At 42.4% G+C, this 144,179-nt stretch overlaps 2 long non-coding RNA genes and 1 pseudogene across 7 annotated transcripts; 2 read left to right on the forward strand and 1 right to left on the reverse strand.

The window, feature by feature from the left end:
- The first annotated feature begins 7,318 nt into the window (after positions 1-7,318).
- Positions 7,319-65,768, forward strand: LOC139355881 (uncharacterized). 6 transcript variants are annotated; one of them, XR_011607132.1, is made up of 10 exons: positions 7,319-7,841; positions 9,532-9,866; positions 9,998-10,090; positions 18,856-19,121; positions 20,248-20,401; positions 44,839-44,949; positions 59,676-59,967; positions 61,841-61,943; positions 64,149-64,323; positions 64,922-65,768. It is a non-coding gene; the product is annotated as an uncharacterized lncRNA (long non-coding RNA). The 6 variants fall into 6 exon arrangements; XR_011607133.1 differs by lacking the exons at positions 59,676-59,967; positions 61,841-61,943 and having other exon boundaries at positions 7,559-7,841; positions 64,922-65,764; XR_011607134.1 differs by lacking the exons at positions 44,839-44,949; positions 59,676-59,967; positions 61,841-61,943; positions 64,149-64,323; positions 64,922-65,768 and adding an exon at positions 23,119-24,009 and having other exon boundaries at positions 18,856-19,814.
- Positions 65,769-66,353: 585 nt separating this feature from the next.
- LOC105481984 (uncharacterized) lies at positions 66,354-94,286 on the forward strand. The gene is made up of 4 exons (XR_011607136.1): positions 66,354-66,537; positions 69,255-69,725; positions 91,443-91,654; positions 92,383-94,286. It is a non-coding gene; the product is annotated as an uncharacterized lncRNA (long non-coding RNA).
- A 14,799-nt stretch (positions 94,287-109,085) lies between these two features.
- LOC105482141 (large ribosomal subunit protein uL22 pseudogene) lies at positions 109,086-109,639 on the reverse strand (annotated as a pseudogene).
- Between the last annotated feature and the right edge of the window lie 34,540 nt (positions 109,640-144,179).

The raw sequence follows: 144,179 nt of genomic DNA on the forward strand, positions 1-144,179 counted from the left end.
GTAGGTGAAGGAGATACTAGGTTTCGCCACTTTATCGCTTCTCTCCTTCTCCATGCAGAGCAAGGGACATCACTGTGGCTTGGTTCCTTAGATGCACTTCTGTATTCTCTCTTACGCTGCACAGACATCCAAATGTCTTCAGCTGATTAAAGTCAATAGGTAAGTTTGGGGCCAGGTGCAGTGGCTCATGCCTCTAATCCCAGCATTTTGGGAGGCAGAGGCCAGAGGGTCACTTGAGGCCAAGACTTTGGGACCAGCTTGGGCAACATAGTGAAATCCCATCTTTGCGGAAAAAAAACCACAAAAAACCAGCTTGGCATGGTGGTGTGTGCCTGTGACGCCAGCTACTTGGGAGGCTGAAGTGGGATGATCGCTTGAGCCCAAGAGGTTGAGGCTGCAGTGTGCCATGACTGCACCACTGCACTCCAGTCTGGGTGACAGAGCAAGACCTCATCTCTAAAAAAATATTTTTAAATTTAAAGAAACAGGTAAGTTTGAGGTGTCAGGTTGTCAGCATCGCACATGGTGCAGTAATTAACGAAGGTGACTTGTGAGCTGCAGATTCCATCATGAGGCTCTTCTCGTGAGACTTGGTCAGCCACAGGCTTTCCCAGTGGGATGTGCTGAAGCCCCTCTCCACCCTGTCCCTGCCCTCCCAAACAATGAGAGTGCTGCTGGGCCATATGCAAGAAGCCCTGGATGGTAACATCTGACATCATGTGCTGTCCTTGGGCACCAAGGGGGGGCCTTGATGGTGTGTCCATCAGATCGGAGTCTTCCTTCAGCTATTTGACTGGATTTCTCTTCCAATTCCAACTTCACACTATTCATTTCCCCACTGGGCTTGAAGGTCTGTTTTGCACCCTAGGCAATTCGATGGGGACTGACAACCAGCCTGGTCCCACCCTGCCTGACCGATTCTCCTGGGGGAGCATAGTCCCTGAGATGACTGAGACTCAGGGCGTTTATCTCCACTTTGATGCTATTTCTACTTCATCCTGTGCCTCTAATGACCAAAACAGTCAGTAGACAGAGTCCTACTTGATCCAACCTCATGAGAAAAAGACTTCATTCTTCTTCAAATGTCTTGAGGACACATGTGTCAACTATCTGAGGTCCTTGAAAGAGAGTCTAAATTCAGGTATGGGATATATCATGGTGATCAAGTTAATCTGCCTAACTTCTCTTCTCCACACGTCAGCAGATAATAACAGGATATAAGTAAGGAAGACACTTGAAGGTTTTTAAGAGGACAGTGTGTGTTTCAGACACGGCCTCTCAGCTGTGGCAGGGGAGAGGGGTTAGGTGGAGGATAAAGGACAAGGCTTGGGAAGGTACAGATGGAGACAGAGGGTCCTGAACACAAAGTGAGAAGCCAGACTGTTCCATTGCCCTTTTTACCCCTTCCTTGCTGGGGCACAGCTTCACAGGGCAGGGTACAGTGCAATTCTGACATCAACTACCACAGTTGGTGCAGACTTTCCTGGTTGAAAGCACAGGTCCCCCAAAAACCCCCACCCTTCAGACCCCAGCCACAAGCCCTGGGGTTTCCAGGCCACCCACACATGATTGAAATACAGGCTACATGATCGATCTCGTCTGCAGCCTTCCCCACTTCCCCAACCCCTTTAAGCATATGATTGGCGTTTCTGGCCTGGATAGTCCCTATCCTGAAACTGTCAAGGGCACAGTCACCTCACCTCATCAGCATGAACTCAGGCCTGGCCTCAGGGGCCCACCATGAGTACCAAAGACACTCCTATTGCTCAGAACATTCCAAGGGGTTTAGAAATTCCCACCCAGGAACCTAGACCAAGACCAGCCGCATTCTTTACTGTAGAATGTCTGCCTTTCTCCTCTCTGCAAAGCCAGATGGGCTGTGAAGCAATCAGCTTCAACCAGCGGCTCTCATCCCTCACCAGTTACAAATGGGCTTCCTTTTGCAAAACTGGAATTGAGACTTAAAAACAGAGGCCAAGTCACATTTTGTTTTACAAACTTGCTTTACCATGGGATTTCTTTTAGCTCAAACTCCCCAAGGCATTTAAAATCTAATAATAACTGCACTGCATTTGTGTGCTTGCCGAGAGGCCGTTCTGCACATGGAGAGCACAGTTCCAGTCCCAGCTTGTGGTTTCTTGGCAGAGGGACCTTGTAGGGGCTGCCTTACGGTGTGTGGCCCTGGGAAAATATTTTTACAGGGTCTCATCTCTATACAGAAATTTGAGTTACCTTAAAATCATGGTGTCAGCACCATTCTAGTGCCTCACACAATCTCATGAAAGGATACTCTGCTGGCTAGCAGGCATGATCTGCTTGGTGGGACACCCTCTTGGGTCTGGGTCCAACTGAGGACCCTGGGACAACCCCATAGGTGCAGGTCTTTAAGCTCCTTGGGTAGCTGGTCACCCCAGTGAAATGGGGTAAATAGAGTATTGGAGACACATGAAGACCAAGGCCCCCAGGGGTCCCACACTCCTCAGGGATGGGAGGACCTAAGGCATGGAGCACAGCAGCCCCACCTCCACAAGTCCCTTGAGTTTGCCAGGGTGTCAGGATGTTTCTGGACATTGGACAAATTCCTTAATCTCTGTGTGTCTCTTTCCTCATCTGTCGAATGGAGGTTATAATAGCAATGACAGGGTTAATGGAAGGACAGAACCAAAGTAGAGCCTGGCATAAAATAAGTGCTTTTTTAAGGTGTTAATTCTGATTCTGTTTTATGGTTTGTTTTTTGTTTTTTGTTTTTGAGTCTTGCTCTGTCACCAGGCTGGAGTGCAGTGGAACAATCTCGGCTCACTGCAACCTCCGCCTCCTGGGTTCAAGTGACTCCTCTGCCTCAGCCTCCCTGGTAGCTGGGACTACAGGTGCATGCCACCATGTTTTATGGGTTTTTTAAAAAATTAAATGTTAACCTTTAATCCACACAACTCTCTAAATAACTTCCTGTTTTAATTCACATTTCACTGATGAGGAAATTGGGATTTTTAGAAAATTAAAGTAATGTGTCCAAGGTCACACATATATCTGGTAAGTGTCTGAGTCAGAATTTGAACCCAGTTAAGTCTGACTCTAATGCCTGATTATTTTATGATATGCTCCACTATCCCTCAATTGCTCAAAAGTCAAATTTATGTTATCTTTAAAAAAATCATGGCTAATGCATACAAAGGCACGTTTATGTGGCCTGATATCAGCATGGGGGTATTCTTTCTGGAGTGCAAGCTGCAGATAACTTTGGCTGCTAGAGGATCTTCTAGAAGCAGGAGCTGTGTGGCAGAATAGAGCCTATAATGCCAGCTTATTAGCAAGTATGTAAACACCAAGAAAGTGACACTATAAGTATTTCTCAACCCAGCACCCAGTGCCACAACCTGCCTTCCTTTAGGGACTAACAGAACTTCATCCAACCTTCCCTGTAGGCTCCACCAAGCACTGGAGGTTCCTCTGTTCCTGCAATCCCCTGGGGGATGTTTGAACATCCTATTCTTCAGCCTTGGCTTTGGGAGTGTGGCATTTACAAAGGAGCTCCCAGCCAAGCTTAGGTATGGGGAGGAATCACTTAGCAGCCTGCCTATGAACAGAGTTAAAAAGGGAATAGATAATTCCAGGAGCAGCCTGAAGGCAGTTTCAGCCGAAGAAGGGCACATTCAGATATAGAAGAGAACAACTGGGTATATATCCAAAGGATTATAAATCATGCTGCTATAAAGACACATGCACACGTATGTTATTGCGGCACTATTCACAATAGCAAAGACTTGGAATTAACCCAAATGTCCATCAGTGACAGACTGGATTAAGAAAATGTGGCACATATACACCATGGAATACTATGTAGCCATAAAAAAGGATGAGTTTGTGTCCTTTGTAGGGACATGGATGCAGCTGGAAACCATCATTCTCAGCAAACTGTCACAAGAACAGAAAACCAAACACCGCATGTTCTCACTCATAGGTGGGAACTGAACAATGAGATCACTTGGACTCGGGAAGGGGAACATCACACACTGGGGCCTATCATGGGGAGGGGGGAGCGGGGAGGGATTGCACTGGGAATTATACCTGATGTAAATGACGAGTTGATGGGTGCTGACGAGTTGATGGGTGCAGCACACCAACATGGCACAAGTGCACATATGTAACAAACCTGCACGTTATGCACATGTACCCTAAAACTTAAAGTATAATAATAATAATAATTAAAAAAAGGAAGTTAGAGGAATCCACAAAAGTGAAAGAAGTCGTTGAAGTTGGGAAGAACCCATTAGGCTTGGGCCCTTGGGCACAGCTAAGAGTATCTGTGCCAGGTACAAATTCCAAGCCGCATACTTAGAGATTTGGAGCAGACAAGCTAAGAAGAAAGGCAGGGAAAAGAAGTCGCTTCTACAGCAACCAGAAGAAAGTTACCCAACCAGGGAACCTCCCTGTTAGAACTATTCCGGTTATACCAATGTCAAGGACATCGCCAGTGAGTTCAGAAATTTAATAGCCAAGGAAATATCTAGAACCTCTAGAAAACTGAGGTTCTAGATCTGTGAAACTGGAAGCACCTCAGTTGTGATTCTGACATAGGTAGGAAGGGATGAAAAAGACATATTTTTGTGACTTTGTGGGTCTGTGCAGAGCAAAACAGTTTCAAATGATTCCACAAAGCAAAATGATTCCTCTTCTGAAAACTGAATGTGAGAACCACCACCAACATCCACCTATGCAAACCTTCAGGCGATTGAGCCATGTCAGGGTAAGTATAATCTGGCATTTTTATCTTTGATTCGGAGGTGGTCATAAAGAGCTTTTCAAAGAGGTAGGAAATGAGGCCGGTGAGAGCAACTGTGAATGGGAAATGTCAGGATACCAGAGATAGTGCAAATGAAACAGAATTGAGCCAAGAGCTGCGGCAGGTAATTTCAAAAGCCTAAGGTCATCCAATCTCCCTCCATGGGGGTGTGAGCTTTTCAGCAACCAGAGACTTTGCAGCTCACACTTCCTGGGGAATTAGTCAAGGTCATATGGGCCACCTGGAGGTAAAAAGGAGGCTGATCACTAAATCTCCTTGCTGATGAGGAGCTGGATCTGAGAATGCAATCCACCCATGAGTTCTGGAAGGTTTCTATGACTCTCTCCACTCAAAATTGGGTGCTGGCTATGGTGTCATTGACATTTGTCTTCACGGTTCTTTGCCCTTTCTCTTTCAGCTCCTAACAGGACCCACTTCTACCCCCCAAACACTGGGCTTTCTCACCATGCAAGGCCTCCATTCATGGAGCTGACTGAGAAGGCAAATAATTTATGCTCAATGTTTGGTCATTTAAAGCATTGCTTTCCTATCCCCGGAAATATCTTTGTTGCTGCTCTTGTTTTTGTTAATAATAGTAATTAGATACAAAAAACAATGAATGTATCAGGAGGGGATGTGAGGGAGCCTTCCCTCTTCCTTCAACACCCACTGAGTTCTAGTGCTAATCACTCTGGGTTTAAAGCCAAGAAGCTCAACTTCTAGCCTCTGCCACTTAGGACACCGTGTGATCTTCAACAAGTCATGTCGCCTCCCGGGGGGCTCATTATTCTCATCTAGAGTGAGGAGGAGAGGATGGTTTCCAAAAATCTGCTTCAAAAATCTTCTAAATTCTATGAGCTGCCTGTGAGTGAAAGCCAGACCTGTTAGCATGTCTTGGGTCTAATTCCACAGAACAGCCCAGGGGGTGTGCAGTGCCTTGGCCAATGTCTATTAGGTCTACAACCCGTTCTCCCTGAGAGTGAGACAGGAGAGCCAGTGGGAAATGTTACAGAGCCCACCACGCTGGCCTGGATTGCATGAGACTGTGGCCAGAGGCGAGGATTTCAGACATGGTCATTGATGTGAGCAAACTTTTGCCTTCTCTACTCATTGAGATAAAGGCAACAGGAAAAGAATGGCCATGCACCCTGGGAGGCAGCCCGGCTCCACGTGGGCCCAGTGGAATATTTGCTGGCCTATTTGGAAGTTAGAAAGAAAAGAGTATGAAAGTAAATACTATTTAAAATTTTTTCTTTTTCTTTTTCTTTTTTTTTTTTTTTTTTTTTTGAGACGGAGTCTGGCTCTGTCGCCCAGGCTAGAGTACAGTGATGTGATCTCAGCTCATTGCAAGCTCTGCCTCCCTGGTTCACGCCATTCTCCTACCTCAGCCTCCCGAGTAGCTGCAACTACAGGCGCCCGCCACCACGCCTGGCTAATTTTTTTGTATTTTTAGTAGAGATGGAGTTTCACCATGTTAGCCAGGATGGTCTCGATCTCTTGACCTCATGATTTGCCCACCTTGGCCTCTTGAAGTGCTGGGATTATAGGTGTGAACCACCACACCCAGCCTAAAAATTTTTCTTTCAAACAAAGCCTAGTCCTCTCCCCAGCACTTATTTTTTATTGTTGTTATTATTATTATTATTAACAGCTCTGGTGACCACAGATTCCATGCCAGGAGTCGTTTTGCTCAAGAAGTACTTTCCTGGTCCGTGTTAGGTTTTTCATAACAGTCGATGATGAAAAGTCTTGACAGCTGCTGTTTGCATTGTAGGTGGGGACAGGTGAGTTGACATGGAGTTGTTAGTGCTTCTTTTGTGCAAACATTGAATAACAGTTACCTTCAGTTGAACTTTACCGGGTCAAGTAATTCCACTTTAATAAAACCTAACTCAGGCTTCCCATTAAAACAGAAGTGAAGAACTAGGGGCACCTTGAGCTAAGGAGGAGAGAGGCCTAAAGTTGGTTTTACTGGCACCCAAGAAACCATCATTCTTCCTTTCTTGAGCTCAAAGCACTTGTTTTTGCCCACTAATTAATTACTAGGAGGTGATTTGAACCCGTGGTCATGCCTATTAGGTATAAGGCTTCTGACACAAGACAGATTCAGTAATCACTGCCTGGCATTTCCAGTTGAAAAGGGCCCATCCCAAAATTAGTTATAGGATACCTCTCAAGGCGTCCGTGAGAGATCCAGGCAGCATCTCCGAGGAGAGCATTCAATCTAACCTTAGGGCAGGGGAAGGGCCTTATTTTGTGATATTGTGCTTTGTCCCCGTGACGAGTCATCTCTTTCTCCCTGCTAATTTATTTCTGCTCTAGGTGAAATCCTCCAGTATGTGGCCCTTCCGGGAGGACCTTCCTGTTTGGCACGCACAGCCAATGAGCTGTGAAGCACTAGCAGAGCTCAAAATAGAAAGTCTGCAAGCACACTGCTCCCCAGGGCCTAGTCTGTGCCTGCTTGCTCAGATGCAGGAGAGTGGGGCTAGGAGGGCCGGCTCCTCCGAGAAGGCCAGGCACCTCTCAGGGGTGGGCCTCGGCGCCGAAGGAATATGATTGCTAAGTCACCACCCTCATAGTTCTAGAAATCATTTCAGATCTCTGCCAAATGCAACATTATCACTGAGCCCTGGATTCCCGCCCCAATCTAATATCAAGAAAAAGTTGATTGCTTTCTAAGATTAAACAAGCTAAACACCCAAATTTTAGGATTTCTGAGGGTATGAAAGGTACTTGGCTATTATCACCATCAGAGAGAGCTATTAAGAGGAAAGAAGGGGAAGAGCTTTGCACAAACAAACAAAAGCCTTTCTCCTGCTCTGCTAATCCACCTTGAGATATGACTCATGTTGGGTTGCCTTGGTAACCATGACATCAGAAGAGGGACTGTGTGTGTACGTGTGTGTTGGCAGGGAATCCTTTCACACGTCCATCCTGTGCCTCACCCTGTGAGTGCTGTGAGCTGACCCCGCCTGCACAGACATCGCCCTTTTGCACCTGGAATCATTTTGCCATTGCAGGATCTCGCCACGGGCTGCTTGTCATTGATCATTTTCTTGGGGTGAGCAGTTTTGATGGACAGGGTGTCTGTCAGTGGCCCATGGGCACCGAGAGTATGATCAGAGGCTCTGCTAGCCTCCTTCTCCATCCCCTCTCCAGCTTTCCTGATGGGGTCTGTGGTTTGTCCTCATCAAACGAAGACTGCTGCAGCCCCAGGGTGGTTTTAGTTTTGGGGAAGTCTGGTCTGTCCTCCCAGGCTGTGAGTCTGGCCCTGTATAATGACAACCAGGTGGGCACATTGAATCAGAATTAGAAAAAGCATCACCAGCTGGGGAAGGGGGTGTAGACTGTGTGGGTCCCTAGCCTGCCTTTTTTATCTCCAAGTCCAAAGAGAAACTCCTCTAATCCCTGGTTTGCTCTGGAATGCCAGCTGCAGAGAAACAGCCACAACAGTCACTTGTAAAGAGAGGCCCTTTCTTTGAAGCGGAATTTGCAGCCATGGCTAAACATTCAGGTGAAATCACATTACAGCAAATCCTTTCAGGCCGAAGTGCCTCAGCAGAGCTATTCTATCTCCTGGGAAGACTTTGGGATTCAGCGAATGCTCTGCGATGAATGATCCTGCGCAGTGATCATTTTATGTGGTTCTAGTCCAGTAACTGTTACCCATACTGTGAAAAGCTCTGTAAAATGAGATCTGTCTGAGAATAACTTGTATCCAAGAAGTGGTGTTATTAAAGGGCAATATGGGGACCGGGCACGGTGGCTTATGCCTGTAATCCCAGCACTTTGGGAGTCTGAGGCAGGTAGATCATAAGGTCAGGAGATCGAGACCATCCTGGCTAACACTCTGAAACCCCACCTCTACTAAAAATACAAAAAATTATCCGGGCGTGGTGGCAGGCACCAGTAGTCCCAGGTACTCGGGAGGCTGAGGCAGGAAAATGGCGTGAACTCAAGAGGTGGAGCTTGCAGTGAGTAGAGATTGTGCCACTGTACTCCAGCCTGGGCGACACAGCAAGACTCCATCTCAAAAAAAAAAATAAAAGAAGCAACATTGAGCAGTTAAAAAATTGACCAGTTACAGATAATGTGACTTTAGGCAAGTATCTTTAATTCTATGACCTCAGTATATTTTTAATAAGTTTATTTATTTTTAATGATGAGGCTAGTAGCACTTTTCAGGGTCTTGGTGAGAATTCAGGGAGACAGTGTGGGAAAGTGCTTCGTGATCTGGGATGGGACATTCCAACAGAGGCTATTACCATTGCTTCAGATGAGATTTGAATCCCAGCCAACACAAGTACATCAAAATGCTGGATGTTGACATTGTCTTGTCATGAGAATTGTAATGTCTTCCATTATTCCATGAATACTATCAAAAGAAAATTTTGAATTTTTTTCTAGCTTCATTGAGGTATGATTGACAAACAAAAATTGTATGTGTCTAACATATACAGTGTAATGATTATATATATGTGTGTATATATGTATGTATAGTGGAATTCTTACCATAATCAAGTTAATTAATATTAATCTCACAGTTACCCTTAAATTTTTTCTTTGCAGTGAGAACACTTAAGATCTACTCTCTTAGCAAATTTCAAGCATACAATGCACTATTATTAACTATAGTCACCATACTATACATTAGATCTCCAGAACGTATTCATCTTATAACTGAAAGTTTGTACCTGTTGATCTCCTTATTTCCCCCACTTAAAATTTGTAATTTCATTTTGTTTATTTAGTTCTTTTGAGACGGACTCTCGCTCTGTTGCCCAGGTTGGAGTGCAGTGGCGTGATCTCAGCTCACTGCAACCTCTGCCTCCCCGGTTCAAGCAATTTCCCTGACTCGGCCTCCCAAGTAGCTGGGACTACAAGCATGTACCACCATGCCTGGCTAATTTTTGTATTTTTTTAGTAGAGATGGGTTTTCACCATATTGGTCAGGCTGGCCTCGAACTCCGCACCTCAGGTGATCCACCTGCCTCGGCCTCTCAAAGTGCTGGGATTACAGGTGTGAGCCACCATGCCTGACCCGAAATGTGGAATTTCCAATAGAATCTCACACATTATACTTAAGGTATGTGCTTTCTAGATCCCGTGCTGTCATGCAACCAGGAGCATGAAGTCATAAGTGGGGCGGGGGAGGGGAGGGGGAGGGAGAAGGAGGGAGGCACTCCCTGACACTTCTTGCAACCTGTTGTTACCAAGGCAGCAGAGTAGAACAACGAAGTGCAAGGACCTGGAAATCAGACACACCTGGGTTCCTGGTGAGCTTCACTGCTTCCTGGTCTCTGATATCAGGCAAGTCACTTAACCTCTTTAATCTTCAGTTTCGTCTTTTGTAAATGAACCATAATAATGACTCATCAGTTTCTTGTGACATTTAAATAAGCCAATGTATGTAAATGCTTAATCCACTGACTGGGACACAGTAAGTGCTCAAAAATGTTGGTTATTAATAATTCCCATAATCAATTGATGTTTCCTTATCATTGAATGTTTCTTTTAAATATGGAACTTAGAAAAAATCACTCAATTCTGAGTTCATTTGCTGAAGGTTGAAAATATTAAAAGACACCCATATCTGTCACCATTTCCACTGATGACTTCAAAGTTGCACACATGTCATAATGCAAAAGCACCTGGCACAGTACCTGACATGGCACATGGTGAGTGTTCTGGAAACTTACAAGAATGGGATGAGGACATATAAGCATCTGCAATGCCAGGCTCAGGAATTTGGAATGACTTTGATAACCAACATCGTGCCATCAATGGTTTCTGAGCCATAGAGGTGCAAGATCATATCCAGGCTTTAGGAAGACAACTCTGAGAAAAGAATGCAGAATGAGTTGAAGGGGAAGATGTCTGGATGCTCGGAGATTATGGCTCTGCTGCCAGAGATAAGATTATGGCAGTATAAGAACAGAGAGAATGGGATACACTGAGAAGCGTGGCAAGTGTAGGACCTACAGGAAGAACTTGGAGCTGGGGGTCAGGGTAGAGAAAGGAGTGATGGTGAATGGAAGGTTTGTAGGTCAGGCAGGGTGGAGATGTGAAGTCAAGGAAGGATTGTCAGGGTGGGGAGGCCCTCATTCATCTGCACTGTTGGGTTTGAGGAGGGGCTGGTGAAGGGGCATGAATGTAGAAACATATTTAGAGCAAAGAAGAGAGGGTGGGGCTTGAGCTAAAGTAAAGGGGCCTTCTGCCTAAAGATTACTGCTGAGACCATGGGATTCTCTGCCCATATCCAGGCTAGGAGGGAGGAGTAACCCCAGGGGAAGAGTGGTCAGAGAGGCCACTGTCTGTGAAAAGGGGAGAGTGGAGTATCACAGACATCAATGTGATAGAGCATTAAGACTTGTTCAACCAGACTTGTTGCAAGAGTCAAGGGAGGCTCCAGAGTCAAGGAGGCTGGATTTGTAATGAGGATACCCCTCAGAACCCTAAGCCATCCCCTTTAAAGAAATGGAAGGAATGAAATCATGTCCTTTGCAGCAACATGGGTGCAGCTAGAGGCCATAATCCTAAGCAAATTAACACAGGAATAGAAAACCAAACACCGTATGTTCTCACTTACAAGTGGGAGTTACGCATTGAGCATACATGGACATAACTGTGGAAACAATAGACGGGACTACCAGAAGGAGAAGGGAAAGGAAAGTGGGTTACAAAACTACCTCACGGGTACTGTGCTCACTGCCAGGGTGACAGGATCCATACTCCAAACTGCAGCATCACACAATATTCCAACGTAACAAATCTGCACATCTACTCACTGAATCTAAAATAAAAGTTGAAATGTAAAAACAAAACAAACCAACAAAAAACAGCAATTGACGGGATCGCAAAAATATAAGAAAACACAAGATAGAGGGGGTAGCGAATGCAGTAGCAGAGTTTTACACATGTGAGATGCTTAGGATATGCACGAATATGATAATAAATATGGTACTTTTTTTTTAATGCAAGAATGTGCAGTTAAGTAGTCAGGGAGGGGGCTGAGTCCAGAAGTGAGTCAGCTGCCCAGATAAGACCAAGCATACCTTGGCTATAGATACCAACTGCTTTAGTTTCGAGCCTTGCCGAGAATAATACCCTCCCTTCTGGAAGCTGTGCGTAAAGGCTAATGTTTCAGGAGAGGAGTGGGAATCGGGAGGCTTGGTGGGAACCAGCTGTGCGACCTGGGGCAGGTTTTCTTTTCCTTTCAGGTCCTTATCTCTAAAATGAAGTGATTGATCCAGGTTATCTCCAGGGTGTCTCAATACACTCACTTCTTCTCCTTGTGGTAGGAACAAAATATAGTTCATTTTGATAAAAAAGATATCAAAGACAAAACCCCATCAAGTCTCTCAATTGTTTTCCTCTCTGGTTTCCTACCCAAGTCTAAGTCAATATCCTCTCCTGCTTCAGTGTACGATCTTGGCTAGGACATCACGATACTTTGCTCTCAAATCTAGAAGACAGAGGAGAAGGGAAAAGAGAAAAGATAATATGTCACTTTTCTTGCCTGCCAGTGATTATATCTGGAGGGAAGGTGAGGCGCAGAGGATAAATCTTATTGGATCCTCATCTCACAATAATTCTGTGGAACTTATAGAGCAGGGATGATTTTTCATATTTTGTGGTCAATAGAACTGAAACCAGAGAGGTTCAGTAGCCTCCCAAAATTCATGCAGATAACTAATTAAACATTTACCAGATACCTCCTATGCTTGACTTCAGGGAAACAAAGATGGATAAGGCACTAGCTGTGTGATATGAAACAAATGACTTAAGCTCTCTGGCTTTAGTGCTATCCCCTATAAAAAGAGGGGACTCCATTCTGTGATTTGCTAGGTCCTTACGTTTCACACATTATGGTTTGGTCTCTGCATCCTTCTGTTCTATCACAGGAAAAGGCTGAAGCCTTTGCCTGGGCTCTAACTGGGTCTAGGTTGTGTGAACCTCTAGATGCAGACATCTGGGGCAAGAGGTGAGGCGCTGGTTGCCTTCCAGGCAGATGTAGTTAAGAGAGTTGGCTGCAGACAATGATTTTGCTCTGTGTCTCCAAGATCGTGGGCCGGTGGGAGCCCAAAGAGAGGCTATTAGGATTCACATCAGATTGTTAGTTGGGAGGTTATTATTTTTAAGCCAGCACCACTTTAAGCACTGCCTTGCTTGCTTGCTGTCTGGGACATTCTTTAGCACCTTTTCAGCTTGCAGCTCCCATGAGCAATACAGGTCACTCTTCAGTCAGTTCCCCTGATCTGTCCTTGCTATTTCAATCCCTATACTTGTGGAGGATCAGTAGCAGAGGAGAAACCAGACTAAAAAAAGATAAAATGATCAATGTCAATGTGAACATACCTATTTGTATGCAGGTTCATAAACACACTTCGCTGCGAGCCCACAAGAATGTTCCGCAAAACCACCTGCCAGGGTTGTGGTGGGGTGAGGAGCAGGGCTGACTCTCTGGCTCTCACTTTCTTTTCTTTTTGATATGGTTTGCATCTGTGTCCCCACCAAATCTCATATCGAACTGTAATTGCCAGTGTTGGAGGTGGTGCCTGGTGGGAGGTGATTAGATCATGGGGGCGGAGTTAACAATGGGTTAGCACCATCCCATTGTTCTCGTGATGGTGAGTGACTGAGTTATTGTGAGATCTGGTCCTTTAAAAGTGTGTGGTACCTCCCCATTCTCTCTCTTCCTCCTGCTCCAACCATGTGAAGTGCTGGCTCTTCTCTGTAAGTTTCCGCCATCACTATAAGTTTCCTGAGGCCTCCCCAGAAGCAGATGCTGCCATGCTTCTTGTACAGCCTGCAGAATCAGGAGCCAATTAAACCTCGTTTCTTTATAAATTACTCAGTCTCAGGTATTTCTTTATAGCAATATGAAAATGGACTAATACAGTTTTATTTTATTTTATTTTATTTGGAGACAGGATCTTGCTGTCACCCAGACTGGAGTACAGTGGTGTGACCATAGCTCAATGCAGCTGGGCCCAAGGGATCCTCCTGCCTCAGCCTCTTGAGTAGCTGAGACTACAGGTTCATGCCACCACACCCATTTTTTTGTTGTTGTTTTGGAGACAGGATATTGCTGTGTTGCCCAGGCTGGTCTTGAACTCCTGCCTTAGCCTCCCAAAGTGTTGGGATTACAAGTGTGAGCCACCACCCCTGGCCAGACTCTCACTTTCTAGGTGGCATTGTGGGTGAAGTCTTAAACTCTGCGCTTTGGTTTCCTTGCTGTAGAGTAGAGATAATAATAGTACCTACCTGAAAGAGTTGTTTTGAGGACACAGTGTCCTTATTCATGTGAGGTGCTTAGAGCAGTGCCTGGCACACAGTAAAAACTTAAACTATGAACTGCTCATCAGTTCTCATTATCTATAGGCAGTTAGTTCACAGGCTCACACAATGTCTCTTCACAGCCTCTTTGAGGATCCAGAATTCTAATCATAATTCAGCCTTTCTTCTTAGAGCAGCTTCAGATCCTGACATTAATTTCCTCAGACATTTAAGGAATCACAAGGTAATGGGTTGTGATTATCTCATTTTTTTTTCAAAGTGAAAGCAAGTTTATTAAGAAAGTAAAGGAACAAAAGAATGGCTACTCCATAGACAGAGAAGCCTGTTATCTCATTTTATCAATGAAAAGATTTGAATAAAAAATTAAGTATCAGTTTGTACTCAGTCTCCTTGGGCATCCACAACAGAGATGGTAGAAGTATCTATAATCTTGCCTGGCCTGGCTCATCTTACTGTCAGCCCTCCCAGCTCTAAGGGTGCCCAGTAAGTTTCTGATCATGCTGGAAGGATCCTGTCCTACCCCTGGAAACACGGCTGGTCTTTTCAGCCAAAGCACCATCCCCAGAGACTTCAGTCCTGGAGCCCTCATGACACCCACATCCTGAGGGACACTTACCATTAATCCCCAAGTTGAAAGTTTGCTAGGTTACAGCCGACCCTCAGGAGGCCAAGAGCAAAGGAAGGGAACATGTCCTTCCTCTCTGTAGCCACAGAGGGTCCCTGCATATCCAACCAGCCAAAGTGGTGCTGTCCTTGGAAGGCTGGAGTGGAAGTGGCGAGAGGGGTTTGTTAGGACTCGTATTATTTTTTTCCTCAATCTAAATAAATGTTTATTATAAGGAAATAAGTTTAGATTATTGAGGTAAACAAAACTAAACCAAATATAACCTATATGTCCTATAATATAAAATATTCACCTATAACTTTATTTATTTCTCATAAATATCCGAAGGAGTAGAGTACCAATGGAAGTATGCTATACAAATAGATTTCAGCATTTGGTAAAGTAGAAATTTTTAGTGGCATAAAAGCTGGAAGAACCGATGGACTGCCTTTAGAGGAAATAAGGTCCCAGTTTCTGGGGAGGCTTCACAAGATGCAGGGTAACCGTTTCACATGGAAAGGGGTTCCATTTTAACGGCCATCCAAGAATTAAAATAAGAATTTTGCAGTAATGAAATAGGTTCCTTCCAAAATAGCACTGAACACTCTCTCTGTGGTGTGTTCAATCAAAATAGCTGTCATAATTTTTTTTTAATGGCCCAAACACCTGGTTCATGATAAAATTCCTCGGGAATCTTTAAGAGGAAGGAAAGGTCTGTGTTAGCTGGGAGTGAATCCTGTGTGAGCAGATCACATCAAAAGGTCATGCTCAAGTATGTTGTATGTTCCAAGTACAGCTCTGGATGCTCTGGGAAATAAAGTGTCATAAGACAGGGGTCCCCAACCCCTGGGCTGGGGACCAGGACCAAGCCACAGAGCAGGAGGTGAACGGCAGGCAAGCCAGGAAACCTTCATCTGTGTTTTCGGCTCCTCCCCATCACTCGCATTACTGCTAGAGCTTTGCCTCCTGTCAGATCAGCAGCGGCATTAGATTCTCATAGAAGCACGAACCCTATCGTGAATTGTGCATGCGAGGGATCTAGGTTGCACATTTCTTATGAGAATCTAAGGCCTGATGATCTGTCACTGTCTCCCGTCACCCCCAGATGCCCCAGATGGGTCCAGCTAGTTTCAGGAAAACAAGCTCAGGGTTCTCATTGATTCTACATTATGGTGAGTTGCATAATTATTTCATTATATATTACAATGTAATAATAATAGAAATAAAATGCACAATAAATGCAGTGGGCTTGAATCACCCAGAAACCACCCCCCCCACTCCCCACCAGTCCATAGAAAAATTGTCTTCCATGAAACTGGTCCCTGGGGCCAAAAAGGTTGGGGACCACTGGTATAAGACACAACCAGCACCCCAAAGGAGCTTATAGCTATTTGGGATATAGAGAGGTCAAACCCATTCTCCTTGTTTCTAATGTGGTAATACTGAAAAATTACTTGCCCAGGTCGCAGGGAGTTAGAGGAAGAGCTGGGAGGAGAATCTGGAATTGGACATGAGGAGACAGGAAAGGGAGAGTCCTAGGGAGCACGGGGGGTGCCGGGAGTGAAAGCTGACACTGGTGGCTCTGGTTCATAGAGATGCCCTCTGGATCATTTAAGGTCAGGAGTTCAAAACCAGTCTGGCCAACATGGCAAAACCCCGTCTCTAGTAAAAATACAAAAATTAGCCTGGCTTGGTGGTGGGCGCCTGTAGTCCCAGCTATTAGGGAGACTGAGGCAGGGGAATCGCTTGAACCCGGGAGGCAAAGGTTGCAGTGAGCCAAGACTGTGCCACTGCATTCCACTCCAGCCTGGGCAACAGAGTAAGACTCTTTCTTTAAAAAAAAAAAAAAAAAAAAGTCTTCTGCACCCTCTACTACTCCTACTCCCGCTTCTAGCTCTAACTTTGAGTGGAAAACATCTCACTTTCACTGTCTTTCCTGCCGGCACCAAGACCTTGGCTCTTTTGGGCAGTGGCAGACATGGGATCTCTCTCTCTCCTCCCACACTCCACACTCCCACCCTCCCTTCCAGAAAGCTGAGGCCCCAAGGAGGGAGGGCCTCTGCCTGCAGCCTGGCTGGTACCCCAGTCCTTGCCTTTTCTGTGCTGGAACTGCACAAGGCCATTTCATGTCCCATTTAGCAAGTGTGGAGAGCTCTTTGATTTGGTAGGTGATAGCACAAGTCATCCTGCCTCCGATGGTGGGTGAAATACCATCTGATTCAGAGCTTATTTCGTGACTTCCTCCAGAACCGACTGCCTCATTTGTGTCTCCAAAAATAAAAATAGCAAGGGTTAGATCCTATGCCTCTCCTATTCCCTGGGGATGCTGTGATTGAGTGATGACTCTACCAGCAAAGTATCGAGGCTGTCGGTCTGTTCCCTTTTGATCAGAACCTAGAAAAAGCACGTGGAGCAAGTGATGTTATCCTCTGAACTTCACTGCAGTCCTCCCCAGGGGTTAAGGGCTCAGGACCCTGTTTGGCCCAGCACTTTCAGCTTGTTCATTTCATGTTGAGCTTTGCTTTCTACAAATCAATGTGTGGACAAGATCAGTCTTTTAGCAAAGGAGTAGTTAAGGCAGTGCTATGGGGGAAGTATCGGGTGGGACTACAGTGCCTGGATTTCACCGTCAAAGATCCCTTCCATTGGCTGCTTCTCACTAAGATCCTTTCAAAAGGTTCTTTAAAAAGAATACAAAGCCTTGTAAAGAGCCACACAAATGTAAACTAAGGTGTGGCAAGGTTACGTTACTCTAGGTCAGAGGTATGGGTGTCAGGAGGCTCAGGGAACCATTAGATCCTAGAGACATTAGATCTGAGACAAGAAGCTTCCAGAGTCTAGGAACTCAGTGGACAACAGCAAAGACACCAACCCCAGGACAAGGCAGTGCCTGTAACCCTGCTGTTATTGCCTATTTGCTCCAGGACACCATCCCCCCTCACCGAGGCTTAGTATTGGGGTTAGAATGGGTGCTCATGATAGAGTATGTATTAAAAATCAGTTCCCGTCCAGGCTGAGAGGCTCACACCTGTCATCCCAGCACTTTGGGAGGCCGAGGTGGGCGGATCATTTGAGGTCAGGAATTTGAGATCAGCCTGGCCAACCTGGTGTCTACACTAAAAACACACAAAAATTAGCTGGGTGTGGTGGTGCATGCCTGTAATCCCGGCTACTCAGGAGGCTGAGGCAGGAGAATCACTTGAACTTGGGAGGCAGAGGCTGTAGTGAGCCAAGATCGTGCCACTGCGCTCCAACCTGGACAACAGAGCAAGACTCTGTCTCAAAATATAAAAAAAAGTTCCCTTCTCTTCCATTAAAAAAAACTCATCTCATCTATGTGTCCAACTATAGACCCCAGATCACATTTGAAGATAAAATATCAGGGATCACCCAGGCCCCTGACAATGTGGAAAGGAACCAGATTACATACAGGGGCAGTGTGAGTCTCCTTCTTAAGCTCCCCTCCCACCCCCAGAGCAGCAGCCACTTGCCTTTGGAAGAAGTGGATCATGGCTGGCACTCCACACTTGGACCCCTCTCTGAAAGCACAGCTTGGCTTCCATCATTCTTATGATCCCTTCTAATCACAAATAGCAGCCTTCCAGAGCAATAAGCTCAGCCCCTTCCATTGTTCCCACAGCCACAGACATAGGCATGCCTGTGCCCTCCCATTGATTCTTGCCACGGACAATCCTAGGGACAAAAATGTAGTGTTTCATGGCGACTTTGAGATGACATGCACCTAGAGGTAAGTCTACAGACAGGGCCAGCATTAGGTACAAATTGCAGTGAGACTTGTCTATGGCACCCTCCATTGGCACCTTTCTGCCTTTTACATCTTTCCTGTCCCTTCTCTCCTGCACTTAGTGCTTTGATACACATAGGCCAGGGATGGTAAATACATTCCATTTTCAGTGCCAACTGTGATTAATCAGTAGGGATCACTGTATTGAGAAAGAAAAAACAGTGGTATGTGAATTCTGGAATCAATCGCTAATGTCTGCCATGGAGACATTATTTGCATCTTCTCATTCATCTGTGAGCCTTAAAAGGCAAGACTGTGTGTTATTCAACTTCAGATCTCTAATTATTAGTGCCCAATTATGTATTATATTTGAACAGTATCTGTAGCAACTGTGGAATCTTTTATGTCTAACTTGCTTGTTTTCAGCTCTGCCCGAATTTCAGCTGTCACAGAATGAGTGACGTAGTAAAATGGAAATGCATCATCTCAGTTTCCCCATGGCCTGAATGTCCATACAAAATGAGAGCCAGTAGAGAAGAAGAGAGGACGTGAGGAGTTTTTAATAACTGAGGAAAAGTGGAAGGAAAAGTAAGGATGAAGGTGAAGATGAAGGAATACGTCGGAGATGCTAGCACTGGCATCCCCAACCACACAGTACCATGTCCTGCTAAAGAACTCTATAGAATATACATGTAAGTGCTATGCTGCAGCAGACTTAAACTTGCAAGAGCTGCTTGTTAAATTTTCAGGAATTTTGTGAGTCAATTGACATCATGTTTGTAGATTGAAATTAGCTGTGATGACAGTATTTATACCATAGGAATTGGCACAGACTAAAACATTTATAGTACCACATTGCATTTATGCCCCCAAACTCTGGGTGTAGACAGGAGTGAAATCATTAGTATCAGTCAATAGCATCCAAAATAGGCTAAGCTGTCTTCAGTTTTGAGTCTTGGTGGGAAAGTAGGACTGGCAATCTCGCTACTCTTCATGCCCAGTGGGGATCAGGGGTTGCTGTTCTTTTCAGTGTTCTGGGATTTGATTGGCCCTCTGATATGATTTGGATGTTTTGTCCCCTCCAAATCTTACGTTGAAATGTGACACCCAATGTTGGAGATGGGCTTACTGGGAAGTCATGGAGGTGGATCCCTCATGAATGGCTTGGTGCCCTGTCCTCATCATAATGAATGAGTTCTCACTCTATGAGTTCACTAGTGAGCTGTTGTTTAAAAAAGCCTGGCACCTCCCCCGTCTCTCTCTTGCTCCTACTCCTGGTCTTGCTATGTGACTGCTGACTCCCCCTCTGCTGTGATTGGAAGTGTCCTGAGGACCTCCCCAGAAGCAGATACTGACACTATGCTCCCTGTACATCCTGCAGACCTGTGAGCCAAATAAACCTCTTTTCTGTATAATTACCCAGTCTGAGGTATTCCTTTATAGCAACACAAACAGAGTAACACACCCTCTTATCAGAGGCTCACCTTGACATCAGAGTGGAAGAGTGGTGGCCTGTCAAACATGGATGGTGGGAAGGGCAGCTGCACAGAGGGGGCTCTCGGTGATTACACGATACTGTAAATTAGGTATCACGTTGCATTCCTGCAATGGCAATTTGAAGGGAAAATGACACAAGAACTCCTAGGTCATGTCATTGACTAAGGAATGCTTTTTCACTCCATTAAAATGAGCCCTGAAGGACAAGCCCAAGCCTACACAGGCAGGGTCCTGTAACCTGAGGTCACTGGGAAGAAAGGAGTTTCTCACTGGAGCTCAGAGAATTTCTCAATGTAACTCTTTCCTTCTCTGACTAACAAGGGTGTAGATAGCAGTCTTCTTGGGGAATCCATCTGAGAAAAAGAAGCTTCAGCATTGCAAGATTTCAGCTACTGTCTCTCCTTGGACAGGATTCCACCTTTCCCATGGCTGGAACCCTTGACACATGTCACTGTACACTGCTGTTCTCGCTGGGGTAAGGAGGAGCGGGGAGTGCTGGTGGAGAGGGCGGAAAGGTCCTGGGAAAATGGCTGATTTAGAGGCCATTCCTTCACTATACGATGCTGGTGGCAGTCTAGACACCTCTTCTTTGCTAGATTGTGAATTTGGAGCCAAGGCTGAATGGGACCACAGAAGGACTGTCCTGCCCATTGACACTGTCATTGATTCAGAGCAGTAGGAATGTGTTCGGTGAAGACAGGAGCAGGGCAAACTAGAGAAGCACAATAGATAAAATGAATGCAAGAAGGACCAGTCTCAAGAGAGGGGAGAGGATGATAGAAAGATAACCCTTGAATGACGTCTGCTCACTTCCTGAAGTGTTTTCTGAGCTTTGGTGATATTCAGTGCTCTCTCATAACTTCTGCCCCCTCTCTTCCCTTTCCATGTACTTTCTTATTTATTTAATATTGTCTTTAAAATTGCTCACTTAAAGAAAAACCTACTCAGTCTCATGTTAAAAATAGAATTCTTAAAATCATAGGTTTGATAGGTGAGTTTTAGTTTCTCTAACACATATGACTATAAAGACATAACTGTTAAAATGGAAAACTCTTAATTCATCCACCCCCGAAGTCATGGCGGGTCCCCATGCTGCACCTGGATGGGAGGAATGGTCTCCGTGGACACAGACAGATGTCACTTAGAACGAAACTTCAGAAAGTGCCTGAATCTGTATGTCTGTAATTCATCAATGCCTCCCCATCTCCTGCTCAACTCACATAATGTCAATTTAACAGTGGTGGCCGTAGTTGCTGTGGCATTCATTCACTGAAGCTCTCATTTGGCATCACACACATTTTTTTCCCTTTTGAAAGGCCTCAAGCACATGAACAAGAGTGAGAGGTGCCTGCTCTCTGTCCAATCAGGTGTTGAGTTGCGGTGGTTTGTTTCATTGCCAAGAATAGAGTTGTTGCCTGTCTAATGTACTACAAGGTATTCCATTTAAAAACAGGGTCTCTAGAGGGAATTATTCTAGAATAAGCTATTTCCCTTCATCTAACATGAAGGAAGAAAAATACCAAGAAGAAATCCGTATTTTCATGTCATTCTTCCTGTTTCTGCTCTATCCTCTGTCTCCTCCTTTTCATGCCACTTCTCTTGTCTGTTCCTAATTTTCTTAATCCTTTTCTCGCTCTGTCTCTTGTCTCTTCATCATAACCCAAAAATGCGAATCTAGGCTGGGTGCTGTGACTCACACCTATTATCCCAGCATTTTAGGAGGCCGAGGTAGGCGGATCACGAGGTCAGGAGATCGAGACCATCCTAGCCAACATGGTGAAACCCCGTCTCTACTAAAAATACAAAAATTAGCTGGATGTGGTGGTGCATACCTGTAATCCCAGCTACTCGGGAGGCTGAGGCAGGAGAATCGCTTGAACCAGAGAGTCGGAGGTTGCAGTGAGCCGAGATTGGGCCACTGCACTCTAGCCTGGTGACACAGCGAGACTCCTAAAAAACAAAACAAAAAAAAAGAATCTAACTTCTTTTTGTTTATAACAATGTACATTTTCTTGGTAGACGCTTAAGCCTGATGTGCACTTTCTTGGTGGCATAAATCACTTCTGGAAGGGGACTGTAGGGCAGATCTCCAAACATGAACGTTACCCATCAGCTTTTAATGGTAGTCTTGGCTATCTGATTGGATTATATTTCCACTAGGGGGCGCTCTTCCCTTTAAATGTCAAAAACTACCTTCCCTGGAATTCAATATTGCAACAGGAACAATGGAAATGTTGATTTCCTTTCTGAAATGGCTGCTACTGAGCACAACTCTGGAAGGAGATTATTAGGGATATGCCAGTTGCAAAGAAAATACTTGGTTGTAGCAGCAAATTCACCTACTATTGAAGACATAATGTCAATGAACAGTGGTTGTAGTTGCTGTGGGATTCCTGATGTAGTGACTTCTAGGAGATCCTTTCCTACTCCACGTGCCAGCTAGCAAATTTCTCTCTCTAAATTCAACCTGGAGTCAAGGGATCCTTCTCAATAATTTCACAAACTTTTGGGCCTGTAATCTTTCTAGGTTGAATTCTAGGTTTGATTTGGTGACTTTAAATCTGGTGAGATCTCAGCCATTTCCAAGACCTAACCCTTCACTGTACAAACAAGGAAACGGGCACAAACAGGTAGAGCGGTGTGTCTAGACCACACAGCACAAAGGGGCAGATCTTCTGATACCATGTTTCCAATTACTTCAGTCCTTAGGACACTTCTGTGTCCTCATTACAAATACCTTCTTCCAGCTTTCCACAGTGTCTTTTGTCAATAAGATTTATTTAAAGTCTTTTCAGACTTGACAGGGTTCACTGTAGCTCTGACCTTGTAATATTTTACTATAGACATTAGGTTATGGTAGTTTTTATATACTCGGGGCTACTCCAGTTTTTTCAAATAATTCACACATATTGAATTCTAAGTGAATGACATTCACTGGGCCCTTAACACATGAACCATCATATCCAAGAGGTAATAAAAGAGAACAAAAGAGCACTGACTTTCCCAGCACCCATGGACTGATTTTTGAGTTCTGTCCACATCTTAAAGAACGAGTTACTTTGGACAAGGTTACTTAATCTTCTTTGGGCTTTCATCTTCTTTTCTGAACAGAGACTTTCTGTGCATTCTTTTGTTTACTCCTTGAAATAGCCCCCAGAGGTCAATACAATTCTCATTGTCCCCATTTTACAGAAAAGGAAACTGAGACCCAGAGATGACAAGTGAATTTCCCATGACTGTCCAGCTGATACGGAGCTGAGCTGAAAAGTGAGCCTGGATCTCTCTGGTTCTAAAAGCTTTGCTCGAAAGCACAGGATGACACCACCATTCAATCAATAAGCAGAGACCCTTCCGTGGACTCAGCAGGTCCTGTTGTCCCTGAAGCTTGACGCTGTCATTTCAAACCACAGCAAGAACTCAAAAAGGAAACAGTGCAAGGAAAATAATGTGATATTGGAGAGGCAGCGTGGGTTATCGGGGGACATGGGTTCATGCCCCTTCTCTCCCACACGCGTGGCATGATGCTAAGCAGGTCACCTGACCTCTCCAGGGTTGTTTCCTCAACAGAGAAAATGAGGGGGTTGAGATGAACGCCAGCCCTGGGTGCTCAATGCTGCAGTCTGGGGTGGCGTGGACTGAAATCAGAATTCTTTCTCCTCCGCTCTGGGTGCTGACACATGATCTCTAGCTCTCACTCCCCACCCCTAATCTTGCCCATCTGAGTTTCAGGTTATTTTTTCCTTCCCCCTGCTCTTCAATTTCCTTATTGAGGAAGCTCTTTCCTGCTGCCTCTGTCCCCGCTGGAGTTGTTTGATCCGATAGAGCCAGTTGAAGCCAAGGGGACCCTGACTTGAATCTTGCTTTCTGACATGCTGGCTGTGGCTTGCTTGGAACCTGAATAAGAGCTTGCTTACTCCCGGTGTTCACCACGGCGGAACCATGGGTGCAGAAATGTAATTCTCAACCAGCCCAGTTTAATCCGCGAAAGACAATAGGGCTTGCAGGCGGTATCACGTTGAGTCTCTGAACACAGCACGGCTGCTGTCGCCCTTTTCATTAAAATGATTGAAATGTATTTCTAAACAGAATTGAGGGCCCCTGTCTAAATCAAGCCACTGTATTGGTCTTATTGTCCCGATCTGAAGTGCTTCAGCTTCTAGTGCACAGTTGCTTCTCAATAGAAGTTCATTATTACAACGATAATAACAACTGTACAGATACACAGAAAAGAAGTTCCCATTTCATGAGGGAAAAAGAAGCTCATTCAAACCAAGAGAGGATGAAAATTACTCTTGTTCAGCAGCTCCACAATTCCTGCTTTCCCTTTCTTCTGGAAAGGAAGTTGAATTTAAAAGCTTATCTTGGTTTGATTTTCTTTTTCCCTGAACCAAAATAGAATAGCTATTTAGCTTGAAAATTTGTAAGAGCTCAAGTCAATTGGTTAACCAAACACACACACACACACTCACACACACTTACATGCACATCTTAATATCCTCATTATATAAAATCTCAATCACCAAAAATGACCCCCCAAATTGTAAGACTCCAATGTATGATTGGGCAAAGGACATAAACAGATGATTCATAAGGAGGAAAGACACATGACAAAAAATATGAAAAAATTTTCAACACACAGATAATAAAAGAAATTCATAGGATAACAAGATATTGTAGGTGCTAATCAAAGTAGCAAAGATTTTTAAAATTATAACAGAAGAGGTCCTTGCTTTTGTGTAATGAGTTCCCAGAAAATACATGAAATTCACTCATCCTCTTCCAAATCAACATTACTGTCTGTGAAAGGAACAGTACAACCACACACAGAGATCCCAGCCTCTGCTGGGAAAATCCTGTGTAAACTCACCGTCCTCTTTGTTTCTTAAGTTCCTCCTTGGTAAAAAGTTATTTGGCTCATGCCTGTAATCCCAGCACTTTGGGAGGCCGAGGTGGCCGGATCACCTGAGGTCAGGAGCTTGAGACCAGCCTGGCCAACATGGTGAAACCCCATCTCTACTAAAATTACAAAAATTAGTTGGGTGTGGTGGTGGGTGCCTGTGATCCCAGCTACTCGGAAGGCTGAGGCAGGAGAATCACTTGAACCCAGGAGGCAGAGGTTGCAGCGAGCCAAGATCGTGCCACTGTACTCCAGCCCGGGCAGAAGAGTGAGAATCCATTTAAAAAAAAAAAAGGTTGTTTGTATTCAGACTCTGAAATTTCACAATTCTCCTCAGGTACTGTTTTTCTTTGCCCAATGCCTTTAAGTCTTCACTGATGGATATGTAGACACCTAATAAATATTAGACCTGAAAGTGTCCTTCAAAGCATAGAATTCAGATAGTGATTTTACAACTGAAGAGAGTGAGGCTCACACATTCTGAAGGTGGGAGTCAGGCTCTTTTTACCATAAAAGTTTTTCCTCGGGGTAATGGTCAATATCCACCAAAATCCAGGTGGCACATGCTTGATGCCCTTCTGAAAAGACTTAGTCTGCTTCACCACTGGTTTTAGCAGGCTGGAGCCAGGGTCTCAGTACACAGTGAGTTGCTCAGGTGAAAGAAGGTCATACTAGGATTTCTGCTTTCTAATGTGTCATCCTTTTTAAATTTTCATTTTTCTTACTGTTATAATGTATAGGTTAGTAGAGCACTTTACTTCTTGGGGATGCATAATTAAAGTTGTTTTGCTGATGGGATAGTGTTATCAAAAAGTTTGCAGGCAGCTGGAATGGTGAGGGATGTGAATGTGTCTGATCTTGTACAATTCAGGAAGCAGGGCCTTCAGAGTGAAGGGAGGAAGGAAGGCTAGCTGTGGTCAGAGGAGATGGCCAGCAGCGCTCTTAACAGAGGGCAAGAGTCACCTTCTTACCCCGCAGGCTGCATTGAGACTAAGGCAACTGGAAAGTTCAACTGAATCACAAAGGCATGCTGACGTGCTGGGGAAAAGCCAAAAATTTTGAAGGCCATCTTGCCAGAAAAGTGGCTACTGCTCAGGTCCTGTCCTGGCACTCTGCGCCCAGGATCCCAGGACTCAGCTCATGGGGTGCAGAGAGTTGTGGTATGCCAAGCCAAAGGTCTCAAGGAGATGGTTCCAACTGGGAGTCAATGGCAGAGAGGCCAAGATAAGCTAAGGGGCATGGCAATCTGAGGATCCAAGCCACCTAGTACAGACACAAGGACAGGCAAGTGAACTGGAGACCTTAGCAGGCTTGTCAGAGGGAAAGTGGGAGGCAACAGCGGCCCAGAAGCAAACTCCCTATGTCAGATAGAGGTGTGTGCAGTGAAAATGAAGGGGGAACCAGAACCCCTTACAGGAAATGCCCAGTGGAACTCCATGGAGTCCCTCGAGTCGTCTTTGCACTGCTGAGTCAGGTATTAGAGGACCCACAGTGCACTTCTGAGCCTCATTTCTGTCTCCCTTACCTACCACAAACTCTGGACAATCAGCTTGCACATTTGTTCCTTTATTCCCAAGGAGAACATGAGGAAAAGACGTAGATATCACCCAAATGTGTCATTTACCAGGTAAGAAAATTATTATTTCTGGGTGTCCCAGCAGCCTCTGTCAGGAATGCAGGTATAAGTAATCTCATGTGCCTTTGTTCCAGCCTCCTTGTGGGAGTCCAGTACCCCAGCCCCATCTTGAGAGATGCTGCTGTTCCAACCTCAGCATCTCCTAATGGAGTCAAGAGGTAAGGCTGATTCGAATTCACGCTTCTTCTCCTTAAAGCTAGTGCAACTCACAGAAAATTGAGAGCCAAATGGAAAACAAACTGTCAGTTTTCCTAACAGGTAGGCAGGTGTGTCTTAACCCCCAAGGCTTTCTGAGGGAGCCGGAGAGGAGAAAGTGACAGACCTGAGGACAAAGGAGATCCACCTGCTTCTCTAATTGTAGACCTTGAGCATGCCTGTCACCTGGACTGCAGCATACTGAGCACGGGGGTGGTGCCGGGCAGGTACAGCTCCCAGCACTCTGCTGTGGACATCCTAACTCACTAGAAGGTGACTCAGTCACAGTCTATCTAAGTTTATAGCTGAGGCTCTAGCACCTGTTCTAGAACAGGAGAATCCAAAGGAGGAGATGAACTGAATTTAGCACTGATTTTCTTTAAAAATATTTATAGAAACTATAACATTTCTGAGTTATCTAGAAATGTTATTTTTGTTTAGTTTGGCTTTCTTTTTTCTTTTTTCTTTTTTTTTTGCTTTCATCTCAAAATTAAACATTTTGAGATAATTGTAGATTCACATGCACTTGTAAGAAATAATACAGAAAGAACCCTCTATCTTTCATCCAGTTCCTCCAACTTGGTAGATCTTGCCAAACTATTGTACTATTTCATAGCAGGATATTGACATCGATACCATCAAAATACAGACCATTTCCTTGGCTACAAGAATCCTCCACATCCTCTTCCCTCTGGCACCCACCCCTTCCTTAATCTCTGGCAACCACTGTTCTCCATATCTATAATTTTGTCTTTGCAGGAATGTTATATAAATGGAATTATACAGTATGCAAACTTTTGGGATTGGCCTGTTTTTTTTATTAGAAGCATAATCTTCTGAAAGTTGTTGCATGTATCAATAGCTTTTTAATTTTTATTGCTGAATAGTATTCCAGCGTATGGCGTACTACAGTTTGTTTAACCATCCACCTGTTAAAGCATATCTGGGCTGTTTCCAGTTTGGGCAATTGCAAGATGGACATTGATACACAGGTATTTTTGAAAACGTAAGTTTTTATTTTATTTCTCTGAGGTGAGCATTTGCCCAGAAGAGCATTTGCTGGATCTTATGATAAATGCATATTGATTTTTTTTTTTTTCCGAGATGGAGTCTTACTCTGTCACCCAGGCTGGAGTGCAGTGGCACGATCTTGGCTCACTGGAATCTTCACCTCCAGGGTTCAAGCGATTCTCCTGCCTTAGCCTCCTGAGTGGTTGGGATTACAGGCACGTGCCACCATGCCTGGCTAATTTTTTGCATTTTTAGTAGAGATGGGTTTTCACCACGTTGGCCTGGCTGGTCTCAAACTCCTGACCTCAGGTGATCCACCTGCCTCGGTCTCCCAAAGTGTTGGGATTACAGGCGTGAGCCCCCATGCCTGACCAGTTTGGTTTTTTTAAAGGTTGAGTTTTGAGAGTTCTTTATATTCTAGATGCTAGTTCTTTGTCAAATATGTGATTTGAAAATCTTTTCTCTCAGTCTATAGCTTGTTTTTTCATCCTCTTCACAGAGTCTTTCACAGAGCAAAAATTTTTAATTATGATGAAGTCCAATTTATCAAGATTTTCTTTTAAGGATCACACTTTTGGTGTCAACTCCATGAACATTTTGTCTAGCCGTAGATCCCCAGGATTTTTTACTATGTTTTCTTGTAAATGTTTTAGTTTTATATTTTACATTTAAGTCTCTTTACATTTTGAGTTAATTTTTTAAAAATTAGGTTTGAGAATTAGGTTGAGCTTTTTTTGTTGTTTTTGTTTTTGTTTTTGTCTTGCCTGTGAATGTCCAATTGCTCCAGCACAATTTGCTGGAAAGGCTATTTTTCTTCCATTGAATTGTTTTTGTAACTTCATTGAAAATCACTTGGGCATACTTGTGTGGGTCTATTTTTGGGTTCGTTCTTCTGTTCTATTGATCGTTGTGTCTATTCTTCCACCAGCATCAAACAGTCTCAATTAATGTAGCTATATAATAAGTTGAGAATCAGGTAGACCAATTCCTCTCACTTTGTTCTTCCCTTTCAAAATGGTTTCAGCTATTCTAGTTCATTTGCCTGTCCGTATACCTTTTAGAGGAGTCTTGTCTGTATCTACAAAGAAATCTTGCTAGAATTTTAATAGGAATTTCATTAAACCTGTGTATCAGTTTGGCGGTGAATCAACCCTTTGCTATGTTGAGTGTTATGCCATGGTGTGTCTCTCCACTTATTTAGATCTTTAATTTCTTGCAATATTTTGTAGTTTTCAGCATACAAGTCCTGCACATATATTAGATTTGCATCTGTATTAGTTTGTGATGGCTTCTGTAACAAAATACTACAAACCGAATAGCTTAAACAACAGAAATTTACTTTCTCACAGTTCTAGATGCTAGAAATCTGAAATCGAGATGTCAGCAGGGTTGGTTTCTTCTAGAGCTGTGAGGGAGAATCTGTTCCAGGGCTCTCTCCTTGGCTTGTAGATGGCTGTCTTCTCCCTATGTCTCCTCACATCACCTTCCCTCTGTGCACGTCTGTCTCTGTGTCCAAATTTCTCTGTTTTATAATGGTGTCATCATATTGGATTAGAGCCTACCCTAATAACCATATTTTAACTTTACCCCGGTAAAGAGTCTATCTCTAAATAAGACCGTACACTGAGGTATGAGGTTTAAGATTCCAACATATCTTTTTGGGATGAGAGGGGCAAAGCATAATTCAACCTGTAGCAATACCTAAGTGATTTGTTTATTTATTTATAAAACAATTTTGAGTGGTATTGAATTTTCAATCATGGCTTCCATATATTGAATATGAAAGATACTCAACAATGTTAGTCATCAGGGAAATGCAATTGAAAACCACAATATAATTTAACACCTCATATGCTAGCTAATAGTTTTTAAAATGATAATAACAGCTGTTGGTGAGAATGTGGAGCAACCGGATTACTCATATATTGCTGAAAAGAATTAAAATTCTTACAACCACTTTGAAACAGATTGGAAGTTTCTTATGCATTTTAACACATATACTTACTACATGACCCAGCAATTCCATTCTTAGATATTTACCTAAGAGAAGTAAAGACATGTGTTCACATAAACACCTTTAAACATATGTTCACAGCAACTTTACTAATAGTAGCCAAGGACTGGAAACAACTCAAATATCCATCTTCTAATGGATGGATTAACAAACTGTGGTCTGTCCATACGATGGAATCTCACTCAACAGCAAAGAGTGGTGAACTACTGATACATGAAATAAATGGATGAAAATCAAAATTATTATGTTAAGTGAAAGAAGCCAGACACTAGTGCCTATATGACCATAATTCAATTTATATGACATCCTAGAAAAGGCAAAACTAGGGAGATAAATGTTCAGTGCTTGCCAGGGATTCAGCGTAGAGGCAGGCATCAGCTACAAAGGTCCATGCAGGAACATTTTGGGAGTGATGCATATGTTCTATATCTTGACTGTAGTGATGGTTACATAGCCATATGCATTTGTCAAGACTCATCTAATACAGTACCCTTTAAACAGGTGAATGTTTTTGTAGGCATATTTTAAAAGCATTTTTAAAAATCACATCAGAAAATTTTGTTAAACATGATGGATTGAATAGATGTGTTATCTTTGCTTCCTTCTGAAATCCTGTGGAGATGATTGCAGATGAGGGATAGGAGAACATTTTGGATGACTGAAAGTGGATGGACCATTGATAACTTAGCAAAGTAGAGAAAGCTTATGTTTAATCACCAGTCAATAAGAATGTCAATAAAAACCAAGACAATATTCTCATTAGAACCCAAGAGAGCCCAAGGACTAGAGGTGCTGGTGAGCTTTGAAAGACAAGACAAGAGATGGGGTGGATATGAAGATGACGAACTTAGAGTTAGACTTCCAGATTCCCTCACTCACCTGCGTACTCAGGTAGCATCTCCTCCCCCAACCTAGCAGGCAATGGAGATATATCTTCCTGAGCAATGGATCCAGAGAGACTCTGGATTTGGGGTTATCAGAGACAGTTGAGTAGGGAAGTGAGGACAGAGGCAAAACAAAGGGTGAGCTAAACGTCTCTCTACTGAATTGTGAGACAATCAGCCCCAACCTCCTGGGCTCGAGTGATCCTCCCACCTCAGCCTCACAAGTAGCTAGGGCCACAGGCACACACCACCACTATCCACATCCCTTAATCAGTTCCCAGATTTGGGTAGCCAGGTCTATATTTATACCAGACAGCAGATGAGATATTCCTTTTCTGGGCCAACAGAAAGAAAGTGCACAGAGATACTGACATGTCTACATCCCCCTAAGAAATGGGTAGGGATGCCCTACAGTAAGGTCCACTAGTCAGCAAGCTCCACCCACATGGTGTTTTTATGCCTTATTCCAATTACAAATGAATTGCTAGGAATAAACCAGACATCAGAGGAAATCCCCTGCATGAAAGGAGACCAAACTATTTTAATCAGAAAAACAGAACTTAGAATAAATAGTGGTAATGTTAAAAGACAAAAAAAAAAAAAAAAAAAAAAGCAGAGTAAAAAGGCATTTTTGAAGACTCTAAAATATTCTCAGAGAAATGAAAGAGAATTTCACACTCATTAAACAAGAAAACATTATTTAAAAGATCATTTATTTTTATACTAAAAATGACAGCAGGCCAGGCACAGTGGCTCATATCTGTAATTCCAGCACTTTGGGAGGCCGAGGCGGGTAGATCACAAGGTCAAGAGATCGAGACCATCCTTGGCCAACATGGTGAAACTCCGTCTCTACCAAAAATACAAAAAAAAAATTAGCTGGGCATGGTGGCGCGTGCCTATAGTCCCAGCTACTGGGGAGGCTGAGGCAGGAGAATCGCTTGAACCTCAGAGGCGGAGGTTTCAGTGAGTTGAGATCACGGTATTGCACTCCAGCCTGGCGACAGAGTGTGACAGACAATTCAAGATTTCGCTTTTAGGTTTTCACTAGAATTTAAGGTTACTAAGAGTTAAAAATTATAATATACGTAATTCTTTATACAAAGTGGACAAAAAAGATGTGTTTTTAATTTAAAAATTATAAGAAAGGCAAAATAAATAAAACAACAACACTGACACAACTCAGAAAACTAGGAAAGGAGATGGACTTTCTCAACACATTCAAGGGAATCTACAAAGCCCTACAATTAACATTATGCTTTATAATGGAAGAATGAATACTTTACTTCTAAGATCAAGAATAAGGCAAAGTCCTTTCAACTTCATACAGGAAGTCCTAACCAGTTGAAATAAGCCACAAATAAGAGATTAAAGGTGTAAAGATTGTAAAGAAAGAAGTAAATCTGTCTTTACCTGCAATTCAAGAACTAATATATAAATGAAAAAAATTAAAACACAGGCCACAGGCTGTAACTGTATTACTTCTTAGAAATACAGTTAGAAATTCAAAAAGAAAAAAATTAAGACATTAAATGATTCAGGAATAGGGAGTAGTGGCATAATAAACTGCTCTTTCTTTATAAGCTTTGTAGTGGTTTTTTATTTTTTTTAAAAAAACCTCCATTTTACTTTGATAAAACATAAATTAAAAAGAGAAAGAGGAAAAGTCCTCAGCAGGCATTTAATATATTATTGAACTCCAACTATTTCTTCAAAGACAGTTTCTTCATTTAATAAAGCCTTTCCCTTATTCCCCGAGTAAATTAAAATGTTGATGAAGTTTTGCTGTCTTTGAAAACAAAACTTGAGAAATTCAGAAGTACTTAAAAATGCAAGCACATTTTCATTTATTAATAGACTGTAATCAAGGCTTGGAATAAAAATAAAAATGTAAATTTTTGGCATAATTAATGAGTTTTAAAATTGTTTTTCCCATGGCAAGAATTAATAGTTTTTGGCTGTTAGCCCCAAGGGCAAGCTACTGTTCTAACACAAATGGTTTGTCAATAAATAGTTCCTATGTACACGCAGACATATATTTTTACGGTTCTTTGCGTAAATATCTATATATGTGCATATGTTTCTATCCTTTGCCTAAATATTTAGCAAAAGATGATTTTATAGGTATTTTTAGTTTTGTGGTTTGTTTTTAAAACTTTAACCAGAAAAATTCTACATTGGCTTTAGATTTATGTGACTTACCTTCACTTTTAGTATCAGTTATCTCTTTGTTAATACATGTTACGTAGGTGGGCATAGTTCAAGCATCTTTCTGAGTATGCACATTTAGTTCATTCAATCTCAGGCCAAAAGAAAAATCAAAGAAAGGGAAGGAAAAGCATGTTTTAATTGGGGGACCCAATACTCCTTAGGTCTACTTCCTTACTTCCTTTGACTTGCCACAGTGCTTATATTATGAATAAATATATTGCTCCTCTTAGCAGATATAGTCCATGGTCCGTGCATTCTTCTTTGTATTTTCATAGATTAAAAGGTTGCCCCCAAATTAACTTATCATTAACATTTTATATAAAGTCAATAGATGGCAGTTACTCAATAACTACCAAGCAAAGCTGCTCATTAATGGGGACAGAATTACCCCTCCAAGGGAGTACATGTAAAACTCATGAACTGCTTCTCAAGGGAAAGGGGCAGAAATGCTGTCATGCAGAGTGGATCTCTTTTGGAAGGGCAACACCCTCTTGGCAGAGTCTTAATTATCCAGGGGGACCACTGTGGGTGGAAGACCTGTAACGTTAAGTACAGCAAGTGACACTGAAGCAGAGCTTTGAAAGGCTAAACAGGATGTCCCCTTTGACCCATCTAATAATGGAGCTTTTCAGCTCAAATGTCTTCTCCTCAGATGCCAGTCAATCTCAAGTAGTCTCTTATTATCCTGGATTCCAGTACTATGTTTGCCTCTTTCCCAGCATTCATCACAATCTGCTATTATTGTATTTCCTTTCTTTGGGTTTGTGTCTCTGGCTAGAATTTAAGTTCCCTGAGGGCAGACCATTGTTGATTTTTCCCATCACTCCATGTGCAGTGCCTGGTACAGGGCCTGCCACCTACCTGGCTTGGCCTCATCCAGAATATGTGATTTATAAACTATGGCTCAAAATTGATATTTAGAATTTATTATTATTTTTGTTGTTGTTTTATGTTCAGGATATAGGCCTATTCTTTTTGTTGTTGTTGTTGTTGTTGTTGTTAGTTTGTTTGAGATAGAGTCTCACTCTGTCGCCCAGGCTGGAGTGCAGTGGTGCAATCTCGGCTCACTTCAACCTCTGCCTCCTGGGTTCAAGTGATCCTCCTACCTCAGCCTCCTCGAGTAACTGGGACTACAGGTGGGCACCACCACACACGGCTAATTTTTGTATTTTTAGGAGAGATGGAGGTTTTGCCATATTGGCCAGGCTGGTCTTGAACTCCTGACCTCAGGTGATCTACCTGCCTTGGCCTCCCAAAGTGCACGGATTACAGGCATGAGCCACCACGCCCGGCCTAGACCTATTCTTTAGAGGAAACTGCCAGTGAAAGTTTCACAAAGAAGCCAATTGTCTATAAAAATGCAGTGCACACTGCCTGGCAGGGAATAGATGCCCAGTTATCACTTGCTTGTTTAGTAATCTCCTCTAGTATAATCCAACAAGTACCCTCTGAATATGAAATGATTTGTCTTTAAACACAGAAATCAAAAGTTATGATAGGCAGATACACACAATATGTGACTCATTTTCTTAGCCATTGCTTCATTTATGTACTTATTCATTGATTTATTCATTCATATATTCATGTGATTTATTTCTTCATTTTACATTTACCAAATATTTACAAGTGCTTAGTGCTATGCTGCAGTTCAGACAGAAATTTCTCAAGAAGGGAAAGATTGATGGAAATCAGTGTGATTGATTAGAATAGTTCAATAGTCCCAGAAAAGCTTGTTGGAGATACTCGCTCTCTAAATTATCTTTTCCGTAAGTTAGAATTTTAAAGCATTGAATTTCCCTAAAATAAAACCAGCTTTAAAAGAAATACTTTATTAGCTATCAGGACTTTTCAGGCGTACAGCATATTATTGATTCCACCTGGGCTGCCTCTCCAATCAGCCAATGAAAAATGAAGAGTGCCCTGGTTTGGAGCAGATTGAGGCCTTGGGTGCCTTAGTGCACCCTGACTGGCTAAGAGTCAGTAACACGCTCTGCTTAAATGTTATTTTAGAAATCTATGCCCTAATATAAGATAGGGATCTAATTGGAAGAAGGCAATGCCGATCAGTAAACCATTATGAAATTTGCAGAAACCTGGGGCACCCACAAATGATGGGAGAGTATTGTCATACATAAGCTTCAAGGAGCAACTAACAGCTGAAAATATCCACTTAGAGGGAGACTATTCACTCTGTAAGGAGAGAAAAATGAATGATCTCTCCAACTGGGAGAAGCCACGGAGATGCACATTCAGCCTGAGGGAGGCCTGAAGCCTGAAAGCCACAGCCATCCATGCTGCCTCGTGAGACCACATAATTAGAAGATCCATGAAAGTAGGAGGAAGAGAAAAAAGACTGGGAGTGGGAGCTGAGGCTCCTTCTCAAATCTAGAGTTCCATTCTTAGGTTGTTGAACTCAAAAGAACTTGAGTTGGAGGAGATGGTCTAGAGCCATGAAGGAAATTAAGAGCTTTGAGTTCTGAGTGAAGCTGAAGATAGCTGTGTACAAGTCTAGAGTGGGTGGGATAAGAAATTGGGGGTGTTTGTCTTTGAGACTGTGAAGAGAAAGTACAGAAAAGATCAAGAATCTGTATAAGAATGATAATTACTAAAGAATAGTATATTACAATATTTATTTAAAACCATGCACCTATTATTTAAAAGCATGCAACCATATTGCATGCATTATGCAGACATTTCTATACTCAAAGGAATATAAATCATTCTACCATAAAGACACATGCACGTATATGTTCATCACAGCATTACTCACAATACCAAAGTTACGGAATCAGCCTAAATGCCCATCAGTGGTAGACTGGATAAAGAAAATGTAGTACACATACACTATGAAATACTATGCAGCCATCACAAAGAATGAGATCATGTCCTTTGCAACAACATGGATAAAGGTGGAGGCCATTATCCTAAGCAAACTAATGCAGGGACAGAGAACCAAACACTGATGTTGTCACTTGTAAGTGGGAGTTAAACACTGAAAACACATAAACACGTAGACACAAAGAAGGAAACCACAGTCATCAGGGCACACTTGAGGGTGGAGAATGGGAGGAGGGAAAAGACTGAAAAACTATCTTTTGTGTACTATGCTTATTACCTGGGTGATAAAATAATCTGTACACCAAACCCCCATGACATGCAATTTACCTACATAGCATACCTGCATATGTATCCTTGAACCTAAAATAAAAGTTAAAAAATATAAAAGAATGCACTACAAGATTATACACTCTTCAAATGAATTTCGATTCAACACAGACACATAGGCACCGAGAGAACCTACAATAGCTCACCTACAATGGCTAATCTGAGAGATATTGTTCCTGCCCTCATGGACTTTTCAGTTAACTGGGAGAAGGACATTAAACAATCTGTGAACAGGAGAGCAAATCTCATTAATGAAATATGTCAGGTAAAGAACTGCACTAGCCATTAGATTTTCTGTGCTGCCATAGGTGGTAAGTGGCTACTGGTGCCTTTAGGTGGGCTATGTTCTTGTGTACTTGTCCTGATCCCCCCCAGGAGATCAAAACCTAGCAGGTTGCTTGTACCTCATGAGAAATCTTTGGGATAATCTTTGGGAGGCTGGTACATATCTCTCATTTTTTCTTTTCTCTACATCCTAGCCCCACCAACCTCTTTATTTTTTTTTTTCATTGAAATAAGTTATTTTAAAATTATTTTAAGTTTAATACATTTTAAATTGTTTCCAGAGGCCGGGTGCAGTGGCTCATGCCTGTAATCCCAGCACTTTGGGAGGCCGAGGTGGGTGGATTACCTGAGGTCAGGAGTTCAAGACCAGCCTGGCCAACAGGTGAAACCCTGTCTCTACAAAAAATACAAAAATTAGCCGGGCATGGTGGCACGTGCCTGTAATCCCAGCTATTAGGGAGGCTGAGGCAAGCGAATCACTTAAACCTCGAAGGCGGAGGTTACAGCGAGCCGAGATTGCACCAATGAGCTCCAGCCTGGGCAACAGAGGGAGACACTGTCTCAAAAAAAAGAAAAAAACTTTTTATGTTCTGCTTCTCTTTTAAATATAAGTTCCAGTTTTAGATTATCTCTTTGCTTATGCAGATGAGCATAGGCTTTTAGAAGCAGCCAGATCACACCTTGAACACTTTGCTGCTTAGAAATTTCTTTTGCCAGATACCCTAAATCATCTTTCTCAAGTTCAAAGTTCAATAGATCCCTAGAGCAGGGGCACAATGCTGCCAGTCTCTTTGCTAAAGTATAGTGAGTGATTTTTTACTCCGGTTCCCAATAAGTTTCTCATCTCCATCTGGGACCACCTCAAGCCTGGACTTCCTTGTCCATATCACTATCCAGCATTTTGGTCACAGCAATTTAACCAGTCTTTAGGAAGTTCCAAACTCTCCCTCATCTTCCTGTCTTCTTCTGAGTCCTCCAAACCGTTTCAATCTCTGCCCATTACCCAGTTCCCAAGTCGCTTCCACATTTTCAGGTATCTTTATAGCAATGCCCCACTTCTTTGGTGCCAATTTTCTGTATTAGTCCATTCTCACACTGCTCTAAAGAACTACCCGAGACTGGGTAATTTATGAAGAAAGGAGGTTTAATAGACTCACGGTTATGCAGGCTGTACAGGAGGCATGGCTGGGGATGCCTCAGGAAATTTAAAATCATAGCAGAAGGTGAAGGGCAAGCAAGCAAATCTTCACATGGCCAGCAGGAGAGAGAGAGAGAGTGAAAGGGGGAGATGCTACACACTTTCAAACAACCAGGTCTCATGAGAACTCACTCACTATCATGAGAACAGCAAGGGGGAAGTCTGCCCCCATGATTCAATCACCTCCCACCAGGCTCCTTCTCCAATAGGTGGGGATTACATTTTGACATGAGATTTGGATGGGGACACAGAACCAAACTATATCAGTGCTTCTTAAAGAGAATTTTGAATTAATTCTTCTATTATTTTGCCCCACTGTCACCCCAACTATCACTGCCAATTCTTGAGCCTTTATGGGTACAGGCCCAGTGTCTTCAGTGTAAAATCAGTGTAAATTAAGTTGCTTCTCAGCTTTTCCCATCACCTGCTTAAGTTCAGGGTTTTATTTGTTTGTTTGTTTTGTCTTGTTTCATTTCGTTTCTTGGTTTCCTGAACTACTAGCTCTTCTACTTTTTTTTTTTCTGTGCTTATAGGCTTATTATGTTTTAAATATATTTTAACTGCTGCTTTAATGGGACTTTGACAGGAAATGGATGTCATAGAATACATAATTTTTAAAACTACAATTACATGTTGTTGTAACTAAAATTCAACAACTGGATAAAAGTTCATGTAAGTGAAAACACCCCAAAATAATAGTGGCTTGTCTAATGCCTATTATGTTCTAGGCACTGTGCTAAATATTAGTATTCAGTTAGCTTATTTGAGTCTCAAAATAGTCCTGTGAGCGAGGTACTGAAATAGTCAGATTGTCATTAGCATGACTTTGGCATCATAACTAAAGGACCAGATGAAGGTATGGGAGATATGTAGCATCTGACCAAAGGAGTTTTGCCCTGTCAGATAAGGCAGATAAAATAAAATTTAAGCAATAAAAACCAAAGCAGGGTTCAAAGAGACAATAAAGACATTACTGAAAGACATTATACTCAAACAGTGTAGATAAGTGTAGATGAAATAATTAGGTAATAGTGTACCTAGCCTCAGAAGACATCAGTAAAACCAACTTCACCTGAATAGTAATGACTTTCAATCCTCTATTACTGCAACAACAACAAAAATGAATCCATGTATCTATCAGTGGGTGGAGAGAACTTTCCTAGGTGTACAAAGCCCCCAGGTTTCTTTTCCTGGTCTAGAATGTCTAGTCATTACGTTTCTTTTACTTGCTTCAGTTCTCTTGGGGCAATTGGTACAATTCACTGGGAACATGAAACTGAGAGTATTTTAACTCCAGGAAGGTTTAAAATTGAGGTTATAAAGTAAATGAAATCCACAGTATTATTACCTTCATGTTAGGTTTAAGAAAATTGAAATAATCTTTGTGTGTTTATTGTTTAAGATAATTTAAAATGTATTATGTTTATAAACTTCACTCATTAAATTTATAAGAATTGAGTCTGTGGAAACTCAGTTATTTCAATTTTGGCTAAAAGGTAGACATTTGAAGAACCTGTAAAGTAGATTGAATATATTAAATTTATATAGAGTTTAGGTATTTACCAACTATTTGAATAAGTTTTACCTGTTCAACTTGAGTTGATCAAACATTAATCAAAGACCATATTGAAAGCGATGGCTGAAATTTGCTATATTTAGATATAGAATTGTAAGAATTTTAAATTAAATTCAAAGACTAAAGAAAACTAGGGTTTTGAATGTATATCTTAAATAAATTAAATGTTAAGTTAAAATCTCAAGTAGCAAAAGTAGTATTTTCTGAACTTGGGAAGTTGACTTTATATGAAAAACAAAACAAAACAGACACAAAACCTTCACTTTGACCCAGAGAAGAAAATCCAGACACAGAGAAGTTAATAGACTCTTTAACCATTGAAATTATGTCATATCTAAATATGCTTCTTGGACATATATACTTAAAAAATACCTCTTGAGATGGGAACAATTAGTGTATCAGTACAATCTGGTAAATCTCAGTTGTGAAAAGTACAGTACAAGCAGTCCCAGGGTGACTTTGTGTTTTTCTTAAACTGAACATTAGATGCTCTTTAGGGGTGACATTTAACCATGGGTAGTTATTGTTGGAAATTAGCTTATTATTGAAATTAGAAGCAAGTTATGTAAAGTGTAATGATAGCACTTGGGGGAACATGGCTCAACTAAACATTCAGTGCAGGTTAATGCAAGTGGGGACAGAAGGACAATTAGAATATTCATTAATTGTTTCTATTTATGCTACTATCCCCAAACCTTAATATTTAAGTAAAAGCCTCCTGTTTGATTATAGCAGCAGTAAATGAAAGTGTGTTTGCAATTCCCAACTAGGTTTAAATTTATGAGTTTTGACTCTTACAGCAGGGAGCCTGAGTCAACAGCCCTGTTTATGAATTACACTTAGGAGAGAGCCTGGTTAGGAAAAGAAAATGGGCTTGCAGTCTTGCAGATCTAGGTTCCAGAACTGCCTTTTTTTTTTTTTTTTTTTTCCTTAAAGTTGTGTGACCCTGAGTGAGATATGAACCTCTCTTGCACTCAGGATTTGTGAAATGAGGATAATGGTGTCTATCCCTTAGAACCACAAGGCTGGAGATGATCCACTAAATCATCTAACCCAGGGTCTGGAAGGGACACTGAAAATGATAGCTATTATTAGGTTGGTGTAAAAGTAATTGCGGTTTTTGCCATTGTCTTCAAGAATAGGGACCTCACTAAGGTAATTAGACAACCAGAAGAAAATAAAAAACGAAAACAATGCATTTATTGTATTATTTTCTTTCCAGTATTGGATATTTATTTGTTGCAAAATGTCTTATTAATGTGGAAAATAACCATCTTTTATTTGAGATGAATATTTGGCGGGAAGGTCAGTTACCAAGAAATGAAATCAAATGGAAAAACTTGAGATTGGCATTTTGCATAGTAGGAGTCAGATTCTGACAGATACGGGAAAAGGTTTTCTCCCATGATAGTTTATTTAGTACAAAATGTTTTTATTTGAATAACATCCTTGATAAATCCCTGATGATTTTATCTCTGTCTCAGATAGGTGTCCAGGGTTTTTGTTTTTTTTTTTTTTTTTTAGAATAACTGATTTCGGGGTTTTTTTTTTTATTTGGTTTGGTTTTTCTTTGAGGATATCTGTCCGCTCTTGCATTTCAGCCCTTACAGCCAGGTTATCGCTGAAAAGTAAGGTAGGTCCTCCAGGTCCTCATTTAAAATCATGGATAGGCTCTTGGAAACTGTGACTAAGTAAAACGATGTATGCTGAAACCAATTTTCCCATGGGCTGATGGAAGCATGAGCGAAGTTCCTATGGTGTATTTCTGGTCACGAAAACATCACCAAATTTCCAAATAAAGATGAAAACACTGCTAATATTAAACATCTAAGGCAGGAGGCGGTGGCTCACGCCTGTAATTCCAACACTTTGGGAGGCCGAGGCGGGTGGATCATGAGGTCAGGGGATCGAGACCATCCTGGCTAACACGGTGAAACCCTGTCTCTACTAAAAATACAAAAAATTAGCAGGGTGTGGTGGCGGGTGCCTCTAGTCCCAGCTACTTGGGAGGCTGAGGCAGGAGAATGGCGTAAACCCGGGAGGCGGAGCTTGCAGTGAGCCGAGATCGCTCCACTACACTGCAGGCTGGGCGACAGAGCAAGAGAGTGAGACTCTGTCTCAAAATAAATAAATAAATAAGAGCTATACATACATTTCAGAAAGAGTAATAAAAAAAGTAAAATCACTACTTACTCCAATATTCTAGTTCACTGTCATGAGTGGCTGGAGCCTGCTGCAGGAGCTTAGGATGCAAGGCAGGAACCACCCCTGGCCAGGATGCCAATCCATCTGTGTTTTTGTTTTTGTTTTTTTGAGATGGAGTTTTGCTCATCGTCCAGGCTGGAGTGCAGTGGCGCGATCTTGGCTCACTGCAAGCTCCGCCTCCCGGGTTCATGCCATTCTCCTGTCTCAGTCTCCCCAGTAGCTGGGACTACAGGCGCCCACCACCATGCCCGGCTAATTCTTTGTATTTTTAGCAGAGACGGGGTTGTACCGTGTTAGCCAGGATGGTCTCAATCTCCTGACCTTGTGATCCGCCCGCCTCGGCCTCTCAAAGTGCTGGGATTACAGGTGTGAGCCACCGCTCCCGGCCTAATCCATCTTAATCGTACCCATCCACACTCAATCATACTAGGACTGAATGGGCACACCAATTCACCTAGTGTGTACAGCTTTGGGGTGAGGGACCAGGCCACAGTACAAAGAGAAAACCCATGCAGACGTGGGGAGAAAGTACAAACTCCACAGAGACGTTGGCCCCAGCTGGAAATTAGTTGATGTTTTCTTATCAATGTTACAAATAAACAACATTGAGCAAATGACTTTATTCAAGGATCTTCTGTAATGTCTTGGCTTTATGGTATTACTGTATTACTTGAAAGGTTTTGCAATAGTGTAATGTATTGGATATTGGATATAATATCTCAGGATATTATCACTGAGAAGTATAATTACAAGGGAAATGCCTTACTACTGTGTTGCTGCAGAGGCTAACAAGTCATGTTAGGGCAGGAAAGAAGCAGAGACGTGTGTAAGCGCGTGGCACTTCTCTTGATCTCACTGTTAGCTCACCAGTTATTTCCTCTGCCTACCCCACCCTTCTTTGACTTTAGAATGGGCATGATATTTCTCCAGCAATCTCTAAAGACAAAATAACTAAAGAGAGTTAATTGATTAATGAGACAATATTTTCTTAAAAGCCTTTGAAATCTTTAAATAAATGATACTATTAGGTTGGTGCAAAAGCAAGTGCAGTTTTGGCCATTACTTTCAATGGCAAAGACCGGAATTATTTTTGCACCAATCTAACATATAGCTGTCTACACACTATGGTGTGTGTATGTGTGTGTGTGTGTGTGCTTATGGTATTGTTATCACTGATTAGTGAAAAAGAAATCTACCAGACCTATTAACTTTCAAAAGGAACAAATATGCATGTGGGTGAGGGTGTGGGATCCAATAAGTCTGTGAGTGTAGACCTGCATTCATTCCATTGTAACTGACCACCTGCTATGTTTCAGACACTTTCCTTCATTCATTCAATTGTAACTGACCACATGCTGTTTCAGATACATTCCTTTATTCACTCCATTGTAACTGACCACATGCTACATTTCAGACATGTTCCTTCATTCATTCAAGTGTAACTGACCACATGCTGTTTCAGACACTTTGCTAACCATTTGGTTACAAAAATGATAAGACACAAGTACTAGCCTTGGTTTCTGGAGGAATTTACAATCTAGGGGAAAAAACAGGTATATAACTAAAGCAATTGTATACAATGTGGTGCATGCAATGATGAAAGTGGCGTAGAACAGTTCCCAGGAGGATTTGACACCTGAACTGAGTAATAAAGAATGAATAGGGGTTGATTGAGCAGAGAGGGCTGAAGAGGGCATTCAGGCCCAACAAGAACAAAGAGAGGCGCAGAGTAAGGAAAGGCATGGTATAGATGCAGGAAGCATCAAGCAATTTGTGTTGCTGGAGAGTAGGGCAGAAAGCCAGGAGTGGTATAAAATGGGGATGGTGGTGTTATCTGCCCTTTTAAGAAATATGAATTTTATCTTGGAAATACTAGGGTGCTTTTTTTTTGTATGAAGACACCTATTATAGCATTCTTTGTAACAACAAAAGATGAAGAATAATCTGCCTATTGGTAAGAAATAGCTAATCCATGTAACATTCAGAGTATTAAATATCAGGCAACCACTGTAAAAACAAAGTATCTTCATAAGGAAGGAAATGAAAAGATCTCTAAGACTACATTGTTAAGTGGGAACAAAAATGAAAGAGCAATGCTATGGTTTGAATATGTCCCCAAAATGCTTATGTGTTGGAAACTTAGTCCCCAGTGCAACAGTATTGGGAGGTAGGGCCTAAAAAGAGATGATTGTTTCATGAGGGCAGAGCCCGCACAATTTGATTGATGTCATTATCACCAGAGCAGGTTAGTTATGTTGGGAGTGGGTTGTAATAAAATGGGTGCAGCCTCTGGTGCTTTTCTCTTGTGCTCTCTCACCATGTTATGCCTTCTGCAAGGGGTGATCCTCACCAGGTGCTGCTGCCATGCTCTTGGAATTGCCAGCCTCTAGGACTGTAAAACATAAGTTTATTTTCTTTAGTAGTTTTTTTTTTTTCTTGAGACTATAACAGTGTATGGTATTCTATTATACCAACAGGAAATGAACTAGGACAACCAGCTTGTATGATATGATCTTATTGGCATAGGAAAACAACAACATAGGGTTCTTTCTCTCTACTTTGTTTATCTCTGTTTCTCTGTGCATGTCAACTTTATTCTTTCTTCCTTTTACGCTGACTGGCTGCCTCAGCTTCTCCCCTCATCAGAGTAAGAAGTCTGGCCACCAAGCTTGTGAAATTTTGTGTCTGACATCTCTATCCATGGAAATAAGTCAACTGGATTCTTCAAGCTCAAGTTCCAACACCACAGGAAAGAACTCTCAATATAAACCAAGTAACTGTGGCCCAAAAAGAGAGATCAGAGAAGAAAGTGACAGCTTCTAGGGAGCACTTTATGGAGTTTAAAAAGGTTCAGTTCTTAGAAGGAAGGAAAAGGGAGGAGGTGTTGGATAGAAAGGGGGCAAAATGACAGAGGCTTCTTTTTATTACTGTATATGCCCGTGTATTATTTGACATTCTATGGACAGCATGTATTATTGTGTAATAATTTTAATGGAAAAAATAAAGACAAAAAGAGCTATTGTTGGCTCTGTATTTCAAGTGCATCACTCTCAAGTCTAAATAGAGAAAGTATTTGGAGAAAACGAAAAGTGGTGGAAGGCAGACAAATGAAGCATTTTCCTCCAGCCTAAGAGAGCAATGAAGGAAGCTGACATTACCACCACACTGACAAAGATAGAGAGGAAGGGGAATTCTGAGAAACACTTAGAGGTAAAACTGATAGATCATGGAGCTTGATGTAGACAGGAGGTAAGAGAGAGAGAAGCCAAGGATGACACCAAAGTGACACCAAGGTTCTGGCTGGGATTGTTGTGTCAGTGATGAAGAAAGGAGAAGAAGGAAATGTACATGTTTAGTTTTTTGGACATATTGAGGTTGAGACATCTGTGACTTCTGAGGAGAGTGTAAGCTGGTGTCCCAGATGACAATTTAAGGGCGAATACTGGGTTAGAGAATAGCATATGTTTAATGGAATCGGAGCATGTTCATATACCCAAACTGAATGTGCATGACTCCCAGAAACACTCAGGCACTTGGCTGCTGGAAAGGAAAATCTTCCTTTTTATTTCATATATAGGTAGGCTTGACTAGGAAAAGGATAAAACCCTAATACTCCTTCCTTTTTGTTATTACAGTTAATACCTAAAACTAATCAGCTCAGGGCCATCCTAGGTCCAAGAGCTGGTGTGAGTGTGAAGCAGCCCCAAGCTGGAACGCTGTCACTGTGCTGCCAAGGATCAAGCATGGTAAGCCCTCACATAGGCACTAGCCCAGGCTATGTGTGCAGAGCCCAACCCAGGGAGGCCTGAGCCCTTGATTTCCTCTTCTCTCTGTGGAACACAGCACATTGGGAACTGAATGAGTACTTCCCTTTACTAGAACCACCCCTGGAAACAACTATCTGGGGTCACGTTTCCTGGAAATAGACTCCAAGACAGAGATTTCTGTGCAGGAATTTTATTAGGGCATTGTTGCATAATAATAAAGAATTTTTCTGGTTTTTATTCAGGATTCCTGACATAGAGCTTAAAAAACATGCAATTTCCTGAGTCATAGAAGTGTCTTTGTTTGGCTAATGAGATGACTCAAGATGGACACCTAATAGCTTTAGAATGGGAGCCTTATAGCTTCAGGATGAGGGCTGGTCATCAGAAAGGCCAACCACCTGATTGGATGGTTGGGATTTTGCACTAGCCAACCTTCAGGGAGAAGACGGGGACTAGAAATTGAGTTTAATCATGTGTTCAACCAATCATGCCTACATAATGAAACTCCCACCAAAAACTCTGGGCTCAAAGCTCTCAGTGGAGCTTTTGGTTGTTGATTATACATCCATGTGCTTGGAGGATGGGGCACCCTGATTGCATGCAAAGAGGGCACAGGAGCTCTGTGTTCCCTCCCAGACCTCGCTCAATGCATCTCTTCATTCAACTGGTCCTCCCTGTGTATCCTTTATGATAAAACTGTAATAATAAGTACAGTGAGTCTCTGAGTTCTGTGAGTCATCCTAGTATACTGTATATCAAGCCTGAGAAGGTTGTGGGAACCCGCAAATTTATAATGAGTTGGTCAGAAGTGCAGATGGTATGAAGACTTGCAGCTGGCATCTGAGGGGAATCTTTGGAGGACTCTGCCTTTAACTTGTTGGGGTCTGAGCTAACTCCAGGTGGTTAGTGCGAGAATTAAATTGTATACCATACAGTTGGTGTTAGGGAGTTGGAGTCTTAAGAGAGTAGCCATACTCTATGCCATACCTGTAAGATAATGAGAGAAGCAGCATTGGATATGGAGGGAAGTTGAATTGCAGTGCTATAGCAAGAGGGACCTCAGCTGATCCTATAAGGAGCTCTGAAACTTGAATGGTCCTTTAGAGACATCCTGAAGAGAGGCAAGAGGACTGGCCCTTTGTACTCCCACACTGACTCCCCAGGAAGGGGACATAACTTTGGCAGAGGGCATTTCCTCAGGAGGAACTCAGCTGTAAGTCATTAGCATTCCATACTCCTGGCAGCTGGGGAAATAAGTGACTTGACCCTGAAGGAGGCTTTGGGGAGGTACACTACAGCATCCACTACAGTGGCTTAGTCATATACAAGTGTCTTATGTATTGTGCATTCATGCTTGGATTTTTAAGCATCTAGGCACATACAGCTGATTCCCAAGGTCTGAAATAAGCCAGCACTTTAACTTGCTCTCCTTATTAAAAGAGAAATTTTCTCCAGAAACAATGTGTATGATTGTTGCAATTTTTTTTTTTTTCATTTACAAGCCAGCCACAATTGTGTGTCATTAAGACTCATCAAGCTATTATGGTTGGGGCTCAGGAGAAGGTTGCAATAGCAGGTGCAGAGACTTTATATAAGGTGGGACTTTTCAAAATGAAGTCTAGAGGTAAAATGCATTGCCATTTTCAGTTTCCATCCTCATTATTTTATATATAGATCATATCTTTCTGTTCCAATCTCATTTATTTTCCAGTGTTTAAATTCTGAGTAATTATTTTATTTTATCCGCTCTGATAATCTTTGTCTTATAACTGGAGCATTTATTCATTTACACCTATTGATATACTTAGATTTATATCTATGTTTGATATAATATTCTTCCTTCTTGTTATGTTTTATTTTTCGTCCTTTCTTGTTTGATTCTCTTTTCATCATACTACATTTTTCCCCCTCCAAGTTGGGAAGATATATACTCTGATTCTGTCCTTACAGAACTCTAACTTTGCTGACTCTAGGGGTCCACTCTTGGACCTTTAGCCTCCGTTTTAATTTAATTTTTCTTTCTGTGGATCTTAGATATACAAAATTGGATTAAACCACAATCTTTGGTTCATGGCATGCTCTCAATATTGCTCTGTTCATTACCCTTTTATTTGATTAGTTGGTTTTAATAATCTAATAAGCCGCTGAAAACTCCTTTCCTAAGACACACACCAGGATCTTGACAATAATTTCATTTAAGCCCATTAGTTTTCCCCATTCCATCTTCCTGTCTCCCCCATCCAGGTAGCCATCATCCTGAATCCCAGGTTTATCATTCCAAAACTTTTTTTTATATGTAGTTGTAGTGCTTCTATTTGTATTCCTAAGATACACATATGTATAAAATTCCAGTTGCATATGCTGTCATTCTGGATATAACCTTTTGAGACAACTTTCCAGTTGGTTGCATATGATCATTTTTAACTGCTACATAGTATATCTGCATAAACCACAGTTTAGTAATCTGTTCTTCTATTGACTTGGAATTATTTCCATGTTTTTGCTAAATCATACTGTTATGGACATTGTTTATATATGTCTCCTGTACATGTGCAAGAATTTGTCTTCAGTACAAACCTAGAATGAATTGTTGGACTATAAACAGGTTAACATTCAACTTAGAAGACAGTGCCAACCCACTTCCCAGTTTATAGACCCATAAGCACCATAAAAGAAAGTTTGTGGATTCACATACCTTCCAACACTTGGGATTGTTCATTTTCTAATTTTTGATGATTGAATGGGGAGAAAATGTAATCTCACTGTGGTCTTGAGTTTCATTTCCCCGATCTCTAATGATGTTGAATAGCTTCTTATATCTTTATTGGCTACAGTTCTTCTGAGAAATGTATTTATGTCTCTTGTTTACATTTCATTCCTTCCTATATCTTAGATCTTCCAATTATAATCACTTTCTGTCTGAAGTTCCTCTTTTAGTATTTCCTTTAGAGAGATATTGCTGGTGGCAAACTGTTTCCACTATGTTTTTAGAAATGTCTTCATTTTGCTCTCATCCTTAAAAGATAATTTAGCATGTATACAATTCTAAGTTGGCGGTTACTATCTTTCAGCACACTGAAGATATTATTCCATTGTTTACTGACTTCATCTATTGCAGTTAACAAGTTTGCTATTAGTTTAATTATTGCTCCTTCAAGAGCAATAAATTTTATCTCATTTGATATTTTTTCTTTACCTTTGCTCTTGTGCACTTTTACTATGACATTTCTAAGTGTGATTGGTTTTATTTTATTTTTCGTTTTTATCTAACTTGCTTGGGGAGTCTTTGGAATTCTTGATTCTGTAGTTTGTTCTCTTGCATTGGTCCTGGAAATGCATGAAAATTTACCACCATCTCTTCAAATATGGTCATGACCTTCATTCTCTCTCTTCTTCACTCTTCCATATATTTTTACATCTTTTATCTTTCTGCCCTGCATTCTGGGTAATTTTCTTCTGCTCTGTCTTCCAATTTGGTAATTTTCTCTTCAGCTGAATCTAATCTGCTCCTAATTCTATCCATTAAACTTTCTATTTAATTATTACATTTTCATTTCTAAGAGTTCTATTTGGTTAATTTTTAAGGCTTCTTGGCTAGTATTTGTAGTTTTTGTTCCCTGCAGATATGTATAAGCTTGTCTTTTGCTTTCTAAATATACCAAGCAAAATCTTTCTATGTAGTGTCTAATAATTAAAACATCTAAAGGCTTTGATAGTCTATTTGTGTAATTAGTTATATGTATAATTTCATGACTCCTGGTATACATGGTAATCTTTCTCTTTGAAATGCTCATTTTCCTTGGAAAATTTTAAGAATTATTTGAAGCCTAAGATGAAGGTACATTTTTTCAGAAACAAAATAGGTAAAGTTAATATTCAAAAATCAATAAACAAACAAAGCAGTGTGAAGATAGGGCTATCAGATTGCCAATGGGTTATAATGGGAGAGAAGCTAATCATTTATGATAGTAACAAGAACCAAAAAAGGAAAAAATACTTAACCAGTAAACTTAATAAGAATTATTGCAGCCATTATAGGAAGAAACAATTTTAAATGCTTTTGAGAGAAAATAAAGAAGACTTGAACAACAAAAACACATGATATGTGTTGAGTAGGAAGATTTAGTGTCATAGAGGTAGCACCCAAAGTCAGTAGGGAAGAGATGGATTATTTAGTACATGGTGTTGAGACAACTAGATAGGCATTTGGGGAAAAAAATAAGTTGACTACATGCCTCACACTTTGGACTAAAATAAATTCTGTATAAATGAAAGACTTAAATTAACAAATGAAATCATAAAGTACTGTAAAATACTAACTGATTTTTTTCCTCAGAGTAGAGAAGTTATTATAAAAATGATACGAAAACCTGATATTGGTGAATTTGAGTACACAAAAACAAAGAGTTTTCTGATTGGAAAAATTATTTTAAATAAAGTAGGAAGACAAATGATTAAGTTGCAAAAAATATTTGCAACTCATATGAGTCAGAGGAATAATTTCTTGCATATAGAAAAGCTCCCATGTATCAATATAGGAGCTAAATTAAAATGAAAATGAACAAAAGGATTTAAATACATAGTTCTCAGAAATACAGATGACACCCGAACATAAGAATGAGTGATCAATTTTATTCATAACAAAAGACAATAAAAACAAAACCACACTGAAAAAACACTTTTACCTTATTAGGTGGAAAAAATTTAAAAATTGGAAGGGTTAATAAAGGTAAAATAAATAGGCAAACCATGGATTACTGGTGGGAGTACAAATTAGTACATCTTTGAGTGGCAGTTCAGCAATATCAATCAAAATATAAACAACCTCACTTTTTGATCTAGAGATTCTGATTCTAGGAATTTATCCCACAGATAAACTCACACATATATGAAATTATGTATATACAATTTTATTCATTGTTCCCTTGTTAATTATAGAAAAATATTGAAGGGAACCTAAGTGCCCACCAATAGGGAACTGTTTAAATACATGACAGTACATGCATGCAACAGTATACTTGCTGCTAGAAAAAAGTAAAGAATAAGAAAATTATGCCGGGCATGGTGGCTCACATCTGTAATCCCAGCACTTTGGGAGGCTGAGGCGGGAGGATCACCTGAGGTCAGGAGTTCAAGACCAGCCTGGCCAACATGGTGAAACCTCGTGTCTACTAAAAATACAAAAATTAGAAAGGCGTGGTGATGCAAGCCTATAATCCCAGCTATTCAGGAGGCTGAGGCAAGAGAATCACTTGAATCCACGAGGTGGAGGTTGCAGTGAGCCAAGATTGCGCCATTGCACTCCAGTTTGGGTGACAGAGCAATACTCAATCTCAAAAAAAGAAAAACGAAAAAAAATTATGTATTGATGCATAAAAATGTTTAAGATTATTACATAAGAAAAACAAGATGCAGAGTAGGATGTAGAGTGTGAATTCATTTGTGTCAAAAACTGGAAACAGAATATGTATGCATATTTGCTTATATGTACACATATTTCTGGAAGAAGAAATATAGAATGTCTCTGGAAGAAAACAAGAAACTGATGTTGGAGGGAACCTGCATATCTGAGGGACAGGGTTATGGAGGGGAGATTTGTTACTCTTTCTTTTTTGAACATATTAAATTTTGACCATGACTATGTGACTATTATACTTCTAAAAATATGTTAACTTAAAACAAAAATCCTTCATATGGCTTTGAGAGAGTTAAAAATATTTCCTAAGGTGACAAAAAAGATTTCTGGCCACCATTACTGTGTTGTGATTTTTCAAGTGGGAGAAGGTAGGGTACAATGTGGCCTATCTCAAAGTCTAAAATTAAACATCAGCTGATTGAAATCCAATTCGGAGAAATGTTCTGATATTTGTATGGCTACCATCTGTTGGCATAGGCCTCCAAGCCTAGGAGAAAACTAACCCTTCAGGAAGCTTTTAGAGAGAGAGTTCCTGTAGTGGGGATGGTAACAAGTTGAGCAGGTAGGACTAGGGAGAGAATATTTTTTTTGAGAATCTTGGTTTCCCAAGCTGACTCAGTCCTTGACTGTGGTGATACCATATTGCCAATTTGGTTTCTTACTTGCCTTGCCATAGAATGTTGCTTAAAAGCCTCTCAAGTATATTAGGAGAGCATTAACTCATTAAAGATAATCTTCATAAGAAGAAAGTTTAGAGGATGAGATGAAGACCTGTCTTAAGTTTTCCTATTGTGGTAGCTAGCTTTCAAACAATGGCCCCCACAAACTGCACTTCCCAGTATTCGCACCTTACTGCAGTTCCTCCCACATGGGATCTGAGCTGAGTCTGTGACTCACTCGAAACTATAGAACTTGGCAGGAGTGACAATGTGCTGGGCCTTAACGATGCCTGGCAGCTTCCTTCCTTGCATTTTTGGAGCTAAGCTGTCAAGCAAGATGTTTGGCTATCGTGCTGGAGAGACCACGTAAACAGACCACCTGGAGAGGCCTTGTGGAAAGGAGAGGCCCTGAAGCTATGTGGAGAGTGAGAGAACCAACCATCCCAGCCCCAGCTGCCATCTGCCTGAAACTGCATGAGAGACCTCGAGAGAGACCAGAAGAACTGCCCAGTTCAACAGTCCACCCGCAGCACTATGAAAAACCATCAAATTAAAGCCCCTAAGGTTTGAAGTGGTTGTCATGACATGGTAGATAGTAAAACACCCACTTTCTTTCTTTCTTTCTTTTGGAGAGACAGTCTTGCTCTGTTGCCAGGCTGGAGTGCAGTGGCACAATCTCTGCTCACTTGCAACCTCTACCTCCTGGGTTCAAGCAATTCTCCTGCCTCAGCTTCCCAAGTAGCTGGGACTATAGGCACCCACCACCAAGCCCAGCTAATTTTTGTATTTTTAATAGAGACGGGCTTTCACCATGTTGGCCAGGATGATCTCAATCTCTTTACCTCATGATCCACCTGCCTCGGCTTTCCAAAGTGCTGGGATTATAGGCGTGAGCCACCTCACCCAGCCATAAAATACCCACTTTCACAGAAGCATAACCAGAAATGAGAAAGCCCTCTTTTTGATGTAGGCATTTACTGAGAGGGTCATGGAAGCCTTCAGAAGCCCCCTTCTATCTGTCTTGCAACTTGCCCGACCAACCCTAAACACAAGGCAGGCTAGCAAACAGCTTGGGAAGAAAAAACACAGACAAATATGACATGATTTTTAAAGGGAAGGCAAATGAAATGCCAAGTAGGAAATTGAATCTACATGTCAAAAAAAAAAATGAAATGAGAAAAACAAAAAAGTTCTGTGATTGAGAGAACAGATTGAGGGAGAAGGTTGAATTGTGGCTCATTTCTGTCACTTACTGGCTGTGTCACCTTAGGAAAGTGATTTAATGTCTCTGAACTTTAGTTTTACCTTTGGTAAAATGAGGCAAGTGTACATACCTGCAAGGTTTATTATCAGGGCTGAATGAGATTAAATATATATATGTAAGTTGCAAGCAAGGACCCTAGTATATAGTAGAAACTTAATTATTATAACAACAATAACCACTGTTCTATACTCGAGTGAAAACAGCAAATCATTAAAAGGTGTGCATAGTATAGTACCACTTATGTAAAAGCAGTAAATGCATATTACAACACCATTAATTTTTTAGGCATACATAAGTATGTAGTAAAAGTATAAAAACATTCATGGGGACGTTACATGCTGACCAGTTATTTATGGAGTGGAAAGGAGAATGGTATATTATTAATAACTGCACCTGTGGTTCTACAGTGTTTTATTTCTGAAAACAAAACAACAAAAAATGATATTTGCAGTGAACAAGGCAAAATGTTAACATCTGTTAAATATGGATATGTGGGTGTCATACAGTATTCTGTACTTTTATTTGTTTGAAGTATCTTACAATTTAAAAATCTTAAAAAGTAAAATCACTTTGCAATCATCTTGAATGGCTGCACAATATCCCAGTTTACATGTATATATGTGTGCATATAACTATATATTGCATAGGATTTATATTACACTTTATTTGATATATTTTCTACATTTCCTATCTTCAATCTGCATAGCAGATAGATCATTTTATAGTAGGAGAAACAGAGGCTCGGAATGGTTCAGTGACTTGCTCCAAATTTCAACTCACATAGCCTCTCTACTATTGTATTAGATCATTTTATAGTAGGAGAAACAGAGGCTCGGAATGGTTCAGTGACTTGCTCCAAATTTCAACTCACATAGCCTCTCTACTATTGTAGTGCTATAGAAATTGGCCCGGATTCCTCTCCCAGCTTTGCCAAACACCAGCTGTGTGATGGTAGGGAGGCTACTTGATCTCTCTGAGCTTCCATTTCCTAATCTGCCCTCTAGGTGTACTTATATCTGCTCTCTATGCCTCTTAACATTTTGAAGATTAAATGAGATCATGTAAGTAGCGTGCCTGACGCTTCTTATACACTCAGTAATTGACAACTGGTGTGTCCTTTCTAAGGTAAGACACTTTGTGTGCAAATAACACAGTAATTATAATGCGAAAGAGACATATCATCTCCAAGATTCTGTCTTGAGAAGATGTCTAAACCCTTGAAGGGTAAGAAAATTGGTCCTGAGGTAGGCCAACCACCCATTACATGGTTATATACATGCATTTATTTTCTTCTTCAGAGCTAACCTCACCTCTGAACTCAGACACGCTTATCCAGCTGTCTATCTGACATCTCAGTTTATATGTCTCGCAGCCGTCTAACATCAATATGAGTTCCTGATTTTCCCTGTATACCAATTTTCAAAGTCGGTGATTTTGCACATCTTCCCCACCTTGGAAAATGGCACCAGCTGATTGTGCATCTAAAAGCCCAGAAATCATTCTTAATTTTTTCTTTCCTTTCAGCTTACATCTAACCCAAAGCAGACTTTGTCAATTCTGTTTCCAAAATATATCTCACATCCATCCACTTCACTCCGTCTTTATCCAGACCATTATTATTGCTTGCTAGACAACTGGTACAGCATGTACATGGTTTACCCATATCCAACTTGACTCCGCTGCCATCAAGTCTCTTTCTTAAAAACAAATTGAATCAGAGCTTTCATTTTCTTCGAACTCTTCTGTGACTCCCCATTTCCCTTTAGAATGTCCTGCATGATCTTCTTCCAGCCTGTCAATTCAACCACATGTCATGACACCCTCTTACTGGCTAAGTTCCAGGCACACTGTCTTCTGTTTGCTTTCATTCTTCAAACTGGCCAAGTCTTCCTTCTACCCAAGACCTTGTGCATGATATTCACGCTGCCTGGAATTCTCTTGTGCATCATCTGGCTCTTTAACAGTGAGCTTGTTTCAACTCAAAGCTACCTCTGAGAGGCCTTCTCAGCCTCTCCATCTAAAGCAGTACCTCCCAACTTCTCCTCTCCCCACTCTGTTCTCTCAACACACAATCTCAGCTACTTGGCTGTTGCCTTCACAGCACATATCATAATTTGCAACTTTAAAAGTTACTTGTCTATTTGTACATTGTCTGTCTTCCATATTAGAGTAACATTTGATAGCAGTAAAGATTATTTTCACCTAGTTCACAGTTACAGCTTCAGGATCAAGCTAAGTAGTGGATGCTCAGTAAATATTGAATTAATGAAAAAAAAACGAAGATTTAAAAAAATGTTCGAATCGTACTTCTGAATCACAAGCTTGAAATCAATGTTTTTCCACCCCTGTGAGCTTCAGTTGTTGAACTGTGTGATTTCGTGAGAGTGGCTCATCTGTCCCGGACATGTGGGATGGTGGAATTGACTTCTATAGATGTGCTCCTAGTCATTCGTGTACTTGTTAGAATTTTCCTACCTCTCAACTCTTTTTAAATACATGTGGGCAGCTTGCTTTATGAAAGAATATTCTATTATGAATTTTTTTTTGTAAATGGGATGACTCATTCCCTAATTTCTTTTGGGCTAGTTTAAAGACAGATATATCACATAATTTTTATTAGAAAAACTTTAAAATTAGTTTAACTTAGAATATTTGGAGACCCCCCCGGGGTCTTCAGCTGGGCTGAGACTTGATGCCTTGGGTGATAGATATATTTTTGCCTTGTTTAGCAGAGCCCAACGGGGCTTGGTAGGGCTTTACCAACCAGTTCCAAGCACACGTGATTATCCTAGTCCAAGAATAGCATGAGGTTCTCCCCTATAGATGCATCTCTCTGATACCTGGAATGCCACAAAAGGCAGAAAGGTCATGGCACAAATGAAAAATAAATACTTGTGATAATATAAGAAGTGCTATTGATCACTCATGGTTCATTGCCATGACTCACTCTGGACCCTCTGAAGGAATCCACTAACTCACCCTTGCACCCCCACACCCCTGCTAGTTCTCAAATGAAATGCCAGGGCCATATGATAGCAGTGTCTGAGGCTAACCCTTCATGATGCCACCTCCGTCTGCCCTAATGATGCTCAGCCTTGTCTCCCTCTCTCCCTTCAAACTCTTGTTCCCTACTGGACTCTGATGGCTGACTCTGGCTTCTACCATGTTTCATGCAGGACCTGGTTCTCCAGTTAGCATTTTGGGCTTTGCCTTCCTAGGCAACTTCTAGGTTTGCTCATTCCAAGTCCTGGCATCCCCCACTGATAGAGATAAATAGTGACCACTCCAGCTTGTACCTTCCATTCCACTCCTGCACACTCTGGAAGCCCACCTGGGACTCCAGTAAAACAGGCTCCTCCATTCTATAGACAGTGAGGAACTAGAAAAGATTTATCAGAATCTTTCTTAATGTGGGGAAAAGATAAAAAGGGCATGCAATTTCTAAGTGCTTCAGGACTGACCAGAAAAGAAAGGAAAGCATACCTTGGAGTTGGTGGGCAAAACTTCTTATTTAACTATAACTATGCATGTCTCAGACTCATCAAATTTTCCTCCAGCTACGGAAGGGCCTTTCTATCCCAGCAGGAGAGAGGAATGGCAGCATCAACACCACCAGATGCCAAACAGTGTGGCATAGCCACTTCATCATTTCAGGCATTCAACAGGCATTTTTTGAATAACAACATGGTGCCAGGCACTGTGTTGGTTTCAACCATGTTAGAACACAGTCTCTGCCCTTAAAGAGCTCACAATCTGGAGAAGGACAACTGCAACAACGCAAACGATGGCATTACAATGATAGCTATTAGGAGAGATATTTCTACTAAGAGTTATTGGAACATGAAAAAAGGAGTTGTTCACTTTGCCTGGGGTAGAGCAAGAACTTCAGAGAGGAAATGACATCTGAGCTGGATCTGAAAGAATAGCAGGAGTCTTTCAGGAAGAAGAAAGCTGAGCAAATAGTATTACTGAGGCATGGAAGCTGGAAGATACCAGTGGGCTTATGAGAAAGTGAGTGGTTCAGTGTTGCCCAAGCCACCAGGAAAGGAGTTTGTAGAAGTAGAAGAAACTAAAGGATTTATGGCTAGACCACAAAAGCACAGGCAACAAAACCAAAACATGATGAAGACTATGTTAAAATAAAAGGCTTCTGCACAGCAATCAACAGAGTGGAATCTGCAGAATGTGAGAAAATGCTGGCAAACTATTCATCTGACAAGGGATTAATATCCAGAACATACAAGGAATTCAAACAACTCAACAGTAAAAAAGAGAAAAAAGTCCCATTAAAAAGTGGGCAAAAGACGTGAATAGATAGTTCTCAAAGGAAGACGTACAAATGGCCAATAGGTATATGAAAAAATGCTTGGCCGGGCATGGTGGCTCACTCCTGTAATCCCAGCACTTTGGGAGGCTGAGGCAGGCGGATCACAAGGTCAGGAGATTGAGACCATCCTGGCTAACACGGTGAAACCCCATCTCTACCAAAAATGCAAAAAGTTAGTCGGGCATGGTGGCGGACACCTGTAGTCCCAGCTACTCAGGAGACTGAGGCAGGAGAATGGCATGAACCTGGGAGGCAGAACTTTCAGTGAGCCAAGATTGCACTCCAGTCTGGGTAAGAGAGTGAGACTCCGTCTCAAAAAAAAAAAAAAAAAAAAAAAAAAAAAAAAAAAAAAGCTCAACATCACTAATCACCAGGAAAATGAAATCAAAACCACAATGACATATCATCTTATCCCAGCTAGATGGGCTACTATTAAAAAGACAGAAAATAACAGATGCTGGCGAGGATGTAGATAAAAGAAAACTTTTATACACTGTTAATGGGAATGTAAATTAGTATAGCCATCATGGAAAAAAGTGTGGAGACTTCTCAAAATACGTCAAATAGAACCACCATTTGATCCTGCAATCTACTAGAGTATTTAGCCAAAGGAAAATAAATCATGGATACCTGTACTTCCATGTTCATTGAAGCATTATTCTCAGTAGCCAAGATATGGATTCAACCTGAGTATCCTTCAGTGGATGAAAAGATAAAGAAAATATGGTATATATTTACAATGGAATATTATTCAACCATGAAAAAGAATGAAATCCTGTGTCATTTGCAACAGGATTAATGGAAACTGAGGAAATTATGTTAAGTGAAATAAGCCAGACACAGAAAGACAAATTTTGTGTGTTCTCACTCATACATGTGGGAGCTAAAAAAGTTGATCTCATTGAAGTGGAGAGTGAAATGATAGATAATTGAGGCTGGGAAGAGTGTGTGGATGGGTGGGGAATGAAGATAAAATGGTTAATGGGTACATACAGTTATATAAAAGGAAAAAGTTCTAATGTTTAATACTAGAGTAGGGTGACTACAGTTAACAATGTATTGTTATTATAGAAGAGAGGATTTTTAGTGACCCCAACACATGCAAGAAAATATAAATACTCAAGGTGATGGACATTCCAAGTACCATGACTTGGTCATTGCAAACGCTATGCATCTAACAAAATAACATATGTACCCTCATAAATATGTACACATATTTTTATCAATGAAAAATAATACACAAACAACAAAAAAGAAGTAGTTGAAGGACAGGCTACCACCAGACTATGAGATGGTTAAGGAGTTGGGACTTCATAATGGGCACTGGGGAGAGTGGGCTTAAGGACTTTAAGCAGGACAATGACATGACCAGATGTGGGTTTTAGAAAAGTCACTCGGCCAGCAGTATGGGGAGAAGGTCAGGTGGTTGAGGGCAGGGTGGAAGAGACAGAAGAAGTTGACACTAAAGGCAGAAGGAAGAGCTTGGAGGCTGTTGTCTTGGCTTTGTTGAGTGACTATGAGAACCTAAACCAAGGGACGATATTGAAAGGGATAAAGGAGTCAGAGCACAGACAATCTGAAAGTAGAAGTGGAAGGGTGTGGTGATGGCTTCACACAGAGCAAACAGCAGATGGAAGAGCAGGGGTTGACGTCATCCCATCTGTCCTTTGTAAATTGTTTTGTATCTCTTAGGACACCTAGATGTGCATCATTGTTTGGGTATTTTTCTTTTTTTTTTTTTTTGGAAGCAATCTCAAACTTACAGATAAATTACAAATACAGAACAAAGAACTTCTTTCCCCAAACCACTTATGAGTAAGTAGTCAACATGATTTTTCATCAACCCTGAGCACTAGTATTTCCTCCAAACAAGGATATTCTCACAATATAACCACCAAAGTCTAGAAATTAACATTGATACATTACCACAATCTAATCCTCAGACTTTGTTCAAGGTTTTCCAATTTTCCCATTATGTCATTTATAGTGAAAAGATACAGTAGTCCAGGATCACACACTGCAGTTAGTTATCATGTCTCCTGAATCTCCTTCAGTCTGGAAGAGCTCCTTGGACTTTCCTTCATGACCTTGACACTTCTAGAGATTTCAGATCAGTTATTTTGTAGAATATTCTTTGATGAGCTCTTACTGTTGGAGAAGAGGGTTACTTCTTTGTGATTAGATTCATGTGATGCATCTTTGAGTAGGATATCCCGACAGTGATGCTGTGATCTTCTCAGTGCACACTATTTGATAGCACATCATTTCAATTTACCCCATTATGGATGCTATTCATCAGGATAAATTGATTAGGGTGGTGTCTGCCAGGCTTCTCCAGTGTAGTCTTAGTCTTTTTCTCTTCATAATTCATAAATATTTTGTAGAGGGGAACTTTGAGACAATGTAACTACCCATTTCTCATCAAACCGATATTCATGGATTCTTTCTGGACTCATGGTTTCTTCTTTTAGTCAGTAGGTTATAATTTGCTACTACCATTATTCATGGTCAAATTGCCTCAAATATGGTCAGTGTGGAGTTTCTTCAAGCTGGTGCCAGTATTGTCATCATTCTTAGAACACACCCTTACTTTCTGGTATAGCAGGGCACATTTTGCCCTCTCTCTGCCCCAGCTATGGAATCATCTATTTATCCAAGGAGCACTGAATTCCTTTAAAGAAACATGGAATTTGGGCATCAAGATAGGGTGTTAAGTGTTCTCAGTGCTACTGGGGGTTGCTGATCCTACGATCTGTCAGTGGACAGAGCCGGAGAACACACACACACACAGCCTTGCATTTACATCTATATTTGTTTCTATGTCTATCTAAAAACAACTCTAATTTAACATTACTGGATCTATTCTAATTGTCTCTCTTCCCATGTTGGTAATTCCCTTCTTCAACAGTAAGGGCCTGGCTCCCATTGTCTTTAATATATTTATTTATTTGACCCATCTCCCTCTATGTAGCCAATTTCCTGTGGTTGAGACCACAGCCAACCTACATTGCATGTGGGTTTCCTCCTCACCTTATACAGGCTCTTTCAGACACCCTGATCCACACCACCCCACCCCTCGGAGAGTCTCCTGGAGGGGGACTCTATTACTTTGCATCAGGCTACCTTCTCACATGGCTGTCCTGCAGACCCCCCATTGACTCCAGGGAAGGAAAGGGAAGGCTGAGACAGGAGAAGACAGGGGAAAGGGAGAGGAAAGAATGGTGGCAGAGAGAAGAGAAAGCGAAAAGAAAGAGGAAAAGACATTCTTGCTTGGATCCCTACAGCAATCCTGTCTGGTGGTTTTGACGCTGGTATTATTCTCCTTGTCCAGGTGAGAAAATTGGTGTTGAAGGGTTAATGTCTTACCCAGAGCCTCACATGCAGAGGAGTGTAGAGCTGAGGACCACTCCTTGGTCTTCTGAGTCTAAGTCCAGTTCTCTGACCTCAACACCACATTACCTATGTCCTGAAGGTCTCCCAGGGACATGTAGATATTCCAAGAAATGAAACGTGTCTGCAAGAAATGCAGTCGTAACAGTAAAAATGTGTTTTGGCTGCTGATATGGTTTGACTGTGTCCCCACCCAAATCTCATCTTGAATTACAGCTCCCATAATCTCCACATGTCATGGGAGGGACCCAGTGGGAGGTAATAGAATCATGGGGGCAGGCTTTTTCCATGCTGTTCTCATGATAGTGAATAAGTCTCACAAAACCTGATGGTTTTATAAAGGGCAGTTCCCCTACACTTACTGTCTTGCCTGCCACCATGTAAGAGGCCTTTCCTACTGCTTTGCCTTCCACCATGATTGTGAGGCCTCCCTAGACATGTGAAACTGTGAGTCCATTAAACCTCTTTTTCTTTATAAATTACCGAGTTTTGGGTATGTCTTTATTAGCAGTGTAAGAACCCACTAATGCAGCTTCTAATTCACAGATATTCCCAATAGTCCCTGGAAGGCCCCTGGGGAAAAAAATAAAAAGCACTATCTGTGTATCCTTGGGCAGTCAGCAGGGTATAGACTCTCTCTCCAGCTCTTCTTTACTCTGTCCTTCAGAGAAAACAGGTGGAGCTCATCCTCTTTCCTCCCAGCAAAGGATCTTTCCTTAACATTTACCCTAGTCAGGACAACCATTCAAGGTCTTTTCGGAATATTCTGAGTTTGATCTCTGGGGACATAGAATGGCATTACTCAAAGGATGGTGGCAGCAGAAACATCTCCTGGGAACTTGTTAGAAATGCAAATTTTTGAGCCCAACCCAAGGCAACTGAAGCAGCATCTTTTGGGATGGAACCCAGATCTTCCAGGTGATTCAAGTGCTCACCTGTTTTAGAGCTCTGGGCTGGGCTCTGAGATTCTACATTTCTACAAAGCTTCCAGTTGATGCTGATGCATAAGTCTGAGATCTACCAAATCAGAACCTACATTTTAACTACATCTAAAAGTAATCAAATGTCCATTAAAGCACTACTGTGGAATTCTCTCTTTTTAGTTGCATACATAGCCCTTGAGGCAAATCAGAGACAAAATGCCTTCCAAGTTGTATTGCTTATTGACTGAAGTGAAATTAATAGGTATCTAAAGTAAATATCTTTTCCAAGTTGGTCCAATGTCATAAATTACTTTGGGATTAAAACTTTTTAAATGTCATACCCAGTTGGGACCTTTGCATATGCTATTATCTCAACCTGGAATGATTTTTCTCTCCCTTCTTTTCCTAGATTTCCAAAATACCTTGGCTCAGGTATCACTTTTTCAGAAAAGTATTTACTGACTGTTGACTTGGCAAAATCCCTGTGCTGTGTTTCCTAGCACAGTGAGTTGCATTTTCACATGAACTCATGCCTGCCTTCTCTTGTTTTATAAGCTGCATGAGGCAGGTACCATGTCTCATTTTTTAAAACTTTTGTTTGGTTAACCACTTAGCACAATGCCTGGAAAACAGTAGACTACTGATAAACATCTGTTGAATGCAGGACTGTGGTAGGCAGCTTCTAAGATAGCCCCTAGGGATCCCTTTCTCCTGGTATTCATGTCCTTATATAAATCCCCTCGTCTTGAATGTGGGTTGAATATTGTGACTCTCATCTAATGAATAGAGCATGACAAAAGTGAACTATGCTTTCAAGGCTAGGTTACAAAAGATCTGTGCCTTCATTGTGTGTGCCTTCTCTTTCTCCCTTATTCGACATTCTGGAGGAAGCCAGCTTCCACGTTGTGAACTTCCCTATAGAGAGGCCCACATGGCAAGGAATTCATTGCTCTGATCAATAGCCAATGAGGAAATGAGGCCTGCTAGCAACCATGTGAGTGAACTTAAAAGGAGATTCTTCTTCAGTTGAGCCTTTAGATGAGACTCCAGCCTTGGCCAGTACCTTCATTGCAGCCTTGGAAAAGACCCTGAGCTGTCTTTAGTGAGGGTCTTTTTGCTGATAGAGTTTGTCTGCAGAATCCCAAGACCCAGGTACATTGTACCCAGATTCTTGACCCAAAGATAATAAATGTTTGTTATTGGAAGCCACTATGTTTTAAGGGTACTTTGTTACACAGAAATAGATAACTAATGAAAAGTAAATGCTATGGTTTGAATGTGTCCTCCAAAGTTTATGTACTGGAAAGTTAATTACCAATGCAGCAGTGTTGAGAGATGAGAACTTCAAGAGGTGATTAGGTCATGAGGCCTCCACCCTCATTAATGGATTAATGTTGCTATCATGGAAGTGGGTTATGTAGCATTTCCCACCTGTGGCCCACTGGCCACATGCAGCCCAGCACAAATTCATAGACTTTCTAAAAACATGAGATTTTTTTGTGATTTAATTTTTTAGTTCACCAGCTATTAGTGTTAGTGTATTTTTTGTGTGACCCCAAACAATTCTTCTTCTAATATGACTCAAGGAAGCCAAAAGATTGGACACCCCTGGTTAGTTATTGAAGGAGTGAACTCTTAACAAAAGGATGAGTTCCCAGTTTCCTAACTCTGTCTCATGTGCTTATCTGCCCTTCTGTCATGAGATGACCTTTGCCAGATTTGGCACCATGCTTTTGGATTTCCCAGTCTTTAGAACTGGGAGCCAAATAAATCTCTGTTCTTTACAAACTACCCAGACTGTGGGATTCTGTTACAACACAAGAAAATGGGCTAAAACAGTAAATTAATGAATATTATAGGTGTGATGGTTCATCAGTCCTGGCTTTAACCTCTCACCTAAAGATAGTATGTTTGCCTTGCAAACGAGCATATGGATGATCAGAAAGACTAACTAATTTTCCCTGGTTATAGCTAACCAGTGAGAAGAGCAGGATTTAAACTCAAGACGTATTTTTCATTTTCCACATTCATTAGTCTCTTAGTCCATTTTCTATTGATTACCACAGAATGCCTGAAACTGGATAATTTATAAAGAAAAGAATTTTTTTCTTACAGTTAGGGAGACAGAAAAGTCCAAGGAGATAGGGGTCACTTGAGTGAGGGCCTTCTTGCTGGTAGGACTCTCTGCAGAGTCCCAAGGCAGCACAGGGCATCACATGGTGAAGGGCTGAGCTTGCTAGCTCAGGTCTCTCTTCCTTTTCTTATAAAGCTACCAGTCCCACTCCTATGATAACCTATTAATCCATTAACCTCATGAGTGGATTAACCCATTCATGACGGCAGAGCCCTCATGACCCAGTCACCTCTTAAATGCCCCATCTCTCAATCCTACCACATTAGGAATTAAATTTCAACCTGAGTTTTGGAGTGGACAAATATTCAAACCATACCAGTTATCAAGGCTAAAGAGGGGAAGAAGAAAACTTACCAGTTCTTTACCTTAGATCATGTAAATCATATCCAACTTTTCCAAGTACTTTTAGTTCAACCTTTTTATGATTCATTCACAAAGACGCTACCAATTGAATTTTGATCTTTTCCCAATTCTCACCACCACCAGCTTAGGATCTATTCTCCGGATTTCTCCAGTCTCATCTTGGGCTGGGTCACCATCATTTCTCAGACCCACCACCCGTGACTCACTCCAGAGGATGCAGTCCTTTGGGGAGTGGCATAAAATGTGGGAGAATGGGAGAAGGAATGAGTCATGTACCACACGTTTGATTTTATTGCTTGTTTGATTAACTTTCTCTGAAGACCAGCAGAGTCACAGGCTTGGAAAATTAGCCAGAAAAAAGAAACAGTGAAAAAAAAAAAAAAAAAAAGTAAGGCAGGACTTAAGTAATGATGCCTTTGAAATTCCACAGTAGAACTTATAACTACAGAGAGTGAGGATTTCAAAGTCAGTCTCTCGACCATGTACAAATGCATATGCAGAGGTTTCTCTTCTCTCTCTGTCTATAACAGACGGGACCCTCAGGGTGGAGGAAAAAAGGGATCTGCTGCTAGGAAGCAGCTGCCACCTAGTGTGAAAATTATGTGACATCTCATGTTTATCTTTGAAATTCATGCCAAAAATGCCCATTATATTACCTGATGAATTGATGTTGGTTTAATTTTAAAATTATGTCTTCTCCAGATTTTCAAGGAAATCTGTGTTCAAAGAAATTTCCTGGCCGGGTGCGCTGGCTCACATCTGTAATCCCAGCACTTTAGGAGGCTGAGGCGGGTGGATTACCTGATGTCAGGAGTTCGAGACCAGCCTGACCAACACAGTGAAACTGCATCTCTACTAAGAATAAAAAATTTGCAAGGTGTAGTGGCATGAGCCTATAATCCCAGCTACTGGGGAGGCTGAGGCAGGAGAATTGCTTGAACCCAGGAGGAGGTTGCAATGAGCTGAGATGGTGCCATTGTACTCTAGCCTGGGCAACAAAAGTGAAACTCGGTCTCAAAAAAAAGAAAATTATCATATTCTGTGGCTTTATATGCACCTTCACTTTCAACACTCCACTGCACCCGTGCTCTGTATACAATCCAATGGGAGGAATTAAGAAAGCGAGTTTTCTATAGCTTCCAAAGTCAGAAAGAATGACTTTGCCAATAGAAACAGTCTTTCAGGGATGCCCTGAACAAATTATAAACAAAACCCATTAAACTGTGTCTACCTATTAAATCATCTAAAATAGAAAATCAATTGCCAAGCTTCTGATAAAATTCCAGATTTATGAAGCACAGCAATCGTCCCTGAAAGAGATTTTTTGTGTTTTTTCCCCCCTCTCTCAGCTTATCCTGCTTCTGCAGATAGCTCTACTATTTAATACCCTCTTGGCACTTGGTCTATTTTCCTCCCTTGATTGCCTCTGAATGTACTGTAATCCTCTTTTCTGGTTACTGTCCCTTTTACTACAGGTAAATCAACTGTATCCAGTAGTGGAACAGATGCAGCATGAAAGAAGAAAGTTACAATTGCTTTATCTGATGCTGTCACTCATGCCTGGTGTTGAGAGGCGCACATTTTTAAAAGTCTAAGGGCTCTGGCTCCAACATATCTAGGAAACAGATGGGAAACAAATGAAGCATTGATGGATTCGCAAATTCCAGTTCTTTGATATTTGTCTGCCCAGGAGTGGGTGGGACAGAGAAATGTAAGGGAATAATGAGGATACGGGTGGGGAAAGGCTTGTAATTTTTCCCATTCTTCTTTGGATATGGACTGAAGGAAGGATGTGGGGAGGAGGCGTTTATCTTTTGCTTGTACTCTGACCTTTTCCTAAGTTGCTGCATTCCTTGGGATACAAAACTATAATCAAGAGTCTCTAATGGACAACTGCAATTATGCATTGAGTCATTCAACAAATATACATTAATACTGACTAAATTAGGCTTGAATGGAACTTCAGGGCAAAAGAACAGAGAAAATAAAATACCACTAGAGAAGGGATCTGTGCTCTTTCCTGGACTTAAATCTCCCAGAGTCATCACGTTTGACAGTAAAACTAGTCAAGCAAATTAGCACAGGCCCAGAGGATGAAATTAAGGAGGGGGCAGGCAAGTTTCACATAATAAACAGACACTCTCCCTAGGCCCTGGACCTAGGAGCAATACTTCAGGAAGAATTTTTTAATTAATCTCATGTATTCATTCATGTATTCACCAAGTAGTTATTGAACACCTCCGTGTGCCAGGCTCCTTCATAGGCTCTGGGAACACAGAGACAAATGGGGTGCAGCTTCTGCCTTTGAGGACCCCCTGATAATGGAGAAGCATGCCTGTTGTACTGCCCCTGCACTTCTTTCTTTCTTTTTTTTTTTTTTTTTTTTCTTTTTCAGTTTTACTTTATGTTCCGGGATACATGCGCAGAACTTGCAAGTTTGTTACATAGGTATACGTGTGCCATGGTGGTTTACTGCACCTTTTAACCTGTCATCTAGGTTCCCTCCCCTTGCCTCCCACCCCCCAACAGGCCCCAGTGTGTTTTTGTTCTTCTCCCTGTGTCCATGTGTTCTCATTGTTCAAACCCCACTTATGAGTGAGAACATGTGGTGTTTAGTTTTCTGTTCCTGTGTTAGTTTGCTGAGGATGATGGCTTTCAGCTCCATCCATGTCCCTGCAAAGGACATGATCTTGTCCCTTTTTATGGCTGCATAGTATGCCCCCTGCACTTCTAATAAAGATGGCGCTGGGAAGCAGAGCCCAGCTCACCTCATTCCAGAATGCCCCGACTTCTGCCAAAGAGGAGGTTTCCTCCATTCACCTGTCCATTTGGAACACAATGAAAATACAGAATATATGAATATGAATATACATCTATTTAAGAAAAATTCACATAGCCCCAAACTACTCTAGCTTTCCTAGGAAGTAGAGAAGATCCCCTCAAAAAAAAAGATTGGCAAACTGAGCCTGCTATTGGGGAAGGAAATTCAGGACCAGGAAGGTGAGGAAATCTATTCATTAAGTGGCTCTAACAACTCAAATCCAGATGCAGAGAAACCTGACATACACCCACCAAGATAAGCATCTCTAAGGTACAGTCAGCGGTCAATTTTTCAACATTTATTTAATATCTTGCTATATTTATGACATGGTGAAACAGATGCTGTATTCCTTCTCTGAGAATTTTCAATTGAGGTGGGAACATGAATAAATGTATTAACCCATTTATGCCAGAGGTTGCAATTTTTGTTTTGTGAACAATCAGACCTTGGTGATGACCTTGAGCAGTAGGATATAAATAACTCCCACAAGCTTAGCATTTTAATAATGGAACACTAGGCATAAATAGGTTAAAACGGCATCGAAAAGCCATGTAAACTATACACCAGCCATGTAGAAATAGTGCATATGGAGACACAGGGGTCCTGGGAAGGGCAAACTGCAGTACAGAGTTTACCAGGGAAGAGCTCCTAGGAGAAATGAGCTTGGAACTGGATGTTAGAAGATCATCACCCTGTGTAGGGGGGGCAAGTCTGCAGCCAAACTTCCCTGGGGCTTTTTTTACTCATCAAAACATGAGTACAATGCACACAGATTACATGAATTTTGTAAGGATGAAATGTGACAACATTGCTATGGCATCCATGCACATAGGAGGCACTAATGAATATCACATTCCCTTCCCTGTTCCATTTTATGCCTTCCACACTTGGTATTACTTAATGATAGAAATGCTGGTGAAAAAAAGGGATAGTACACCTCTCACACTTTCTATATTGAGCGTGAATTACTCTTAACATAGAAAAAATAAAGCAAAAGATTAAAATAGTGTTTTATTTGTAGAGTTTTGGTCTGAAAGAAGTAACAGGTTCTCAGTAGTCACTTCACAGCAGAAAATCAAATGAGGGCTTCCCAGCCACACAGAAAATGTTATTTTAATCTGATGTTCAGCACCCTTCAGTTGCTAGTTAGACCCACTTAGACTGAAATAGATGCCAGAAATGCAATGCTATGTTCACCACCCAATCGCTTTCCAAACGCGTGGTAAGGATTCAGGTCACTGTCCCCCATCGACAAAAGAGCTTGAGCATCACTGTCATTGCTTCATGCAGTCACAGCCCCACTGGGAGGGACAGCCGTGACCCAGGCAGGTCTTACTGGTATCAGTGGTCAGAGACCAGGGACAGAGGATGCACTGCCTGGAGTTGTCTTCTCCCAAGGAGTGTGCATGGCTGCCTTGCAAGCACGGGCTTGCCCCATCCGAAAGCACCACCTTTGCTCAGACTCAGAGAGGAAAAATTTGCCAGCTGCGAGTGGAAAATGTTCAAACCTTGAAATCTTTCTGCAGCCCGTACTGGGTCACATTTGCAATGCCCAGTACAATTCTTGGCTAAGAAATGCTTGTAATTCAGAGATAAACCTACCACTGCAGGTTGTATCACGGCGAGGAAAAATTTGCTTTCAGGAGAAATATCACTTATCCCAGACTTTTTAATTCTTCTGAGAAAATAGGGGTTTAAGAAATGGTGGCTCAGCTGTGAGTTCCATCTCCGGTTACTAAGGCTTATGTTTTGTTATGGGCTCAGTTTTCCTCCCTAAAAATGACATTGAAGTCCTAACCTCCAGTACTTCAGAATGATTACATTCTGGTCACATCTCTTCAGAAACAGGGTCTTTTTAGAGGTAATCCATTTAAAATGAGGTGATTAGGGTGGACCTTAATCTAAGATGACCAGTGTCCTTTTAAAGAGGGGAATTTTGGACACAGAGGCAGACATGCACAGCAGGAAGACAACATGAAGAAGCACAGGAAGAAGACAGCCATCCACGAGCCAAGGAATGCTTTGGCCAGCAGTCCCCAACCTTTTTGGCACCAGGGACCAGTTTCATGGAAGACCATTTTTCCACAACTGTGGGTGGGGGTGGGGGAGTGAATAGTTTCAGCATGATTCAAGCGCACCACATTTATCGTGCACTTTATTTCTATTATTATTACATTGTAATATGTAATTAAATAAGTATACAATTCACCATAATGTAGAATCAGTGGGAGCCCTGAGCTTGTTTTCTTGCAACTAGACAGTCCCATCTGGGGGTGATGGGAAACAGTGACAGATCATCAGGCCTTAGATTCTCATAAGGATCATGCAACCTATATCCCTGGAATGCGCAATTCACAGTAAAGTTGACACTCCTAAGAGAATTGAATGCTGCCTGCCACTGATCTGACAGGAGGCAGAGCGGTGATGCGAGCAATGGAGAGTGGCTGTAAATACAGATGAAGCTTTGCTTGCTCGCCCACTGCTGTATGGCCTGGTACTGGTCTGTGGCCCAGGGGTTGGATACCCCTGCCTTAAGCTACCAGAAGCCAGGAGTAAGACCTAAAAAAGATGCTTCCCCAGTGCCTTCAGAGGAAGAATGGCCTTGCAAACACCTTGATTTCAGACTTCTGGCTTCTGTTACTGTGAGACAATACATTTCTGTTGTTCTAAGCCATCCAGTTCATGGTACTTCGTTATGGCATCCCTAGGAAATGAATATGTGGCCAGTAGAGCATTTTCCCACTAAAAGATAAAGACATCCAAGTGCCACCAAAACAATTACAGGGTTGCAAGAATCCTGAACAAGAGAAACAAACCAAAGAAATCGCTCATTGGAAATAGGTGTGACCAGATTTGGTGATCTTCCCCTAAATGTGGGCGGGGGCATTTTGTTCTGTCCTCACCTTCATGTACATTCTGTTTTCTGTTTTAACAAATAAATCTCAATTGCATAGGGTACTCAGTTCCATGATGTTTTTGTTTTTCAGCGACTCAGCTCACCCTCTCCTCCTCAGAGAGGCAGACCTAAAGTTCCTGAGACCAGGGCACCCTGTCAGAGACTTGTGGAAGAAGGACCAGGTTCTCTGGGCTTCTCTGCTTGTTGCTGGATTTTGCTGTTTTCTCTGGGGTTCTGTTTAATGGTGCTGTGCGGGAGAGTGATTTCTGCACTATCTTTCTGGAATTGGGAGGGGCACAGAAGCAGGAAAAGTGAATTCCAGGAAAGTTGTTGCATGTTAGAAGCTGTGTTGTGGTGAAGTGACAAGTTGCTTGCTCTCTGAACCGGGATGGGATCCTTTGTGGAGGCATGAATCACCAACAGGTGGGATTAGATGGATGATGGTTGTATTTGGAATTCTAGCCACACCCTTCGGACTGCAGCCCTCTGAAGCCTGAGGGTCTGACGAAAGTCAAGAAAAATCTGCATTGCAACTCTTCAAAGAGAAGAATGTGACATCTTGGTAAGTACAGTCAATAGCTCTGTCATTTTTTAAAAAGTATGCTCTTAAAATGATTTTTAATAATAAGAGTAACATTGAACCACACTAGAGAAAATAGGACAACAAAAACAAAATCATTCATAATTCTAGAACCCTAATACAACTTCTTGAATATAAAAAAAAATCATTAAATTGAATATCTTCATACAGTTGAATTTTATGCATTTAAATAGAAATTATAAAGAATTTTCCGTTTAGTTGTGATGAATTTCTGATAATATAATACATATTTATCATCTTCAAGCTGTACAACTTAAATACATAAAAATTTTAACTGTCAACTATAAAGCTGGGGGGGACTCTTTATGTAAATATTTAGTAAAAATGTTTTCTTAAAGAATCAGAATATTAGATTCTGTGTATTGTGTGCCCTGGGAAAGTACGCTCAGAAGGAAATATACCAAAATACAGTGGGTGAATTTTACTTTCTTCTTGATAGTGTTTTAAAACTTTTAGAAATGTTTTGCAATGTCTTGAAAGTGACCTTCTGCCTGGAATTTGGTTAATGTTCAGTTTTATTTCCTTCTTATTTTTCTGAGAATTTACTTTTTTAGTTCAGCTGAAACTTTTCAAGAATGCCACGACCTCTCTCTCCTTTTTTTAAAGAAAGTTTTAAACTGACAATGTTAAAACTAGAAGAGATTTTGGAAATCAACTACTTTAACCTAGTATGATATGGAAACTGTAAACTAAAACTGTTCACATCCACTCCCCAAGATCACATCAAGAGTGGCAGGGCTGGGACACCAGAGTTTCCGGAATGGCTCCCCCGGGGCTTCAGCTGCAACACACTCGCTGTGCCAATGTGCATGTAGTTCCTCATTCTAATCAAATAAGTATTATAACCGAGTTCACCCGAAATAGAGTATACTGCACAGAAACTTAATAATGGGTGAGAAAGGCATATTTATGACATTAGCAATTATTACCATACTCAGTCAAATCCATTTTTATTTTCTGTTTTCTCATTTTGTGAGTCCTCTGGGATCTACACACAGGTACCAATTTTTTGCCTATCCCTGGCACCATGCACTGCTTAATCATCCTCCCCACACTGACTCTGTTGACCATGCTCAATTGTCAATAGCAATACTTCTCCAGGGGTGGCTCAGATACCCACGGGGGTCCCTGAGATCCTTTAAGGGGTCTGCGAGATCAAAACAATTTTCATAACACTAAGATATTGTGTGCCTTTTTTATTCTCATTCTCTCATCAATTTATAGTGTCGTTTTCCAGAGGCAGCTGCATAAATCACAGGGGACTGAATACACGAGAAGATGTAAGAATCCAGTCAGCTTCTATCAAACCAGACATAAAAGACATTTGCAGATATGTAAAACAATGCCACTCTTCACACTGCATTTTTTAAAAATATTATTTCCCAGAAAATATATCATCTATGTTAATATGGAATGGGGTTTGTTATTCTTATTTTAAGTAAGGTATTATATAAATATTTTTAATGTCTCCGTTTTAATATTTAATGAAGTCAATATCAATAGATGTAATCTATACAAACCAAAGCTCTCTGGGGTCTTCCAGAATGTAAAGGAGTCCTGAGATCAAAAGGAAAGAAAACCTGTGCCCTACCCTAGCCACCTAAGGGGCTGAAGCCCCCCAGCAGCAGTGCTCCCAGTTCTTGCTGCTGCCCCAGGGCTGAGGGTTTTGGAGCACTGGCGCCCTACAGAATGGAGAGATTGGAAGGAGTTTTCTAGATCATGAGGTTGGAACTACTAGCAGAAGATCACAGCATAATTTTCTTCTGGGTTATAGGAAGAAATATGTAAGTAAAAAATATTTTAAAAATATATAAATATGTAAAACTATATGACACATAAATATATTATACATGATATAAAATATTTTTACAGATATTTTATATCATGTATAATATAAAATATATTATATATATTTATATCATATAAAATATAAAATATATTTTATATATTTATATATCATTTATACTATAAAAATATATTATATATTTTTAGATCATGTATAATATAAAATATATTATATATTTTTACATATGTATATATCATATATACTATAAAATATATTCTATATTTTTATATATTTAAATATTATATAATATAAAATATATTATATATTTTTATATCACATATAATATACAATATACTTTAATATATATTATATATTTTATACTATATAAGGTATATAATATATTAAAATATAGGAAACATACATCAATATGTTCATATAATTATTTCCTATAAATTAATATGTGTATTTATATATTAATATATTTCCTATATTTTAATATTTAATATATGATACATATTATATGTGATATATTAAACTATATGTGACATAGATATATTGCATATGATATATATTATATATGATATATGTATATTATATAAAAATATATTTCCTATATTTAATCTACCATGTATGATAGATTTAATATGTAATATATTACATATTACATATGATATTAAATATTTAATATATTAAATATTAAATATTACACATGATAGTTTACATATTACAGATATGTAATATATGCATGGTAGATAATATGATAGATTAAATATTACATATTACATATGATAGATTACATATTTCAGATTTAATTATTAAATGTTACATATTACACGTTATAGATTAAATGTAGGAAAAACCAAGGAAGAAATATATAAGTAGGGAAACATTGAAGGAGTGAGGAGGTATTTGAGAGCCTTAGGGAAGAAGAATGGAAAGGGAAAACTGAAGAGAAAAAAAGCTAGAATAAAATTAGGCTGTTCTTTGCCCTTTATTCTGTTTTCAGGCCTAAAATAGACTAAATAGACGATCACTGGTTTATCTTTAGCACTGATATCTGATGCAGTGTGGCTTTGGGGTATAGAAAAAGGCTTCACAACCCATGGAAATATCTTCCCAAAGCATGAAATTATTTAATGTAGGACAGAGCGTGTCATCAGACAATTAGAGATAAAAACTATGACAAAAATAATTTCTATGGAGAGGTTACGTGTTACAGAGGAGTTATGATCACAAGCTTGGTTGCATGTAAGAATCACCAGGGAGCTTGTAAAGATCTAGGAGCCCAGGCCCCGGAGGCAGAACCAGGCATGAGTAGGTCTTAAATCTCCCCAGGTGATTCCAATGTGTGGCCAAGATTTAGAACCACAAAACAAGGAGACAGGACCCAAGACCAGAAGTCACACCTGGAAAGAGCCGGGGACCATTATTGCCTGGAGACAAAGGAGATGTGAAAGGGATCCCAGCAGAGCAGAAGGCAGAATTCACACCTTGCCTTCTTCCCTGATGCTTCCCGTGGGAGCAGCTGGGCATTCTCCAGATTGTTTCCTCCCAGCTGAGTCTTTACTTAGCAAGCCCACAGAGGGCACAGCCCCAGACGATGAAAGGAGAGAGAACTTCACGGTTTCCTTCCCAGCTCTTCAAATCAACAATTTTGGTCACAGATCAGACTGCTAAGTCTTTACACATCCGAAAGTTAGACTTTGACGTGCTTGTTTTTCTTCCCCTGTCTGACTCACAGAATGAGTCATAAGGAACCTTGTTAATCTCCCCTGGACTCAGGAAAGCAAGGGCACAGGGAGAGGGCTTCCTTTCTTGGCAAGGGTTGGGTTGAGGCTGGATTCAGAGCTGCCTCCATCCTGGCACTGTAAGCTGCCTCCATAACTTATTTTTTATTTTTATTTTTTGGAGACAGTATCTCATTCTATCACCCAGGCTGGAGCGGGAGTGCAATGGCATGATCTCAGTTCACTGCAACCTCCACCTCTCGGGTTCAAGTGGTCCTCCCACCTCAGTCTCCCAAGTAGCTGAGACTACAGGTGCACGCCACCAAACCCCGGTAATTTTTGCATTTTTTTTGTAGAGACGGGGTTTCGTCATGTTACCCAGGCTGGTCTCGAACTTCTGAGCTCAAGGGATACCCCTGCCTTGGCCTCCCAAAGTGCTAGGATTACAGGCGTGAGTCACTGCACCTGGACAACGTAACTTATCCTTAAACCTCTGCCCCCTTCTCTGGCAGAAATGATGGCAGTGGATCTGTGGACACAAGACACCAGGGATCTGTGGCCGGGGGCATCCACTGATTTCTCTCTGGCATCTCTGTCTCCCAAGGGACCTGACAACACTCAAAACTCTCAGGCTCCGGCAAGCTTTTGGCTGCAGGATCATGCCCGCTGGACCAGTATGATCCAATGAGCTAACGGTCTTAGCAGCACATAATTCTGGAGCAGGGATGCATCTTGAAGTCTCACAGATAAATGCATCCTCTAGGCTGTCTCCCTAGGCAGAGCAACAGTGCAGCGTCTGGCAGTTATATTTATTTCTGCCCCTTGCATTTAAAGGAGAGAATGTGAAATTTCTGCTTGCCTCTTTTGGCGCAGCTATCAGAGGCTGCTTACGTCCTAATGACCTCCTCCAGGGACAGGTGAAGAATGGAGTCCAGAGGGGCCAGGTGACAAAGTCGAGGTCTCCAGCACCCCTTGCCATATGCCCAGGCCTGACCAAGGGAAGGAGGAATTCACAAACCATCCACTCATTTTTTCCGTAACCGTGTACTGGACACGAAGACTCAGGATGGCACGTGCTTTTGTTCCAAGGAGCTCAGAGCCTATGGAGGATCAAACCCTGCACGGTGCAGGGCAGAGAGGGCAAAGCTAGGGTTGCCCCCAGTTAATGTGGGCACAGAAGGGAGGGAGTTAACGTAATGATGGGGAAGACTGAGCTCACAGACTGTGAGCCAAATGAAATAGCTTCAGGGAAGGTCAAATAGTTAAAAATGTCAATAATGTTGACCCTCTCAACCCAAAAAGTGGAAAAGCAAGGCAAAACCTAAATGAATGGTCCTGTCACCATTTAACATTAAAGCTAAAAGTGGGTATCCCCAAGGGGCTGAGACAATTCTAGTGCCTTCTCTCGTGCCCACCCCTCCTGGCACCAGGGTGCCCACCATGGGAAGGCTGGACTCCTCCTCTCTGGGACTGGCTGCAGCTGCTGCTTTCCTGGGGCTGTTCTGTCTCCTCAGTCCAATCATGAGCATCCATCCTGGCCAGTTCTATCCATTGGCTCCGAGTCCACTTAATTCTCTGACAATCACTCAGAAACAAGACTACAGCTGTTTTCACTATTTGCTTAGCATCGAAGGAGGAGCTCTTTGTGCATCCAGTAAATGCTTAGTAAGAAGATACTATGTACCAGGCACTGTGTCCTGCTGTTGGAGATATAAGGGTGAATTAGACATGGCCCCTCTTGAGCTTAAAGGCAGACACACCTGCTACAGACTGCAGCACAATGACAGAAATACTGTGAGGATACAGGGCGGGGGGCAACTGACTCAGTCCTGAGAGAACCAGGGAAGGTTTCCTGGAGGAAGTGATTTACACCCCTGTGCTGAGAGAACAATAGAAGCTGGCCAAGTGGAAAGGGGAGAAGGGGCAACACTGGGCGGAGGGAATAGTGTGTGCAGAAGACATTGCATGCATGTTGGAAGAACATCTTGTTTGCAGAAAGTGCATACAGCATGTGAAATAGCAAGAATTTTGGTATACTCTGAAATGAAGTTAGTTAGCCTTTGGGCGTATTGTAAAGGGCCTTGAAGGAGATGTCATTGAGTTTTACTTCATTCTATTTTAGAATATTTCTATTTTACATCCAAGGAGTGCATGCCCATAGTTTAAAAAGGTACTTTCCCTGCCCTTCCCACCTGACTAGCAACCAGGGTTCCCACCTGACTAGCAATCAGGGCACCAACCTGAGTGAAAGGCAGCCACTTGAACTCTTCCCTGCCTCCCTATGGCATGCTCACACTGCTGTTCTTGACTTTTCGCTTTTAGATGGTGCTACAGTCTGAGTGGTTATGTTCCCCTAAAATTCATATGTCAGAACCCTAATCCTTAAGGATGGTATTAGGGGTGGGGCCTTTGAGACGTGGTTAGGTCATGGGTTTGGAGCCTTCATGAGTGAGATTAGCACCTTTATAAGAAATAATCTTTGGGAGGCCAAGGTGGGCAGATTATTTGAGGTCAGGAGTTTGAGGCCAGCCTGTCCAACATGGTGAAACCCCATCTCTACTAAAAATAAAAAAATACAGAAATTATCTGGGTGTGGTGGCACATGCCTGTAATCCCAGCTACTCAGGAGGCTGAGGTAGGAGAATTGCTTGAACCTGGGAGGCGGAGGCTGCAGTGAGTCGAGATCGCGCCATCCCACTCCAGCCTGAGTGACAGAGTGAGACTCCATCCCCCCCCAAAAAAAATGACCCAAGGGAAACCCCTCACTCCTTCTATCATGTGAGGTCACAGCAAGAAGGCGCCGTCTACAAATCAGAAGGCGGGCCCTCGCCAGACAGCAAATCTGCCAGTGCTTTGATCTTGCACTCCCCAGTCCTCAGAACTGGCAGAAGGAGATTTCTGTTGCCTATAAGCCACACTGTGTACAGGATTTTGCTACAGCAGCCCAAGTGAATTAAGACAGATAGTATCTATTAACTCTATCCTATAGAAATTGAGGATTTCACTTCCTCATATACCTCCATACTGCCCTGGCACAAACATACCCATGGACACACACATGCACACACACACACATGCACACATATGTGGGCACACACATTCACACGCTCCCATTTTCCCTAATGATGTGATGAACTAGGGCTGTATCAGCATCTAGGGGTTGCCTTACTACGCCTGTGTGACCATATAAACATTCCCAGCTGATTTATTATAATAACATTTGTTTTCTTGCTCAACTGTTTTTATTTGTCCTAGAGTTAATAATTATCTGCATCCTTTTCTTGCTCACTTTCCTATATACTTATCACAATTGTATCCTAAAACTCTGCCAAAAGTATAAATCTCCTTTCAAGGCATTCAAACATATCTACTATCAGTTTTATTTCTTCCTTCAAGACATCCTTCTAGAACCCCAGCCTCGCTGTTGGCCTTGTTGCTTTCTAGAGTAGCCACTTCCTTTTGTCAATCTCAGGATGAGAACGTTTGGGAGCCATTATTCTGCCTACCATGATGAAATTTATTCTGCTTTCAGCTAGACTGAAATGTTCAAATCAACCAACGACATTTTTCTCCCAGTTCCCCCTCTCTTTGCCAACCAGTAATTCTTTGGATATGTAGCTACAAGAATGCAGCCTTGTTTTCTGGGTCAGAAAGCACTTCCTGTCTCTTTTTAGAAGTCAGAAATTCATGTTCTCATTTTACAGACAGAAAAATAGAGGCCCAGAGAATATGAACATTTTGCTGAACATCCTACAGAGCGAAGTTCAGTCTCATTTCCAAGACTGATCTTTGTCTTCCACATGTGGCATCCATGATGCTGTTTTCCAGTTGTTCCTGGGTAATGTGAAGGCGAGTGACTACATCAGCGTAAAGCATTTCCACATGATTCCTTGTAGAAGTGCCACCAAAGCATGTTTTCAGTGCAGATGGTTATTCTTCATTTACCACTTTTACTTTCACAATTTACTTTTTAAAATGGGCATTTTACTCCTAAATAAGAGAGAATCGTGTGGTCCTATTACTTTTATAGCCATAAATATTGGAAGCCTGCAACAAAATTTCCATGACTTCCACCCACCTCCTCCCTGCCCAGCTCTAGGTTGCATCGGTGACAGCCATGACATCCTCAGAATGGAGCCTGTAGGGGCTGGGTCAGAGCCATTTATGGAACAATGCTCTTCCCTTTGTTTTCAGCAAGCCAGATGTAAACACATTTCAGATCTCTTGCTTTCTCTCAACTCTTCTGAGATTGCAAGATGGTATTGCTTTTGACAACAACCGAAGCTCCTCTGTTCATGATCGGGCCCCAGCTTTGACAGACTAGAAATGCCACCCCTGTGGGCTCCACAGCTTCCTTACAAGGTACAGAATAAAACACAAGCATCGATGATCTCAAAGCCTATGTGTTGACAAGTAAAAGCACCAGGGGCAAGGGAGGTAGAAAGCTTGGCATGAAACTGCTTAGAAGGAGAAGACAGAGGTAACTGGGGGAGTAGTGGATACCAAAGAGGCAAGACATTGAAGTTGCTGTGAGATATCTCTGCATGGAATGTTCAGCCATATGTAAAAGTTTGAGCATGGAAACATTCAATAAAAAGCTGTAAAGTAGATAAGAACACCTACTGCTCTGGGCTGTGAATGTATGTGTGTGTGTATATGCGTGTGTGTGTGTGTATGTGCATATGTGTGTATGTATGTGTGTACGTATGTGTGTGTATATGTGTGTGTGCATATATGTGTGTATGTGCATGTGTGTGTATGTGTGTATGTGTGCATGTGAGTGTGTATGTGTGTGTATGTGTGAGTATGTATATGTGTGTATGTATGTGTGTATGTCTGTGTGTATGGGTGTGTGTGTGTGTATGCATGCACATGCATGTGCATGTTCTACTCAGCCTAACTCTAGGATACAGAGCAACAGCACCAGACGAGGGCATGTGCGACTCTGAGTCCAGGCTCTGGTGGGTGCTCCCAGTAAAAGCTACTGTGATGATGTTTGTACATCTCGCATCAGGAGCAGTTGCTGTGGTCAGCATATTATCTTCTTAGCCAAACTCTCAAGGGTCAAAAATAGCCAAAGGAGTTTACTGCAGGGAACTGTAACTCACTAAATGATGCACTTCCAAGCATGGGGAAAGTGGGTCTCTTAGAAAAGATGGATCATCATCGCTTAATGCTTTGCCTGACTTTCTTGTCCTTCTGAACATCAAGTTCTTAAGGAAACATTCTTCCCTGCCCTGGACAAGGTCAGATACCCCATTGTAATTAGAGAAGTAAGTATAATTAGTTATTGAATGCTGCCTCCTTCCTCTCACCCCTTTATGACTCTTGCATTAATATTATATTTGTTTGTCACATCTAAACATCTCTATGACACACAATAGCAAAAATCCTATTCAGAGAGTAAAATTTCCTTTTATTCTTAGGCCAGATTTCTTCCTTTGTATCTCTGTTTCTACATCCGAAAGCCCAGATGACGAGAGCAAGTGAGAGGCTATACACTTGACAGGGCAGCTGAGAGGTTTCTGGACACACAGGGGCACTTAATGTATGTGACGACATTTGGTGGCCATGATGACTAAGCCTGTCTTTAGGGCTCATTGAGATAGTTATAGATTTCTATTTAGAGTAAATTTCGCCATAATGACAAGCAGCAGTCATCACCGTAATAGCTAACTCCAAGAGGCAGCAGCTTTCATCAGAGGACTGAGTGGTTCCCATTTAGCCTGCTATTCCTGCTGCCCTCAGACTGCCCAGGGAGATCCTAACACACCTTCCAGCACATTCCTGTCCTGCCTTCTATTGGAACTCTCCCTGACTTCACCAGCAGACATCGTCATACCTTACTTGAACTGTCATAGCCCCTACGTGCTTAACAACACAATCAAGCATTCATCCATGTATCCAACAGATATGTGTTGTTCAGCATGTGAAAGGTGACAGGCACTGGGCTGAGTACTTGCAAATATTCCAGAATCTGTCTTTCCCTATGATTTCATAGAAGCAAGTCATTTTGCCCTTCAGGTTCATGGAGGGGGTGAGGATGGAAGGGAGAGCTGAGTCTTATGCACTTTAGCCTCCAATGCACTCAGAAGAATGTTCAATAACTGAGTTATCAGATGATGCTACCTCCATTCCATGACCTCTCAATTCAGCACATAGAAAGTGGGACTGACTAAACCAAATTTAAAGGGAACTGGTATTAAATAAACCAAGGCAGGGAGCAATGACAGGGATCAGAGACTAGGCAGGAAATAATCAACAGAAATAGGCAGAGCTAAGGCTAGAAAATACTCTTTGGGGTCCACACAGCACTTTTCTGAAAAACACCTCCAAAGAGAAAGCTTTGGCTGCAGCTTTTGTGTGACAACATTCAGTGTAAAGGAGGATGCATTGCAGAGAAAGCACCATGGATAGGAAGACAAAGGAAAAAGGGTAACTGTGAGGGAATCAAGAAGGAAGGTGCCACACAGCCAGAGCAAGACTGTAGAATGCAGATGGTGCTAAGGCACCAGGAGCGCCCGCCACAACACTGCCCCTTCTAAGGGGTTGTTTCCCATGGGTCACCTTGCTCTGTGCCACTTAACCAATTCCCAGCTGTTTGCACTGGGAAGGGCAAGGCTGGAAGGCTGCTGAGTGGCCTAAGTGACCTCTGCCCAAGAGGGACACTCATCCCAGATGCTGATAGGCCAAACTAATCAGATAGTCCCTGTGGGCTGATCTGCACTCCAGTCGCACTGAGGAACAATTAACAGATGACACCTTCACAGACCGCAAAAGCAGAAACATGCAGTAGTACTTAATGCCATGGCAACTTTCTAGCAGCAATCAGCAGCAGCTCCTGGGTGGACAGAGGAACTCAAAGTTCCTAGAAATGCATTGTATTTTCAATGAACATTGAGTTTTTCATAAGACCTGCTGAAATTGATCCTGTTCTCTCTCACTTCTCCATGTGAGAATGTATCTATTTCCTGCATCACAGGAACAATCCCAGTGAACACAAACAGGTCCAAACTGGGACTGAGCTCCCAGATAGAGCAACCTATCACCTCTGCTCAGGTTTCCAGCTCAGGGGTCCTCAGAGGGCAACCAACTTACCCAACAAAGATGACACCATGATAACAGCAAGAATTTTAGTTCTTCCTACTGTTAGGCAGTTGAATATATCATTGTTCTTCAGAGAGGACAGAGGGTTGAGGTTGACCCCTGAAAATATCATTGAATCTATCAGTTTTAGAGCCTTTCCTGGTTCCTGTTCCACTCAAAATATGGTCTCTCTCAACCAGTGAAACCCTCTCTATAGCCACAGCACAAGCCAGGTAGACAGTGACCAGAGCAGAGGAACAGAAAGTGCCATGATGTACAAGACAGATGGATTCCCAAGATTTGCGGGGGATATAAGAAGCTGGGAGAGTTTTGAGGTTTTTTGTTTTGTTTTGTTTTGAGATTCTAAGGCAGCAGAAACCTCTTTAAATTTCAAGTAATTAGCAATTTAAAAGGCAGATATCTAGAGCTATAGGAGTACAATTAATGAGGACTGAGTCTTCAAAGTCCAAAGCAAGAGCAGATGGAGAAACAGTTCTCAGCATTTGGTGTGCTGTGGGCCCTCATGGGAGGAAGAACTTGTTCCAGCATAAAGAGCTGTAAGAACGAGCACTAGGAGGCAAAGGAGACAGCATTGGTAAACCAAGATAAAGACATCTAAATAGGGCTGGGAAATGGTGGCTCATGCCCGTAATCCTAGTGCTTTGGGAGGCCGAGGCAGGAGGATCATTTGAGGCCAGGAGTTCGAGAATGAGCTGGGCAACATAGTGAGACCCTGTCTCTACAAAAAAATAAAAATAAATATAATTAGCCAGGCGTGATGGTATGTGCCTATAGCCCCAGCTACTTGGGAGGCCAAGGTGGGAGGATCACTTGAGCCTCGAAGAGTCCAAGGCTGCAGTGAGCTATGGTTACATCACTGCACTCCAGCCTAGGTGACGGAGTGAGACCCTGTCTCTTAAAAAGAAAAAAACAATAAATCTAAATAGGACACACACAAAATTGGCCAGATTTACTGTAGTCCTGAAGGGCTAAGAGTTTGCCACTTCCTTAGTAAGGAGGAAATGGAAGTTAGTATTAGAATCCTGTAAGAGTCAGCTGTAACTTGCTGCGTGTGCAGTTATAACCGTGTAGCAAATTGTATGGCATCTCCATTTCCTTCTCTACTCCCCTTCTTGTCATTGTCAGGAAGTCCCAACTAAATCATTTTAGTTCCCACTACAGTGACTTCATTTTCAAGCTACAATGACTTCATTTTCAACAGAATCCACCGACATTTTGATGTGGAAGCAAGGCCCCAGAATTACATAATAACTTACTCTCTGGTTTGGTTTATCACTGAAATAATCATAGTTTTATATGATTTTCCTCCATCATAGACAATAATCCTGTTGGTGGAACTTCAAGGCTTGCCCTCTGGTTTCAAGGAGGAGGATGAGGCAGGCGGTGGCTGGAAAGATATTGTCCAGGGAGGGTCTAAAAGTGGCACACATGCTATTTGGTCCCCTCCTTGTCCAGAGCAGGCATTGCTCATCCACTAGGCACTTCTTCCTGCCAAGGCACCTCTTCCTGCCAAGTCACTGTCTCACGATCCCTTTCAACACAGCCACGAGGAAGCCATGATACATCAACTGGCATTGGCAAATAAGATCAAACTTATTCAGTCTTTTCCCACTTTGTTGTTTCTATCAGTAGTCAGAAAAAAAACATGTCCAGAGAAAAATACCAGAACTTATTCTGAATATGTTCTTCAGAGTAAAAGTTTAGAATCTTAATGATGTTTAGACACTCAGGAATGAGTGAACCGGTTGCACTGAAAGAATCAAAACAATACTGCAAATATTAGTCATGTTGCCTATTATGAAATATATGTGTGTATAGATATGAAAAAAAAAATCTAAAGTCTGAGTTAAAGAACCCTGCCAGGTATAGTTAAATGCTCTCTAACCTATAAAGAATTCAATTCCATTTGCCGCCTCCAGATCTGGTATCCAGAAGGAAGACCAGAGAAGCAGCCCCCAATGCAATTTGCAAGATGTGTTCCTGTCTGGGGGTGCCACACGTTACACAGCAGCTATGAGTCACAAGCCTTCAAGGAAAGGAAATGGTGCTGGCAGGCTGGTGCGGAGGCCTCCCCCAGGGAGTCATGAGTTGGCAACCCCTGCAGAGGGGAAGCTGGCATGAAGCTCCTCTGTGGGGAGATGCCCCAGAGTAGGAAGGGAAAGGCCTTTGAGTACAGGTCAGAAGTACAGGACTAAAGTGCAGCGAGGTCTTTCCACATTCCTCCACTACCTTGGCAAACCAGAATGGTAACTCTGACATGAATCTGAGCTCCCACTGCCATTGTCAAAGTCTTTTAGAAAACAAAGACAGAAAAGAGTTCGAGAAATTCTCAAGAATAACTTAAAACCCTGACAGTCACGACAAGGGGCATCATCGAATTTTCAAGCTGAAACTGTCTCTACTGATCATTCTTCCCTTGGGGACCACCACCCTGTTCCCACTGTTCTCCTGCCTCTTTTCAGCAGAAGAATGAGCTGGGGTGACCAGAGGTAGTGAAACCAGCACCTGGTCCTGATCTTCCAAGCTCACTCTTCCTGTCTCCAGCTCTGGGAATGTTTTGTCTTATTTGTTTTTCAAGAGAGTAAGAGAAGACAGAATTTCATGTTAGAACATCTATCTTCCTTAACACCTGAAACATGTACGGCTGTTTGATTGCCAAAGCATGGCAACCATTTTGCCTCTGTTCTCGGCCAGTCTTCTCTTTGTACAGATGAGGAAATTAAAGCCCAGGGAAGTCAAGAAGTTTGGCAAAATTAGACCACAGAGCTGGAATAAGGACCTAAGAGACCTGAGCCCTGGTCTTAGGATTTTTCCTCTATTCCACCCTGCCTTTCCCTAGACAATAGCCTTGAAAATCTAAGAGCAGAGGACCCCACAGCTCAAGAGACTTATGACCGAGTCGCTGGGTCATTGAGTTGTCACCAACTTGAGAAATATCCTTTGTGCGTCGGTCATTCCAGGCAATGCCCTTTTAGAATCTCAGTTGACGTCCAACGTGAATCACCAAGGTCCGACAGCCTGGTAGCAGATTCCGCCGGAGTTTATGAAGAAACAAATGGGACAACGTGGAGAAAATGAATAGCACGCTGACACTTCTGCTTCCTTGAGTGAGGCATTAGGCTTGAATTATTATAACAGGAAATGCTAAACTACTACGGAAAGAAAAGGTGTGATTACTCATGTCAACGTTAAAAATGCCATTTTTCATGAAGGGATTAATCAGCAGCCACGACACTTGCTGCGCCTGATACAAAATACTTTCCTCTTCCCCATGAATTTTCCTCTCCAAGCAGTAGGATTTCTTATATATAATCATGTGGTCCTTTACAGTAACTAAAAACAGAAATTAAAAATATTCTTCTCTAGAGAGTGTATAAGTCTATTCCAGGTTGAGGCGGTCTCCTCACCAGGACAGGATGAATGGAGGTGAGAGAGGGACCCAGGGTGAACACTTTAAACATGAGTGTCTCTTTAAGTTTCAGGCTCCAAATGCCTCAAATGTCTCACCCTAGCCCTATTCTAGCTCTTCAGCTCCTGTTTGACTCCCAGGTATCCTGGCTGGGGAGGATGCAGGATGGATCAGAGATGGCATGACAGAAGGGGACATTCCAGACAGGGGGTGTAGTGGGGACTGAACCCTCACATAGCCAGGACCCTGCTGCCTTGGCCATTGGCTGTTAAGGGTGCAGGAATTTCTGCTGGTCTGAAATGGAGAAGCCAAATCCTAAGGAAATGCTCAGGCCAGGCTGTGTGTGCCTTTAGCAGAAGTCTGAAGTGTGAGATCTCGATGGAAGCCATGACAAAATGAGGGGCAAAACAGCACTGGGTGCGAAAACACCCAGTGCTCTGAAGGTTAGTCCAGAGTGAGAAGCAAAACCTGAATCCTTGAGGCAGGACTCCAGGCACTAGGAACTGAGCTGTGCAAGTCAGAGAAGGCTGGGCAGCCAGACTAGCTCCCTGTTAAGCCAGATGAGCTACAGACATAGGGCTTCTTGCGTCCCCCTTAGCAAGGCAGGGCTGAGTGTGGGAGTGGATGCAGAAGGTGGTGAGCTGGCAGATCAGGGCACTCCGTATTCCTCCTACCCACTTTCTTCCCCACCAGTTGGTTTCCTTGCATTGCTTTGAAACAAGATGCTCTCTTGTGCCTGCCTCCATCAGAGACTGAAACCTTTGTTTAATGTTAGAAAATACCATGTTTAAAGGAGTCTCTGTTAGAGCAGCTGTACTATAGAATCAAGGAATGAATTTTGGGTAGGAAGACATAGAACCACATTCTTGCCCAAGAATTGTTGACCCGGTATTCGTGAAATGACCTTCAGTGTGTTTACAAGTCTCCCAAACAAATCTGCAAATTTGTGTGGGTTTGCTTTAAATTCATGGAGAGAAGAATTCATTTAACTATGAGTTGGCGCCATGGAGAACTATGCCCTTGAAAGTATTTACGCTTCTCATTTATAGATGAGGACCTGACACACAGAGATGGGAGGACTTGGAGCTCCTCATCAGCAGGCTTTTGTCTGGCATCAATGTATCTCCAACATATGTTGGTCAATCAAGGAACATATGCAGAGTGACTGGATGATGAGTAAATGGATGGATGATGGATTGATGAATGAATGAATGAATGAAGGCTTCCTGCTTTCAGTCCACTCATACTCTCACTGCATCCCCACCATGCCCCATTGACTGCTCCAGCTCCAGCTTCATGTAGGGATGGTAAATGGCAAGTAGGGCAACTTCGGGACTGGGGGCAGATGCAGTGGTGCAGAAGAGCTGGGGCCTCAGGGCACAGAGGTCTCCACTGCACAAAAGCCCCGCTTGGTATATTCTTCCCTTGGGGACCATCACCCTGTCCCTGCTGTTCCACTGCCTCTTTTCAGTAGAAGAGTGAGCTGGGATGACCTGCGCTAGTGAAACCGGCCTTTGGTCCTGATCTCCCAAGCTCATCTGTCCTGCCTCCAGCTCTGGAAATGTTTTGTCTTGTGTATTTTTCAAGAGATTGAAATCTCTTTCTTGATTTTGAAATCTGTCAAGAAAGAAGACACAATTTCATGTTCGACGTGAGCATTTATCTTCTAGAACACCTGAAACATGGCTGTTTGATTGCCAAGTTAGACAACTATTTTATGTCTGGCATTTGGACCTCCACGTCTCCACTTTGTGGAGCGGTGAGGGTGGGTAACAGTGACCAGCAGTGACAAGCTGCTTTAATGTGATCATTGGCTGATTAACTAATGAAGTCTTCCTCCTTTTCTCCTTCCTTCCTCTTTCTTTCTTCCCTTCCTCCCTCTTTCTTTTGCTTTTTTCATTTCTTTCCTCCTTCCTTACTTCTTTCCTTCATTTCTTCCTTCGTTTCCTCTCACTCTTTCTTCCTAACTATGGGCCCCTGGACCAGGTGCTAGAGATACCATTGAGTATCTCTTACAGAGATTGTATCTCTGGGCCATGGGCAGGCTATAGAGGATTGTATCTCTGGACCACAGGCAGGGTATAGAGGTCCCCCCAAGAGGGAGTCATCTGTGCAAACCAGAAGGTCATGAAAGATCTCACAGGCCAAGAAAAAGTGACAATTGAGATGAGGCTTAGAAGACTGTTGCCAGGCAAACTCATGATTAAGGGCAGCGTGGGCAAAGAAGAGAAGCATGGCCTTTGGGAAGTATAAGTAACTTAGTGTGACAGGCGTGGGCCCAGTGTATGCCTGCTATAAGAAATGTGGGGGAAAGGAGTCAAGAAAACACATCAAGAGTTGATGCTAGAGCACTGAAATAATCAATATTATTAATCATCACAATATTCAGTACTTATGACCCATGTGGGTAATAATCTGAACTAAGTAAACCACTAACTAGGAGCCTAGAAAAACTCCTAGTTTCATGCTTGAGAGGCAGGGTGAATGGTTTTCATTGAAGATAAGGTGTTTCTATTTCCAAAGACCTTCTGATATGGCCCATTGCTCCATGAAATCCCTCTCACTGTCAGCGCAGTCATCTTCACGGGGAAAATAGAAGGGGTTTGAGTTAATGTTTGTAAAGCTCTTAGAACAGAGCCTACTACACAGTGTTATGGATGTGTTTTTTAAGTAAATGAGTATTTGTTGAAAACCATGTGCCATGTATGATCGTAGGTACTTATTTCATTGCCTTCCAACAACCCTGAAAGTTAGATCCAAATTCTTATTTTACTTTTAAAGAAAAAAACTGAGGTTCTCAGAGATTCAATAACTTGCCTGCAGTTAGTAAATAAGTGGCCAAGCTGCAATCCAAACCTAAATCCACTGAGGTACACATTGCTTCCAGCTAGGACACCCACCCCACTCAGGGATAACTGGCATCTTACATCCTTCTGTGTCATATCTGAGGGTCAATGGAAGCAGCAGATGCCCATCCTCATGGTGAGAATCTTTCAGAGACAGGGTTGCTGACCAGTCCCTGGAAGTCAGTGCAGTGGTCCTGTGTGGGGTGCAGTGTAGGGTAGGACTCAGCAGGCAAGGTCTTCAAACTTGCACAGCCAGCCCCAAGCTCTAGATCTCTGATTATTCTGGAATTGGATGGGAACATGATTCTAACATAACCCAAGTGCTGAAAGAGAGCAAATACTCAAATGGGAAAGCATTGATGAATGAAGGTGGAGCTTACCCAAGTTCAAATAGCTTAACATTTGCAGGATTCTCATAGGATCTTCACCCTATGGATTTTTCCCCAAAAAAATTTCAAGAAAGGACCATTATTAGTGATGGAAGAGGAAGGCACCTTGATACTACTTTCTAATATCCTTCAAGAAAAAGCCCTGGATGTTCTGACACATTTAAGAAGAAATAAGAGATAGGAAGATAAACCAAAAGTCCCAATCCTAGAGTTCTAAGGCCTGCTCTTTCATTAACTAACTATATGACTGGTGGCAACTCATGCTCCATGCCTCAGTTTACCCATATTTAAAATAAAAGATTTGGGCTGGATCATTTTTGGTAAATGCTCAAACTTTAAAATATTGTAAGCCAATAATGGAACAAAACTAAGTCTCTTCTGATAAATGTGTTTCTTTCTCCTGGGCTCCTTCTGTCCTGTGAAAACTGCCCTGACCACCTCCTTTCACAAGAGTATTTCCTGTGCTGTGGTGAATCCTCTTTCTTCTTTTCCAAGGCCACATGGTTCTGCCCACGCTAACTTCCCAAGCACTTTCAGACACCAGTTCATTTCCTTCATAGCACCTACCACAACTTGTCATTATATATTTATAGATTTGTTTGTTTTATAGAGACTCTCCTGCGAGATTGCAAGTTCCATGAGAACAGCTACTATGCCTGCTCTGTTTACCAACTCATATTCATTGTCCCAGCATTGTATGTGGAACATAAAAGGCTCTTGGTTAATGCCTGCTGAATAAATGAATCTGTCATCTTCCCCTTTTTGATCATTATCATAGGTATCATTTGTTAAGGGCTTGCTAGGGATCGGACACTGAGCTGATGCTTTGCATACATTACCTCATGAACGCATCACAACAACCTCACCTGGCAGGTTCCATCTGTTTTGCAGATGAAGTCACTGAGGATCCCAGAGGTCATGGTGTGAATGCACTCTATAACCTGGATCCCAACCACAGCTGACTCACTCAGAGTCTAAGTACTGAGCCCTTGCAATAGACCACCTTGGGTCCTCAGTGACTCTGAGCATTAGGCCAGACATGTAGTAGGTTCTCAGGATGTGTGTACTGAATTGAGTCTCTGTGTGATGGAGCTAACAGATGGTAAACAGAGGTCAGTATTTATGACCCATGGGGCTGATAATCTGAAGCTTCGATGCCTGAGGTGGATTCTGAAATCTGGAGCAAGGATTGGTAGAGCAGAAAATCTCTTTCTAACAATGAGATTCATTCTTGTGTGTGTGGAGAGTTTAACAGAGCTCCTTTCTTCCACCGTATGAGGGTGTGACTTCAAAATTTTCTTGAAATGCACATTTTTAATTAGAAGACTGTATGTGGGTTGCCAAGCTTCTGAGAACTAAAAGGACACTTGTGCCTGGGGGACACATACAGAGACTTGTCCCTCGGTAAGTGCATAATAAAAAATACACAGAGAGTAACTGAAATTAAACCCACAGGGAACCCTTTGCACTTGGTTTCAAATACCTAAAGATTTGGCAGCTACAGAATAAAGAGAAAGAACAGAAACAAAAGTCAATACCAATTTGCTTAATTTGGGGTTCTTTATCCTGAGAGCATCTTTCTGAGAATCTAGAGATGGCAGAAATATTGGAGACTGTCAAGTCTAAGACCACCTCCTGCAGATGGGAGACTGAGGCCTGAAGAAGTCATGGCAAGGTCAAAGCAAGGTCAAACCAAGTGAGATATGGGTCGGAAAGAAGAGAAGCCATCACTGTGTGTTACAGCAGGGCACTAGCAGAAATTTGCTGGTGGTGAGGAAGACGGGGATTGGTGGGAAGTGCAGAGCTGGGGGTGGGGCGGACAGCTCTCTAGCAAGGTGGCTCCTGCTCTATTCAAAGCAAAATTAGAAATTGTTCAAAAAGAAAATGAATATGTCAAGAAAAGCACATGTCAAGGAATATAGAGTCACTTATTAGTGTTTGTCTCCAGGACATAATCTGATGGACTGTAGGAGAAACCCCAGATTCTCTTGGGCTCCTTTGCTGCCTCAAACTCTCTTATACTTGAATCCCCCCACCCTTAGACATATTGCTGTCCCTTAAACTTGGGAGTGGCGCCAATAAATCTCCAAATGGCCTGGACTGAACTGCAATCAGAATAATATTAATGCACTTAAAGAAAGAACGGGCCATTGAAAAGGTGAGGGGTAGTATCTTAGAATGTATAATTCGAAGGGGAGAATAGCCTGGTACATTCAGCACTGCCCAGAGGAAAGGAATATAGTATGTGAAGGATGCTAGTAGATCTAATCACCAGAGGAATAGGGTAGAATGTAGAAGTATTTCACAGGGCATTTTAATAAAAATGTTTCTCCAGGCTGGATCTGATTCCACGGCTGCAAATAATCTTCATAAACTTCAATGACCAGGCCAGGTGTGGTGGCTCACACTGGTAATTCCAGCATTTGGGGAGGTCAAAGTGGGGGGATCACTTGAGGCAAGAGTTGAAGACCAGCCTCAGCAACATAGAGAGATCTCATCTTTACAAAATTTTCTTTTAATTAGCCAGGTGTGGTGATACACACCCACAGTCCTAGCTACTAAAGAGACTGAGGCAGGAGGACCCCTCAAGGCCAGAAGTAAGCTACAGTGAGTTATGATTGAGCCACTGCACTCCAGCATGGATGACAGAGCGAGACCTTGTTGCTAAAACATTTAAAAAAACACAAACAAAACTTCAACAATTGATGACCTGGTGTGTGTTATTTTTAAAACCTTGATTTTAAAGCTTGATTCTAGGAATGGAGTATGAGCATGTACACAGGACTGCTGAGAGCTGGTTTGAGCACAGTGAAGAAACAAGAGTTGGAGCCCCATCAAAGGCAGACAGCTAGAAATCTTCACAGGGGATTTATGCTCAAGTCCAAGTCACCTTTCCACCCTGGACAAACTCCAGGAGTTTGTCCTTAGCTTCCACTTTCTATGTAGCTCATTAGCCCTGGATGGATATGAGTGGTCCAGTCACTGGGGAAAGAGATCATTCTTGCTATAAATACATGGATGGTGTGGCTTTGGTGTCCACCTCTGTAAAGTGAGTTGTTGAAACGACACCTTAGGAAGTCTATGAACCTGTGATATAGTTTGGCTGTGTCCCCACCCAAATCTCATCTTGAATTCCCTCGTGTGGTGGGAGGGACTTAGTGGGAGGTAATTTAATCATGGGGGCAAGTCTTTCCCATGCCGTTTTCATGACAGTGAAAAAGTCTCAGAAGATCTGATGGTTTCAAAAGGAAGAATTACCCTGCACAAGCTCTCTCTCGTTGCTTGCTGCCATCCATGTAAGATGTGACTTGCTCTTTCCTTGCCTCCACCATGGTTGTGAGGCTTTCCCAGTCACGTGGAACCGTAAGTCCAGTTAAACCTCTTTCTTTTGTAAATTGCCCAGTCTCGGGTATGTCAGCAGCATGAAAACAACGAACTAATACAACCCAATAGGGGAGGATCTGATCCCAAAGCCTCGATCGTGCTCTGAGGCAAGAAGCCCCACTTTAGAGACACCTCAACAAGCAGCCATTCTTCGCCAGGTGGCCCTCTTCATCCCCCAAGCGCCATCCTCTCAGTGCTACCCCTGCTGGCAGACGTCTCTCACTCTGCAGTGCAGGGGTCCACATCTGGCCATGACAGCAGGGCTTACCTGCCCTTGCCACTCATTTTCACCTGGCTGTGGTTAAGCCTCTTCACTTCTCTATGTCCCTGAGTTTCTGTTGTTTCACATACACAGGGAAAATGCTGCCTCGGAACCTTTCTCACAGCCCAAATGAAAGCATGTCTAGGAAAAGGTTCTAAAAGCATCCATCGTTTTGCAGATGTGATAGACTGGTAACAATTTCATCAGCACACATTTCTAAAGATGCTTCATGTACACTCATCAGTGTAACGCAGATCCTATGAAGATCCCCTTCTTCAACCATTTGCCTTGAAACAGACACCTTTGATACCTGTCCAAGACAGGCAGTCAGATGGCAAGAAATCTGAGGGTGACCTTATTTTGTCCACCTTAGTGTTTTATTACAAAAAAAGAAAAGTCTTGATTTACTTCCATTAACAAACCAAGTCTTATCTCCTGAACGTAAGTCCGTTTCTTCCTTGTTCTTTTTGGAATATTGAAAATGACCATGAAGAATCTAATTCACAAAACGTCTCCATGCACTTGAAGACCATCCTAATGGTATCTTTCAGTTTGCTCATCTGTAGACAAATTAAAATTATCTTGATTCCTATATATCATTCTCTACATTTTACTGTGTCCCATGTATCATTGTTTTTACTTCATTAGCTAAAAGTTCAAAGCATTAGAAACCATTTTTACCTTTCTTTCTTTTCTTTCTTTCTTTCTTTTTCCTTTTCTTTTTCTTTCTTTTTCTTTCTTTCTTTGTTTTTCTTTTTTTGAAGACAGGATCTCACTATGTTGCCCAGACTGGTTTAGAACTCCAAGTCTCAAGTGATCCCTCTACCTCCACCTCCCAAGTAGTTGGGATTACAGGTGTGAGCCACCATGCCCATGTCTGGGCCAATTTTTCTTTAATACCAAACAGCACAATTTGGGAATCTCTGTCTCCTTACAACTCATCTACTACCAGACCATTTAACAGCTGTTCTGAACTAAAGGTAGGTATCTTCACTTGCCTAGAACTTCTGCTTAAAATTTATTTATAATGCAGTTGTCCTAATAATAGTGTAGCTGTCCCAGTTGTCATAGTAGTAGGGTATTTATAACATGACTAAATAAATCCCAATTATGGCTAAGATTCTGGAGGAGGAAACGAAGAACACTGAACTCTCTCATCCTTCCCACTGACTTCTTTAGAAGGTTCTGATGATTAATCTCCATGCTGGATACTGTGTGGCCCCAGCCTCTAAGAGTCTTTGGTTTATGTCCTTAAGGCAGATGCACATACAGTGAAATACAATAAAGCTGGTGCTGCAAAGGACAAAACATGCTTATGTGATAAATCTTGGCAGGAAAGCAACATAATTCCTACTCATGAAACATTTTTCTCAGTCCATTCTCTGTGCCATTCTGAAAAAATCCGGAAATCACACCAGCATTCTTTATTTTTAGCCCATCCAAAATTTCACTCACTCACTTGCGTGTGGGCAAGGAGCTATCTTTAGAACCATCAAACAAATGCATTGGAATCACAGATTATTAGGGCCTGGGTAACTCTCCACATGATTTTATTTTTCTTAGCCTGGGAACCCCAATATAGAAAACTCAACTGGAATGGGGACCCAGAGAGAAGTCAAGTGAGTCACTTGCCTTCTCTGGGACCCAAAGTCTTGCCGAGTTGGTTTCTCCCATTCTCTGCTGCTCAGACACTGTCATGTAATCTTAGGTTTTTAAGGAGCAACTGGACAACCACGGATCCTGGACAACCACGAATCCAGGCCAACCCCATCATTTTGCAGATGAAGCAACAGAAGCCCACAGGGATGAAGGGACCAGCTCAGAGCCTCCAGCAGTCACTGGCCAGGCCAGGAGAATAATTCTGGTCTCCTGACTTCCAAAGAAGTGTTCTTTCCATGGTATATGCATAAGATACAGTTACAACGGAAACTACTTTTTTTCTTATCCCATTAGCCAGAAAAGTTCATCTGAGAAACAAGTGACTGATGGGAAAGTTTGCCTACTGGAGGCATGAGGAAATCAAGTGACTTCATCGTAATTAGACAATAGTTCTTTTCTTTGACTGAGAGGAGAGTGAAAAGTGCGAGGAGAAACAAGACAAAGAATGATTGCCTAGAAGTTACTCCATTATGGTTTGCTGCAGTGTGCTATCCAGAAAGATACTTGCCTGCCACTCCTTGCCTGTGTGACTGTAAGTGAGTCACTTGACTTCTCTGGGACTGGGAAGCTCTTGTGCTCTCTGAGAGCACAGCAGACGCTCTGTTCTGGCCATTGGACATCATGATGATCTGTTGTCCTCCCCAGGTAGACACACCCCAGATCAGCGCCTTCTTTTCTTCCTTGTCTCAGTACTTCTTATAGAGCCAGGATATCCTTAATGTTATGTGGGGTTTTTCTGAGGGGAGTGTGGGGAGGGTAGGTATTTTGTGCACTGAATAATTGTCTTCCCAACTGGATATTTTTTGGGGATTTTGACTGTGTCTTTTTGCTTCTTTTAACATGTTTCTTACTGGGTCTTGTCTCACTTATAAGGCAGAAATCCAGACCCCTGCAATGAGGAATGAGATCTGGTATTTCCAAAAGCCCTGGATGGTCTTATATGTGCTTCCATACAATTAGTTCAGCCATCCTTGTCTCTTATCACTGTTCTAGAACTCTCTACACAGACCATGACATCTTCCTGGCATCACTGATACTTCCACTGGGCACTGCTATGCCCTCTTGTCACTCCCTTACCTGCTGCAGAAAATGACTATAGTCCTCCCTATATTTTCTTTCTTTTTCTGATGTGTATTTCCAATTTCCCCCCTCTGTTTCCCCTACTATTTATTTAGTCCCCAAGTGACTGGATATCTAGATAGGATTGTGACTGCACTAGAAAAGGACTAAACATCACCCAGAGCTGGACACACTGACCATGAAACACGGAGTCTTTCCTCTTGCAGGGAAGGGACAGACATTTTCATTTGTAGAAGGGCTAGTTGTATAAGGTAAGAGCATGTCGCTGCTGTTATCATTTAAAAGTTTAATTGTGGAAAGAAGGGTATGTATGGACATTAAATAATAAAAAAGGTGGAATATTGCTCATTCAACACCTATCTCAATCTTCTAAGCTTACCTTTCTGAGCTACAGGAGAGAAAATTAAAACTAGATTTCCTAATTCTTCTTCCCGTTAGGGAGCTTCCTTGAGAAATGGTGTAGTAGAAGACCTGAAATTAAGATTCAATAGCATGGGAAGGCCTCAAATGGCCTAATCTCAAGTCCCCTGCCCAGTCTGCTGTGGCAGGTAAGTTCCCCCTAACCAAACAGCCCTCCTTGTCATAGAGACCAGGTCCAGTGTCTGCTTATCCCTGAGCGGTGGGCTTCAGGCCCCTGTCAGCACATGGAAATATTCAAACAAGCCACATGCATCCTCTCATGGGAACCAGGCCTCATCTCACCCTCTTTTATTGCAAAGCCTGCCTCCACAGACCCTGTTTGTTCACTGCGCTCCCAAATAGAATCCCCACATGGCCCTGTACGGTATGCACTGTCCTCCTCCCCTGGACAGTGAGTGTATATGACTAATAAACCGCTGTTCATTTCATCTATCCAGTGCTGGGTGTCATATGTTCAGCCATTCCTATAACCCTAGAGGGCTAGGGAAACCGTCCCTCACCAAGTGCCCGAAGAAGAAGTGATTGAAATACATGGCTCTACCAAATAGGTGCTCTTGCATGAGATTTTGGGACAGAAGTAAGAAGCATGGGAGTAGCAATGTGGAGAGCACAGAGAAAGAGGCATCTGTTCTTCCAGGGGAGCCACGGAGAAAACGGTAGTGTTCACCATGGAATACTATGCAGCCATGAAAAGGAAAGAGATCATGTCCTTGACAGGGACATGGATAAAGCCAGGAGTCATTAAACTCAGCAAACCAACACAGGAACAGAAAACCAAACACTGCATGTTCCTGCTGCTAAGTGGGAGCTGAATGAAGAGAACACATGAACACAGGGAGGAGAACAACACACACTGGGGCCTGTTGAGGGGTGGGAGGGAGAGCATCAGGAAGAATAGCTAATGGATGCTGGGCTTAATACCTAGGTGATGGACTGATCTGTGTAGCAAACCACCATGGCACATGTTTACCTATGTAACAAACCTCCACATCCTGCACATGTACTCCTGAACTTAAAATAATTGTTGAAGATAAAAAAGAAAATGTTGCTGTTCATTCCCTTAATAATATAATAATAAAAATTTGGTTGCAGTGATAGGTGGCAACACTTATATTTCTAGTGGAACAGCCCTGCACTGTGCTGGGGCCTTTCTCTTGGCTCTGCGATATCTGGCTTCCCTTTTTCCTGGCTACGTAGAATCTTACACTGGTTCTCTGGCTCTTTAGAGGTTCCATAAGCTAAGTGATATATTTTCATAAACTGCTTTTTACTTAAACTACCTGAAGTGGATTCAGATGTCTGTAATTAAAAACTGGATGATACAAGTGGTGTAACAACACAGGGTTTTATTTTTCTCACAAAACACAAAGTCTGGAGGCAGACAGTTGTGGGATGGTGCAACTATCAGGCCCATGGTAGCATCACTTTGCCAGGTCCCACCCGTCTTTCTGTAAAGCATTTGTCCTCATGGTTGCAAAGGTGGTTGTTCCACCTTCAGTATCATGTATACATTCCAAGCCGGAAGAAGAAAGTGGCATGGGGAAAAAGCATAAATCTGTTGGCTTTTGCTGGGTAACAAACCACCTCCCAAAACCTGGTGGCTGAAAACAACAACCATTGTGTCAGATGAGTGGTTCTTCAGCTCTGCTTAGCTCAACTGGTCCCTGTGGGTCTCACTCACACATCTGCAGACATCTGGTGGGTTGGGTGTAGGTTGGATGATCTAGTATGAATCATTCATGTGTCTGGTGATTGACATGCTGTTGGCCAGAGAGACAGGAGTTTCCAGGACACATGTCCCTTATCATACAGCAGGCCAGCCCTGGTGTCTTCACATGGTAGTTTCAGGTTTCCAAGAACAACAAGAGAAGGGAATCTCCATCATGCAACCTGTTTTGTTTGCATCTTGTTTGCTATTGTGCCACTGGCCAAAGCAATTCATAAGACCAAGCCCAGAGTCAAAGGGTGAAAAAATAAACTGCTTTTCCATGAGAGAAGTTGCAAAGTCAATTCCAAAAATATGACAAGGGTAAGAACTTGTGGCCATTCTTGCAATCTAACACAGAGAGGCACCAAATCAGGAGAGCAAAACTTTCCCAGAAATCCCTGCCAGTGGTCTATTTCTCATTGATCAGAACTGCAGTTTGGTCTATCATCACCCTTGTCAGCAAGAGAGGCTGTGAATGCAGTGTTTGTTTGTTTGTTTGTTTGTTTGTTTGTTTGTTTTTTAAATCTGGGCTGCTTCTCCTTTTGGAACAAACTTGTAGTTCTGTGAGTAATCAGGGTGAGGGAATGGGAACTGGAATGAATTTTTTTTTTTTTTTTTTTGAGAGGGAGTTTCAGGTTTCACTCTTGTTGCCCAGGCTGAAGTGCAATAGCACAATCTCAGCTCACTGCAGCCTCCACCTCCTGGGTTCAAGCGATTCTCCTGCCTCAGCCTCCTGAGTACCTGAGATTACAGGCTCCCACCACCACGCCCGACTAATTTTTTGTATTTTTAGTACAGACGAGGTTTCGCCGTGTAGGCCAGGCTGGTCTCGAACTCCTGACCTCAGATGATCCACATGCCTCGGCCTCCCAAAGTGCTGGGATTACAGGCGTGAGCCACCATGCCCAACCGGGAACTGGAGTGAATATTAGCAATGTCTGCCATGCATAACACGAGGAGCTACAGTGGAACCACCTCTGTGCAACTGCACTCTCATTCTGTTTCCTACAGAAGACAGGGTGTGGGACTGATGCCACAGTCTCCACCATTCAATGACAAAGGCTTTGTAACTGTGCAACTCTCTTTTGAGCTTTTCATGATTGATTTACCAGACCAACTCAGACATCATAGTGGATCAAGCTTAGTGTCTCTGTCCCCTTAACACATAAAACACATGTCTCACTATTACCTCCTCCTCCCCTAAGTAACACGCACCACACACACAGCACGAATGCTAGACCGTGGTAGAAGAAGGAGCTGCCATTGCTGTGCAGTCCTTTTGGTGGCACAGGCCCTGGGGCTGATCATGGTTAGTCCAGCATGTCCTTATCAATCCTGCTGTTTCATAGTCATGAGACAAAAAGCGCAGACAACTAACAGCACACTGGCTCAGGCGCTCCTTATGATCTAGAGAATCTGTGTGCTTTTGGACAGGAGTCCAGCCTCCTTCTTTGTGTGCCCTTTTGAAAAATTGAAATGTTCTCGAAGTCTGGAGACAAACTTCTGAGTGAACTGCATCTGAACTTTTAAAATTCTTTTTTTTTTCCCCCTCTTGGTTAAATCTCAGTGGAGCCGGAGACGATCATCATTTTCATGAACACAAGCTAAAGGTTTCGTTGCCTGTTGAGCAAAGTAGCTGCTTCCTATTGCAAAAGAACCGATTCCTATTTGCATTGCGTTGGCGTTTTCATTAAAATTTCCATTATCCTCTTCCTTACAATGCAGTTATAGATGGAAATTGTCCTGACTGTGTTTCTCAAGCAAAATCGCTCCCGATTCAAAATATGAGAATGGAATAGAAGGGGGAGAGCCATGCTTCTCCAAATATAGATCATCTTGATAAGGAAAATATATTTTTTTTTGGTCCTGGTGTTCATAACCATTTTACATCAGTATTGTTAGCTTCATCAACCACACAGGGAAATAATGGCTTAAAATAGAGTCATGGTGGCAGATGTAGAGGTGGAAGTCCCTAAAGATGCTCTGATAATAATGGCAACCGTTTGTTAAGGGCCTCCTCTAAGCCAGACCCCACCCGAGAGCCCATAACTTATGCATCATACAGCCTGGGGAAACTCCGTACACTACCAACTGGCCTTTGATTTGTCTCATGGGGAAAGTGGGAGGACAGCCCTGTCACAGCATGGTGGTGCCAGTTCTGGCCCTGCCACGTGCTAGGTGACCTTGGCCAAGGAATTTATGCTCTCTAAACCTCAGTTTTCTCACCTGCAAACCAAAGCTACCCCATTGTTAATGATGCCTTCCCTATTCTCCTTCTTCAGAAGAGTAGCAATGGAGTGAATGCATTTGAAAGTGCTTTGTTGACTAGAAAGCTCTATCCCATCATAAGAAAGGTGGACTGCCAAAGGTCATAGAAAAAAAAAAAAAAAAAGATGGGTGAATCAGCCACCTCCAGTACAACCAAGTCAAGTCATTCTCCTCAGAGGAGGGTGCCAAGCCTGTGCTCCCAGCTTCTACTGGGAAGGCATTAAGTCCTGTCTGAGTCCATTTTGTTGCATTGCTATAAAGAATTCACTGAGGCTGAATAATTATTATAAAGAAAAGACATTTATTGGGCTCATGGTTCTGCAGGCTGTACAAGAAGCATGGTACTAGCATCTGCCTCTGGTGAGGCCCTCAGGCTGCTTCCATTCATGGCAGAAGGTAAAGGGGGAGCAGGGATCACATGATGACAGAGGGAGAAAGAGAGGAAAAAGAAGCGGTGCCAGGCCCTTTACAACAGCAAGTTCTCAAGGGAACTGACAGAGCAAGAATTCACTCATTAAAGAGAGGAGGGGACGAAGCCATTCAGGAGGGCTCGATCCCCATAAGCCAAACACCTCCCACCAGGCCCCACCTCCAATAGGGGGGGTCACATTTCAACATGAGATTTGGAGGAGACAAACATACAAACCACATCAAAGCCCTTTGCTTTATGCAATGGTGGCTACCATAGCCACTATGTTTTAGTACTGACTGAGCCAAGCAAAGTCAATCATGCATTATTTCATATAATCCTTGAAACAAAACTGCTGTGATTAGATAGGTAAAGATATTGAGGCTCAGAAAAGTTAGGTAATACAACGTCATGTATCACAACACTAGTAAGTAGTGGGGTTGGGTTTCTAGTGCGTGCATGTCTGACCCCAAAGACTATGTTCTTAACCATCATCAGCTACTTTTACTGGGGAAGAATAAGAAACTCAACCCCTCGAAAGGTAAATATCTGTGGAGAAAGAAACTCAGAATTGCCGAGAGTCCAACTCAGCCTGACCCACCCAACTTATCTCCTCTCTACTTTCTCTCACTTTGGAAACAAAGTGTTTAAGGAACTTTTTCTTTCAAAATGACCTTCAATTAAGTTCTGTTTTTGCAAATGTTCACTGAGTGCTTGTTAGGTATTAGACATACATACATTTTGTGTGTGTATGTGTATAAATGTATTTAACCCTTATGACAATCTATGGGGAAGACACTTTTTTTAAATTTTACTTTAAGTTCTAGGATACACGTGCAGAACGTGCAAGTTTGTTACACAGGTATACATGTGCCATGGTGGTTTGCTGCACCTATCAACCCATCATCTAGGTTTTAAGCCCCACATGCATTAGGTATTTGTCCTAATGCTCTCTCTCTCCTTGCCCCCCACCCCCTCAACAGGCCCCAGTGTGTGATGTTCCCCCCCACCGTGTCCATTTGTTCTCATTATTCAACTCCCTCTTATAAGTGATACTATGCGAAGATACTATTATTGTTGCCTTTCTAAGGATGATAAAACTGAGGCTGAGGAAAGGTATGACACTTGTCTCAGGTGACAAGGCTATTAAGTGACAGAGACAGATTCCAACCCAGGCAGTCTGATTTCAGAGCCTGTGCTGCTACATTCTATGCACAGTAAAAATGTTTGAAAGAATACACACCAAATTATTAGCAGTTATCTCTGCAGATCTGGATTTGGATGGGAAATGAAGAAATGGAGGCTTTTACTTTATTTTGTCTTTACTTAAATACTCTGAATTTTTTTTTTTTTTTTTTAACTTTGAGACAGGGTCTTACTCTGTCATCCAGGCTACTGTGCAGTGGCATGATCATAGCTCACTGCGGCCTCAACCTCCCGGGCTTAGATGATCCTCCCACCTCAGTCTCCTGAGTAGCTGGGACTGTAGACATGCGCCACCATGCCCAGCTAATTTATTTTTGTATTTTTTGTAGAGACTGGTTTCATCATGTTGTCCAGGCTGGTGTCTAACTCCTGCACTCAAGCAATCTGCTCACCTCAGACTCCCAAAGTGCTGAGAATACAGCTGTGAACCACCGTACCTGGCCACTCTGGACATTTTTACAATGTGCAAATATTATTTGCAAATTAAAAAGTACATATATATTTAAATATCTTTTGCAATCTAATTTATAAATGAATTTAAAATTATTTATAGTGATGGGACTGAGATTTTCTAGGGGATTCCAGAAATGTAGAAATGATTGCAAAGGCGACATGGTTGTGATGAAGCTGGACTCAGTACTTATCAGGTATGTCTAGTGCCTCCTTTCCTTCCCCAGCCTTGATCCGGATGCGTGGCCAGCAGACAGGCAAGAGGCTCTATGGCTGCATTATGTGGATTTATATCCACTCTGAACCAGAGGGCAAATGGGAAAATGTAAATTTTGGCAGCTGCTTTTGTGGGTACTGACCTCAAGGGACTCATTCAGCTCCAGACCTCACCCTGGGAGTGATTTCCCACATCCGCTGTAATTTATTGACAAGAGTTGTTTCTCTTCCTGATACTGAAGGAATTGCCCAGCTCAGTTTTGAACAAAGCACCGCGAGGGTCAAAGCAACGCACTGAATCATCATTTCCTCACACCACCAGCCCTGCCCAGGGTCATGTTTTTCCCTCCATCCTTTCTCATTTTTGAAGATACTGGCAGTACATATCGTCTGCAGTCATTTTCCATTGTCCTTCTGCCAGACTGAAAGGCAGGATCTCCATTTCCCAGTCTTGACCCAGCCTGGCAGCTGCGACTTCAGGGCATTATTCTCTGCTGCCTCGTCACAGGCAAATCTTTCTAATATAAGCATTTCCCATATTACATGATGCTAACTTAGAAATGTGGAGATTTCAAATTGCCCTGTCCCAGATGTCATAAATTTAAAGACTGTACCTTTCCACGTTCTGGACAGACTAATGGAACCACAGTGTGTGTGTGTGTGTGTGTGTGTGTGTGTGTGTGTGTGTGTGTGTGTCTATATATATATATATATATATTTTTTTTTTTTTTGGATACGGAGTCTTGCTCTGTCGCCCAGGTTGGAGTGCAGTGGCGTGATCTCTGCTCACTGCAAGCTCTGCCTCCCGGGTTCACGCCATTCTCCTGCCTCAGCCTCCCAAGTAGCTGGGACTACAGACGCCCGCCACCATGACCAGCCAAATTTTTTGTATTTTTAGTAGAGATGGGATTTCACCATGTTAGCCAGAATGGTCTCGATCTCCTGACCTCATGATCCACCCACCTTAGCCTCCCAAAGTGCTGGGATTACAGGCGTGAGCCACCGCACCCAGCCGAAACCACAGCATATTATCATGAGTGTTTTCAGAGAATTTCAAGGTATGCTTAGGTATGGCTGCCTGTCCAGGTTAATGATTGTAAGCTCCTTCTTTTTCAGATGGGGACAAATAACACCCTTTAAACGTTTCTCTGAATGTCACTATGTGTTCTGTAAATGGTCCTGTTGTCTGATCAGTCAAAACCGTGTTACGTCTCACCCAACGCTTGTGGAGGTTGTGATCATCCCAATGATGACTTTATTCATGGTAGTTACTGCTTCCTGGAGTCCTTCAAGGTGCCAGGCACTACTCTCAGCACCTCCATCAGTGATCTGCCAATCCCCACAACTTTGCAAGCTTCCATGGGTTATCATTCCATTTCACAAATGAAAAGGAGGCTCTGAGAAGTTAAGGTCTCCCAAATAATATATCACATAATTCATAGAAGGACCAGCTGGGAGTTTTTCTTCACACTGTAAAGGTTCAGGATCAATCACTTAAAGGAACAGACTATTCTCAAGTTCTCTTAGAATCCAAGTTCTTCCACCATTTGGCCTCTCCCTGGCCCCCTTCTTGGTGTGGGACACTTCAGCATGCCCTGCAAGCCTCCCTGGCTGTGCTCACACTATTCTTTCTGTATGGAATTACCTTCTTCTCTCCTTCTGCCCAGGAGATCATAGCCACCTTTAAGACTCAGCTCTACCACATCATCTAAGACACCATTACTCTCTCCCCCACCTACCCTACCCAGTACACCCTATAAAGTTGACCATATTGTTATTTTGTCCTGATACTCACTACACAAAGATTTATTACAAAACCTATGACACTTCATTGTTGGCATTTCTTTTTCTTTTTTTTTTTTTTTTGAGACAGAGTCTCACTCTGTCGCCCAAATTGGAATGCAGTGGCGCAATCTCGGCTCACTGCAACCTCTGCCTCTTGATTCTCCTCAAGCGATTCTCCTGCCTCAGCCTCCCGAGTAGCTGGGACTACAGGTGTGTGCCATCACACCTGGCTAATTTTTTGTATTTCTGGTAGAGACAGGCTTTCAATGTATTAGCCAGGATGGCCTCGATCTCCTGACCTCATGATCCACCTACCTCAGCCTCCCAAAGTGTGGGATTATAGGCGTGAGCCACCGTGCCTGGCCGGCATTTCTTTTTGTGCCTCTCTTTAGTACTAAATTGTGGAGACTTTCAAGGCTTGGCTTATCTTCATCTTCCAATTCCCACAGCCTACACCAGTGTCTGGAAATCGGTGACCAACAAATACAGTTGTCCCTCAGTATCCATGCGAGATTGTTTCCAGGAAGCTCCTCCCACACCAAAATCCATAGATGCTCAATCCCTGATATGAAATGGCATGGTATTTGGGTATAATCTATGCATATTCTACCATATACTTTATTTATTTATTTATTTAGAGACAGAGTCTCACACTGTCACTCAGGCTGGAGTGCAATGGTGTGATCTCGGTTCCCTGCAATCTCTGCCTCCCAGGTTCAAGCGATTCTCCCACCTCAGCCTCCCTAGTAGGTGGGATCATAGGCACCTGCCACCATGCCCAGCTAATTTTTGTATTTTTGTAGAGACAGGGTTTCATCATGTTGGCCAGGCTGGTCTTGAACTCCTGACCTTAGGTGATCTGCTCACCTCAGCCTCCAAAGTGCTGGGATTACAAGCATGAGCCATCCTGCCTGGCCATCCCATATACTTTAAATCATCTTTACATTACTTATAATACCTAATGTAATGTCAGTGCTATGTAAAACATTTTTATACTGTATGGTTTTTTATTAGTATTATTTTTATCATTGTATTGTTATTGGGTTTCCACCCAATGTGTTCAATTTGAGATTGGTTGAACATGTGGAAATGAAGGACCAGCTGTATTTGCATGAATGCATGAATGGGTGGATGGATGCATGTTGCATGAATGGGTGGATGGATGGAGGGAGGGATAAGTGGAAGGATACCTCCTAGAATGTAAAGGAATCAACATAAACACAGTCAACAATATTGCTCACAGAAAATACGTTGTATTTTTCTTATTCTTTGAGAATATTTAATCCTGCTGTAGAAGACAAGAAACAAATGGATAAAATTCACAAGAAACATGAGACATAGGTAATGAATACAAATAGCATATGAGGCATAGAATTCATAAACTATGCTAGTGATGCATAAGTCAGTAAGCGGTGAGACAGGTGAGACGTAGAGTTAGCAAAAAGGCATGTATTGCTGAACATAGGGAGAAAGGACCAAGAGGCGACACGTATTCATGAGTCTCCAAATATACAGGAAGAATGTGACACTAAATATTCATGAACTCTTAAATTGGCCACCCCCTAGGGATGTCTCTCCTGCGTCACATGTTCTCTGCCCAAGAAATGTAAATCTGCTGCTCATCAGGCTGATTGACAAACTAGAGCTGTTGATCATGGGACTTGCCTCTGTGTCCCTCTGATAGAGCTACCTTGTGTGGGCTGCAGTCACCTTCTATTTACTGAATTCTCTTCCTTGAACCTCACATCTCATCTGGGTAACCCACCATCAATGGGGAAGGCTGATGTAGCAGGGAGACAGACAGAATTGTGAGCGTCATGTAACTGAGGACCAGGTAGTGCCATTCCTCCATCTGACCTATACCCTCTGGTTAAGTGTGTTACCCTATTTCTTCTGTCTCCTCTTGATTCTTGCTGTATGTTTTAAGTGCACTGAATAAACTATATATACTTCAAGCACATTAGTTTGATCTGAGCCCCTCTGTTCCATGACCTCTGGCATAACTTGCTGAGTCATGTATGTGGAGGCTATAATGCATCAAGGAAATTTCCCAAGGCAAATATATTTCCTAGAAACACCATATTTATTCACTAGAGCTTCCTTCCTTGGTAAGCCATATTTGCTATAGCTACTGTCTAATTACTACAAGAAAAAAGAAAATTCAAGGTACTAGAAATCTCTGTATCCAGAGCTCAAAGCAGAAATATTGAGATTATAGATAAAATAAACACTCAGGCTGGAGTTGTGGCCCTATTTTGTATGCAAAACCTTTATGACACATCTTAAAGGAAAATCGCGTGGCTAAAATGGTTTATGATTAAGTGACACAACTGTGAGAGACTCTGAGATTTTTCTCCGAGAATGAATAATTAATTTTATCTTTTTTCTCAATGTGAGGGCAATACAAGCTCCCACTAAGATGCCCTTGTAGAATTCTGCAATCGTACCCTATATAGGCAGCTGGAATTCCTGGGCATGTGGACCAGTAAAGAGCTGATATCTCACCAAGTGGGATATTGGATGTCTGAGTTGGTTCTTCATGTGTGAGGTTATTTCAGACTTTCATCCTTTTTTTAATTTTAATTTTAATTAATTTATTTATTTTTGAGATGAAGTCTCGCTCTGTCGCCCAGGCTGGAGTGCAATGGCATGATCTCAGCTTACTGCGACCTTCGCCCCCCAGGTTCAAGCGATTCTCCCACTTCAGCCTCCTGAGTAGCTAGGATTACAGGCGTGCCACCTCACCTGGCTAATTTTTTGTAGTTTTAGTAGAGATGGCGTTTCACCATGTTGGCCAGGCTGGTCTCGAACTCCTGACCTCAAGTCATCTGGCTGCCTTGGCTTCCCAAAGTGCTGGGATTACAGGTGTGAGCCACTGTGGCTGGCCCAGACTTTCATTCTTGTTCATTGGCCATCAATAATATTGTAAGTCCCGTTTATTGCTGCTGGTTTCACATAGCTCAAATCCATACATGAAAATCCTCTTTCTTCTGAGTCACATTTAAATTTTATTCCTATTGAACTCTAGGACTTTTCCTTTCTTTGGACAAGATCTACGCTAAATCAATCTGTAGAGCCAATGGTTCTTTTCCCTAATTCTATCAAGCAGTCCCTTTAAAATGAATTTGTTTGAGCATCACATTGTAACTGAGCTTGTGAAAGTTTAAATGCTCCTCATAACAAGATCTGCTGGTTCACTAACTGTGAAAACAAACAGAAGAAAAGAATAAGAGAAAATTGAAAAGTCTCCATTTGATCTCCTATATTGAATTTACTTCCCATCTTCTAACAATGGAATGATATTCAATCTCCACTAGAACAGCACTTTGACATCTATGACTTGGAGGATGTGTAATGCTAGGAAAATAGCCTTATAGGGCCGTAGGGACCACTGATGTATCTGTGATCCTATAAAGCTGCCTGTGGGCAATGCATAACAGAGTCAGGGCTCAGTTTTATATAAGTTGGTGAAAATAAATAGCATATGCTGTTACTTGGGACTTTTTATTCTCAGATCTCCATGGATCTGGAATACTAAGACTACACAAAGTTATCATTTGGCCTCATGGTTGTCTATTTACAACACAATTAAAATGCCTGCAGCTGGGAAGAAGGCCTGCACACTGGAGCTCCTTGTGGTCAGCTGCGGTTGTAATGGGACTCCCCAGGGAGCTGGCTCCCCCACAGACCAGAAGAAGAAGGTTTGAAATAAAGGGAGCGGCGCTTCCACTCATCCTGCACCAGAATCTGAGCTCTCACTTGCTTGTGCTCACCAGGAGTGTGGCACCCAAACCGAAGATCAGACCCTCTGGCTTCCCAAGATGGAACCCAGTACCTGACCCCAAGCACTACAGGAACCTTTGTATGAAAATGGAAGTGGTGACTACCTGGTGACCTCCCTACCCACCACCTCCCCTCCCCAGAATCTGTCCAATCACACCTCCCAAGCTAGAATTATCTTCGAGGAGTCTTTCACTCTAACAAATCAGTCTTAAAATTGAAATATGCCAGTAGAGGCAGCTCCTCATCTTTCCATCACATTAAAATGCAAATGACTGACATCAAATGCTTTCCTGACAGCTGGTTTTGCTGGGGCACACTCTGGGCTGTGTGAGGGAAGGAAAACACAGAAATGGAAGCGGAGGTCTTAAACAGAGGTTTTAAACATTGAATCTTGTTCTCTTTGTTCAGAAATTATTTGGGCTGTGAGGGCAGTGCTGGGAGAACGAGGAGTCCACTGGTTACATGTTCTTCCTTCTGTCAAGTGCTCTACTTAGGCTGTCAATTTTATAGCCTCCGTTTCAACCTCTGCTATCCTTTGCCTTCCCAGAGAGGTCACTTGTGAATGACCAGCTCTAATGTGCACAACCTGACATGTTTTCCCCTTGGATGGCACCTTCCTCCCTCACTGTTTTCTTTCTTCTTTTGGGATATCACTTGTTTGGGGGATTTATGATAGAAATTTTTACTTTGTTTATACAGGAATGCCACGACTTCTTGGGAAGTGAGTTAGGCCCCTGTCATCCCTGTTCTAACAGTGTAGGGACGGAAATAAATGAGGGAGGGTGACTCCCCCACCTGCTGTTCCAAGCAGGGTAGAGGGTTCTGTGGTATTCTCTGAGCTGAGCCTGTAGTTGCACTTCTCATGTGCAGGAAAGGTCAGTGAAGTGGACACCAGCTTTCTGCCAGTTTGTTCTGAGAACGGTGGTTTCATAACCGATTGCAGGAAGCTGAAGAAATCAGCCTCTGCTGGGGCTGGCACCAGAAGCATCGGTTCCCCAGATCTTCATGTATTTTCCCCTACTTTGTGCCATTCTCTCTCTCCTTCTGGGGCATTTCTTCCTCCCCCTTCTCACGTACGCGTTGCCCTATCTTCTCTTGTCAAATCATGCTCACAGAATATGACCTTAAACATGCTTTTGGAAAATTATAAATCACTGGAAAGAGCTTTGGCTCTCCCCTTTCCCAGGGTATTACACTTTAACAAGGATCAAAGTCTTAAATTAAAAGAATTAGTCTCTCATTGGGGGTTCTAAGCCACCAATATAAGAGAAAAATATTAAAGGAGAGGTACCATCAGGCCTCCCAATATCCTTGAAATTATATACTTAGAAGATGACTTGAAAAGGTAGAATTGAAGTCATGAATGGTTCTTCATCATGCCCTCTCTCTGCTGTGATGTTTCTAACATAGAACCACTTATATCCTTCACTCTAAAGAATTCATCTAATCCAATCTCCAAGATAGTGTCTGAGGCCCTACTGGGACATTCCTGAGTTGTGTTCAATCAATAGTTCAAAAATCAGAGAATTCACTGTCTTCCCAGGCAAGCCAACTCATTGATAGACATTCCCAAATATTAGTAAGTTCTCCTGTTCCATTTACTCACTGGTCTTTAGCTCATTCTTAAAGTTTTGTGGGTTACATCTACACTCTCTTGCATATGATAGTCTTTCAAAGAGCTGAAGACAACGGTCGCATCCTCAATGCCTGGTTTATTCTTCTACAAATTGAGAGTTACTCTGGCAGAGTGAATTGAGCAAAAAATCCATAGGAGGGATATACCCCTGTGGATGTGATGGCTTTAAAATGTAGCCATCAATTAGATATATTGTTATCCCGAGATAGTGATATGGCTTGGCTCTGTGTACAAATACCATGCTGAATTATGATCTTCAGTGTTGGAGGAGGGGCCTGGTGGGAGGTGATTGGATCATGGGGGCAGATTTCCTCCTTACTGTTCTTCTGATAATGAATGAGTTCTCACAAGATCTAGTTGTTTAAAGTGTGTAGCACTTCCCCCTTCTCTCTCTCTCTCTCTCTCTCTCTCTCTCTCTCTGTCTCTGTCTCTCCTGCTCTGCCATGGTAAGAAATGCTTGCTTCCCCTTTGCCTTCTTCCATGATTGTAAGTTTCCTGAGGCCTCCCAGCCATGCTTCCTATACAGCCTGCAGAACTATGAGTCAATTAAATCTCTTTCTCTATAAATTACCCAGTATTAGGTAGTTCTTTATAGCAGTGTGAGAATGGACTAATATAGATAGAGTCTATTGTTTCCCTCTTTGAAGCTGAATGGCTTAGGACTGCTTTGGCCAACAGAATATGGTGAAGTGAAGCCATATACCTGTTACCTTGTTTGCTAGAACACTTGCTCTCAGAGCTGCAAGCTGCCATATGAGAAATCCAACTATCCTGGGCTGTCATTCTGTAAGAAAGCCCAAGCTTCAGAAAGAGGCTCCAGTAGGCAGTACCAGCTGAGCCCAGTCTTCGGCTCATCCCAGCCAAGGCACTTGAAATGCAAGTGAGGAAGTCCCCAGATGATTCTAGCCCTTGGATATCTGAGTTACCTCCAGCCATTCTAGTCCTACCATATGAAACTCTAGATATTATAAAGACAAATCATCCCTGTTGTGCCTTGCTCAAATTCCTGAGTCACAGAATCCATGAATGTAACAAAATGATTGTCATTTTACACCATTAAGTTTGGGATTGGATTATTACACAGCAAGAGATTACTGGAACAGAGATCAACTACTAAATCACCTTGGCCATGACCACTTCCGCCCAAGAGTGACATTAACACTAAATTCCCTCATTCTTTCAACTTGGTTATTAAGTTTATTAATCTTACATTTAAATGACAACTTCCTCCAGAGTACCAAAGAAAGGCAGAGATGTCATAAACTGCAGAAAGTACTCACAGAAACAGATAATGCATCAAAAACAGCGCCAAGAGAATTCAAGTCTCTAAATGTTGTGTCTTACTCCTTGCTGCTTTATGTTACACTCCTGATGCAAAATCTTCATTTGAGCTCATTTATTCAGGTAATAAAGACTTCCAAATCTTCAGTCCATCATCCAGTATTAGTTATGCCACTTTTTTTTTTTTTTTTTGAAACGGAGTCTCACTCTGTCACCCAGGCTAGAGTGCAGTGGTGCCATCTTGGCTCACTGCTACTTCCGCCTCCTGGGTTCAAGCAATTCTCCTGCCTCAGCCTCCTGAGTAGCTGGGATTACAGGTGCATGCCACCATGTGCAGTTCATTTTTATATTTTTAGTAGAGACAGGGTTTCACCATGTTGGTCAGGCTGGTCTCGAAGTCCTGACCTCATGATCCACTCGCCTCGGCCTCCCAAAGTGCTGGGATTACAGGCATGAGTCACCGCGCTTGGCCTTTTTAAACTTTTAATTGCATTTATTTTAATGCTGAATTTACTCTCCTGCCATAAGTTTTGGTTTCTTCAGTTTCTTCTGGGATATCTTTTCCTTCTGGGCAACTTCCTCTTCTGGTTTAGGAACAATCTGTTCCTTTTCAGTAAGAATCATCTCAATGTGGCAGGGAGAGCTCATGTATGGGTTAATCCGACCATAAGCTCTGTAGGTCCAACGGTGCATCTTAGGTGCTTTGTTCACTAGGATATGCTCAATGACCAGAGAATCTACATCTAAACCCTTAAGTTCAGCATTACTCTCTGCATTTTTAAGAATGTGCAGCAAAAATTCAGCACTTTTTTGGGCCACTGACCTTGTGTCCCACCCCACTGCTTGGCCTGGGCATGCCTGCCAACTCCACCATTATAACTTCGAAATGGTAAGCACTGTTTCTGTAAAGTGACATCATTCAGATACTTCGTGGTTTTTCGTAGATGCATACCCTTGATGGCCTGGGCAATTTCACGAATGTTCTTGAAGAGAACACGAAGATTTGAACCTCTTGATTTGCATCATTTTGTGGGGTTGTCAGGGTCAAGTGAATAGTGAACCATTTTCACAGATTACCTCAGGCTGCTTAGGGAAATAGCTAATTATTTAATAGCTAATTATCTTTAGCCTTGCATCTTCAGACAGAGAGAATCCAACTTGGATGCAAAACCTGGGTATGTCCTTCAGTCTTCTGTGCTCTCAAACCCAATGATGATGATATCTGCCTTGCAAGACTGTGGTAAGGATGAGAAATCAAGTAAGAAAACTGCACCAAGTGCTCACTACTGCTCTCTGCAAGTTTAATCAACAAATCCCCAACCAACATTCAGTCTTCTTCGGAGCTCTTGAAAGAAGTTCTGGATGGGTCAGGGCATAGCACAGGCCCACTACTGGTGACCACCTCTGAGCCACTTATCAACTCATCAAATTTAATAACTGAACTGGCTTCAAATATAAGCTACACAGAAGCAAAGATCTTAGTCTGTTTTGTTTACTGAAATCTCACATACCTAGAACAGTGCTTGGCACATAGTAAGTACTCAATAAAGATTTGTTAAGTTCATTAGTGTGATTCTGTGAGTGGCTCTGTCCTCACCCCCATGTTCTGGAGCCCTAATCACATACCTGAGAAATCCATGCTGTCTATGCCGTGCTGTCTTCTGGCCCAAAGCTGGTCCTGCCTCCCTCAGCCTCTCAGCTCACGGAGGTAAAGAGTGCAGATGGTCACACCAGCAGGAAACTGACGACTCCCTCTACTCTACCCATTTTCCACTTCCTAATTACCAAGATGCTTAAACTATAACATGAATAGCCACATTAAGGCCATTTGTTATATGTAAAGCAGGGGCATAGCACATTGATAATTAAGGCCTCCCTCTGTGACAACCTACACGCTGGAGGTGTAATTACGTGTAAGTACCCCTTTGTTTGCTAACCTTTATCACTGGGCTTAAACATACATTCAGCTAGTTATTAGTGAAATTCTATAGTGTCCTAAGGAACTGTTGTTTTAATAAATAGAGTAGGAGTTTTCCAGCCTGTATTATGTTTTCTCTGCTGATCCAGGGCAGTGATTCCATGATGTATTTTTTTTTTTTTTGAGACAGAGTCTCGCTCTGTTGCCCAGGCTGGAGTGCAGTGGCGTGAACTCAGCTCACTGCAAGCTCCACCTCCTGGGTTCACGTCATTCTCCTGCCTCAGCCTCTGAGTAACTGGGACTACAGGCGCCCGCCACCACGCCCGGCTAATTTTTTGTACTTTTAGTAGAGATGGGGTTTCACCGTGTGAGCCAGGATGGTCTCCATCTCCTGGCCTCGTGATCCACCTGTCTCGGCCTCCCAAAGTGCTGAGATTACAGGCGTGAGCCACTGCGTCCGGCCTCTGTGATGTAATTTTTTTGGTGTCTGCATATTCTCCATTTTCATTATGGAAAACTCAAATCTTGGACACTCTTAGGACTGGAAAAACAGCCTCTTGACATTCTTTTCTTGTTCACATTGGCCATAGAAGATTTTTCCCTCTTCTAAGGTTCGCTGCTCAGAGGGTCTCTACTCCCTGCAAAATAAGAAAATCCCACAGATTGCAGTTATCTTCACATTTGGTTCCAGGGAAGCAAGAACTTACAAGCAAGCCAACAACATTCACTTATTATGGCTTTGCTGTCCATAGCCCTGAGCTAGGGCTATAGTGAAATAGTATGTTTTTGAGTTGAACCAGCATTGTATACAAGCATATTTAAACATGTAGATCTCCATTGTATTCAAACAAGACATAAAAGCAAAGATGGTGGTAGAATGGAGTGTTTAATCCCTTCATGCCTTATCCTGGCTTCTGATGGTGTATAAAAGAGTCAGTGAATCCCAGAAAGGAGTAGAGACCTCCCCCGTCCTCTTCTGAAACTGACTTTACTTGCTTTCTCTTCCCAGATCCTAAAGCAGCAGCTCCAGAGTGTCCCTGTAAGAGGGACTTCACAGTGGCTGTCAGGAGGCTGAAGTGCTTTAAGCTGCTGTTGCACAGCTAGCACATAGGGTGTACTTGACCCATCGGTTTGGGTTGAATTGGGGCAGAGAAACAAAAGAGAATATGAAGGAATTAAAGGGGCTAAGACCACCTCTTAGAACAACTACTTCAGATCTCCTGCTGGCTGAGGGATAATGGGTCAAGTCACCCATCCTCAGGGACCTCTATTCTCAGTGCGTTGCACTCAGTGAGGCTCAATCCACACGTGGGGAAGAAACAACAGCTCCTATGGGTAAAGAGGTACCATTTCTCCTGTCCACCATGCAGCAATTTCAGAGATGTGGGTGCAGATGACCTCTGCGCTTCCCAAAACTCTGTTGCTTTGACAGCCATAGGGGAGAAAAGGTGATTTTAGACACAACATACCATGTTATTGGCCAAAAGGAAGGCCAGGAGAGACGTGATTTAGAGAATTGCGTTCCACAGGCACTGGAGCAGAGAAATATCTTAGTTCTGGAACCATAAGATGAAAAAGATGCACAGAGGAACTCATGGCCTCCCGGAAATGCCATCAGACATTTCTCCCATGCTGAACCCCGAGTTCAATGTGTTCTTCGAATAACTGGGTATTCCTGAATATTGTACACGTTTAGCCAAACACGCAGGAGGCTGAGAAGTTCTCTAACATCTGCCTCATGAAAATCAGAGTAGTGGCCTGGAAAGATGGAGTTGGGGGCTGCTTGCTGGCCCCAGGATTGGTTTCTTCCCACCAGCTCACCTTCCATTATCCCTCTCCAAGGCTATTTTCCAAACTCTTAATTCCTTTAAATGTTTCCACTGCACTCCAGCTCTGCAAGAAGCCTTCCTTAATCACTGTACTTGCTATGCCTCTGGCTTTCCCTATATTTGTATCTTTTCTTCCTAGAGACAAACTGTGCACTGATTCTAAGAGGAATTTTGTTGAGAGTGAATTATGCGCTCAGAAATTAATCACTTGCAAGGAGTGGGGTTGAAGGGATGCCTTAATATATGGCAGGCTCTATACTAGAAACTTTATATGAATCATTCCCCTTGAGCCTCCCTACAATCCTGCGTAATAACTGGTATCTTTTACACATATCAGAAAACTGAGGATCCTAAAAATAACTTCTGTCATGCAGATAACAAAAGTTTGTTGCGTGTCTTATATGTGCCAGGCAAACTGCTAGGTCCTAGAGAGGCAACTTTGAAGAAGACCGATATAGACTCAATCCTCCAAAGTGTAGGGACTAGCAGAGATGCAGACAAGTAAACGGAATAGTCCATTCTACAGGAAATAAGAGTGTGTGGTCAGGAGAGAGATCTATGGTAAAGGGACACATGAAGGAGCCTCTAATTCATTAGAGAAAGAGATTGCTAAACTGAGAAAGAGGACAGGGGTTCCAGGGACACCAAGGGGAAAGAGTGGAAAAGTCAAAAGAGGAAAGGGGAAAGGAAAGAAAGAGCTTTCCAGGCAAAAGAAGCCTCATGTGCAAAGATCTGCAAGCTTGAAGGCAATGAAAGGACAATGTGGCTCAGCTACACCTGCTTCTAGAAAACTCCAAAATTAGCTCACAGGATACAAAAGCTGGGACAAGAAGGCACAAATCAAAGAGAGAAACTTAAGAAAAAATAAAAACAGGGATGGAGGTTTCAAATGGAGCCAGGAATGAGACTTTAAAACTGCATACCATCATGGTATGTATGCTTGTTAGCAGAGAGCCACCAATTTGACTCTGAGCTTTCTAGAAACCAATCCTGGGAGGAAAAGCTGGTGGTTTCTCTAGACAAGACTTCCTTAGGGAAATAGCAACCATTGGTCCAGAGAGGCCTACAGGGCCTTACTAAGCAAGCTAGGATACTCTCCACCGGGAAAGCATCCTGACAGCATCCACATGATGGGATGTCCTGGCCGTCACCCCAAAGCACGTTTCATAACAACAGTTGAAGTAGGGGCCCTGCAACATTATCCAGGGGTCTCACTCTGGATCCACAAACGTCGATTCCAGGGAAGATCCTAAAACAGCAAAAAAACAGAAGAATAATTTATCCTTCAAATTAGTGTCCCTGGGATAGCCTCTTTCTGCCAAGTTTAGAGCATATTAGTTAGAAGTAAGTTACAAACTATTTCCTTACAAATACTTGGAATTCAGCTCTTCTATGCTGCCAGTTCACTGTAGACCTTATCATACTATCAAGCTGACAGCAGAGTATGCCTCAGTGAGAAAGCATCTCCTATCTCTCATCTCCCTCCTCTCATCTCTCCTCTCTTCGTTCAAGACCTACCCCAATGCCATCCTCTCTACAGATGCTTTGTACTTTTCCAAAACCAGAATTACTTCTCCATACTTCAGTCTCTCAGAGTGTGTTACCCTTTTAAAGACACGTAGCACATTCAGTTTGGTGCCATGTATCTGCAGATCTTTCCTCCCCTAATGTGCCCATCACAATGCCATCCTCACCACCAAACTCAATAAAACCTGATCCAATGAAAGCAACATTCTCCAAATACGACACTGAAAAGTCCTCATTCTTCAAATCACTACCTTTTTTTGGTGGGGGGCTCACTCTGTCATCCAGGCTGGAGTTCAGTGGTGCAATCATGGCTACTGTAACCTCAAACTCCTGGGCTCAAGTAATCCTCCTGCCTCGGCCTCCCAAAGTGCTGGGATGACAGGTGTGAGCCACTGCACCCAGCCAATCACTACCCTTGTAGCAAGCATGTGGATTCATTCATTCATTCATTCAGAAGATGTACTCAGTGGTCTGTGATTTTTTGTGTACAATGGTTTGTCTGGCATGTTGAGCTTCCTTAGTCTGCGTGAGACCTTTTGTGACCTCCCCATCTACAATGGGAGGTCATGGGTAAGGGTCATATCCTTTGAGGAAACGTAAGAGCAGATGGGATGAGGAACTGGAAAAAAATGTAATGCAGGAAACAGCCTTGACCTCTAACCCTGACACACAGAATGAGTGGATTAGAGATCCTTATAGGCAACTGGGCCTGATGTTGTCATAAAATACAAAGACTAACATTCATTGGACCCTTGATAGGTAATAGAAATTGTGCTAGGCTTCTTAAAACATTTTAGTAGTCAAGAGTTATATCATTCAACCATAACAATAACTTATGCATTATTGTGAGAATTTATAGATATAGGGCACTAAGTAGTTAGTAAAATACTAGAGGTATCACCGTTAGTAATTTGCAGAACAAGAATTTGACCTCAAATGCATTTGACTTCAAAGCTTAGTTGGGAGACTCAAGATATGTCACTTCACTCCTTAGTCACGTAAGCCTCGGTTTCATCATCTAAAAAGACAAAATAGTATTTGAAGGATTCTTTTGAAGACAAAATGAGGAAATACACATAAAGCATTTAGTACAGTACCAGGCAAAAAGTAGGTACACAATGAAATTTTCTTATGGATATTAGGAAGCTCTGCTATCTAATTTCAAAAAGGAAATTTGTATGCATTCAGAGTGAGCTATTTTAGCCAGAAATGAATGCAGATTCACCAATATCTTAGAGGGTATATTAGTTTGCTAGGGCTGTCATAACAAAGTACCACAGACTCAGTGGCTTAAACAAAATACATTTATTTTCTCACAATTCTGGAGGCTAGAAGTCCAAAATCATGGGGTTGGCAGGGCTAATTTCTTCTGAGGCCTCTCTCCTTGGCTTGTAGATGGCCACCTTCTCCTGTGTCTTCACGTGGCCTTCCCTTTGTGCTGTGTCTGTGGTCAAATTTCCTCTTATAAAAACATCGGTCGTACTGGACTGCAATCTACCCTAATAACCTCATTTAACTTGATTACCTCTTAAAATAACTTATCTCAAAATACTGTCACATTCTAAGGTACTAGAGGTTAGGATTAAATATATGAATTTTGGAGGGACACAACTCATTCCATAACAGAGGGTCTCAATCAAACTTTTCTAGAAATATTTCAGTGCTTTAAAATTTTGTTTTGGTAGAAGGCATGTTAGAGCATCCTCACTTGGCTTTGAGAGGAAAGCCCGTTTTAGAGCCTTCAGTAGACAAATTATTCAAATTATTGCTTGTTTAAAAATGACATTAGTCAATAGGAACTACAGTGGTTTTGGTGCGTTTATTTTTATTTTGGAATCTCCGAAGTTCCACACTTCCCTAGGGCTGCAGCTGTTCACTTTATGCACATCACGACTGAAAAGCATCTTAGCCAGGATCCTTCTTTGCCAAAGGCTAGGACTAGAATGGAGAAAAGTATAAGCAACAGAGAGAGGCTCAATGGAGGTGGGTATATTTTTTCCTAGGGACACTTCCTCCTTTTAATTTTGGAAATAAGAGCAAGATCACAGGTACACTGGTAGACACATAGTAGGTGTATTAAATTACAAACTATGCCGGGGCTGGGTGCAGTGATCATGCCTTTAATCCCAGTACTTTGGGAGACCAAGGCAGGTGGAGCACTTGAGGTCAGGAGTTCAAGACCAGTCTGGCCAACATAGAAAAACCCCATCTCTATTAAAAATATTTTTAAAAAGAAAAAGAAAAAAGCCAAGTGTGGTGGTGCATGCCTGTAATCTCAGCTACTCAGAAGGCTGAGGCAGGAGAATCGCTTGAACCCAGGAGGCGGAGGTTGCAGTAAGCCTAGATTGTGCCACTGCACTCAAGCCTGGGAGACCGAGCAAGACTCCATCTCAAAAAAATAATTAAATAAAATAAATTACAAACTATGCTCCTGTAACAAAGCACAATGGTAAAATAGATTCTTTTTCTGGGTTTGAGCGACTACATTGATGACCCCAACTAACAGCACCCTGTATCTGTCCCCTTGCCTTGTAATGATAGTTTTACCTACTCTGAATAGGTCGGTTAGTGACTTGTCCTATTCAGTATAAATGGCAGAAGTGGTAGAATTGCTGTTGCAAGCCCAGGAATTCCTGTTTCAAGCTCAAGGACCCTTAGAGACAGACCACTTGGGCCACTTCTGGTTCTATCGGTTACTAATTTCATGGCCTTAGGCAAGTGTGTAACCTCTCTGCATCTTAGTTTCTTCTTTGCCAGGAAAATGGGGGTTGGATGATAATTCCAAGCCCAAAATCATTCTGAAAATTAAATAAAATAATACTGGCAAAGTTTCTTGCAGGTAATAGGGACACAATAAAGATTGTGTCTCTCAGCCTGGGCAACAGAGCAAGACCCTGTCTCCAATTTTTTTTTTTTTTTTTTTTTTTTAGCTGGATATGGTGGTGCACACTTGTAGTCCCCAGCTACTCAGGAGGCTGAGGCAGGAAGATCTCTTCAGTCCAGGAGTTTGAGGCTGTAGTGAGCTATGATTGCACCACTGCACTCCAGCCTGGGCAAGAGAGCAAGATCCTGTCTCTAAAAAAAGAGCTGTCTCCCCCTTCTTTGTTCCTCTGTTGCCACTGACTTTGGTTGTCCTGTGAATGCTATTTCTAAGGAGAAGTGTGGCCCAGCTGAGATGAATTAGTTAATTAGCTAAGTGTCTTGCCCTCAGGCGTGCAGTGCAGAGGGCGGCCACCCTCTTGGAGATGAGATACTGTCACTGCCATGGTTACGGACCTAGGCTACCATCTTGCCATTTGCTGCCTGTATCTCTTCCAAGGGTGGAGGCTCCTCCATGATACACATTTAAGTTTGGCCTGGGAAGGTCCTTGTTGCTTAAACAATCCAATCTTCTGACCCCCAACACCCCAAACCATAACCTCCCTATGAAATGCCATGAGGCCTGCAGATTCCACGGATCCTGGGCTGTAGTCACGTGGGAAGGGCAACCCCTCAAGCCCCAATATGCATGAATGATTTTCATGGGAGAAGATGGAACTTGCAAGAAAGTGTTTCTCGCATAAATGTCCGGAGCCCAGAAAGAAGAAAGGGAATATGTGGTCTCTGGTCCTCTTCCCAGCCCTCTACAGACAAGGTACGGGGACTTATTTCTGGTTTGAACACAGGTGGCCTATTAAGAAGTATGTCAGCCTCTGATTGATGGAAAAGTGGAGAGGGAAAACAAGAGGGCCAAAGAACAAGCCCCACAGCACTCCCATACAGAAGGCAGGAAGAGGAGAAGGAACCCCCATGGGTACTGAGTAAGCATAGCCAGAGAGTTGGCAGGAAAGCCAGAGTCCAATCCATCAGAAGAGATGCCCTTGAGGCATCCTTGGGAGTGGTATCTACCCACTGGCAAGTCAGTGGCCAGGCAGGATTATCTGGACTAGAGAGTGACAGTGTCCCGAGGGCCTGGCTTTATTCATAGATTCATATGACACTCCCTGGGGATGCCCAGATGTACTTCCTGGTATAGGGCAAAGGGGAGCATGAGTGTGGTTAAGGGGCAAGAAGTGACAGAATGAAGACGCTAATGCTAATGGCAGCTGATTTGTCCGGTGAGGCCAAGAGAGGTGATTGTTTGCACGGTCACTCGGTCACTCTGGCCGTCTGGTGTGTTTCCACCTTAGCTTTGGCCTGCAGGAGGCTTTGGGCCAGATTTACAGCCTACCTCTAGCAGCTGCAGAGGACTGCATAATACACACTGCCAGATGTAATCTCATCCCTGGATTTATTGTTTCATTTTCCGAATTTTTCCTTCAAACAAATTTCTTCAATTAATTTCATTTTTTTGCAGTGTGTCTGTGTTTTATAAACTGCTTCAAATCCTTTATCATATGGGAAATATAATAGATAGATAGACAGACAGATCTTTTATATATGTATACATACACATACATACATACATACACATGGGAGTCTCCAACCCCCGGGCCACAGACCAGTACCAGTCTGTGGCCTGTTAGGAACCAGGCCAAACAGCAGGAGGTGAGTGGTGGGCTAGTGAGTGAAGCTTCATCTGTATTGACAGCAGTTCCCCGTTGCTTGCTTTACCACCCAAGCTCTACCTCCTGTCAGATCAGCACAGGCATTATTAACAGATTCTCATAGGAGCATGAACCCTATTGTGAACTGCACATTCAAGGGATCTAGGGTGCATGCTCCTTATGAGAATCTAATGCCTGACAATCTTTTACAGTCTCCCATCACCCCCAGATAGAACCATCTGGTTGCAGGAAAATAAATTCAGGGCTCCCAGTGATTCTACATTATGGTGAGTTTTATCATTATTTCATGATATACTACAATGTAATAATAATAGAAATAAAGTGCACAATAAATGTAATGCACTTGAATTGCCCCAAAACCATCCTCCCCCTGTCCCATTCCCTGGAAAAATTGCCTTCCACAAAACTGTTCCCTGGTGCCAAAAAATTTGGGGACCATTACATATACATATAATCATACAATAGATATATGTACATATATACATACACATACAGTATATACATACATGCATATAGGTAATAATTATTGGCAAATTCCCATCACCCCAAGCTACTTTTGTGGTTTTCCTCATCTTAGTTCATAAGTCACTGCTTACCCAGACTCCCAAGCTAGATTTTTCAAACTCATACTTGACTTCCCTCTCCCCTTACCTACCACATTAACTCAGTCATCAACCCTATCATTTCTACCCAGAAATGGCTCTCCCTTCCCATTTCTGTCTCCCTCACCCCATTCCTATCTCACACCATCCTCGTGACTAATGCTATTATCTATTTTTCTTTATAAAATACACATAGTGCATTTAAGCTCCTAAAATAAATGAAAAAAAAAATGATCAAGAACTAAATAGAAAAATGGGCGGATAATTTTTTTTTAAATCACAAGGTGGATACAAAATAGCAAATTTAAGAGACACACAATTGCACTCCATAAAGTAACTGAAAGTAGTAAAACCTCACTGAGGGCCGGGTGCAGTGGCTCACACCTGTAATCCCAGCACTTTGGGAGGCCGAGTCGGGTGGATCACCTGAAGTCAGGAGTTCAGAGGCAGCCTGGCCAACATGGTGAAACCTTGTCTCTACTAAAAGTACAAAACTGAGCCGAGCGTGGTGGCGGGCGCCTGTAATCCCAGCTACTCAGGAGGCTGAGACAGGAGAATCGCTTGAACCAGGGAGGCGGAGGTTGCAGTGAGCCAAGGTGGCGCCATGACACTCCAGCCTGGGCGACAAAGCAAGACTCCTCCTCAAAAATAAATAAATAAATAAATAAATAAATAAATAGGCCGGGCGCGGTGGCTCAAGCCTGTAATCTCAGCACTTTGGGAGGCCGAGACGGGCGGACCACTAGGTCAGGAGATCGAGACCATCCTGGCTAACATGGTGAAACCCCGTCTCTACTAAAAATACAAAAAACTAGCCGGGCGAGGTGGTGGGCGCCTGTAGTCCCAGCTGCTCGGGAGGCTGAGGCAGGAGAATGGCGTGAACCCGGGGGGCGGAGCTTGCAGTGAGCTGAGATCCGGCCACTGCACTCCAGCCTGGGCGACAGAGCGAGACTCTGTCTCAAAAATAAATAAATAAATAAATAAATAGTAAAACTTCACTGAAATAGCATTTGTCTCCTAAACTTTGACAAAAATCCAAAGTTTTCTAGCCCACTGTGTGAGCAAAGATGTTGACTGAGAAAGCGGTGCCCTTACACACTAGCAGTAGGAGTAGAAATTGCAACCTCCATGGAGGGCAGTAGGGCAAGATTTAGCAAATTACAAATGCTGCCTCTGCCCTGTGACCCAGCAGTTCCACTTCTGGGAATGTCCCTTATGGATATACTTAAGCATGAGTGAAATGACACAAAAGTTTATGTAACATTTTTATAACGGAAATAACTCAAATGCCTACCAGTACGGATCTTTTAAAAACAAATGACAGCAAATACAATCAATGGAACACTATGCAGCTGGTAAAAAAAAATAGGGAAGCATTTTATAAACAGTTATAAAAATAACCTCAAAAATATGTTCCTATGTCACAAAAAATCAGGGTGCAATTATCATGTTAGCACCCCCATATCTCTGCTTCTGTATGCACTGACCATCCCAAAAAGGATAAGTAAGGAATGGGTGATGCTCACCTCCTCTGGAGATGGCTGGGGGTCAGGGACAGGAGGAAAATTACACCTTTAGCACCCTTTTGTGCCTTTTGCATTTTGAATCATACATATGAATCAACGATGGAAAAAATAAAAACGCGATTATGGCATTTCTCTGTTAAGTGCATGCACGTGTGCGTGCTCTCTCTCTCTCTCTCTCTCTCTCTCTCTCTCACACACACACACACACACACACACACACACACACTCTTCTGTTGGATACCACACAGCCTTCCAGATACAAGACAAATTATTTAGAGTTCTTCACCAGGCCCTTCCCAGTACAACCCCAGTTGATCTCCCAGCCAATCTCTCAATTTCCCATCCTCTCTCCCTCCACCCTGAACTTCTCACCCTCTTTCCAACCCAGGCAGAGGGAGTGTGATGAGGTGCCATGAACAAAATGAAGGCATTGAATCAGAAAAACTTGAACTTTAGTTATTTCTTCATAACTGACAGGCTTTGTGACCTTAACCACTCTGAACTTCAGTTTCTTCATCTATCAAATGGGAAGAACGATGTCCACTTTCCTGAGGTTCTGGGAAACATGAAACGAGATAACCCTTGTGAAGCATTTGGTACATATGGCGCATTCAACCAATGCTCCCTCCCTTCCACCTCCCTTTCCTATTTGTGCCTCTGTATAATTTCTCAGTACTCTCTGCCTGCCTAGAATCCCTTTCTCCTACTCCTCTTGGCAAACTCCCACTCAGACTTAAGGTGAAATTCAAATGTCATCGCTGGTCCTTTTCTCTGCCCTGCATCTCTTTTCTTACAGGATGGATCAAGCTAGATGTCATTTTCTGCTTCCATTTCTGTCTCTACCACCAGAATGGAAGCTCCACAAAAGCAAAAACTATTTCGTCTTCCCCCCTCCAAGAGCTTAGCAGAGCATCTAAGGTTGAAGAACTCGTTCGAGTTCAGAAAATCACTAAAACAGAGAGTCCTGTTAGGGACGTCCTGCTTTCTTACCCATGCTTGCCTGGCCCATGACTTTTGGCTGTTAACACTCTCATGGCATCTTGCTCCCTTGTAGTGTATTTCTCTACAAAAGGGAAATGGACTTTTAAACAGAAGGAAAGATTCATAAGATGAACACTTTCTTCATGACCGCCCACCAGCTACCCATGCTGCAGAGAAAAGTTGCGGGTGGTAGAGTAATGGGAAGGTGAACATTTCTTTACTGCATTTAACACCTGCTTGAAAAGCAAGGAGCCCTTGCCCAAGCGATTTCTTCCTATCAAACCCTCATATAGCATTCTTGCGCTTGTTAGCCATGTGGCATTTTGCAGTTTACTGTGGGGTTTAACCTAAGCTCTTCTCAATTGATGAGAAAGCAAATGAAAGCAGAATTCTGAAGCCAAGAGGGGTCTAAATTCCCCAGCATAGTGTTAAGGAATTCTTGGCCGAAGAGTGCAAGTGGTGTCAGAACATCTGACCCTTTGTCAAAATATGTGTCAAAATTCATGGCCCATTGCATCCCAAGGCAATCTGCATAGGTGAGTTCCTGCTTTCCTTGATCTGAAATTCTTGTAGGAAGCTAACATATCATCCTGTAAAAAACGCAATGAGAGGAGTGCTTATGGGAGCCTGACCCAGACTTGAGGGATCAAAGAGACTACAGCAGCTGAAATCTGAGGGTCTAGCAGGGTTGGCCTAGGAGTGTGGACAGATGTGTGTGTGTGTGTGTGTGTGTGTGTGTGTGCGTGTGTATATATTTGTGTTAGTGTTGACAGGAGATAAGAATGGGCCTGACCATAAAAGGCCTTGGGAACCATGTTAGTTTATCCATTCAACAAATATTTATTGTGCTCTCATAATGCACTGTGATTGAAATATAACATAGACTGGGTGCAGGGGCCTTGGTTGGGCCTGACTTAATCACTTGAGCCCTTTAATTCTGGGTAGAGAAGCCAGAGACAGAAGTTACCTGTGAAAGGGATTTGATGCAAGGGAGAGTCGGCATGGTTAGCTTTGAAGATGAGTGACCTAGAAACAGCATGTAGGAGTTGAGAATGGTCCCCCAATGGCAGCCAACAAGGAAACAAGCACCTCTGTCCTATACCTGCAAGGAATTCAACTCTGTCAACAACTTTCTTGAGCTTGGAATAGAAGTCCAAGCTTCAGACAAAAACACAGTCTGGGCAACATGTTGATATTGGTGTTGTGATATCCCGAGCAGAGAATCCAGGCACACCATGACCATATTTCTCACCTATAAAACTATGAGCTAATAAATGGGTGTTGTGGAAAGCTGCTAGGTTTGTGATAAATTGTTACACAGCAATCGAAAGCCTATATATGACATTTCACCACAAACTCAGATTTGACCAATATTTGGACATGTCCTCATAGGTTAGGGATGTTCATATGTGCCAAAATTTTTAATTTTCCCTTTAATCCTTCATGAATAATGGTACCTTAGTTGACATCGCCAGCAAACCCCTTCTCTACCATGAAGCAGTTGTACTGTTTAAATGGTATTCTCAAAATCCCCAGCTGAAATCCATTAGCAATTCCATCCCACATGCTATGGTGGTTGGTATAGAGAATGTGTGACTGAGGCCTAAGACGAACAGTGCCTGGTATCTGCCAAGTCAAAAAATTGGTTTGGGAGTTAGCACATGATGTAAGTTGGTCCAGTTAGGATGATGTATAATAATTTTGGCCAGTGATGGGGGAAGAGAAGTTCTTTATGTGATATGCCTCTGGGAGGCCTGGAACAGCTGCCACCATCTTTCTTCCAGGAGAAAAGCAAATGAAGAAGGGCAGAAACCAGAGACTCAGAGAGAAATGCATCTGGAACCCTGATCAAACCATGCCTGAAGCTTATGCCACTTACAAACTTTTTAGTAGCCGTGAGCTAATCATTTCCTACAGTATTTAAACCATTTTGAATTGGGTTTTCAGTTATTTGCAAATAAAGCCATCCTAATTAATACATTATTATTTTTATTAGATAGATGAGAAACTGAAACTTAGGAATTATTTGCTAGAAGTTACAAAGCTAGTAAGTGGCAGAGTTGAGATTTAAAATCTAATCCTTCAGCCACAAGTTTATTGCTTGTTCTATTACACAAGTTGCTGCACCTGATTTTCCTTTGTCCCATCCTACTGGTAGATATGCTTTGCTCCCCCAGGAAAAAAAAATTACTCTAGCTTTAGGGATTCCCGCTTCTAGTCACTGCTAGAAAGAGACCCCCGGCTTTACAATCTACATGTTTTCACACCTCAACTTCTGGCACCACGCTATTTTCCCAGTCACAATACTTTTACCAGAAAGGGGCCCCAATCCAGACCCCAAGTGAGGTTCCTTGGATCTTGCACAAGAAAGAATTTGGGGCTAGTCCATAAGATGAAAGCAAGTTAATTAGGAAACTAAGGAGTAAAGCATGGCTACTTCATAGGCAGAGCAGCCCCAAGGCTGCTAACTGGCTATTTTTATGGGTATTTCTTGATCATGTGCAAAATAGGGGGTGGATTATTCACTAGTTTTCTGGGATGGGGCAGGCATTTCCTGGAACTGAGGGTTCCTCCCCTTTTAGACCATATAGGGTAACTTCCAGATGTTTCCATGGCATTTGTAAAGTGTTGTGGCACTGGTGAAAGTGTCTTGTAACATGCTAATGCATTATAATTAGTGTATAATGAGCAGCGAGGATAACCAGAGATAACTTTTGATTGCTATCTTGGTTTTGGCCGGCTTCTTTACCTTATCCTGTTTTATCAGCAGGGTCTTTATGACCTGTATCTTGTGATCTCCTATCTCATCCTGTGACTAAGAATATCTGACTTCCTGAGAATGCAGCCTAGTAGGGCTTAGCCTTATTTTACCCAGTCCCTATTCAAGATGGAGTTGCTCTGGTTCGAACGCCTCAGACAATGTCAGCATATCTCTAAAAAAAACTTTGTTTTTACTCACTGCTTTTTCTCCAAAGGGTCCTAACACAAAGTGCTGTGGGAATGGCACAGACCATTCCAGTTAGGGGGAGAATGGGGGCTCAGGCCAGCACAGCAAGTGAGGAAGAGCTCCCCAAACACCCAGGGAGCCACTCTGGAGAAAGCTTCAGGAGGTAGTCAGTGAGTAAACAAAAGAGAAAACTCAGAGATAAATGAGAAAGCGTCCCCCTCTTTAGCAAGAAAATATCCCATTCATCAATGTCCAGACACCCCACCTCCTACAGGGCTGGCATCTGAAACAAAATTAAGTGACTAAATACAAGTTCCTTCCTGTCAGTAGAAGGCAATATTATTAGCAAATTAGCGAACACATCCATCAGCGGTAAAAGAAAATCAATGGGTTTTGGAGTTTTACAAAAACAGGAAAAAGGCTAGAACGAACAGCAGAAAGGTGATACACCCCTTAGAGAACTTGACGTTTCTTTCATGGAGATTACGGTTCCAGCCGGTTTCACACCCCCACTCCCACTTCCTTACCCAGAAAAGAGGGGACCTCGCCCTCTTCCCAGATACTGCAGTGGTTTCCTTCTGCTCCCTGCTTTCAGGAGCTAAGCTTAGGAATTATTTCTTTGCTTGCACAATGGCTGGCCAAAGCCATGAGCCCCCCGCCCTGAGGGAAGTCTGTTGGAGATATCTCTTTTGAAGTCAGGGAGCAAGGGTCGACCTGGTGACTTTTTCTTCCGGCATTCCCCCTCCATGGCAATGAATGGATATGCAGTCAAGAAAGAGCCTTCAAATGGCTAAGCCGGCAGGAGGGGATTGTACAGTTCCCTGCTTTTGGAAAAGTAGGTAGGATAAGAACAGTGACAGCAGAGACTGAACAAGGAATGGCCCCACTCAGCCCCTGAGCTGTGAAGCAGCTGGTGGACCTGGGAAGGGGGCTTGATCTCCCCTCCCCTCCTCTCCTCTCCCCTCCCATGTCTTTTTCTTTCTTCTTCCATTCCCTTCCCTTTACCACCCTTTCCTTCCCCTTTCCCTTTACCACCCTTTCCTTCCCCTTTCCCTTTTCCTTTCCTCCCCTTCCTTCCTTCCTCCCTTCCTCCATCCCTCCCTCCCTTCTTCCCTCCCTCCCTCCCTCCCTGCCTTCCTTCCTTCTTTCCTTCCTTCCTTCTTTCCTTCTTTCCTTCCTTCCTTTCTTTTTCAATCTGGTACAAGCTACAAACACTATGCTTAAAAAAAAAATTTTTTTCTGAGGATTCATGCACACATTGGGGGTTCAAGTACGCTTTGCTTTAAGAAAATTCACCATGCCCTGGAGTCAGACCCACCTGGCACCCTTCTCCACTGAAGTGCAGCTGAGGGCATGAACCTGGCACTTTCCATGAGGGCAGCAGGGGTTGCTTTGAACTAACCAAGGGGGGTTTAAATCATGGGATGGAGCGCAGCCTCCTTCCGACATCTGGAATTTTAATGAGCTCGGATCAGGCCGGCAGACCCTGAGAGCATGTTTAGGGCTCACAGAAAAGTTTTTTCTATAAGAATCTTTGTCCATTGTCCAAGCATTCAGTAGACACTCAATAAAGATGTTTAAGAATTAGTCTGTTTTGTTGAAGAGCAGATTCCCTTAGCAATGGCCATTGCTAAATGCCTTCACCTCTAGGGAATTGGGCAATGTACTAAAACCCCCTCCCTCGTTCTACTCAATCATCTTATTTTTGCCTCACATAAAGCCTGGCTTAACTTTCAGGGGAGCACATGACTATCAGAGGCTGAATGGCCTCCTCCACTTACAGGGGCACTTGCACAGGTAGAGTACAGCCAGGCATGCACACATCTCCAGCAGGGCTCACCTGCCTTTCTGGAATCCCATTAGGTCCCAGGGGACAAGTAGAGAGCCTGATAACACTTGCCTTGATCCAACCCCAATCCACTATGTGAGAGAAGAAGGCAAAGACTCACAAGACCCCGTCTTCCCCCACCTTAAATACAAGCATTCCCTGAATAATATTCCACATTTCCAAAGTCAGCCCTCTCTTCCACTTCTCTGCTGTGTTTCAGACACTGACTGCCCCCTTTTCTTGGAGCCATGAACTGTTTCTATAATAGGAGCACCCAGAAGGAGGCTGTTCTTGGTTCCCCTCTAATTAACCTCCTCTCTGCTCAGAACAGGCTTTTCCCTCCCATGTTACCCAACTCAATCCCCCCTCCAGGAATTTCTCTACCTTACGGGGATTAAGAGAGTGTGTGGGGAGCCCATTTTCTAATAGTGGCCTTGAGCATCCAGAAGTAGAGAGAATGTCTAAGGGACAGGTGCAGAAAGATCTCAAGCACCTTCCTCACTTCCGTCCCCTGTACAGGATGGGCCCCTCATCCCTGGTTCAAGATGTGTCCTCCAGGGTGCAGTGTGCATGACTCATTTCCTGAGTCTCAGTCAAGAGAGCTCTTTTTCCTGCCTCCTTGACAGGCTGGGGACTCTGGGGGATTTTCCGTTTCTTCCCTGATATAGGTATTGCCACAGCAAGAATTGCACCTGTTCCAACAGGAAGTACTGTTTATGATGATACAAAACTCAGAGAGATTCAAGAACATCAGAGCCTGAAAATAACTCTAGAAGATTCCTCCCTTGATGTCTGCATTTGATAGATGAGGACACTGAGGTCCAAAAGAGTGAGGAAAGAAAATGCATTTGCTCCACTTGGCATCATCATCCACCTGACATTCAAGTGCTTTTCAACTCTAGACTAAGTTGCTGCATCTAGGTCTTTCCATCTTAAATTATTATATTTTTTATTTTTGTAGAGACAGGGTCTCACTATGTTGCCCAGGCTGGTCTTGAACTCCTGCCCAAGCAATACTCCTGCCTCGGCCTCCCAAAGTGCTGGGATTAACAGGCTTGAGCCACCACGCCCAACCAGTAGCTCTTTCCATTTTAGAAATGGCCGTACTGAGCAAGTTTGTGTGTCTGGAGTTTGTGTGGCATAGATAGTGTGTCTGGAGTTTTTTCCTTCTCGTGGGTTTGTGGTCTCACTGACTTCGGGAATGAAGCCATAGACCTCTGTGGTGAGTGTTACAGCTCTTAAAAGTGGTGCGGGCCCGAAGAGCAAGCGGTAGCAAGATTTATTGTGAAGAGCAAAAGAACAAAGCTTTCACAGTGTGGAAGGGGACCTGATCGAGTTGCTGCTGCTGGCTGGGGGTTGCCAGCTTTCATTCCCTTATTTGTCCCGCTTATGTCCTGCTGATTAGTCCATTTTACAGAGTGCTGATTGGTCCATTTTACAAACCTCTAGCTAGCCACAGAGGACTGATTGGTGCATTTTTACAGAGCACTGATTGGCGCATTTTACAAACCTCTAGCTAGCCAGGGAGTGCTGATTTGTGCGTTCTACAATCCTAACTACAGAGTGCTGATTGGTGCGTTTTACAATCCTCTTGTAAGACAGAGTCCCCACTAGACCCAGGAAGTCCAGCTGGCTTCACCTCTCAATAGAACAGTGCAAAAAGTTACCTAGCACAGACAGAAGCCAGGCTCAGAGGAGGTGAGACTCCTGTCTCCCTATCACAGATAAAATGTGGTAGACAAAAGCTGATGACAACTGGGGCAGTGTTAACAAGGACAGCCAGTTAAGCTAATTCCTCTTCCACACGCTGTATCTCCAGTGTAGTTTGCCACTCCCAGGCAGTCACTATGGACCTACTTTTCAAGTGGAAACCATAACTCTTAACATGTGAGCAGGAAATGAATAAGCAGGGAAACGGATCCATTCCAACAAGGACGACGCAGCTGACTGTGGCCTTTTGGCCTTTTAAAATCGCTACATAAATAAAACTAGTTCTAATGTACCAGTTAAGTAATAAAAACAAGCTTTAAAAAATTCTTATGATTTAGTTAATAGAACAGTGCAATCAAGAACACAGAAGGCCCCCAGCCGCTTTCTCTCCTTTCAAAGATGGCAGCCGCCATCACCACCACCACCCAATCAGCAAGCAGGGCACCTTTCTCTTTGCTCCACACGGACAGTTCATCTTTTTCTTCTCGCGCCACCCACAAATGTTTGCCTGGTTTCAGAATTTTCAAATAATTTCTCATTTTGGTCCGCAGGTTCCCTGGTGAAGTTTCTAGTCCAATATAAATCACCAGAAGTGTAAGGGAAGTTGGATCTCACTGTTCCTCTGTCCCATCAGGACTCACCTTGGGGGTAGTCAAGGCTTATCCACAGGACGATGTGGGTACTGGGATTCGCTGGGGGCAGTCCACAGCTTCCATTCTTCTCTAGCTAGGGAGAGAAGGAAGGCACAGCCATGGCCCTGGCCCTGGTCCTGCATGAGACAGCCACATGCCCACCCTGGTGGTGACTGTCTACTCTTCTGACAGATTTTCTTTCTCGTTCTCTGATAAGGCAACCCTAAGGTTTTTATTAATAGTGACTCTTACAAATGAAGGGCTTCAAATGTAATCTGGAGGAGAAAATGTGGTTTAGAGAAAGCGCGAGGAGAGCCGTAGGGTACCCCAATGCCAGTCACTGCATTCTGTAAATATCAACATTGATTTAATGCCTGCCCTGTACCTGGTACTATGTCCACAAGTACATGAGTAGGACAAAGTCCCTGTTTTCTAAGAGCTTGAAAGCTACTGGAGAAGACGGAGAGGTAAGCTTGTATTTTTAGCATATGATAATAGTTATAATAAAGGATGAACAAAACTTGATAGGGACCCAGAGTAAAGACCTCTTGTCTGTTCTGGGTGAGAGGGAGTTTCTGAAGGGGTGACACTTGCCCCCAGAAGGAAAAGATGACTAAGAGGTCAACGGGGAGAGGAAATGAGAATGTGGATACAGCAAGGTGTTGGGGGCATTCCGAGCCTGGGAAACAGCACACACAAACCCACAGGAGCTCAACCTGGCATGCCAACAAGTGTGAGCCCTGAATCCTCTCACCTTCAGGTTTTCCTCTAGACAACAGTTCCTCCTCCAAGCCGCCCTCTCTGATTATCCCCACCCAGCCTCTCAGGGATCCCTTCCTAATCACAGTCCCCCTTTCCTGCCTTTTTGCTGATTTGAATTCTCCACTTAGTGTAAGCTCCATGAAGCAAAATCAGTGTTGGTTTTGTTCACAGTTTTAGCTCAAGGCACACTGGCATGTAGGATGTGGTATGTAGTAATCTCTCAAGAAATAGTTTCTGTAGGATTAAGTCAAAATTTCTACCAAAATTGTATTGCATACATTTTCTGTATATTGCATATTGCGGTGTTTGCTTGTGTACATATATATACAAGCAGGAAAAAAAATCTACAATGTGCTCAAGGAGTTAGTTAATTTTAACTAACATTGTTAGGAGTTAGTAATTGCAAACGAAATTGTCCAGCATTTGCAATTTCCCTTATGTGAGATCTAGTTGGAAGAACAGGAGGCCTCAAGACTCAAGGTCTATCTCTATCACCAAGAAGTTCTGTGACCTCAAATAAGGTACCCCACTTCTCTGGAACTAATTTTCCTCCTCTGCAAAATAAGGGGATTTCAGAATTGTGTTTAACACTTATTCTTATCCTTATCTATGACTCTTATTTCCAGAAGCCTAAAGCAAAACCTGCCTCCAGAATTTAATGCAGCTGAAATTATGTTCAACCACTAACGCTCTTGAAATCTTCTCTTTGAAACACCTCCTGAAACATAAGCTTTCTTTTTGCCTTTCAAATGAAAGCTTCCTATTGAGCCCAATTCTCTATGAGAACACAGGACTCTGGCTCAAGGAATGACAATGACGTGGCATGGGTGAGGATGTGGAGAGAACAGAGCTGGTAGAGCTTACTTACTTAATTAGCTGAGAACAGAGGGACATCTGTGACCGTGTCCTTCTGTTCCCGGGACCTTTAGGAACCACAAAAGCGTGGCACATGCTGACTTGGAGGATGTAACCTACCAGCAAGCTCTGGACTGAAAGCACATTCTCTTAATTTCACTGTTATTCAAGGAGTTCAGGTATATTTAAAATAAAACAAACAAACAAAAACAAAACACTTTTGTATAACCACACAGTATCTCCTCCAGCTTACTGGGGAAATTGCAGTTGTGTGTTCTGAAACTATAGAAATGACTTCTGTAGCTATAGAGCCTACTGATATTTTAAATTAGAACCAGATTCAACAGATGAAAATTACTAGCTGAATGGAAGACATTGGCCTCCCAGTGAAATGAACGTGCCAGCTACATTCAGGGTTTTTGAAACTGTAAGATTCAAATGGGGAGTCTCCTGAGTATGGGATGAAGGTTAGAATCTGTCACCATCATGACTTGAAACTAACAGGAATCCAGGAAAAACTGGATATTTCCCATTTTCCTCCCCCTAAAAAATTACACACCAAAGACAGATGTAAATGTGTTGCTAATGAGGCTAGAGCCTTTTCTAAACATTAGCCAAGGATTTAGAATATCTCTCCAAAAGGAAAACCTTCATTTAGAGAGCAAAATGAAAGATATTATAATCTTGGAAACTGAAGCCTATCTGTTATCAGAAGTAATGTCACTAAAGAAGTTTTAATAACTGGCCAGGAATACTGGAAATGGAGAGAGAAATGATCAGAATGTGTGGGTGTCTCCAGTGCTGAAGAGAGCAGAGCACCTGCCCTTTCTGGACTGCATTCTCTCTAGGTAGAATGGGTATATCAAGCAATCATAACTTGAAGGCCTTATTTCTTTATTAAACTCTATACCCACTAGGCAGCTTTCTTACATTGATTTGGCTTCTTAAGTACATTTCCATATGGAAAGAGAATGTGCAAACCTGCCAACAAGAGCCTTTCAGGACCACCTTTGGAGATCTAGTTTTCAATAAAAACTGACTATTTGCTATTTTTGTGTCTGTAACTGGTTATAGGGAGAAGGCCTGGAAATTATCGCCAGGCCTATGCAAAATTACAACGTTTTCCAGAGCTTATACACCTTCTAAGCTATATGTCTACTTGTAAGTGTGCATTCATCTAAAGACGTACGTGATTAACTTCTTTTAATCTATAACTAAGGTCTGAGTCCTAAGAACCTTCCTATGGAGCCTCAGTAAATTTATTTCATCTAAATGGGTCCAGGGGCTGGGGTGATTACCCTTATCTTGTCTCCTGCTAAACCATGGACGTTTGAGGGGTTTCTTGTTAGTGGAACTTGTTTGTGGAGGCCCAGAGAGTTTCTTCAGACCCCCCATAAAACTTGTTTAATCCCAAATGGATCCTGTTAAGAATTCCTTCGTTATTTTTTCATGCTTTAAGGCCCAGGAAAGGCCTAGGCAAAACTCTTGATGGGCTTTTGTTATATCCCAGCCTTTGTATGAGGGCACTGGCTTTTAAAAGTTAACTTAACAACACAGTACTGAAACAATTGTTAGTGAGACCTGGCTTGCACACCTGAAGAAACTGACGATAGTTTCTGAACCTTGCAGCAATGCCAGTAGGAAGCAGGCATCCTGGGAAGCTGACATATTTCCTTACTTCAGTTTCAAGCTTTCTGTGCCCATGGGATGAACTAGTTTTGGCAGGATGCACATCCCAATGTATTTCCTCTGGAAGATTTTCTAGAACATTATCCAAAGGAATGATTGAGAAATAAACAAATATTTATGGACAGGGAAGACAATACACATGATGCTCTTTTGAGTTACTGATTTGGTAACTTGCAATGAGAGGATCCAGCCACAACAATTACCATGGAAAGCACTCAATGGATATTTATTGCTCACGCCTGTAATCTCAGCACTTTGGGAGGCCAAGGCAGGTGGGTCACGAGGTCAGGAAATTGAGACCATCCTGGCTAATATGGTGAAACTCCATCTCTACTAAAAATACAAAAAAATTGGCCGGGCATGGTGGCACGCACCTACAGTCCCAGCCACTTCAGAGGCTGAGACAGGAGAATCGCTTGAACCCAGGAGGCAGAGGTTGCAGTGAGCCGAGATCGCGCCAGCGCACTCCAGCCTGGGTAACAGAGCGAGACTCCGTCTCAAAAAAAAAAGGAAAAAAAAAGACATTTATTTATGCAGTGCTACCATGTGCAAGGTACTGTGAGGGATGTGAAAGGAAAATAAATCTGGGGGCCCCCAAATCACTAAACTAAAGGGAAAAGCAAAGTTGGGAACTGCCTAGGGCAAACCTGCCTCCTGTTCTATTCAAAGTCACCCCTCTGCTCATTGAGATAGAGGCATATCTGATTGCCTTTCTTGGAAAGGCTAATCAGAAACTCAAAAGAATGCAACTGTTTGTGTCTCACCTATCTGTGACCTGGAAGCTCCCTCTGGCTTTGAGTCTTCCTGCCTTTGCTTCAAGTTGTCCCACCTTTCCAGACCAAACTAGTGTACTTCTTACACACATTGATTGATGTCTCATGTCTCTCTAAAATGTGTAAAACTAAGCTGTGCCCTGACCACCTTGGGCACATGTCATCAGGATTTCCTGCAACTGTGTCACGGGCACATCCTCAACCTTGGCAAAATAAACTGTCTAAATTAACTGAGCCATATCTCAAATTTTGAGGATTCACAGGGTTATGGAGCTGAAACAAACACAGGTTTCTTTCCAGGAACTTTCAGCCTAGAAAAGGAGAGAAGATAATTCGTGTAATAGAAAGCAGACACTGATATGCACTATAAAAGATATGATTGAGGCCGGGTGCGGTGGCTCATGCCTGTAATCCCAGAATTTTGGGAGATCGAGGCCAGTGGATCACGAGGTCAGGAGTTTGAGATCAGCGTGGCCAACATGGTGAAACCCCATCTCTACTAAAAACACAAAAATTAGCTGGGCATGGTGGTGGGCACCTGTAAATCCAGCTACTCGGGAGGCTGAGGCAGGAGAATCACTTGAACCCAGGAGGTGGAGTTTGCAGTGAGCAGAGATCACACCACTGCACTCTGGCCTGGGCAACTAAGTGAGACTCCGTCTCAAAAAAAAAAAAAAAAAAGATATAATTGAAATGCTAATCGTTCAGAAAATAAAATATTATTTATTTTAACAAACATGTATCCCATATGGTTCTAAGCACTTACTATGTATTAACTCAATCTTCCTAACAACCTATGAGATAAGTACTATTTTTGTTTTCATTTTACAGATGGGGAAACTAAGGCACAGATACAGTAAGAAACAGCCAAAGTCCCATGGCTAGAAAGTGGCAGAGCTGGGATGTGAATTGCACTGGTCTGGTTTCAGAATCCTTGCTCTCTGCTACTACCCGCTGTCTTGCAACTGGCAGCTGGAGGGACCCAAGGAAGCTTTCAGGAAGGTGGGAATATTTACATAGAATCTCGAAGAGGGTGGGTGGCATTTGGATATGCAGACATGGAAGGAAGTACATTCCGGGTAAAGTAAACAGTGTGAAGGAAGGCAGGGAGTCTAGCATGCTTGGAATTATTGTTTCCTAGTAAGCCAACAATAGTCCCATAGCCTTAGCACAAGTTCAAGTTCAGAAAGAATAACTTGTCAAAATAAAGAATCTGAATAAAAGGTCAAGCATGAGGGCCAAACAATGGATGAGAATCTAGCCTTTTGAACTTCAATTTCCACAATTTCCATTAATTCTCTCTATCCCAATCTTTAGCTGAGTAATTGACTGAAAAAGAAGGCATGACTTTGATAGGGGCAAACGTTATTAGAGCCATTCAAATCATATCCTGACATGGCATGGAGCCAAAGGCAGGGCTAACCATTGCCCCAGAACCTTAGAGTTTGGTATTTCCTGATCTATGGGGAGGGGCAAACTGACCACATTTATTTTTATATATCCTACAGCAGAGGAGGAGGCAATACTAGGCAACCAGGGATCATGTTCTCTTTCTTAAAAAAAGTCAACCCTATTTCAAAAGTAAGATCTCTTCCAGGGTTACAAGGTCGTCTCATCAGGCTCTAAAATCAACTGAATCACAATGGTTGCACTCTTCATGAGCAATGAGATTACTTACTGAGTGTTAATTAGCACTGAGTACTGAGCTCGAAGAAACTGTTAAAGGAAAATGCATATTATTACCTTTAACTGAATGTTGGGTTCCTTCATTTCTACCTCCTGAACTGGGATCACAATTAAAAACCGGGAAGACTGGCCGGGCGCGGTGGCTCACGCCTGTAATCCCAGCACTTTGGGAGGCCGAGGCAGGCGGATCACGAGGTCAGGAGATCGAGACCATCTGGTTAACTGTAAGATGTGAAACCCCTTAAAAGTATAAAAATTAGCCAGGCGTGGTGGCAGGCGCCTATAGTCCCAGCTACTCGGGAGGCTGAGGCAGGAGAATGGCATGAACCCAGGAAGCGGAGCTTGCAGTGAGCCGAGATCACGCCACTGCACTCCAGCCTGGGCTACAGAGCGAGAATCCATCTCAAAAAAAAGAAAGAAATGAAAACAAAAACAAAAACAAAAACAAAAACGGGGAGATTGAAGAACAGGTACATGATCCCTCAAAAGTGGACTCAGGACAAATAAGTAAGTATGCTAAGGTTAGGGAGCCAGACCCTTCCCTTCCAGGGCAATGTGTGTATGGTTGTAGTTTCTTCTTCTCTTTTTATTTTTATTTTTATTTTTTGAGATGGAGTCTCGCTCTGTCACCCAGGCTGGAGTGTAGTGGCACAATCTCGGCTCACCGCAACCTCCGCCTCCCGGGTTCAAGCAATCCTTCTGCCTCAGCCTCCCAAGTAACTGGAACTTAGATGCATACAACCATGCCCGGATAATTTTTGTATTTTTAGTAGAGATGGGATTTTGCCATGTTGGCCAGGCTGGTCTCAAACTTCTGACCTCAAGTGATCCACCCGCCTCAGCCTCCCAAAGTGCTGGGATTACAGGTGTGAGCCACTGCATCCGGCCTACTGTAGCTTCCTTTGACGCATGCACCAGCCTCCGGCTCATGGCTCCAGATTCTTGCAGAAGGCACGGGAGGTGCATGGGGATGATGCCAGGAGATCACATTTGACTGAATGTAGTCCAGATTTCAGATTCTCAGGTTTGCCATCCCCATCCCTAGAGCCTGCCTGAGGAGAGGAGAATTTTGGCTCCAGATAGACCTTGGTGCAAATCCCAGCTCTGCCACATACTCGCTGTGCAGCCTACAGGAGGTGACTTTTTGACTTTGCTCGGGTGAATCTCAATTTGCTCACATGGAAAGTGGAGGTTACAACATTTTATTTAAGAGGTGATTTGAAAAAAATCAAATGAGGCAATCTGATACATAACAGATGTTCAAACTCTTTCTTCTCTGACTCGATAAAGTCACCACATCGTTAGAGCACCATGCATTCAGGGCATACAACATTACAATCACTTCTCACATCATTCAACAAGAGGCAAAACCTTGAAAACCAGAGATTCAACCCTTGCAAAGTAGAAAAGAAGCAGAGCTAAGCCCTAAAAGTAGAAGTGAAATTGGAGGCTGTTGGAGGCTTTGATGGGAAATACCAGTAAGAGAAAGCCACCAAGATGCAGTTGTTAGCATCTTACTCATTATTTTCTGCATCTCTTCACATAGATATATTTACATAATTGAGATTAAATTATGCATAAAATATCACTTGAAATTTTCAGTTAATATATCATTAATAATTTTCCATGATGTTAATTATTATAATGTGTTCAAATGGAAAATAACTGCTTTTCCTCCCAAAGTGCTGGGATTACAGGCATGAGCCACTGTGCCTGGTCTACTGTAGCTTATAAAAATGAGTGCATTCAAAAATAAAAATATTCAAAAATTGTATAATAAATTGAAGTAAAAATCATGCCATCAATTCATACTTGACAAAGGTGATAGTCCAAATGAGAAAAAAGAAAATATTTTCATCTAATGGTGTTAGAGCAATTGGTTATTGATTTGGGAATTTTTTTCAGTTAAATTTTTATTTTTATTTCATAAATACGAAGAAATAATAGATGTATTATAGTGCTAAATATGAAAAGCAAAACTGTAACAACAATTAGAAGAACACATAGAGACATATTTTCCTGATCTTGAGGAAGAGAAGGTTTTAAATATGTAAGAAAATATCAATAATCAAAGTATTCATTGTTAAAAATCTTGTAAACCATTAATTAAAAGATAAACAACCAAAGAAGAAAATAGATGAAGCTTATGAACATGAATTTTTCAGAAGAAATGTCTAAAAAACATATGTAAAAGTGATCAACTTTGTTAGTTATCAGAGAAATGCAGATTAAAACAACATAAAGATGCAGTTCTTCCCTGTCAAACCAGCAAAACATTAGAAGATTTGTGATATGATTCTATGTTGACAAGAGGGTAGAGAAATGGCTTTCTCACCTAAGATGAGGGGAGAGGTAAGTTAGTGTCACCTTTGTGAAAGACAGTTTGGCAGAAACTATCAATACTTAAAATGAATGCATTATTTTACCTGGCAATTCCATTTCAAAACATTTATTCAGAGAATACACACAACATTTACAAAGGGAACCAAACAAGGTGTTCACTAGTGCACCGTGGCTTGCAATTGCAGAAGACTGGATGCTGACCAAATGCCCATAAAACAAACCAGAATGCATCTATATTTGGTAATACATGCATATTAATGATGACCATGCAGCAGCTAAAAAGGACAGGAGGTCGGGCACAGTGGCTCACGCCCGTAATCCCAGCCTGTAATGCCTGAATGTGGTCCAGATGTCAGACCCTCAGGTTTGCCATCCCCATTACTAGAGCCTGCCTGATGAGAGGAGAAGCCTGTGAGCTTTGGCTCCAAACAGACCTTGGTGCAAATCCCAGCTCTGCCACATACTCGCTGTGCAGCCTACAGGAGGTGACTTTGGGAGACCGACGTGGGTGGATCACAAGGGCAGGAGTTCGAGACCAGCCTGGCCAACATGGTGAAACCCCATCTCTACTAAAAATACAAAAATTAGCTGGGTGTGGTGGCAGACGCCTGTAAATCCCAGCTACTCAGGAGGCTGAGGCAGCAGAATTGTTTGAACCAGGGAGGTGGAGGTTACTGTGAGCTAAGATCACACCATTGCACTCCAGCCTGGGTGACAGGGCAAGACTCCGTCTCAAAAAAAAAGGGACAGGAAAGTCACATGTACTGAAACAGACAGAAAGAACTTCAATATTGCCGAATGAAAAAAGCAAACTACAGAATATTATACATTGACTAATCTCACTTAATTTAAATAATACATACAACTAAAACTGTGTCTGTCTATATGTGTCTTAAAAGTCTGGAAGGACACAAACAAAACTGAAAATGATAGTTATCTCTGGGGAGGAAGATGGGATTTGGTGGGGTGGGCAGAAGAGAGAAATAAAAAGAACTTCTGTGTTTTAATCTATGCAGTTTATTCCATATTGCTGGGAGTTTAAAGATTGACAATCTATTCAGGCTGAGTGAGGTGACTCACACCTGTAACCCCAGATCTTTGGAAGGCCAAGGCAGGTGAATCACTTGAGGCCAGGAGTTCGAGATCAGCCTGGCCAACATGGTGAAACCCCATGTATACCAAAAACTACAAAAATTAGCTGAGTGTTGTGGCTCACACCTGTAGTTCCAGCTATTCAGCAGGCTGAGGCACGTGAATTGCTTGAACCCGGGAGGTAGAGTGCCAAGATTGTGCCACTGTACTCCAGCTTAGGCAAGAAAGCGAGACCATCTCAAAAAAAAAAAAAAAAGAATGAAGAGAATACATTCATATATTGTTTTTGTATTTATGGATATGTAGACAGAGAGCCAGGATTGAGAGGTGAGGGAGACAGAGAATTCCAACACATAGAGCCAACCAATGCCAGCCTTTGGGTGAATTATCTTTTCATACATCCCTCTACATCATGTATATAGAGAGAAATTGAGATCCATAATGTGCAGAAGTGGAATTTACTCATAATTTACACAACAAATACTCATGATGTTCAAGGTTCTGGTGTGCAACAGTAAGCTTACATTCCCTGACTTTAGGTTGGTGAGGGTGAAAGATAATAAAAAACAAAAATTGCATAATTCAAGTGGATGTAAGTGCTAATAAGAAAATACATCAGTGATCATAATAGAAATGCAATCTATTCTCATCTTGTCGTTATATTTTAATCTTTTTATGGCCTTTTGTTCTCATATTGGTACATACAAGTTTAAATCCTAATGTTTTAAAAAAGTTTAAAATATCACCATAATTTCAGAACTTCATATCATGCTTATCATACCATCCCATAGTATGAGAATCTTTCCATTTCAGTAAATGTAGATCCACAGTAATATTTTTAAGGGCTTTGCATCCCATTGTCTAGATGAACCACGGTTCATTGAAACGACTGTCCGATGATGAATGCTGAAGTTGATTTTACAACTGTATCTTTGTGCACTTATTATTTTCTCAGAAAATTTCTAAAAGTGGAATTTCTGGATGTTTCAGTGGTGATTATTTATGTCTAAAGACATTAATTTTGCATTTAAAAAATCTGGTAATCTTACGGAATTCAGTATTTCCAAAAATTTTATTTTCTTGAGGTTTCAATGATGTGATCAGATCCCTTACACATAATGAGTTTCCTTCCTTTTTAAAATATTGAAATTGTATTTCTTCACTCTTTTGTCTAATATATATATTAGACAAAATATATATGTATTTATATTAGACAAAATATACATAAGTATATATTATTAGACAATATATATTTATATTAGATAAAATATATATTTATATTAGACTATATATATATGTTTATATTAGACAGACTAGAGTCTCACTCTGTCACCCAGGCTAGAGGGCAGTGGTGCAATCTTGGCTCACTGCAACCTTCGCCTCCCAGGTTCAAGTGACTCTCCTGCCTCAGCCTCCCGAGAAGCTGGGATTACAGGTTTGTGCCATCATGCCCAGTTAATTTTTGTATTTTAAGTAGAGACGGGGTTTCACCATATTGCCCAGGCTGGTCTTGAACTGCTGACCTCAGGTGATCTGCCTTCCTTAGCCTCCCAAAGTACTGGGATTACATGCATGAGCCACCGCACCCGGCCTTGTATAAATATATTGACTAGCACTTTCAGAGCAATGTTTAAGAAAGTAGCGGTGCCTGGGACATTGTTTTACTCCCAATTTGGGACGGCATGTGCCTCATGCTTCACCAGTCCTATGCCTTGATTTCTCATGGCTGCACTGAACATGCAGGGTGTGATGGTAGACACAACGCAGTGGCACTGTGCACATGATACTGAAGATACTGAAGAGCCTCCTTCCATGCAATAAATCACCCTGTGGGTGGGGAGGGGAGCTGTTCTAAATGTCTCAAACTTCAGCAGAGAACTGGAGATTCTTGGGTGAATCACGGTTACCGTGGTCCTGTGTATATGTGTAATTTGCTCCCTTGGAGGTCCCAGAATTTCATACTGCATCGGGGTAGGCTGGAAGCAGCTGAGGGTAATTTCTATAATAATAAAGGAGTATTAGGAAACACCTGCTGTTTTTGGCCTCTTTCATTGCTACCTAACGCAACAGAGACTGTGACCAGGACACTGCGGGCAAATCAAGTCAGCAAGGCAGTGGGAGGACCCTGAATCCCACCTTCAGGTTTCCCTCTTAATTTGCCATGCTACCCAGAAGGTTTCTGGGGAAGATTCTCTCTCTCTACCATATTGACATCAGAGATGAAGGGCCAAATGGAAAAATGTGCATATTGTGAGTCAAGCAATTGCTGTGTCAGGCTTTGGCCACAGCTTGTTTATGATGATGGCACTCGAATGTCCTAGGAAAGAACAATCACAGTTGCTGCCCTCCGGGTGATGACATGGGGTCTAGAACAGGGTAGTAAACATCATTCCTATCTTCTCTCTAAGGAACTTTTTCTTATGAGGGAAGCTATTATTAACTCAAAGACTAAGGTCACTCAAACAGGAGTATCACTAGGAGTACTGAATCAAACGGTAGGGATGGCCGTCCCATTTTGGGTCCTAATAATAGAATTGTAGCCCCATGAGGGAGAATGTTCCCTTTGGTGATCTCCTTGTACTGTATGCAGCAGAGAAAGGGCCGGAATGAGGTCAGAAGGATAGCCTCAGTGCAGAGGCTCTCATGAGTGCTGACCAGGAGATGAGACCTCAGTCTAGTAACTGGAGTGCAAAGGAGCAGAGATGGTGAGGTTGCCAAGAAGATTATCGTGCTGTGCTCTCAGGAGGAGCCATGAGCCACCCCAGGAGCCCAGATAAGCCAGGAGGGAACAACTTGTAGGGTTAGGGTCTGGTGTCTCAGCTCACAAGAGAAGAGCCAAAGACCATCACTGAACATCTCTCGAGGTCAATCACACTCAAGAAATGCCTGCCTTACGCTCCTTCCAGGAAAAGACAACTTAAGCTTCCCAATGGCAACCATAAGTTCTCAGTTTCAGAACTTCCCGGTGAAATGAGCCCCCGTGGAAGTCACTGTTACTGTTTGTTCTTCCCTAAGTTAAATGTCAGGAGTGGGCTATGTTTGAAGGGACACTAACCTTCAAATTTTGCTATCATACCAGAAACCATGAATACAAGGAAAGTAAAATCCCCAACTGGCCAAGATGTCCTGTGACACCGGGCCACACTTTCCTAATCTGGTTTCTTCAGTAGTTGATCTCCAGAGTGGGAATCTGTGGGGTCAGTAGGTGTCGCCTCCACCAAGTAACAAAAATGGTGGTGAAAGGAGACCAAGGATATAAATTACGGTGTTCTAAATGTGTCTCGAGGCAGAGGGACTCTGCCACTTGCTGTCCTTATCTCTACTCCTGTGGCAAAGCCTCCCTCAACAGATACCAGGTAATGGCTAACACATGGAGAAAATCGGACACTTTGGAGCACTAGGTAGGTGTTCCATCAGGAAAGATGACTTTTGCTTTTTACAGAAAGCAGCCACCTCTACACCTGGAGTGAGAGCTGCCCTCAGGGTGGATTGTAAAAACAAGACTGGAATGGAAGGAAAAACTTATTCCTTTTGAAATAATAAATAGAACACAGAATAAGCTAGCCCTCCTCCACATGCAAACCATTTTCCCCTATATTTTAGCCAAAAGGCCTTTCTTGCATTTGATCATTTTTCTGCTTCGTCTGAAGGGCAGACCCCGCGAAGGCACCCACGAGCACTTCAGAAGAACAGGGAAAGTCAATTTAGCCACACTGAGCGTGAAGGTTTCTGATTAGGCCAAATTCTCTCTGCTGCAAATCCAGAATTACAAACCAGAGAAGTTAGCCTTGGCCTCCGCTTTTAATTGGAACTGGGGTGAAGCAGATTCTGGAGCTTCAGGCAACCAGGAGGCCAGAGAAGGAGGCCAGTCAGCCCACAAAGAGAGATGGAGAAGGCAGGTGGGCAGCAGGGGGCAGATCTGACCAGAAGACCACACCGGTCAGAGTCAACATCCCAGGGGTTTCCAGTCCCTGGTTCCAGGTCATTCTTTGACTTGGATTCTGGGAGACACCCTGAACCCTAATAACAAATTGACCCTGCTTAGTGCTGAAGTGAATTTGAACTGAGCTTCTATTGTTTACCACCAAAAGGGTTTTTTCTAAGACAGAAGCCAAGGTCATTCTTTACCTGGGCTGCTCGCCCACATCTACATCTACAGCGCTGACTTCATCGCCCTTATTCTTGGTGTTGGCCACATCCCCCGGCCACTTGCACCTTATGGCAGTTGGCGTTCATATATATATATATATATATATCTCCTGCTTTATACCAAGCATTGAGGAATATACACAAAGACAGTTCTTGCCTTTGAGGAGGAAGAGAAAACGAGCACAAATGAGACAATTACTGATCTATGAATTCAGTGAAGAGAGAGAGGTGTGTGAGGCGGGATTGTCTGAGAATCTTCCTGGAAGGACTAGAGATTGAGATCAGCAAAGGAAAGAGGTAGAGAGCAGGAGAACCAGGAAGCTTGAGCAGGAAGGCAAGAGTGAGCCTTCTCAGGGCTGGGAGAGAGACAAGGATGACCAGGATGGAGAGAAGAGAGCAGTGAAAAATGAAACCAGACAGGGGAAGGGATAACTTATAGAAGACCTTAAAGATCAGATTGAGGAGTTTGGATTTGAAATGGGTTTTCTTAGGCTAGGCTGGGCTGTGGTAATAAAGAGACCCAAATATTTTCAAACACAATGCAGTTAATTTCTTGCTGATGTAGCTCAAAGTCCAATCTCATTGGTGGGTTGCTTTCCTCCTCTCAGGAATTCAGGGACCCTGACGCCTTCATTTCCAAAGCTGTCATCTCCTAAGCTGCACTGTTGTCTGCTGATAGCTGATGTTTTTCTTTAAGTGTTGTTCATTTCACTCACATTCCACTTCCTGGAACTCAATTATCTGTTACATCTGAATACCTGGGAGACCAGGAAATGTAGGAGAGCCATGAGCCCAGGAAGAGGAAATGGATCTTTGGTGCCCATGCCCTAAGGAGCTGTGATAGCTGTTCTTGACACTCAGCTCATCACTTCATCATTTTAGCAGGACTTGGGAAGGTTTGGGGGAGAGAAATACCCATTGCAGATCGACAGCTAGGAGACCATGCGTGATGTCCGGAGACCCAAAGCTGTCTGATGGCAAAAGAATGCAGAAGAAAAGAGGGTTCAGAAAAGAACCATGGAACTGGGGCAGAGGAGATTGACTTGGGGAATGAATAAAATGATGTTTAGTGAATTTACTAAATCCAAAGTGACTGCAGGGTCTGTGATGTCACAGCCTGGAGAGGGGTGGGAACTGTGACAGAGATTGACAGAGATGTTGGTGGTCAACACTAGACTGGGGCAGTCAGTCCGGGGAGAAAGAACAATCAGGAAGGGGACCAAGTGTCTCACAAAAGCAGTAAGAGGGAACTTCAACAAAACAGGTCAATGCCAAAGCATCTCAACTTTCTTTCTTTCTTTTTTTTTTTTTTTTTGAGATGGAGTCTTGCTCTGTCACCCAGGCTGGAGTATAGTGCATTGGCATGATCTTGGCTCGCTGAAGCCTCTGCCTTCTGAGTTCAAGAGGCTCTTGTGCCTCAGTCTCCTGAGTAACTGGGATTACAGACATGCATCACCACGCCCAGCTAATTTTTGTATTTTTAGTAGAAACGGGGCTTCACCATGTTGGCCAGGCTGGTCTCAAACTACTGACCTCAAGTCATACGCCCACCTCAGCCTCCCAAAGTGCTGGGATTACAGGCATGAGCCACTGCACCTGGCCCATCTCAACTTTCTTACAGGAACGGTGACCTCAACTCCTCAGGACTATGTCCCCCATCCTCAGATGATGAATTGAGAGACCACAGATCCACAGATCCTCAAGGGCTTTACCAGAAAAACTAGTGCTATCCTAACCTTCAGATTGGCCCTTGACCATTTTAGACCTGGAGGAACCCATGCTCTGTTTGAAAAAGACCCCTGAAAAAGAGATGTTCCTTCCACCATGAAGTCTAATACCACCGCCCGCAGCTGCAAATTTTAGCCACTTTCCCACTTTCCACTAGTTGTTTCCAAAGGCAATGGTTCCATAAACCAGCCATGGGGTAAGGTGTGCAGGATCTCCCACACAATAGGCCCTCAGTGATGTATATTGATGACATCCCATGAATCCAAGTGACCCACAGTTGACTCTTGAACTATACCTAATAAGCGACTGTATTAGGTGGCAGGTCATGTGGCTTTCTCAGACCTGTTGTCCCTAACAAAATCCCTACCACCACCCTTATACACACACGGCCTCTCTCAGAGGGGGCATCCTTTTCCCTGGGTTCTGTGACTAATGTTTGATTCAGCTGCGTGCTTAGCTTCAAAGCTAAAAGCACATCCA

Source organism: Macaca nemestrina, chromosome 8, assembly GCF_043159975.1.
Source record: "Macaca nemestrina isolate mMacNem1 chromosome 8, mMacNem.hap1, whole genome shotgun sequence".
Taxonomy (NCBI): domain Eukaryota; kingdom Metazoa; phylum Chordata; class Mammalia; order Primates; family Cercopithecidae; genus Macaca; species Macaca nemestrina.